Source organism: Desmodus rotundus, chromosome 4, assembly GCF_022682495.2.
Source record: "Desmodus rotundus isolate HL8 chromosome 4, HLdesRot8A.1, whole genome shotgun sequence".
Classification (NCBI taxonomy): Eukaryota; Metazoa; Chordata; class Mammalia; order Chiroptera; family Phyllostomidae; genus Desmodus; species Desmodus rotundus.
The window spans coordinates 97,745,252-97,889,430 of NC_071390.1; the positions used below are offsets into that span (position 1 = coordinate 97,745,252).

Genomic DNA, 144,179 nt, shown 5'->3' on the forward strand with positions numbered 1-144,179 from the left:
ACCCATGACATATTTCACAGATATAGAACAAACATTGCAGAAATTCATATGGAACCATAAACGACCCCGAATAGCTGCAGCAATTTTGAGAAAGAAGAACAAAGCAAGAGGGATCACAATACCTGATATCAAACTGTATTACAAGGCCACTGTAATCAAAACAGCCTGGTACTGGCATAAAAACAGGCACATAGACCAATGGAACAGAACAGAGAGCCCAGAAATAAACTCAAGTCTATACGATCAATTAATATTTGACAAAGGAGGCAGGAGCATAAAATGGAGCAAAAACAGCCTCTTCAACAGATGGTGTTGGGAGATCTGGACAGCTATGTGCAAAAAAAATGAAACTCGATCACCAACTTACGCCATACACGAAAATAAACTCAAGATGGATAAAAGACTTAAATATAAGTCGTAACACCATAAAAGTCCTTGAGGAAAACATTGGCAGGAAAATCTCAGACATTCCACGTAGCAACATCCTCACAGACACATCCCCTAAAGCAAGGGACATAAAGGAAAGAATAAACAAATGGAACCTCATCAAAATAAAAAGCTTCTGCATGGCTAAAGAAAACAGCACCAAATTACAAAGAGAACCAACAGTATGGGAAAACATATTTGCCAATGATACCTCAGAAAAGGGCCTGATCTCCAAAATATATAAAGAACTCACACGACTCCACTCCAGGAAGACAAACAACCCAATTAAAAAATGGGCAAAGGACTTGAACAGACACTTCTCCAAGGAAGACATACAGAGGGCCCAGAGACATATGAAAAGATGCTCAACATCACTAGCCATCAGAGAGATGCAAATCAAAACCACAATGAGGTACCATCTCACACCAGTCAGAGTGGCCAACATAAACAAATCCACAAACAAATGTTGGAGAGGATGCAGAGAAAAGGGAACCCTTGTGCACTGTTGGTGGGAATGCAGACTGGTGAGGCCACTGTGGAAAACAGTATGGAATTTCCTCAGAAAACTAAAAATGGAAGTGCCCTTTGACCCAGCAATTCCGCTGCTGGGATTATACCCTAAGAACACTGAAACACCAATCCAAAAGAACCTGTGCACCCCAATGTTCATAGCAGCACAATTTACAATAGCCAAGTACTAGAAGCAACCTAAGTGCCCATCAGTAAATGAGTGGATCAAAAAAGTGTGGTATATTTACACAATGGAATTCTACGCAGCAGAGAAAAAGAAGGAGCTTATACCCTTTGCAACAGCATGGATGAAACTGGAGAGCATTATGCTAAGTGAAATAAGCCAGGAGGTGAGGGACAAATACCATATGATCTCACCTTTAACTGGAACATAATCAATAGAAGAAAAAAGCAAACAGAATATAACCAGAGACATTGAAGTTAAGAACAATCTAACAATAGCCAGGGCGGGGACAGTGGGAAGAGGGGATTACAGGAACTACTATAAAGGACACATGGACAAAACCAAGGGGGAGGGTGGAGGTCGGGGATGGAGGTGGGTTCACCTGGGGTGGGGTGGAGGGATGGGGAGAAAAGGCATACAACTGTAATTGAATAACAATAAAAAATTAAAAAAAAAACAACTTTTTTGTTATTTGGTAAATTCAGAAGTTCTTTTAAAAGATTATATTTATTTCCCCTTATATATTGTAAAATATACAAAAATGCTCACTTACTACAGATAGATGCCAAAATCTATGATTCATAGTTTATACTGTCACTCAAATCCATTACTTCTTGAATATTATTACAGAACTCTGGTAGCATTTTACATGATTGTAAATGTACATCTCTGTTGTTTCTTAGAATTCTGTCTGCATCTAATCACCATACCTTAAAAACAGAACTTCATTTTATTCTTTCCCTAGAATATTCCATCTTGCTTTTTCTCCAGTTTTCTTCTCAGTTCAATCATCCTCATGCTTTTCTGAAAAGGGGGAAAGTAGGCAAGAGGAATCCTCATGAACTGAACACTTTCTCTGTTTCAGATAGAAGGCCTGTCCAGAAACAGTCCAGCCATTGTTAATATGAAAATGGTTTACACAACATTGATGTAACCTGGCAGCCAAGAAAAATGAACTGGAATGCACATGCGTGAACAATGATGACTTCACTGTGCTAGTCAGTGAGGGTGGTAGACACCGTGGAGTGGGCATGTGTACTGTGCAACCCTCCCATTCAAAATTACTGAGCACAGAGAGCCTTCACATCAAATCTTGTCTTAAGCTTGAACATTCTGCTGCAGAAATTATTCAGATGATTCAAAAGGCCATGGCTACAGGCAGCTGGTGATTGGAAGCCTCATCACAACAACGTGCCCGCTCATGCATCACGTCTTATGCAGAGTCTCTTGGCAAAACATTAAATCACCCAGGTGACTCAGCCCCACTACAACCTGGATTTGGTGCCCTGCAACTTCTGGCTTTTTCAAAAATTAAAATCACCTTTGAAAGGGAGATTTCAGACCATCGATGAGATTCAAGAAAATATGATAGGACCGCTGATGGTGACTGGGAGAACTGTGTGAGGTCCCAAGGTGACTTCTTTGAAGGGGACTGAGGCATCATTGACCTGTGTACTATGTTTCTTGTATCTTCTTCAATAAATGTCTCTGTTTTTCATATCACATGGCTGGGTATCTTCTGGGCAGACCTTGTATACTCACTTCCTCTAAAAGAAATTTAAAGTTTAAATTCTTGAATATGAAAGATGCAATAATAAAATGAAGAAGTAGAAGTATCATCTTTGGCAATGATAGAAATAGAAAATAACTTTAGGAGTCCCCACTGATAAAGATCTAACTTGAAACAAGTCAATTAAGATACACTCCCATGAAGTGGAGTTACTTGGTGCTGCTCGGACCAGTTCTGTTCATGATTTCGGAAGCCACGCCTTCCTTCTCAACACGAAGAGCATTGTGTGTGTGGTGGGAGTTGGAGTTGGCGTGTGGAAGAGGTTATGGGAACTCCAACAATTTCATAAACAATTTAACAATAATTCATAGCAACAATGTGGAGTGTCTGTTACTTTAACAGATATTAAATGTTGAGGTTTTCAAATGCTGCATTTTTTCAAGTGCTGCACTTTTTCAAGCCTTTATGATGAAGATTCTTCTACTTCCTTTTCATTTACATTAAAGCTGATCTTATCACACTAAGAACTATTAATCTCCAAAGGAAATCAAATTATATTTTCTTAAACTCTTGCATATTATGCAGATTATAGGATGGTATTATTTTGATGTTGTTATTACTATTAGCTAACCAGGGGCCTAGAATCATATATTAGAAAAGTGAAGGTTTGGGGGTCAAAAGGTATAGACTTCCAGTTAGAAAATAAGTCATAAGAATGCAATGTACTGCCCAGTGACTATAATTAATAGTACTGCACCGTACATCTGAAAGTTGCTGAGAGAGTAGATCTTCAAAGTTCACATCACAAGAAGATGTGTGCCCCTGTTCAGTAGACACACCGTGGTCCTCACTTCACCGTATGTGCAAATACGGCATCATTATCATGCGCACCTGAAAGGAGCATAGTGCTGTATATCCGTCATATCTCAGTAATGGTCATTTCAAAGAAAGTAAAGGTTTATCTTTTAGCATAATTAGTTGTATTTTATCTATCTTTGTAAGAATATATTCTTTCGCAGCTGCCCATATATTCACTTCCTACTCACTTCCTGTAGTAAATTCTCCCAGTGTGAATTACACCTTCTTTTGGACACACTCTTCTGTTGGTTTAAGTAAACTGGGTTATAGTTATTTATAGTCATTTGTATACTGTTTGGCAAATATCATTTCACGTGTGTGTCATGAACCCTCAACTAGCATGTAAGTCTGAAGGACAAACAATAAAGTTAAATGTTCAAAGAAAAAATATAGGCTGTAATGTAAAAAAAAATCAAGTTCAAATTCTACTTCTATCATTTCCTGTTAGCTTGACTATGACCAATGTATTTAATCTTTCTAAACCTTAATTTCCTATTTCAAAAGTGCATAAACCAGTAGTACCTAGATCCTAGGCCTGTTATTAGGGTCACATTATGCCATGTAGAAACTTAGCTGAGCAGCTGGCACACACTAACTCCATAAATGTTGTTATTACTCAATACCTCAAAATTAGACACGTATTTTCTTATATTCTTCTGTATTTATACAGACCACAGAGAAGATCAACCACGTTATCGGCTAAACCTGCTCTTCCAAAGCCAGAGCCCAAGCCTAAAAAGGCCCCTGCAAAGAAGGGAGAGAGGCACCTAAGGGGAGCAGGGGAAAGCTGATGCTGGCGAGGATGGGAACGACCCTGCAGCAAATGGAGAGGCCAACACGGACCAGCACAGAAAGCTGGAGGTGCTGGAGATGCCAAGTGAAGCGTGCCTGCTTTCGGTAGCTGCATTTCTGGTGACTGTGCAGTGTGAAATACTATTTTTTATCAAGTTTTATAAAAAGGCAGAATTTTGTTTTACGTATTTTCTCATCTATTATGGCATTTAGTATATAATGGGTCTTGCATATACATAATTTTGAATGATAAAGACTAAAAATTATTTATTGTTATTATTGCCAACATTGTTATTGGATGTATAATTCTTGTGAACCTAGGACTAGTACTGAAATAATCATCTGATTGCAAACAAATCATCTGACTTTCTTCTGTTTTACTCTCTATCTGGAAAAAATAATGTCTTGTAGACATATTTGCTTCCTGAATTTTGAGGGTTATTAATAGTCACTTTGAGATATTTTGAAGATAAAGTTTGAATAAATGCTGGAGACATGAAATGGTAAATTCTGGGTGAAGAGTTGCTAGAGTATGGTTTTGGTTTTACATTCTCAAAATTGGATGCCACAGACAGACATTTGTTGTCTGCTGGTCATTCAGATTTTTAATGCATTTCCACTGAACACTCCATGTAACAGGCATGTGGCGGGGGTGGGGGGGGGCTCCTGGGGAAGCAGGAGAGGACAAGGCAGGACATGATCCAGCTCTCTCAGCTCACAGTGTGGTGTGGCACACAGGCTCCCCAGTAGTGGGAGGACCATGGAGTACTTGCAGTCTCCCTAGGTTTTAAGGATGGGCGCTCAGCTCTAACGAATGACAAAGCCATGTTGAATTGATCCAGAGAGTATCATCAGAAGCAAATGATAAATGCTGTGTCACGAGGCTGTATTGACATGTTGGACCCACTTGCCTATTTTCCATATAATAGACTTAGTGATAGATGGAAAAATCACTAAAATCTCAGATACTCATTTGGGTGTGGAGGAAGCTTCCTGGAGTGAAGAAGGAGCAGGAAGAAGCTGAGAGAACAGTCTTCTCACAAACACTTCCTGCTCAAACTTGTTTCAGACAGACTGAACATTTTACAAGAACAGGTTTCTTATTATATTCCTCTCAGCCTTTTGGACTGAAATCAGCTGGCTGAAAACCATGAGAAAAGTACCAAGCCTTTTCAAACCTAAAGTAAAAAGGAGAGTTTTATTGAAACCTCTTTCTTTATTCTATCCATATATCTGTAAGTATCTTTCTACATAAAAAGTGTATGCATATTTCAGATGCTTTCTTATTTTACAATCTCTAAAAAATATGGATAACACAAACCAAATGTCAAATTCTACCACCTGTTTACAAATAAACAGGCTTTAAAGCAAACTTCCCTGGACATGTTGGTGGCAGGATTTAACTCACTACTGGGGATTGATGAAACATTTTAGAGATCAGTGTATTTTAGAGGAACATCATCCAAATTTTTCTGGGGAGTTAAATAATTTCCAAGCATAGGCAATGGAGTCAAATCTTCCTGTATTTTCTCTCCAAAGTATTTCCAAAGACATTTTTGGAAAAATTTTAAACAAAGTAAAAAATGAGTTTACCTGTTCAAAAATCGAGAAAATCTGACAATATCCTGGTTCGACATCATCTTTGTGACCCCTCAGACTTCATCACTGGACTAACTTTCTCAAAGAGAGTCCATAACTACAAGCTCCCTTAAAATATCTAGAAATCATTGGCAGTTACAATGCATTTTTATCATTCTTAGAACACATCAGCAAAGCTTCTAGGCCTTTGTACTTTTTGTTTCCTGTACCTGGAATATTGTTCCCCCCATTCCATACATAGCTTTCATTTCACTCAAGTCTCAACCCATAACCTTATCCTTCAGGTCCCCCTAATTTATACTATTCTATTTTCTTTTCAGTCATGCCTTCTTCACTGACAGCCACACAATTTATATCCCTGCACATTTATATCCCCCAAACAATATCTTCATTGTTTAATTCTCACCCCTGCCAACCTTACCTTCTCTCTGGCTATCCAGACAACTGTGGGAAATGGGACAATCAAGGCGGGGGCAATATAATGAGGTGACCCATTTTCTGTCATTTCATCACAACAGTTGGTTCTGATAGGATTCAGGGAATATATTCCAAGTGAAATGTAAGCTTCTGCTTCTATATTAGATTAAGCCCTTGGCATTCTTAGATCTGATATGTGAGATTTTAACAATTAGCACAACCTGATGGTTGCCAGAAGGGACAGGGATTGGGGCTGAATGAAAAAGGTGAAGGGATTAAGAATTAAAAATTGGTAGTTACAGAATGGTCATGGGGGTGTAAAGTACAGCTTAGGGAATATGGTCAATAATACTGTGGTAACTATGTGGGGCGTCAGGCGGGCACTATAGATATACGGGGTGATTACTGTGTGCGTTGTATACATGTCTAATCCAGTTCCATCCATGCTGTCACGAAGGGTAGGAGTTCCTTCGTTCTTTCTGCTGTGTAGTGTTCCATTGTGTAAATGTCCGACAGGTTTTTGATCCACTCATTTACTGATGGGCACTTAAGCCAGGTGGTGAGAGACAAATACCATATGATCTCACCTACAAGTAGAACATAATCAACAAAACAAACAAGTGAGCAAACTAGAACCAGAGATATGGAAATAAAGAACAAACTGACAGTAATCAGAGAGGAGGGGGGAGGGGTATAATGGGGCAAAGATGGGGAAGAGTCATCAAGGAACATGTGTAAAGGACCCATGGACAAGGACAATGTGGGGGGAAAGGATTGAGTGTGGGAGGGGGTGGTGGGTAGAGCAGGGGAGAGTAATGTGGGAAATGGGGACAAGAGTAACTGAACAATATTTTTTTTAATTTCTAATACCTATGTTGTATACGTGAAACTAATGTAATATTGTACATCAACTGTAATGGACAAACTTTTTACATTATTAAAATTTAGCACATACCCTAAATGTTTACAGTATGTGCTGATTTCTCTGATAGTTTTCCTGAATTTTTAAACCTCAGGCTTCAACAAGTGATTTAGCCAGTCACAATCTCTCAACAGCTTTATTGCTTTCCACTAGTAATTGCTTACAGAGTATATCTTGTTAATGGGTGCTTAAAATTTGGGGTTTTTTTTAAGTGTCAGGATACATCTCTTATCCATAATGTGTCCACTGCATTTATTATGGCTCCATGTTGTACATGAAATTCCTAGAACTGGCATCAAAATTAAAGGCCTTTTTATAAAGATTTGTGATTTTAACTGCACAGTAGGACACTGCAGGTGGGTTTTGAAATAATTGACTACATGTGCTACTTCCTGAGAGAGTGGAATTGAGGTGAGAGGAGGAAGAGATATATTCTGTGGTATTATATAAAAATAGCTGGGGTGCCCCAAACACAAGGAAATAGAATAGACTCAAACTATTCTAAGCAGTATAAACCAAGTGTCTATTAAGTTGTACAGAGGCAAAAATGTTAAAAATAAAACATTTTTCTGGCAGTTTGTGAAAGAGATAGGCTCAAACCATAGTCTGTTGTAAAAATAGAGAGAAGCCCACTGCCAGTACTCCCCAAGAAAAGAAAAAGAAAAAATTATGAATGCTAACCTGCACTCAGAAACCAGATCCTGTTTTCTCACATACTCTCCAATAAAAGGCAGCAGGGTTCCACGGAGAAACACTGATTCCAGGACTGGGGCAGGGAGTACATAAGGCAAGCCAGAGCAATTTACAGGGCTAGAAAGTAAGGAAGTATCACAGAACAAAGGGGCGGGACTGTGCCACTGGGACAAGGGAACCAAATGGAAAGAGCTCCCAATAGCTGAAACCATGGACAATTCTAAGCAAGGAACTAATAATGTTGTGTTGATTATAACCGAAACTTTAAAATGAATACCCATGAGTTACTGATGATAAGAATGAATGAATGAATGAATGAATGAATGAGAAAAGATAAATCTCCTGTATGGAAGAACTGAATAATTTATACAGGTACTACCCCGCAAATAAGTGGACCTGAGCTTGCCATTCCTTGACTGTCGGTCATACTTGATGACTTGATTTTAAAAATAGAATATGAAAAAGTGAAAAAAAATAACTTCACAGTGCAAAAATCTGACAGACTCTATGTATGCCAGATGGCCAAGGCCAACATCAACAACAAGAAATCACCTTGATAGTATGTACACTTAATAGGTGAAGGTCATTTCACTTTTATGGTCTTCCTCTCAAAAACACATTATCTTCAGTCTAATCATGAGAAAAACATTAAACAAATCCCAAATGTGGGGCATTCTATGAAATACCCAGCGAGCTGTGCAAAAAACTCTCCAGGTTATCAAAAACAAGGAAAGTCTGAGACACTGTCACAGCCACAAGGGGACTAAGGTGACATTGTGATTAAATGCAACATCATACCTTGGATGAGACCCAAAAACAACAACAAAAAGACATTAGAGAAAAACCCGTACATCTGAATAAAGTATGGAGTTTAATTAATAGTAACGTTTCAATGTTGTTGTTTTAGTTGTGACAAAGGTACCGTAGAAATGTAAGGTGGATGTTAACAATGAGGAAACTGGTTGTGGAGCTCTCTAAACAATTTTGTACCTTTTCTGTAAATCTAAAACTATTTTAAAACTGCATTTTCACTTAATCTGTATTATTCCAGTTATATAAAAGACTACATTAGGGATCCTTAGAACTATCTCCCATTGAGGAAACTGAGGCAAAGAGCAGTACACCTGGGATTGATGGCCGAGCTACTGAACATTCCAGTCAGAGAGAGGGTTGCTCAAACAACAGAAGTTCCACTATGTGACATTTCTGAGATTAGCCATCCATACTCAAATATTATGGAGATTATTACACAGGTGGTACTGGTTAGAAGATTGTAATAGATGAATTATTCCCAAAAGAAAAAAGAATATAACCAGATTTCTTACCCTAAGCTTTGGCTAGATGACAACTGCACAAGAGAAGAATACTATACAATTCTAAAATAGGTATATAGTGGTACAGTCAATCCTAGGGATCTGAGGAGATAGTACTTAGAGTGAATTTGGATTCATTTAAGACAGCTTTTACTTGTGAATGCTGATGATATGCCACGATATCTACATGGATGCAGTAAGAGACCTAGCCAGTCAAGAGCTGCACTACTTTCTGGAATAGTGGTTCAAGAACCAAAATTTCTCTAAAACTTTATGAAAAAGGCTGAAGATTAGGAGAATTACCAGAGTCACTTTGGATCATGTCTGTTCAGGAGATTTTCTGTTGGGGAAGAAAAGGAAGTCTAACAGAGCTAAGAAGAAGAAGACATAGGGAGAAAGAGAAGACACCCAGCTCCACAGTGATTAAGGCTCAGTAGGCTGAGTGGGCAGCTCAGATGAAACAGACCACAAGGTTAAAAGCATTTGTCCCAGCACCCCCGCGTGAGTCCAGGCAGGAAGCAGCAGTCTTGGGTTGTTCCCTTATGGCTCTGGTGAAAAGCTGTTCGTGAAGGTGCAGTGAGGAGGAAACCGGCTGGTACAGGCCCTGCCACCCCTGTTGTTTACTTAAGTACAGATAGAAACCTGTGCCTGGTTCCACTGATGAAGAATGCAACATTGGAGATATTGCATTCTTCGCATTCACGGGAGGATGCTCCACGTTAGACCCTCCATAATTATTTGTTTAGTGAATAAAATAATTTTCTGCAAATTAGTTCTTCTTTATTAAATTCCAAGTTAATTAACACCATCTAATTACATACTGAGTGCATTCTATCTGCCATGTCAAAATTCTAATTCACAGAGTGAGGGAGATAAAAAAAAGGGGTAAGAGGTAAACTGCTCAAGTTTTCAAAGTCTATTCACAACAAGACTTATTTCTAGATGAGTGTTCTACACATAAATTATGCCCTGGCATTCTGAGAATAGCTCGTATGTATTTTTTGCTCAAAAATATTTATTAATCTCTTGCTTTGTACAAAAAAACTTGTGTCTTGTTCTAGAGTTACAGAGATGAATAGCAAATAGTACTTTCCCTCAGAAAAACTCAGCATCTAGAATAATACTAGTAAAAATAATAATAGCTAACATTTATCAGAAACATGCTTAGCACCATTTTAAGTGTTTGTTAATTAATTTAATATTCCAACAAATTTATAAAAAAGAACTATCATTTCCATTTTTCAGATGATAAAACTAAGACTAAAAGAGCTTAAGAAACTTGCTTGAGGTTATATAGCTAGCAAGTGACACAGCTAGAATCGGATTCCAGAAAAATCTACTCCAGAGCACAAGAAAGTATGAAAAATATCATGTAACGATATGTGTGATTTACAAAATATAGATCTGTAAAATGATGGCCGGTGTATTAAATGATGAATATCAGATATTAATAGCATAATCTGAAATCCTCGAAACCTCGCAAACCTGAAACATCCAAGTTCACTGTGTCTGTGTTTGAAGGTGGGGTTTGGGGGAGGGTGGTAGTAGTTAAAAAATATCTTAATAATAGTAATAATATAATAATGATCTGACTAAATTATGCCAGCAGACTCATGGGAATTTAACCTCTACATCTTTCTTTTAGGATCAAGGATACCCAAGTTATTTCTTGTATGTGTCCACAGCCTGAGTCTTACTCATCCCTGTTAGCAGCATCCCTCCCTGTGGTGTTCCTGACAAAAGTGGCTTCAGAGGAGGAAACAATTTACTTTGTTCAGGTTTTCCCATTAAAAACTTTATGGAGAATGATTTACTTTATGCAGATCTTCAAGGAGAGGGAGGATTTTCTAGGTAGTGAGGGAAGGGAAGATGTTCTAGGATAAAGAAACAGCAAGGACAGCGTTCCAGAACCTCTAGAATGTAAATTATGAAGAGCAGACAGAAATGTGCTTAAGGATGGGCAGGAACCGGTTATTCAAAATCTCATAAATTTTGCCAAAGAGCCATTGACATGTTTTAAGTAGAGGCTTAACATGAGAAATGTGTGGTTTAGAAATAAGATACAGAACCTGAAGATGCACATACTAGCCAGGAATTTACTGGAATGGTGAAATTTATCAAGGAAAAAAGTGAGAATGAACAGACATAACACAAATGACAGTGAGTATAAATAAAAAGGAATGGATATGTGAAACATGCCATCAAGGTCAAATTGACAGTCTTCAGTGACAAATTAGAGTTTTATTCATTCAAAGAATATTTATTGAGCACCTACTATGCTTTGGCATGGCTGCACAGATGCAGCAATAGACAACACAAAGTCTTTGCCTTATGGTGCTTTATGATGCATTCCAGTAGGGAAAGCAGAAATAAACAAGTAAATCTATAATAACATATTAGGTAATAACAAATGTGATGGTGAAAAATAAAGCACAATAATGTATGCTGATGGTGTGGATGCATGCACTGTGGGAAGGGAGGGAAGGGTGGTGAGCAGCATAATAAATGGTCTCCCATAAATGTCCATGTTTTAAACTGAGAACCTGTAAATAAATACGTCACCTTACATGACAAAGGGGAATTAAGTTTATACATGGAATTAAGGAGGCTAATCACTAACTGCAAAATAATGAGATTACTTTGGATTTTTTGGATGACTCTGAAGTAATCACAAAGATCTTAAAAGTGAAAGAGGAAATCAGAAATAAAAAAAAAGAAAGAGAGCGAGAGAGAGCAGCCTGAGAGGGACCTGATGCTACTGACTTTGAAGATGGGGGAGAGGCCATGAAGGAAGGTGGGTGGCCTCTAGCAGCAATCTGTGGCAAGGAAGTGAATTCTCCCCCAGGGCCTCCAGGAAGGAGTGCAGCCCCACTGATCCTTGATTTTAGTCACATAAAACCTGTGGTAGAACTGGAAGATAGTAAGTTTGTATTGTTTAAGCCACTAAGTGTGTGGTGGTTTGTTAAAGGAGCAATGGAGAACTAATACTGGGAGTGGGAACTGCATCTCTGGATGGTCATTTGAATGACAAATGGTGGTGACATTACTTAAGGTAGAGAAATAAGGTAGAGAAATAAAAGGAATGGGAGTTTTGTCATTTGCTATTCAAGGTAGGTATTCAGAAAAAGAGAATGAGTCCAGTTTGAATTTAAGAGTGAAGGCACCATTAAGGACAACCAGATGGAAATGTTTAGAATACAGTTGGACAGAAATGTCAGTAAAAAATATGAGGGTAGATTTGGGAGTTCCGTCTTGTTTTTAATCAATTTGTATGTATACTCTGGAGTCTTCAGTACCTGAAGCCGTAAGTAAGGAAAATATTGTCTAGGGAGTGTTTGTAGTAGCATGAGAAGGAATCCCTAGGGCTGAGACTTTAAAAACACTCACTCATAGAGAAGCCGGGCAAACAGTTACCTGCAGAGGAGATGCTCTCTCTACCTGGAATCTAGTAGGTCCCAGATATATGTAACCCCATCTCTGCTCTCACTCCCGAGTCCAGACCCACGGTTACAACAGCTTACAGAACACCTCCAGTTGACTATCACATGAACCTACCAAATTTGTTAAGCCCAAATGAAATGAATCTTCTCCCACAAAAAAAGAAAAAAACTGATCTTCCTGCTGGGTCATGAGTTTAAGCTATCGATACCTCCAGGAATTTAGTTGCCCAGGGGAGGCCCAGGAATTAACAATGATTCTTCTTCCCTCTCATTATTTTTTAACAAAGTCCTTTATAAAATTTTGTGAATTTTACCTCCTTGTGCCTTTCAAATTCCTCTACCTCTCCCCATCCTCTCTGCCATTCCCCAGGTCACTGTTATCATCTCTCAGCAAGACTGCCAGTTAGCCTCCCCACTACATCACCCACGGGGTCTGCAGCACGCCGTTTAAAAGGCCGTGCTGCTCACGGCATGACCCTGTGGGAACCTCCAGTGGTTGCCGGCACAGGGGAGAGCAGATGTACGTTAAATTGGCAGCCATCGTTACCTACGGGATAAATCATAAGTAAGGATATGAAGTAATAACAATAACAATAAGAAGACAGAGTATAATAAAATAATTAAATACATAATAATAGAAGAATAAACTGTTTTGCATACTCATAACTATAAGCCTATTTTTGCCCACCTCTGTATTCTCAGGATAAAATATAAATCCCTTAGCATGGCAAGAATTTCCTGAATTATCTCACTCTTGTCCATGTGTCCAGTCTCAATATCTCTCATAAGTCACACGAAAATTTTGGTTTTTTCCTAAATACACTCTTTGTTCTCCGATGGATTCTATCCTTTGCAGATGCTGCTCCCTCCACCTTTGAAAAAAATTCCACTCTCCTCCACCTGGATAGGTTATCCTGGTCCTTCAAGACTCAGCTTATATATCACCTCTTTCAGAAAGCTCTCCCTGACATCTCCAAAATTTACTCAGGAGTTCCTCCAACATGAACCCTTATACAGAAAAGAGATTTACTAACAGCACATGCAATGTGTTGCAGAATCGATTAAAAGACTGAGAAGCCAGACTTGTGAAAGAAAACAAAGGTGCCCTGGAGTCTAACAGTAGACTTTCCAGATGCTATTATCAGGAAGCCACCACTGGAACAGATGTACACAAAGCTTACTTTCCACCCTTTGCCATTCTCTCATCATTCAAAGTTCCAGGAGAGAATCTGATTGGCCTGGTTTGAGTCACATGATGATCACTTAGCTGGAGAATGGTATATTGATATAGTTCTTAGCATCAGCATCCACATGGGGAGAAGGTAATGTACCACAGTGAAATCAAGATGTCCCTGCCAAAAACAAGGGAGAGTTCAAAACAGTAAATATCCAGTACAACCTTGAACCAAGTGTAAGTCACCGGGTTAGTGATGTCAGAAATAAACTTTTTCACCATAAATGTGGTACCACATTGAAGAAAATCAGGGTAGCCTTTGAGCTATTTTGTCTTCAGAGAGAACTGGGATTTTGTTATAATAATGCCCTTAAAAGTTAGCCCTTCCTTAAAATATGTTGCTGGCTAAAATCAGGGACACTTTTTTCTGATTAAAACAAATTGAAAGCTCAAAAAGGCATTTTGTGCTAAAAGACATGATATTCCTTTTAAGAGTTTTATCATGAATGAGGAAAGTTCTAGGTCAAATTAATATATTATTTGTATGCCTGGTCTCATGAGAACAAGAGCTATACTTCTTTTCGTAAGGAGTAATGGGCATTGTTCTGTTACCCCTTGTTGCTCTAGAAGCCTAATAGAAGTCCCATGGCTCAGCCCATTGTAGCACAGACAGAATCCTTTCAGCAGACAACAGCTCCATTTCCCCCTGAACTCCTGTGCGGACCACTCTCCGCATGTCACAGGTATTGAGCTTTATTTTTAATCAGAACTGAGTTCCCCATTTGAAAGGGATAAAGGCACCTGTTGGCCAGAAGCGGAAACCGTGAGGTGTGCCCATCAAACAGTCGAGTGGTCACAGGCTGCCCTCCTTTCAGGGGAACCTCTTGAAAAGAGCACTGGAAAGAAGTGTTAGTGAGAGGCACACTCCTCAGTGCAGTGGCCAAGTCCTAAACCTAAACCTGGGGGTGTGGAACGGCCTCGTTTCCTGAAATAAGGAGCCGAGTGTCTGAGTAACACATAGGACACCCTCAGTGTTTTCATTCTCCTCTCACCAAGTTCATTGACATTCATTTTTACTCTCATCTATTGGCAGATATTAACAAGCAGAACTAGATATAGTTGGATATCCCGCTGAGTAAAAGAGGTACTTGAAAAAATGTGGCACCAATTTCTAGAGGCAAAGCTAGTAGGGAAAGCCAGTGTTCTCATCCTGGTTTCTCTAACTGGCAATATTACTCGAGCAAAATACTGGAGTTTCCTGTGTTCTAGTTTCTCACATGTGCATAGTAATATTTGTTGTGAGAGGCCTATATGATAATTTATCAAAGTAATTTGGAAAATGATAAAAAAATGTAAGCTATTACTAACAATGGCTTTTTGGTCAGTGGATGTTTTAGTTATTATTTTCCCCCAAAATGGGAAAATTAAAATTTTGAAAAGTTCACTAATAGGAATTACAACCTTTACTAGATTACATTTCTATCATTGTTTTGCCACCCAAACACCAGCTCTTTAAAAGAAATTGAATATGACATAAGCCAAGTTAAATAAATATAAATGTTGGCTGTGGCCGCGTAGATGTTCAATCTAAAAATTAGTTTTAATTGATTCTACAAGCACTTTTTGAAGTTCAATTAACGTTCTAGAAATCAGTGGGAAGGCCACAAATTATAATAGTATTTAGTTCATTTCAATGAAAATGGTCTCATTAACATGTCAGCTGCGAAAAATGTATGAGCCCAGCCATGTCCTTTGCCTGCCTCAAGGAAAGAAACAATACTTGCACGGTTTTGCTTTAAAAAATAATCCTTGTTTAAATTGTTAACAGTTGCTCTAGTGGTGGCCCATGGCAAGAAATTCAAGGCCCTTTCCCTCCCTCCTATACCAGCGTTTTCAAACCCTTCAGCTAGCTTTTATATGCCAAATGCAAAACAACATTTCTAATGGCATTTTAAATGATTTTAACCAGCTTTAGTGATAGACACCCTTGTCAGTGCAGTCAGAGTTTAAATCTAAACTTCAGAATGCAAAACAACCACGTCTTCTGAAAGTGATCTCAGAAGTCCCAAAAGTAATGAACAGGGTTAGAATAGATTTTCAGTAAAAGGATCACATGATAATAACTAAGCAACTTTTAGATTAGCTGCTCTATAAGAATTAAAATGAAATGGAAACTTTTCAAATAATTTTGTTCTTGCAGGTATGAGTTTATTTTAAAGTGGGTGACTTCAACAAGGGATTTTATTTCTATATTTGGTGACTTAAAATATATTTTGGTGACTCAACTTGATAGAAAAATCTATAAAATCTGCCTTGAATAAAGGCAATTTCAGCAATTAGAGCTCAGACCAAACATTAGAATTCATAGCAATATTTTCAGAAATTGTAACCGAATGGAACATTGAAGCCTGAATTCTTATCACTTAAATTTCAAGTCCTTAGAACTCTTCATTTAGCACCTACATTATTTATTTTGAGCCATTAACTAAGCTCACTGTCTAAAAATATAAAATCCAAATTAATGAGAACAGCACAAATTGAAAGAAAGAATATTTTATTTACACTTTAAGATTAAAATGCCAAGAAAGTTTTTCCCATTTCCCAGTTTTGCTAAATAATAAATGCCCCTGGTTAACATTTCAAAACACTGTATAAAATTGCTTTACTTTTTCTTGGAAAAACCTACTGCACACATCTGAAACTTTTGTGACAAGTCCTATAGGAGCAATTAGTGGCTTTTTTCTTAGTTGGGATTTGAGGCTTCACAGCAAGTTTCCAAGGCTCCCGCTCCCACCTTGTTTCTAATGCTCCAAATTCAAACGGCAAGTGGGCAGATGGCCCAGAGCGGTGCCGTGTGGAAAGCAGGGGTCCCCTGACATCCAGAAACCAGCTCCACCCCTTCTGCTCATGGCATCAAAGAATGAAAAGAAAGAGAAAGAGAAAAACATAGGAGAAAATCTTTGTGATGTGGGGTTAGGCAAGACTACTTAGATATTGCATTACTTAGATATTTTTAAAAGAGAAGGTTATTGAAATTAATAACCTTCTCTTTTAAAACAATATTCAGCCCTGGCTGGTGTGGCTCAGTTGGTTGGATTGACGTCCTATAAACCGAAAGGTCATGGGTGTGGTTCCCTGTCGGGGCACGTGCCTCGGCTGCGGGTTCTGTCCCCTGTCAGAGCACACACAAGAAGTAACTGATCAATGTTTCTCTCCCGCTCTCTGTTCCTCCTTTCCCCTCTCTCTAAAATCAGTAAGCAGGTCCTCAGGTGAAGGTTAAAAAAATAAAAACAATATTAAGAGAGTGAAAAGGCACATCCTGGGAAAAATATTATTTAAATCATATATTTGATGAAAGAGTTGCTTGGAGAATACATAAGGAACTCTCAAAACTCAATAATAATAGTAATAAAAACTTTAATAAGACAAAAGTCTGAACATGCACTGCCCCAGAAACGTTAGGCCAATTGCAAATAAACAGAAGAAAAGGTGTTTAAAATCATTAGTCATTAAGGAAATGTGAGTTAAAATCACAATGAGAAACCACTGTACACTTATTAAGATGAATAAAATTTAAATATTTAACAAATGTCTTCAAGAGTGTGAAAGAACTTGAACTTGGATGCACTGCATGTGGAAATATAAGGAGTACGGCCACTTTGGAGAACAGTGTGGAGGTTTCTTAAAATTAACCCATACCTACAAGTGACCCAGCCATCCACTCTTAAACGTTTACGTAAGAGGAATTCTGCCCCGTATGTTAGTGATGAGGTATCTGTCCACAGACAGTAAGGACAGTATCTGTCTACGTGAGACGTGTACACTAATGCTCATTCCGCTTTATTTGCAATAGCTAAAAAATTGGCAACAATCCAAATATCACCACGTGAATGGGTAAACAAATGGCTTTTTATCCATGTAATAGGGTACCAGTCTGCTGTACAAAATGCGAGCTATTGCTACATGACAATGTAGATGAATCTCAAGTAAAAAGAGTGAAAGAAATCAAACAAAAGATAGTATATGATGTGTGATTATATTTATATAAATTTCTAGGAAATGCTCAGTAATCTGTAGTTAGAAAAGGCAGTGGGGGAAAGAGAGATTGGGGTGGGGAGGAACAAGAGGCCCAGGTGGAACAGAATTACGAGGGAACACAAGAAAATCTTCAGGTGCTGGATATGTTCATCATCTTAAGTGTAGTGACAGTTTCACCGACACATATGAATGTACAAATTTATCACCTGGAAATTTTTTGTACGTGCAGTTTAATAATGTCACTTATATCTCAATGAAGATATTTAACAAAATAAACGAAAAAAGAAAGGAAAACATTCCCCAGAGGCAATGCTATGCTACCATATAGGTGGAAATAAATCAAGCTGTTTGCTCTTGGCCCACATTGCACTTCATTTTCCCCCTCATATTATCTGTAAATTTATAAACTAACAAATAAAGTAAGTAGTCTTCATGGATAATGCCTTCATACATGTAAAAGGCAGACAGTTAGCCGTTCTTCCTACTCACCCAGAAGAACAATAATCAGTGTTTAACGAGTAGCAAATCATAGAGATTTGATTGAGGTTTTCTCCTCTGCGAGGTAGGCTGGTAAAATGCGGTGCTTGCTGCACTGGAAAATGCTCACTTGCCGAGCGTCACTGGAGGGCCAGATGCACGCCTCGCCTTTCCCCCACGACTTCCACACCAGTAGTGATCTGCTGTCTCGCAGCGTGACGGCTCTATCTACAGAACAGATGGAGCGGTTCTTCCCTGCCTCTAGTTAAATTTGATACTCACTAATAAAATCAACATTTCCTCCTTGCTGATTATTCTTGTTCACATGTGCTCATTTGGCATTGTACCTGCTTACAAGATGTTCTAGCAATACAGGTGCCAAGTCGTAATGGTTCCACTCTGGGAACCTAGGAGCCCCTCAGGGTTCTAATTAACTCTCCCTGTACTTTAATGATGATGATGACGACGATGGTGAAACTTTAGACCTTTTTTCCTGCAATATGTTGATATTCTCAGATAAGTTCAGCTTAAGATATTGTGATAAAGATAGTAGTTTTGACATCTTCAATGCATAGTGAAGTCCAGCTTTTTCTCACTTCTGTTTCCCCCTAAGGAAGATTCCAATGGCTTTATTAAAAGGAAAGGGCTGTTTGCCCATTGGAACTGCCTCGCACACCCTGTGAAGCTGCCCAACATAGCTGGTGGGCCAAGGAACCCAATCTCCATCCTGGAACTTGGTCCCTGCCAGAACTCACACCACCTGAGAAGCAGCAGCAGAAAGCCAAGGTGTCTGCAGTGCATACAGCTATTTCCCTGGCACAAGTGCAGGCCATCTCCACCACTTAGTGCTGTCCATGTAGAGTATTTACCACATAGGCAAGTAGGCAGTTCATTCAACCCTCGATGGACATGACAGAGGACTTTGTGCTGACAGTGACCACGAGCTGAATCCTGTCAATTACCCCATGATTAATTCACTGCACTGCCGTAGGCAAACCACAGCTGGCCTACCGAGAGCTTTACAGCTATGATGCAGCCAGTGGACAGTGAACCCAGAGATTTTGATTACCTTGAAACTTTTGCCAATATACATGAAATGTCAATACAGCATCAATTTTAGGAAGTGACTCTTCCTAAAATGCCACCCTCTGTGGAATTTTGGGTTGTTCTTTTGTGATCTGAAGGCCCTTGAAAGGTTTAAAATATATAACCAACCCAGGTTCCCAGCATCCTTTGGGTTTTTTCAGTGTAGAAACATACTCCAAAGAACACAATGTCAACAATGAGCATTCCTACCAGCCAAGGGATTTGGATAGAAATGATTTCACCTTCAGAAGTGCCAAGAGTGTAGTTCTACTCAACAAATGGGCTTTTCCTTGCTATACTTTTTTCCTTTCCTGTGCCGACAGTGTGAGTTAGTTAAAAGTCTTCATTCAGCCAGAAGGTGAAAGGACCCTTAGAAAATTTCCAGACCAACTTAACGTCCGCAGCCTAAATTTTAGATACAAGTTCACATCTGAAAAAGCTATTAATTCACATTTACTTAAATTACTGCTGATCTTAAAACTAAATTAAAATGATATTTGGATACTCTTTGTCTCCTGTGATTTATTTAAGTAAATATTTGTCAAAGTAGAAGTTGCCAAGTATCTTAAAATATATTTGGTGTACACACTGAGAAAGCTCCAGTTACTATGCTGTTAGTAACTCTTGTTCTGGGAGGTACAAGATTAAAACATCACTTAATATTCCATTTGTAAAGGAATTAAGAGTTTTTCCTTGTTGACAGGGGGAGCAAAAACAATATTAGTAAATGAAAACCAATCAAAATGTACTCACTTCACATAGTATATTTCTCCAAACGGTTCACATTGAGTAGTAAAATCACCCCGTTAGAGTCACTCTCCTCCTTGTTCATGCATTTCCTGGTACATAAAACATCTGTTTCGTTGGTTGGAAAGTACACATCGTCACAGTCTGAGTCCACTCTCTCTGACTGTTCATGGCAGGAAGGGGGAGCTGATATGGGCTCTCAGTTGGAATATGAGATACAGGTGCCCCTGCTCTTCGGTTATTAAATATTTTTAACATCACTCCAGGACACAAGCATCAATTCAGAGTAAGTTAGTAGCATTTTCTTCCCACCATAGTGCTGTGTTGTAAAGGGGTTCAAAATAGGCCTCCCCACAACGTGCCACTTTAATGTGTGAATTATTTTGAGCTGAAGGCAATCAAGACCCCCACATACTCACGAGAATCTTTTACCTCTTCTTTAAAGAACTTAAATTAGGGACCTTGCCCATAATAAGAGTTATTACCAGAAATAATTTTTATGACCTGTCTATAAGACAGGGCGAATTTCTAATTAGTGAACATTTGCTCTTCTTATCAGCCTGTGAAAGACCCTTCTCACCTCTGAAGCTCCAAGACGCACGACTTCCTCCTTAGTTCAGAATGCCATCTATACCTCATTTTACCTTTCTCTCCCTGAATCTCTCCCGTATGTGGAGTTTCTGAGTCTCCCATGTATGTGGTATTCCCATTCCTACATATATAATTAAATCTGGTTATTTTCTCTTGTTAATCTATCTCGTGTCGATTTAATTATTAGATTGGCTGGAAGCACCTAGAACGGTTCTACGTACAGTACCTTTCTCCCCCACAGTTATAAACAGCCCCTTTAGTGAATATGTAGCCATGGGCTGGGATACATGAAGGGGAGAAAAGGGCAGAATCTTCACTTGAAAAAAGGGAGCAGGAACTTAATGAGGACATAAACTGATTCTCTGTTGTCTTAGTCCATGCAGGCTGCTATAACAAAATGCCATAGACTAGGAAGCTTAAAAACAACAGGTATTTATTTTTACCGTTCTGGAAGCGGAGAAGTCTAAAATCAAGGTGCCAGCTGATGTGGTGTCTGATGAGGTGTCTGCCCAGCTTCCTGGTTCATAGATGGCCATCTTTATGCTGTGTGCTCACACCGCAGAAGGGACTAGGGTGCTCTATGGGGCCTCTTTTGTGAAAGCACTGATCCCATTCCTTAGGGCTCCACCCCCATGACCTGAGCACCTCTCAAAGTCTTCATCTCCTAACATCACATCGGACAATAATACACAAATTTGGAGGGAACGCAAACATTCAGACTATAGCATGTGGTAATACTTCGCTCTTTGTGTCTTAATTTTTCATTTTTGTCTTCCTATGAGACCTGTCGGCCTTCATTGTATATCTTCATCAAAATATAAAGAAGTCACACTGAGGTTGGTAGTGATACCAGACGTGACTTGAACACCTGCCTATTTTGTGCCAAATACTGTATTAACATTTTCACATAAGTCCATAGAACACATAATCCTCACAACAATCCTCTGAGTTAAGTGTTATTTCTCCCACTTTACACGCAAGAAATCTAAGCTTCAGAGAGGGGAAACTATGTACCAACAGACATACAGTATTAGGTAGCAGAGCACAGCCTCAAAAACAGAACTAACTCCAAAGCCAGTGTTTATTGTGCCATGGTTTATAGTGTCCCTTTCAGAAAATTGACAATGGCTGTCAAGCTGTGTGGGCCAGTCAGCGAGTTTCCTCATTCCTGTCACCTCTCACTTTAATGAAACCAGCGACTCTATCCCACCATTGACTCTGAATCCTCGTTACTTTAACATGGTTATGTTTGCGAATGTGATAATTAATAATAATAATGATGCCCATGTATGACTAATCAAGATGTGTTTTTCTTTTCTTACCCAATGGCTCTGGAATTCAGGACAACACAGGCTGGAAGAGCCCAGATGTAATTAGAGAAGAAGGACAGTCAGATGAAGATAAAAATAATAATTCAAAAGTTATTAGTACTATGAAGGAAACATTTCTCAGGTAATCCAAGAGTCAAAGTAGCTTAAACTAAAGTGATAATGTGTTTCTTACTAAATCAGAAAAAAAGAAACCCTGAATTTAGGGCAGGAAGAGATCCACAGAGGTTTAGACACCTACAGAAACCATAGAGACTCTTAGAGTTCAATCCTGTCTCTATTCTTTCTACCTTTCATCTTCAGACTAATTTAGAGCTAATATGTTAATGTAAACTTTTATATAGTCATATATCACCTAATGATGGGGATACCTTCTGAGAAATGCATCATTAGAGGAGTTCCTCATTGTGCAAACATCACGGAATGCTCTTACGCACACGGGAGTAAGTTTAGCCTGTTTCTCCTAGGCTACAGACCTGTACTGAATGCTGTGGACAATTGCAGAACAAAGATTAATATTTGTGTACCCAAGAATATCTAAACATAGAAAAGGTTCAGTAGAAATACAGTATGAAGGATAAAGAATGGTAAGTACCAGCATAGGGTACTTACATGAATAAAACTTGCAGGACAGAAGGTGTCCTGGATGAGTCAGTGAGTGAGTGGGGAGTGAGCGTGAAGGCCCAGGACATCACAGTACTGTAACTTTATAAACACTGTATGCTTATGCTACACTAAATTTATGAGACAACATGAGATTAAATCAAGCACAGGAGAAAATAATCCATTCAAGAGACATGGTGTAAGATTGCTGCCAGCATAATAGGAAATGCTGTTATGGCAAACTTTTTTGTAAGTAGAAAGAGTAACAATAAATAGTATAGCGTAGTAAATACATAAACCATAACATAGTCACTTACTGTCATTATCATTTTTTAACCTCATCCAAGGACATGCTTATTGATTTTAGAGAGAGGTGAAGAGAGGTTGAGAGGGAGAGAAGGGAGAAACATCAGTGTGAGAGAGAAACACCAATCAGTTACCTCTCATATGTGCCCCAGCCAGGACGGAACCCACGACCTAGGCATGCGCCCTGAGCAGGAATCAAACTCATGACCTTTTGGTTTACGGTATGAGGCTCCAACTGTGTCACACTGGCCAGGGCGTCCTTATCGAGTGTTACATAGTGTGGATGAGAGCATGTGCTAGACGGTGTACAACTGACAACACCGTCTGCTTGTTCACAGCCACCTCACCACAAACACGAGTGATGCATTGAACCACAATGTTGCAATGCCTACGATGTCACCGAGCGGTACAAGTTTTCAGCTCTACTGTGATTTTACAGGACCACTGTCATATACGCAGTTGCTCATGAATCCAAATGTCCTTATGCAGTGTGTGACTGTACTTAAAAGTGCTCTATTTCAAGGTTGAGTAATTCATTCTTCCCTGTTAAAGAAAAACAATAATTACGGAGCCTCAATATTTTATATTACTTAAATATAAACTTGTTAGACTTGCAAAGATAAAATTAATACTATGATAAATCTTTACATTAGATACAATTAAAACTATGGATATAATCAAATGAAGTTATCAAGTTAATTGAACGTGATAGATGCTGTTTTACTGAAAGCGAAATGTTGGTGTTGTACATGGTGGATGATGTCCGCTCAGCTGATTCCTGATTTTAACCATCTCTATATGTTAAATCCAGTGATATAAGTGTAGAAAAATTTCCTGTTTAACTTAAGCATGCAGCACGTAATGGAATTAATAACTTAAAGATATTTTTTTGCTGCTTCAGGATAATCAGACCTTAACGTTTAATCAAAGCTATAACAATCTATTTTCACTTTCCAATGTAAATAATTGTATAAAAATGACAGGTTTAATTGATGATAAGGTTAGTATTATGATACACAAGGTTAGTGTGGAAATAGAGGTAAAACAAAAAAAGTGGTTTACATTTCTTTAGGTTTTCTTTCCTTTTAACATTCTCATCATAAAAGTGCCTAGAAGTAGGCAGCCCACGACTGAAACAGGAAGCTATGACAGCATCAAGAGTCCAGACTTCTGTATTTCTGCCCTAGTATCTTAAATCACGTCGTCCATTCGTAGGACGACGCTGTAGCCCCTGGAGCTCAGGCTGGGATTCAAATCATCATCTCCATATTGAAGGGAAAAGGAAGAGCAAATGTGAAAAACGAAAGAATTTACCCCATCCACCACCGCCATTTAGTTAGTTCCCTTTAAATAGTTTTGCTATAATTTCAGCACAATGTTTCCATTTATATTTCTTTTGCCTAAACCTGTAATCATACTGCACACCGAGTTGCAGATTTGGTTTCCAGGTAGCAATGTGTGGGTTTGTTTCTAGAGTAAGAGAGGAAAATGGATGTTGGGATACTTAACTATCAATCTTTGTCACACATTATGTTTTAAAACTTTGAATTTTTAAAAATCAAATACAGCTCTTAATATAATCAGAAACACTTACATTTTCTGCTAATAAACTATTGCCATTCAGTCCCCATGAAAATGACATCTACTGAGTGTGTATGAAATAATAGAAAATATAGGTTTCAAATCTTCATTCCCATAACAGAGCTCCTGAAGCCCTTCTGATTTCTAAGTGATAAGAGCACTAAGAGAATCTTTTGTTCTAATATTTGCTTTTGACCATGGTTCTTGACACAGGACTTTTAAGTCTACTCTTGGTATGTTCCTGGATAGCTTTGGGATGGGGGCTGGTCACAAGAAGAACCAAGAGATTATTAGAAGCTTTGAACTTTTAGCCACATCCTTTTATCCTCCCCAAAGGGGAGAGGGAATGGAGATGGAGCTAGAGATCCATCATGCTTACGTGATAGTGTCCATAAAAATTTCCAAAGTGACCTATGACCAAAACTACTCTACCCAGCAAGACTATCCTTTAAAATTGAAGGAGAGCTAAAGACTTTCCAGACAAGAAAAATCAAAAGGAGTTTATCAACACCAAAACAGTACTGCAAGAAATGTTAAAGGGACTTTTAAAGAAAATGAAGAAGAAAAAAGAACATGAATATGAGCAATAAAATGGTAAGAACTACAAACCTATCAATAATCACTTTAAATGTAAAAGGATTAAATGCTTCAATCAAAATATACAGGATGACCTAATGGATAAGAAGACCAGATGCACACATATGCTCTCTGCAAGAGACTCACTTCAGATCAAATGAAACACGCAGATTAAACGTAAAGGGATGGAAAAAGATACTTTGTGCCAGTGGAAGTGGAAAATAAAGCTGAGGTAGAAATACTTGTATCAGATAAAATAGACCTTAAAGCAAGGCTAAAATAAAAGACAAAGAAGGACATTTTATAATGACAAAGAGAGTAATCCAAAAAGATATAACCTTTATAAACATTTATGTACTCAGCATATAAGCACCTAAATACATAAAGCAAATATTAAAAAACATAAATGGAGAGATAGGCAATAACACAGTCAGTGCAGGGGATTTTAACACCCCATGTACATCAACGGGTAGATCTTCCAGACAGAAAATCAAAAAGGAAACAGTCACTTTAAATGATACATTAAACCAGATAGATTTAATTGATATTTTCAGAGCATCTCATCCCAAAGAACATGTATTTCAAGTGTACATGGAACATTTTTCAGGATAGACCACATATTAGGCCACAAAACAAGTCTCAATAAATGCAACAAGATATAAATCATAGCATGTATCTTTTTTGACCACAATGGTATAAAACTAGAAATCAATTACAAGAAAAAAAAACTAAAAAAACACACAAACACACGGAGGCTAAGTACCATGCTACTAAACAATGAATGGTTTAACAATGAGACCAAGGAAGGAATCAAAAGATACCTTGACACAAATGAAAATGAAAACAACACACAATTAAAACTACAATGAGATATCATATCACACCTGTCAGAATGGCTATCATCAATAAATCAACTAACAACAAGTGCTGGTGAGGATGTGGACAAACAGGAACCCTTTTGCACTGTTGGTGGGAATGCAGATTGGTGCAGCCACTGTGGAAAACAGTATGGAGATAATTCAAAAAAATTAAAAATGGATCTGCCTTTTGACCCAGTGATCCCACTTCTGGGGATATATCTGAAGGAACCCAAAACACTAATTTCAAAGAACTTAAGCAGCCTTATATTCATTGCAGTGTGATTTACAATCGCCAAGATATGGAAGCAGCCCAAGTGTCCATCAGTAGATGAGTGGATAAAACTACTACAGGACATTTACACAATGGAATACTACTCAGCCATTAAAAAGAAGAAAATTTTACCCTTTGAAACAGTGTGGATGGACCTGGAGAACATTATGCTAAGTGAAATAAGCCAGTCAGAGAAAGACAGATACCATATGATTTCACTCATATGTGGAATCTAATGAGCAAACTGATCTAACAAGGAAAACATAGACACACTCATGGATGGAGAGCAGTTACCAGCTAGTGGTGGGAGGATGTTAGAGGTTGGAGGGATTGAACAAAAAGGAAAAATGGCTCATGGACATGGACAACAGTGTGCTGATTGCTGGGGGAGCAGCATATAAGGGGACTAAATAGTAATAGAAAAATACAATAAAGATTAAATAAAAAAGAAACTATAGATTAAATTATTAGTGTTTAATATAAAAATTTATTTGTTAAAAAGTTAAAAAAATCTATTGAACATGGCAAAAGCAGCCCTAACAAATAAATTCATAGCAATACAATCCTACATCAGGAAACAAAAACAATCTCAAATAAACAATCTAATCTAATAGAGGGAACATTCCTCAACATACTAAAAACCATACATGAGAAACCCAAAGTCAATGTCATATTCAATACGCAAAAACTAAAAGCATTTCCCTTAAGATCAAGAACAAAACAAGGGTGCCTTCTTTCATGTCTCTTATTCAATATAGTACTGGAAGCGCTAGCCACAGCAATCAGACAAGAAGGAGAAATACTGATAAAAGGAATTCAAATTGAAAACAAAGAAGTGAAATTGTCATTATTTGCAGATGACATGATACTTTATGTACAGAATCCTAAAGATTCCTCTGAAACATTACTAAAACTGATAAGTGAATTCAGTAACATGGCAGGATACAAAATAAATATCCAGAAATTAGTTACATTTATATACACCAATAAATGAAACTGAAAAATAAAAAATTACACTTATGATTGTAACAAAAACAACAAAAATAAGATACCTAGGAGTAAATTTAACCAAGGTGATTAAAAATCTATACTCAGAAAATTGTAAGACACTGGAGAAAGAAACTGAAGAATATACAAATAAGTGGAAGCACATACCGTGTTCATGGATAGGAAAAACTAACATCATTAAAATGTCCATACTACCCAAAGCTACCTATAGATTCAATGCAATTTCTATCAAGATATTAATGGCATATTTTGCATAATTGCAACAAATATTACAAAAGTTTATATGGAACCACAAACAACCCAGATAGCAACAGCAATCTGAAGAAAGAAGAACAAAGTTAGAAGAATTGTGCTACCTGATATCAAACTATACTACAGGTCCATAGTAATCAAACAGAATGGAACTGGCATAAAAACAGACACATAGATCAGTGGAACAGAATAGAGAGCCTGGAAATAAACCCATGTCTTTATGGTCCATTAACATTTGACAAAGGAGACAAGAACATAAAATGGGGTAAAGACAGTCTATTTAATAAATGGTATTGAGAAAATAAGACAGATCCCTGAAAAAAAAAACGAAACTGTACCACCATCTTATAGCATATACAGGAATAACCTGAAAATAGATTAAGGACAAATATAAGACTTGAGACCATAAAAGCCTTAGAAGAAAACATAGGCTGCAAAATCTTGGACATTTCTTGTAGCAATATTTCTCTCTGATATATCTCCTCAGGCAGGGGAAACAAAAGAAAAAAATAAATCGGACTCCATCAAACTAAAAAGGTTTTGCACAGCAAAGGAAACATCAATAAAACTAAAAGGCAGTCTACTGAATGGTAGAAGATATTTGACAGTGATACATCCAACAAGGGCTTTATATCTAAAAGAAGTTATATAGCTCAACAGATATACATACTTATATATATATATACATCAAATAAAAATGTATATATAAAATATAAAAAATTTTATATATGTAATAAAAAATGGTCAAACCAACCCAATAAAAAATGACCTAGGTAGACATTTCTCCAATAGACATATGAAAAGATGCTTAACATCACTAATCATCAGGGAAATTCAAAGTAAAACTACAGTGAGGTATCACTTCATACCTATTAGAATGGCTATCATCAATCCATCAACAAACATCAAGTGTTAGTGCGAATGCGGAAAAAGAGAAACCTCATGCATTGTTGTTGGAATGCAGATTGGTGAAACCACTAAGGAAAACAGTATTTTTTTAGTATTTTTTAAAATTATACTTGATACTCAATATTATAGTAGTTTCAGGTGTACAGCATAGTGGTTAGGCATTTATAAACTTATGAAATGAATCCTCCTCAATCGTTTCTTTCAGAGGTTCTATTAAATATTTCAGAGGAAATATTTAAAAATAGAACTATCTTATAATCTAATAACTATACTTATGTGATATTTATGAGAAGAAATATAGAATACTAATTTGAAAGATATATGCACTCCTATGTTCATTGCAGCATTACTTGCAATAGCCAAGATATGAAAGCAACTTAAGTGCCTATCAGTAAATGATTGGATAAAGAAGTGGTATACATACAGGGTGGGGAGAAGTAGGTGTACAGTTGTGAGTATGTGAAACACAGAGTTTATTTTGTATTATTATTTATTAATTATTATTACATCAATAAATATAATAATTATATTTGTTAATTTATATTTTGTTAATATTATATTTGTTAAATATAATAACTACATTATATTGGTTGTTTTCCACACCAACTGTAAACCTACTTTTGCCCCATCCTATACATAATGGAATATTACTCAGCATAAAAAAAGAATAAAAAAGAATAAAATCTTGCCATTTATGACAACATGAATGGACCTAGAGGGTGTTATGCTAAGTAAAATAAGTCAGATAGAGAAAGACAAATACCATATGATTTTACTTATTTGTGGAATCTAAAAACCAAAATAAGAGAGCAAACAAAACAGAAACAGACTCAGAGAGAGCACACTGATGGATGCCTGATGAGAGAGGTGTTGGGGGCCTGGGTGAAAAGGACAGTTCTTAATCCTCATGAAGGGGTTAAGAAGTTCGAGTTAAAGAACAGCATAGGGATCATCAGCAATAATTTCATAATAACTATGGAGCCGGGTGAGTACAACAATTATTTCATAAGTTATATAAATGTCTAACCACTATGCTGTACACCTGAAACTAATATAATACTGAATGTCAACTGTAATTTTTAAAAAATAATTTTTTTTAAAATCCCCAAACTGTGGGATTTGGAGAATTTCCGGTTGGTAAGCATGTCTGTGTGCCCAAGAATAGCACGCTGCAACTCCTTGGAGACAGAAACTCCTGTGCTTGGGACCCCTCTGGATCTCACGCTATGAATCTCTTCATCTGGACGTTCATCTGTGTCCTTTATAAATAAGCTGATAAACACAAGTGAGTGTTTCCCTGAGTTCTGTGAACCATTCTAGCCAATTACCAAACCCAAGGAAGGAGTCATGGAAACTCTGGTTTGTAGCCATTTAGTGAGAAGTACTAGGGACATGGGACTTGCAATCGGTGTCTGAAGTGAGGGCAGTCGGTGTTGTGGGGCTGAGCCTCAATTTGTGGGGGGTGGTGCTAAGTCTAGGTAGAGAGTGTCAAAACTGGATCAAACTGTAGGACACCCAGCTGGTAATGCAGAATTGCTTGGGTGGGGAAAAACACACATTTGGTGTCAAAGGATTGCTCATGTGAGTAAAGAAGATAGGAGTGTTTTTCCTATATGTGGGATGTCTGCTTACAAGGTGAATCACAATGTAATTCCTCCACAGTGCAGGTGATTTACAGTTCTACTTGTTTAAACTCTTATATTCAAAGGGATGACTTGGCTCTACCACTATTTTTCTCTTCTAAAACTCTAGCATTGTTCGTATAGCATCCAATGACAGTTTTCAGTTTCTAATACAGCGTCTGGATCAGAATTATCTCTTTTTTGTAGAGGAAGAATCTGAGGTATAAAGAGATTAGACAGCCTGCCCTAGGTCACGCAACTGAGCCCAGGGTGGGACACCAGCACAGCTGCCTCTTCAGGTCTCCTCACGATGACCCAGGTGGTTGTACAAAGCTCCTTCGGGACATAGTCACTTCTTCACACCTAGAGAAATATATAACACCCTGCACAGCTATGAAATCCTATAGGTTTCCTAGTGATTTAAAAGAATGAATGTTTTTCTTGGCACCTTGATTTCGAGGCATGCTACATGGGTACCAGGTAGGGTGAGTATTATTCCACCAGTTACAGTGTTGGAGGTCAATATGCAAGCTTCAGCAATTATTATAGGGAAAATGGCCTATCTTTGTGGTTACAAACATTCATTCTGGATTCACTCCACTTGATTTTGAATCTCAGTGCCAACCTTGCTGGCTATGTCATCTTCACCAGGTTATTCAAGCTGGGCCCCCGTTTCCTCATCTATAAAAGGTAGATAATAATTGCACCTATACTACAGGGTTTTTAGAGGATAAATCAGTAAAAATGGAGTGCTTAAAATATTGCCAAACACAGAGAAATTCCATAGTGTTTGCTTTCATTATTAGTAGTAGTTGTATTATTAGTATTAGTATTAGTATTATTCTGTAGAGGCAGCAGAGGGGAGGAATTTTCTACAAATGGGAATATGTTAGAATCTTAAAGAAGAAGTAATTTAGGGAATCATAGAAAATGGAAATGCACTTGAGAATCACACAGACCCTAAATCAAATGAGATCTCAGATTTATCATTTATTTTGTGTAGAGATTTGTCCTTAGCTGGCAATAAAGAAAAGAAAATTAATCTTTCTTTTATTCAACTATTGTAGAGCTTAGCAAAATAATTGATCATTTCTTTTTAGTCAAACTGCCAGGCTCGCCTTAGACACTGACATTAGAAACAGGAGAACTGGAGGTGAGAGGGAAGGTGGAGAAAAACCTGTGGGCTTGGGTGGGAGGGGCGGCGCACCCGTACATCTGGGGAAGGCGGGAACTGTTCGCGCACAGCACGCCCACAGGGAAGATGAAAGAGAGGAGCTGAACTGCACGCCAGAGTCAGAGGCCTGAGCAGAGGCTGGGTTTCCCTGAGCAGTTTCCTCCCTCTGACTGACCTCCTGCTGTCCTCCTGCACTGGGTGTGCCTTACTTCTCATTTCATTTAAGAGTGTCTTTTTTTCAGGTGGATGTCATATGTATCGTGTTTATAATGTGCCATAAAGCAAAAATAAGTTAAACTAATGTGTTTAGAGTGTACCCCTCTTCTAAGCATGACAGGCAATAAAGAAAAACTACAGTCTTCTCTTTGTAAAACAAAACACAATGTTCATACAAAAATAATTAAAAGAATATTCTGAGTGGTTTTATTTTAAAAATGTTTTCTTTCCTCTATTTTTATACACATAAGCTCAGGCATAAGGCTTCTGAGGAGTTCACTTCTGCCCCACAACCCCAGCCCACCAATGGAAAATCATGGAGTAAAAAAAATCTTTCGAAATAAAAGCAAGAAGTTACGATGAAAATGAAAGCAGTTATTCGTGAATAATCCTAGCATATTTTGACTCATTTGGTAAGACTTTAAGACTGATTGGTACGTATATGACCTATACTGCAAAACTTGCTTTAAAACCTGTTCTTCATGTAAACTAGTACCAAGTTCAGAAGGGAACTTCAACTCCTCCTCCTTTTTCTGTGCTTTCCTCCTCAAACCCAGCACACCAGACATGCAAGCAGGTAGATGTGATTCCCAGCACAAGGTAACTGATAGAAGTGAACGAAGGATTAAAAGGAGTCATTTGCTTTCAGGCAGAATAACACCAGAGGATAAATCTTGGTAGGAAACCCAGAGGGAGGTACAGAGCCACATAGTTCAGTCACTGTAGGTCCCAAACCCTTGTTTGTCTAAGGCACTCCTCCCAATGAGTAGGCCCGGCAGCCTCCGGACTGTAGCAGACATGGGGACACCTGGGACCATGTTATGCCCTCGTTTGCTCAATTGAAGCAGTTAGGCAAACTCTCCACCTGACAGCTTCCTTCTTGTTTCCGACCATTTTCTAATGCAGTAGCACCCTCAGGAGAGGGCAGGAAAGGCCATGAAGAACCAACAGAACCTATTAACTGAGTCCATTAAGTTTTGACAGGGGAAGGATAAAGATTAAGAAAACATTTGTTTTGTCCACGGAGTCTGTGCTCCAAATTAACATACATGACAGAGAATGGACTCCACGTGAGTCCCAGAGTAAATTTTTAAAATTCAAAATTCTAATTGTATGACTCACTCAAGCTTTTTCTAGTAGTTACTTGATTTGGTGAAATCATTTATTCTTCTGGACTCCAAATAATATCTTGGATCAGGCGGTCCCGAGGATGAGTGCAAGATCGCCAGCATTTTGTGACAAAATGTTGATTAAATTTGTTAGAACACCATTCACTCAAGGAAAAAGGGGACAGTGTAAAAAAAAAATGGGATCACAAATGATTTTGTACTTTTTTCATAAACAAGTCCTAAGATTTAAAAAGCGTGAACAAAGCTTCGCTATAAATAATATATGTATCCAAGCTCAGCATACTATCTAGCCCAGTAGCATCCAGGTATGACAGGAATAAAAACAAAAAGAAGCTAAAACTGCCCATTTTAGAATTGACTCCGAGGCAGTCTAACCGTGAAATGTATGTGCAACTTTGATAGGTTATAAACAAGTAATGTCCTTAATTCAGGGGTTGAAATCTGTTTTTAAATCTATACTCAGTGAGCACTGCCCTTTCTTTGTAACACGCAACCGCTGTTTCTATTCTGGATTTCTCGTGAGTTCGGAGGCACACTGCCACATCACGCACGTTTGCCTTTTCGCCCAGTACTGGCTGGGGTTAAGTGCCTATTGATTTCTGCCACTGGGTTTTTTGTTTTTTTTCAAGTCAAATGTATTTTATCTAAGAGGTCAGAATGTGGCAGTGCAGCTGCGGTCTGGGCATCCCCAGCAGGGGGAAGGTGACGACACCCTTTGTCTGTGGAGCCAAGCATGAAGGAAAACTACAATCAGCTTGTGCTGCTTTTCCACAGAATCTGCATTTGCATTTTAAATCACATTTTGGTACACTCATTTTCATTTTTTCTTTTGGCTCTTAAAGCTGGAACAGAGACTCCTGACAAAAACACTGCCTAAGATTGGCATTTATCAGTGGGGAAAAAACACATCCACATGATTTTTTTCTAAAATACTCCTCTGAGATTAGTTATTTCAGAAAGTCATGTTGACAAGCAGATGGAGAGAAAGGTGCAAGATGGTTTCAGAGATTCTAGGAATCTCAAAGCCTGGACTTCCATTTCGACACTTCAATTCCGTGTGAGTCAGTGAGTTTCTCTAGCTCACTACATTAAAATGTATACTATGGTGATATATACTAGACTTGTCCCCTGACACATGCTGGCAATTACAGCGTTTACCAAGTCAGTAAGTTTAACCAAACCAAATCAAATCACACTTCCTGTCTCTTAAACCCCGGTAGAGATGTTCTTTTTACACATTTGTTAAGCTTTCTATGTTTTCTCTCCTTTGTTACCCTAAATACAATTAATTAGCAACAGTCTTCTCCCTAAGTGATAGCTGGGTATGAAATGCAAAGTAAAACAGAAATTCACAGGAAGTGGATTGTAAACTCACTCCTACCTCTTTGAAAGGGGCACTGCCTCCTCATTAAATGATTAACACATTTGATACTCTTGTGGATTCTTTGGTCAATGACTTTATGGATGGGTAAACAAAAAAATACCTTTCATTTTATTAGTAAAGGACACACACTGCAAAACTGAAGGTTGAGCCAAGTGCCAAGGGGGAACAGGAAAATAGTACAATGGACCTGTCAGCGTTCTAAGAGAGATATTAGCGTGGAAATACACTTCTCTGATAGACTCAAGTGGACTTAAAGGTTCTGAAATTGTGGGATATTTTAATTCTCTGCAATTCTAGAGAATTATAATTTTCTATATCTTATTGGTGTATCTTATTGGTGTATCTTATTGGTTTATGTTTGAGTACATTCTGCTCTGCTTTTTCTAGCACTCAGTGGTTTCTTTTTTTTATTATTGTTATTCAATTATAGTTGTCCCAATTTTCTCCTGTTGCTGTGCTCTGCCCTGCCCTGTCAATCCCCACCCTGTTGTCCACATCCACAGGTCACTCATACCTGTTCTTTAACTAGGCCCTCCTACTTCTTTCCTCCCTTACCCCCCTGTCTCCTCCCCTGTGGTCCCTGTCAGTTTGTTCCTTGTTTCCAACCTCTGGTTCTAGTTTGCTCATTTGTTTGTTTTGTTCAATAGGTTCCTGTTATAGATGAGATCATGTGGTATTTGTCTTAAGCCACCTGGTGTAGCACTCAGTGGTTTCTTGTGATAGTTACTTGTTGTGCAATAATAATGTAACCCTTTAGGTCTGAAACACATTTGCGTGCATTAATAAAAAGATGTATTGAATACAGAGGCACCAGGGGCACCTTTGTGAAAAAAACATAGATAGTAGCCCGGGTCTCAAAAGTTAACATTCCAGTTCAAAAAAAATCAGTAAGTAGGAAATAAATGAATGAACAGAATCCTTTCAGATATTATAAGTGCTATATAAAAATAAAGAACAGTGATAAACTAGAATGATGTGGGCAGGTAAGGCTAATTTAAACTGAGAGATCTGGAAGGCCTACCTAAACTGTGAGACCCACACTCCATGACAAGAAGGAGACAATGACCAGAGTCGGGGTTAGAGTTCAAGCAGAGGGAGTAGCACGTGCCAAGGCGCTGGCAGGAACGAGCTTGGCATTCAGAGAAGCCACTGTGGCTGTTGCACAATAAGGAGGAGGAAAGATGGGAGGCAGTGAACCCAGAAATGGAGGAAGGAAGCACATTTTTAGGCCATTAAAAGCCGCTGGGCTGTCTATATCCGTGAAAGGACTCCCAAAACTTAGTAGCTTAAAACAACGATTGTATTTTGTGCACAATTTGGAGATTAGGAATATGGATACTTCTTCTAGGCAATTTTCTCTGATCCCCGTGACATCGCCCGGGGCAGCGAAAGCTGAAGCTCCCACGTCCCAGGGGATTTCTTCTTCAAGCCTGGTACCTCAGTGCTCCTGGCCTGTCTCCTTCTCTGCATGCCAGCTCACAGGGCCCGCTGTCCTCACAAGGTGGCCTCATGGTTGTCTCATAGTACTTAGATTTCTACAGGAAGACCAGCTTCCCCAAGACCAGGCCCTGACCCAAGCTTTAAGCCTCCTGAAAGCCTCTCTGGCAAGTCTCAGAACATTATGTCTGCAATCTTTGTTAATCCCACAAGGCACTAAAGTCAGCCCAGGTTCACAAGGAGGAAATCAGACACCTCCTCTCTAAAGGAAGTGACAAAGAATTGGTGGTCATCTTGAAGCTGCCACAGAGGCCATGGTAAGTATTCTGCATTTCATTCTGAGTACAATGGGCAGCCATTGAAAGCTTTAAAATATGGAAATGACGTGATTTAATTTTTGTTTTTCTAAAGATAATTTTGGCTGCTAGACAGAGAAGACATTGAATGAGGACGAGGAAGAAAGCAGGGAGACTAGTTAGAAGCTATTACAGTTGTCTGGATGGGCCGTAATGAATGGTAGCAGAGGAGAAAGAAAGGAGAGAGTAAATATGCAGGACGCTGTGAAGGACTTGCAGCTGGGTAGGGCTGGGGTTGGGGGAGGAAGAAAAACAATCGGGAGGAGTCTGAAGATTTTACTGAGGAGCTGGCTTGAGGATGCTGTTATTTACTAAGATAGGAAGAAAGGGGTGAAACTATTGCCATGTCTCCTATAATTGTTCCAATAGCTCTTTAAGGCAGTTTTGTGGAAGGCCTTATTATCTCCAGTCTTTTGTCAGATAAGAACAATGGGATTCATAAAGGAAAAAAGGAAGGAGGGGGGAGGAGGAAAAGAAAGCAGGGGAGGAAGGAAGGGAAATAAAGAGCAACTTTCCTAAAACAGTAAACTAGATAAGGGGAGAATAGGTCTACCATTAATTCTGATATCTAGTCAATACCTCTCCCCATCACATAATAGAGTTAACTGTTAATCAATAGTATAACAAGTTTTAAATTACTTATTAATTTTCATTTTTAAACCTATCTAAAGAACAGTTTCCTTTGGGTAAAAGAGAAACAGTGAAAATGAACACACACAAAATTTTGTTCTTAGACATTATAGAATTTAAACAGTGGGATAGCTAAATCCTTTTGAGCATCTCTACGTTAACATAGAATTAATTTTGATTTTCTGTCTGTTAAATATGATCTACTACATATAAAATTTTTTAAGTTGAATTGAGAGTCAAAGTGAATTCAGGAAAAGAGTGATCTAGCAGAAAGGCTCTGGAGGCTTTACTTATTATTTCTGCCTTTGATATTATATAACTGTATAAAAATTCTTATATGCCTCAGCTTCCTCATCATTAAATCACCATATATAATAGATGTTTAATGAGGAAAGCATTGGGGAAAAGGTTTCGTACACTTCCAGAAAAAGTTATACAGTTTTTTATTATTATGAATTCTTCCCAAAGCAACATTAAAATTTTAACACATCAGTCTGTTACTAAATTTTTTAAATCCAAAATAACCCAATGGATTATGACTCTTTTTGAATAAAAGCCTTTTACTTCCATTTTTCTAAGTCACATTAATCAGCTTTCAGTACTTCACAGACTTTTGCCAAATTAGTCATCACGGATGAAAACCCCCAGCGTGGTTAAGAAAACAAGCAGTGTATGAGAATTGTAGCCACCAAGGCTGTCTGAGACCTCTATCACAACAACATAAGTATTAGTCAAATGTTGCTAACCACGATATTCATTTGTATCCCCCGCATCCTTGCTCTTTATTGAATTGTTTGCCAGGGTCAGCACCTTCCATTCGGTGAGAGTCTGGGGCATCGTGCACGCCCGTGCTCTCTCTCACACACACAGAGCCCAAGATACCTTTCTTTCCTCTTATCGATGCTCCTTTATCCACACGTGAACACTGATTGGGCCTGTTTCCCTTTGGGGGGAGCAGAAGAGTAAAGCGGTGTTATCTGAATAATCATGTGGTGACGTGGTCTGAATTTTATATCCCTCAGTAGAAACAAGCCCAAAACATCCAAACTGCCTGGATTTCTTTCTCCAAGAGTCTCCTGTTGGATGTCAAAGTTGTGCTGTAGATAGAGGAGGATGGAAGCAGTTCTAAATACAGAAAAGTCAGACCCTTTCTCTCCTACCTGTTTGGGAAAACTGATTTAACTGATTTGGAAGTGCCTAGATGAAGGCAGGTTGGCAGAACTCTGCTGAAGTCTAAGTAAGCTTTCTGATTAATGAAAGACTGAAGGAACGTTTCTGAGAAATTGCATCCAAAAGACCTTTGCTTTTCAGTGCAAGCATCATTTAGACTTTCTATTAGTGTCATCATTCTTACAATTCAAATTAAATTACTGAAGTCCCAAAGCATAACATTCTAAATGCATTTTCTTTTCCTTAAAAAAAAATGTTTCTGCTTCAAATGCCACTAATTCTGTTAACGACATAAGCATGCTCATTTGCTGTTTGAAACCTCAGCCCTTCCACTCGCTCTGAGTCAGCCCTCCTGCGGACCATGGCATTGGTTTGCCAGCCTTCCCAGACCTGCGATCTCTCCTTTCCCACGCACTAAATCATCCAACCTGGCCTCTTGGCATATCACAGTTCCGAAATAAAATCTGGTTGTCACATTGTTAGACACCCCTTCTACATTTACCGATGGACCACCAAACACGTTCCAAAGTCAACCTGGCTCTCCAGGTCAGGGCAACCTCTGAGCGTTCGTACGGGGTCCTGAGCAAGTGTTTTCTTGCAGAGCCTCTGTCTATATAAACAATTTGATTTAAAATGCATTAAGAATACATAGACCCATGTGAGGTATAGTGGTTTACTGATGAAGATTCAAAATCATAAACAGAGAAGATAAACTTATTTGGTATCCACTTGAGGCAGGGAGAGATTCTCAGAGTGCCAGGCGCCGCCTCTCCCCGCTCAGGTCCGGTGACCCCGTTGTCATTATCTTTTGATGGCAAGGGCACTTTTTTTGTGCTAGTGGGACTAACCCTCTGCTTCTTATTTTCACCCCTGACATTTCAAAAATCATTGCCCATTCCTGACCTAATTTGAGTGCAAAAATTCTTATTTTTCCCATGGAGAGAAAAAATTAGAATGTTGTCATGGTTCACAATGCTAAAACTCTTTGGAGTATGTCTGTGTTGGTACAATACAGATCTTCTTGCTTCTGCAGTTTCCTGATAGTATTTATATTTTGCTAGTTAGATCCCAAGCAAGGCTTCCGCAGCCCTCGGGCCACCCATGAACACTAGTTTGCAATAACTCTCTCCAAGGCTGTGGCTGAGCTTCGTGACAACAGCCACGATGAGAGCCTTACCCAGAGTTTGCAGGACAATATTAATGACGACTCATTTTCTGATCATGTTAGATGCACTGATTTTAATTGAACCACATAAATCTGGAATAACGCATCCTTCACCCATTTCTTCTCTTCAATTCTTCAACTGATATCACTTCACTCCTAGAGTGCGCTGACCACGCCCCTGCCTCCTGGACACCGGTACCTCTGGGGAGCACCCGACAGGGGACTGTGGGCAAAGCGAAGAAGCTGCCCCATTCATGTGAGGAACATTCATCCCTGGCCCAGCGTGGCTTATGGCCAACCTAAGAGAACATGAGGTCATCTCCTCAACTGGAGGCAAGTGAGGACGTGATTCAGAAGGGGTGAACGGCCTTTATGAGTATGTAACTTCTGGGAAGTGCAACTTTAGACCTCATTTCTGCAATTAGGATGAACTACTCCCAAAATAAAATACCGTGGTGAATACCTGTGGAATATGAAAATAAACAAAATATAAAGGATAAGATGGAATGCAGTCTTTCATTCTTGAGTTTGAATTTTCATGAAAACTATTTAGTATTATTTTTCCAAAGACACACATCTAACATGGTAGTGATAAGCACAATGAAACAGTTTTTATTCATCTATCTGGGGTACCTACAATCTGACTTCTGTATACTTGTGTTCCCCACAACTACACAGACTTTCACTTCAATGAAAACCAAACAGTAATCTGGTTTCTCCTTCCAGATTGAGTGACTCATTAACGACTGTGAAGGCAGCTGCTGATGTTCCGGGTCAAGATGACCTGTTTAACTCTGTAAATCCATGGTGATAAGGTTATCTTCCAGGATTGCATGTAGTATGGTTATGAAAGGTGTCTGGAAAGATGTCAGATGGAGCCTGAGTTTCAAGTAAGCTGGTTGTTTTCCCTCAGCTCCTCACACCCAGTCTGAACCATGAGAGGAGGAACACTGTATATTTAGATGCATCTGTTGTACAACTGCTGAGTTCAGAGTACTCTAGCAAGGGGTGGGTAATCACACAGATGGTGTGCTTCTCGACCGAAACGGCTTGCTGTTCCACGCCACATTCACAGAGAACATGTAAATACTTGGCACAGTTGTGAGAGTTTTCAGAGGTGTTACATTCATTTAGAGAGTTACAGCTTTGGTGGTGACAGCTTCCCATTTTGGCCTAACAGGATTAATTCTTTCTTTCTTATTTTTACTCTTGACATTCTAAATATTGCCACAATTTCCTTATCTAACTTGAATTGGGAAAAAAAGTTTTTTTTTTAATTTTCCTTATTTTCCCCCTTATTTAAAGAGGGTCACTGCACCTACAAGAATGTGGCACGCAGGGCCTGGGTGCCGGGCGAACACCGGCCTCGTGTGCCAACCGTGGGGTTCTCAGGCCTGCATTCGGGTGCCTCCTTGCAGTCTCATAAACACCACCAGCAGCCAAAGGTATTCTGACTTTCCTGTTCTCCTTACTTACTATTTAAAACATGAAAGTTTTAAATGCGTGTTTTTTATGAATATTCACTTGCTCATCCACCTATTTATTAAACACATTATTAATTAAGGGCTTGCTGAGTGTAAACTATAGCCCATCTGTTGGTCCCTCTGCAGGACCCGAGCCTCCCTGCCACAGTAAAGAAGTTGGGGAGGGGACACGGCAGAGGTCTCGAAAAGACAACAGATGAAGCAAACCTGAAGAGCAGAGAAAAGATAAGAAAGGCAACAATAAGCGGCACTGGTGTCTATTAGCATGTGGAAAATTTGACAGGATAAGGTGTGACAAGGTGTAGGTCAAGTCCAGGATGTTCTGTGCAAAGAGCATGTGTCTGACTGAGCATGTAATTTATGTGGCCTGTCACCCTTACTGTAGATAAAGGTAAGATTGTTTAAAGCGGCAACATAGGGCTGGATACCAGGGAAGATTAAAATGACACACCAGGCTCCCCTAAAGGAATTCAAAGCCCAGACAAGGATGTGGACTGATGAACGTAATATGCCATCAATTCAAAAATAAGCGAAGACTGCTAGAAACAGCAGTGTGATGGAAATGGAGAAGAGAAAGTCGATAGCTCAACGAGTGGGTCCCTTCAGGTTTCATGGAGAAGACAGCATTTGTGTTGGTCTCACAGAATGAGTTATGTGTGACAGTCCGAAGCAAAGAGGAGTAAGAGACAAGAGCACAAAGTTCCAAATGCTCATTCCTCCTCATTATGTCACACACAGAACAGAGGCTGGTACATAACAGCACTCAGCGACATTTACTAAATGAATGAGAGACCATTAAAGAAGGTGAGTGAAACTTAGTAGCGTGGCTCAGGCTTCAAGGACATAACTTACATGTACAACATCACACTACAGACAACATTAAAAAAATGTGCAGAAAGTTTATACAGCAAATAAAAACAATAATATGGGAAAGAAAATTGATATGAGGTGAGTTTAGAAAACCAAAGGGAAAACAAAGAGAAGAAAATAGTGACAGCCAGAAAAGAAACTCACCTTAATGTAAAATTAGTTTGGTTTTTGTTAGTGCCACTTTAATTTTTTTCCGTTTATGTATTTTCTATATAACAGAAAAGTAAAGCAAAACTAAACACACACCCCTAATTCTAATACCTAGAGAGAATCAATAACCCAGGCACAGCCACTATTGACCCCTTCCTGTACATATTTTAAGATACATACATGAATACTTAAGTTAATAATACACTAAAATAACTAATAGTTTTATGTAATATGCTCTTTTCCCCCTAGCTAGCAATTATGGTGAAGGAGCTTACCAAGAAAGCATAAACTATTAGAAATAATTCTCATCTGATTTAGCACAATTTTCTGAAATATCTAAGAAAATGGAAAACTTCTACAAGTAAGTGAATTCTAGTTAGTCCTCTTGAAATATGTGTTAAAAAACACATATGTTATTCAATTAAGAGTGACTTGAGGCCATAAATACACTTAGTTATTATCCATAATGCTGATAAAAAATATGTACACTTAGTTAACTCTTACCAAAGAGGCCAGAGGCAGGCAGCCCGGCAAGTATGTGGCAGCCCCATGGCCCCTTCTCTCCGCCCGTTCCCTCCACATCACAACGCCCCCAAGCTGGCTGCCCTACCTTGTCTTCATGTTCACGTTGTGACTGGAAAACAGGAGGGGTATGCGGCACTAGCTTCATCTGTCCCTTTGATGAGAAAAGCAAAAAGGTTCCCAAATGTTCCACCCCACTTCACCCAGCGGGCATCTCTATATTTAGTTGACCCGAATCGGGTCATGCAGCTGGGAAGTTAGAGATTGCAATTATTACGATTGACTTTAATCAATTACGTGTCATTGCTTGAAGCTGAACATGTAAAGATACCAGACAAATCTGGGGTTCTCTTAGCAGGTTAGGAAAAGACACAGAAAGGAAGGAGACAAGTTGCTGTGACACATAGTGATAAGAGCCATGACCTGGCCCATGACACCCACCCTACAACTTCGCAGCTGTGCATCACATATTTCCCATCCTTTAGGGGAGGGCTGTGCCCATCTCTGAAACCACCTGCATGTCCACCAAAATGCACACTGGTCTCTTTGCTCCCGGACACTTCATTTCATCTGTGCACCTCATACGCTGGAACAGGCAGTTCCACACCACTTTGCCTCTGGTCACACTATCACTACTTACTGTTCTATGTGGTTCTCTTAGGGCTTACTTATCCTCAGTACCAGGAAGCCCATGAGCCAGATATGGCCTGCAGCTCATTTTTGTAATTTTATTAGAATACAGATGTGCTCATTCATTTACATAGTGGTTAAAGCTGCTTCACACATAGGGGGACACAGACCACGTGCCCTTCATTGCCAATAACATCTATCTGGCCCTTCACAGAGAAAAGATTGGCAATGCCTGGTCGACATGCCTGTGCATTTCTCAGCGGCCGGCTCGCACCCTGTATTTCTCTTGTATCCATGTGAGCACAACCCTGGAGACGTAGTGGGTGCTCACAACCACCTTCTGGCTGATGGACACGAAGACCAAAGCACTGACAGCTAATCTCAGATATGCTAAACTCTGGCATATTAAGTCATACATAGTGGGCATTTCATTAATTTTCATTGAATTAATCCAGGAATTAACTAAGTAATTGACTAATTAAAGCAAAATATCCCAGTACTTAAAATGCGGTCTCTGGATCCAGACTTCCTGTATTCAAATGCTGTGTGTTTTAGGCAACAAACTCAACCTCTCTGTGTCTCAGTTTCCACCTGAATAAAATAGAAATAAGAGTATATAGTGACCTGTAAAATACTTAGAACAATACCTGGCACAGAGTAAGCACTCAAAAAATATGAGCTATTAGTAACGTGGTGAGGGAGAGTCCTTTCAAATATAGGCTACTGTTTGTCTTTTCTTTGTGACATATCTTAGAACCCACTATGGTAAAAGACCTGGAAAGGAGCAGGAACAAATTCCACCTTTTCTTGATGATTGTAAACCAAGTTGAACCAAAAGGAGGTTTCAGGTGGATGTAGCAGGGACGTCCGAGGCAGTAATTGCTAGGAGCAGCATCAGAGAATAAACTAGTACACGCTGATGGGGGAACTAAAAGTCACAAGCATGTCAACACAACACGACTGAACTCTGCTTCCGTTGATGCGAAGTGCCAGTGCCAGAGAGGTGAAGCGACGGGCGGGGAAGGCTTTCGTCGAACTGTCAGCTAATGAAGTGGTGAGAAATTAGCAGGCCCTGTGATTTACACGCTAATTCTCCCTAATGCCACCTGGGGGCTTCCCGCAGGCTGAGGCGCAGAGGAGTGGAAAATGGTGCTGCGCAGCCAGCAGCCAGCGTGCACTGTGATTCTCTTTGCCAAGCAACACAGTAGCCCAGCGTGTTCCCATTCACTATTCAGCAGGCGGTTGGCAGACTTCCCTCCGAGAATGGGCAAGCCTCGGCTCTAAGAGCAAAATCAAGACAATGAAAAGAATTTTAAAAGACTTCCACCTTTTTGCACTTTCTGTATGCTCTCTCTCTAAAAGTTGACTCAGCAGGCAGCCCACTACCTTTTCCGCAGCCCAGCCATCTCCCTTTCAACACAAGAATAAGTCAGTGGACATGGTCACCAAAATGAATGCTCTCTGCAAAGCAGAATTTCAAAATGTGATTGGTGAGACATAGCATCCAGAAGTTATCACTGCATTTATCATCATTATTTAAAAGAGCATTTTCTTGGTAAACCTTCAGCATATATTCCTCTAACAGAAATGCAGCTCTACCCACCAGCCTTCTCCCTAGACTCTCCTGTTATGAAAGAAGTAACAGTTCTCACCCCAAAACACATGCCATGGGAAAGCAGGAAAGGACTGTCTTAATCCGTGGCATCTTTCAGGCAAGGGGCCAAATCAGCACAGAGGAAACAGTATATGATTGTGTAGAGGACTGCCTCCCGTATTCTTATCATAGATTTCCTTGGACATCCTCTGGACTGTCAAATGAATCGTGCTGCATTCCAGCTCCCCCTGGTAAGCTGGGGCTGATTTTAAGACCATTAGGAAGCAAGAGAATGTTACTGTCTTCTCAGTTTCTCTAGGGTCATAGTGTAATTGTGTGGCGGGAGGAATGGGGCCCTGGAGATGGCGTGACAGTCACTTCTCATTACCTCCCACTTGGTTCATTATGTCTGTAGACAGCGATTGCCCATGTGTGGATACTTCCATTACACAGAAGGATGTAATGTGCTGTAGACCTCGAATGCCTTTCAAACAGGGAGAAGGCTATTTATTCCAGGCACATACCTATCTTGTTTCCTGGGGCCATGAGAAAGGAATGGAAAGTGACATAAGGAATAGATTAGCAATGATCAATATGAGAGAACCCACCCACTGTGTACTTATACCCAGTGAGATATTTATATGTGTGCATCCCATCAACACAGAATGCCTCACACAAAGGACGGAACCCTCACTAATTAATCTACCAAATTTGACTTTGACAAGCCAACCCACCTACTCAGGTACACAGGCTATTCAGTGTACCCTCTCTGGACTGGCATTCCTCTCTCTGTCCCTCCCTCTCTCTTTCACATACACACACACAAACACAAAAGTCCTTTTTCATTGGCAAGGGTGAGTCCTATGAACCATGAAATACAGATAGACTATTCTTGTACCTCTTTCTCAGGTTGTGGAAAGCCCCGGGTAGGTTACAAACTAAGGGGAGGTAATAAGAAAGAAAACAGAATTATAAAAAATTATACATTGTTAGAATCAACAATGATTCTTAGATATTATCTATAATAGAAATGCCCAGACTTTTCTTTAAAGATAAACCTCTCTCCCAAAGGTTAATAAGAGGGGCCTAAAAAAGAGACACCCATGACAACGTGAACCTGGGATGCTACATACTACTGCATTTGCCATGTACACTGTGCTCCCATGTATAAAACATACCCACGTTTTTGGCCCAAACTTTCAGGGAAAAAATCTTTTGTTTTAATTTTTAATTCAATTTTTAATTTATTTATATTTACAAACAAAACCAATTATTGTATGCCAATTAGGAATATGATAAATAAACCAATGAACCAATTGGGCATTATTTTGCATATGGATATTGTTATTGCTTTCTAGAGTTATACTTTTAATGCATAAGCATAAATAAAAGAATTAAAAACATTTATGTAGATACAGAATTAGTACTACCCATGTATAACGTGCATCCTCATTTTTTCCTCAAGAATTTGGGCAAAAAGTGCTCACTGTACATGGCAAAACATGGGTATATCCTACTGTGGAGAATTTACACTTATGTCAGCTGATCAAAGATTCTGAGAATTCCTGTTATATATTTTTTTAAATCTACTTAACTCAATGTTATCCTAATCTATTATGTCAAGGAACACTTTTTTAAAAAACTACAATCCTATTAACATCCTGTGGAATAATTATACTACAGTCAGAGATTCTATTCTACTATAATCTCATTGTTTTCTGTAGATTTGCTATACATAGTAATTCTCAAATTTTGGTATGTATTCAAATCACGTGGGGATCTTATCCTTCGAGATTATCCAGCAATATGGATAAAGCTCAGGAACCTTAATACTTACCAAGAAATCCTGAGGCAGAGGACCTCAAACCAATTCACACAGCACTGTTTGTCTGAATTAATCAAGGATTGAACTACATTGTTAACAAGAGATCTTGACAGTTAATAGGTTGACTGTCTGTAGCTTTGACTCTGACAGTTGGCCAAGTTTATCTTTGAATTGCAAGAGCCTTTTGGAATATGAAAAGGAATGTCTGCCTCCATAAATCTACCAGGACTTGGGAGCCATTCACCTTTATACCTATCCCTAACTGTGGACCCTTTGCACTTACCGCGCCATACATTCACCTGCTTCCTAATACGGTTTTATTAACTTTCACTCAACAATTATTTACAAAGCATCCTCAGTATGTTGAAACCCTAGGGATACCAGTGCACAAAAAAGACAAAGATCCTCACACTTGTAGGCTAACATCCTGGCAGAAGGAAGACAGTTAACAAAATGTCCACATAAAAAGTAAGTAAACAAAATAGTAAATTAGAGTTAGAAGGTGACAAACATTTGTGAAAAAACAGCAGGTGAAGGGAGAGCGGGAGTATGAGTGGGCAGGGGCTGGGTGAGGGGCTGCAACTTTCTATGCTTTCATAGAAAGTGACATTTGGCCAAAGTACTGAATGTAGTAAGGAAGGTGGCCTTTTATATACGAAGACCCAGAGTCTGGGCATAAAGAAGAGCCACTGCAAAGGGAGCCACCACCGGTGGAGAAGGAGCCAAAGGAGGGTGTGCGGGGAAATGGATGGGGCAGGGAGACTGGAAAATGCAGTCATTAGCAATGACCAGGTTGCATGGACTCTTACTTTGAGGAAAATGAGAAGCCATTGCAGCATTTTAAGCAGAGAAATGAGATGATCTGGTTTACATTTCTAAAGGCTCTGAATGTATTCAAGAGAATGTATTTGCCATTGACTGGGTGTCTACTGACATGTTGGGCACTGAGCTGGGAGCCTGGGATACAAAGGTGAACTGACACCCTTGGCCCTCAAAGCGCTCCTGGGCCTCTGGAACAGCTTGTCACAGGTCAATGTTTGTACATTTAAAATTTATTGTCACTGTCCCTCGCGTAACTTTGTGATCTCATGCTCCCTGTCCCAGGCTAGAGCTTGAAGGCCTCAGTCCGATCAGCCAGGCGGTTCAGGTGCCCAGTCCTGCACAAAACATACTGTGTGGCCTTTGGCAAGATATTAATTCTGCCTTTTCTTTCTTGTCATTTCCATTTGTTTACAGAATTGTATGCAGAAGTGTATTGGTGAGGTCTGATGAGATAACCAGCACTGAGAGCTGCAGGGTGCAAAGAAAAACCGACAACTTTAATTTCCCCTCAAATTATCATACTTCCAAATAAATAGAGAGTTGAGTGCATCCTCCCGTTATTCATTCTGGCAGTGTTGCCTCGGCTGGAGACAGCCTACCAGTTGGCAGGCCAGAAGTGAAGAAAAACTTATCTTAGTTCCCGGAGATAAAACCTGCTAGTTATCAACAGCTGAAATTCGAGAGAGGGACTTCTGGGAATGAGCCATTTGCAGCAAGGATCTCTGTTTAACTCGAATGCCTCCTGCTAACTTCTTTCTGTTGAGGGAAAGATGTGGAAAGACACATTTAACTTTGGCCTCAAACGTAATTCTAAATAATAGATTTGGCCTACTCACCTCACCTGTCAGTCATCAATAGACACTTAAGAGATAAAACCTCCATTCTGAGGAAATGGAAAATAAAATGACAGGCTTCAAGAAAAGTCACTCAGGAAAGCAGAATTATTATTATTATGGCTATGTTTGCCTTCAGTACGCATATGCAGCCTTGAACAGCAACACCCTTTTCACCAAATGCGTATGATGAAACCTCACGGAAATCAGGAAAACGGGGATTTGACAGGCTGCTGGGAGAAGAGAAATGTAATGCAATGCAATTTCAGACTGCAGTCTGCACTGAGCTGAACCACTACAGATGTTTTTCTTTTGTCTTCATTTAATGGTTTCTCTAAGTACAATGGCTTAGCATCACTCACGGCAGTAAAATTTATGACATACTAATTAATAGCAAGATGCTTAGCTAAGCAATTCTGTCTCTGAGACTGTAATTATATTTTTGAGTTTAATATTTTTTTTCTTTTACCTTTGTTCTGTCAGATTTCACTAGCAGAGTAAGAGGGTATTAAGAACACATAAAATTTTAGGAGACTTGGCATGATTAATTTTCCTTAACAATAAGAAATAAGCTGTGCTACTTACCCCTTACCATACTGGTTATAGAATTGGTTTTACCAGCTATGAGCTCAAAACAAAGCCAAATTGTACAGGGAGAGGGAACTGCAAGTCAGAAAGGAGAACTGTAAGTGTAAGGCTGCTTCTCACCATTACTGATGACTAATTTCTTTTTTAATTGGAGGAAAATTAGGTCTTTTTCCCTGTTCAGAGATTCTTGAACTTTATATTATCAGTAAAACACATTGCCGCACCTGCCCTGCCAATCCCCAGCCCTAGACCAGCCCAACAGCAACTCTGTTGGCTCCAGCTTCCAGGCAGCTGGAGAAGGAAAAATCCCCAACTCTGGTTACTGGCACTGGCACAAATCTATGTTCCCAACATCAGCTGGACCCTCCGTGCTCCTGGCAGTCTCTCTGTCTGTCCCCAGTCAGCTCTGTTTCAGATTTCCCTCACAGCTGCTCCAGACTATTAACACGCTCGATGATCCCTCATCCTAAGTAGGTGTCCTTGTCCACATATCCCAGAAAACACAGAGGTCCTCTCCTTCCCCTCCACCTGCCGCCTGACCCTGACCGGGGACAGGGGCACACCTACCTTTTCCCTTCCTCCCTCCTGCCAGAGAAGAGGTAGCTCTTCTAGCCCCCAAAGTTACCACGTCTAGAGAATATTGAACACCATCTCTTCAGGCATCTTCTGGGACCTTATTACATGGGTCATTTTTTCACCTCCGTGTCTTTAATTCACCGTGTTCTGTCCTCTGGCTTCTATCCTTTGGTCTGCAGATTTGCTCAACTTTTCCTTATCACCAAACACGCACCTGCGCACACATATGCATGCAGATAATTCCTTAATCATTTCAGCCTCTCACTCATGCTGCAAATTGCCTTGTAGAGCAATTATCTGTTTACATGACAGTTTTCAACTGGTCCAGTGGTTTTTAATCATTGTTGTGTCACAGATCCCTTTGAGAATCTGATTAAAGGTACGGACCTTTTCCCTGGAGACATGGAAAAGGTGTACACATACACACACACATTGTACCTGCAATTCCAAGTTGTTCTTGGTCACTGACCTCCACGGGAGACATGACTGCCGCTCATCAATGCTTACAGATTTCCTCCTCTTCCAGGCACACGAGAATTATACCTCCTTGCTGACTGGAGATTAGTCACTGCATTGGCCAATGAAATGCGAGTGGAAGTGGTGTGTGTGGAAGGTTTAAGAGCCTGAACTTGACGTGCTATGCTTTCTCTTTTTACTCTGACACCTTGACCTCTGGGTTCCAGTTAGAGACTGCTCCGTCAGTGTGGGTCTGGGCACGAGCAGGACGCAGAGCAGAGCATCTGGCCGGCCTGCAATGGACGTACGGAGTGAGTGAGAAATGTAGCTGGTTGTTTAAGGGGGCTGAGAGTGGGCACTGTGGGCTGGCGTTGCGTAACTGAGGCCATTCTGCTTGATAGCAGGGTACTTTGGATGGGAAACGATCTAAATCAGAAAAGTTCTTTCTAGAGAAATTTAAGCTACCCTCCCCTCTGTTCTTAACCGACAGGCTCCTTTCTGCTCAGGTTACTATACTTTCAGTTACTACCCTTTGAGTCCTCTCTGCCTACAAGACTCTCCCTGCTTCTTCGCACGATTCCTCTCCCTTCATAACAGTTCATATGTTACTTCCTCAGAGAGGTCATTTGGGCCTTATTCCCACTCCCTGCCAGCCCACTCACTGTCATTCAGATCGCGTATCTCTGTCTTTCACCGAGCAAACGCATCACAGCCCACACTGATCACAGGTATTTTCTGTCCCTCAAGTTAGGGATTTACAGCCTTCATATTCCTGCTGTTAACAACGGTTCATAAGTAACTACAGTCATGTGGCTTTAGCCCCTACATGAACTTAAGAAAGGGTAATACATTCAAAATATGGAGTGTTTTCATTTCTTTAATATAGTGATAAAAACAGAACCATGAATGTTTGGAGCAAGTCCCACTCTAATCGCTTTTCTACACGATGTTAATGGAAGAAAAAGCTCTAACTAAGCATGTTGGGCAGACGTTCCCGTGTTTGGTGTTTTGCATGCAGCACAAGCCACTGGACTTTGGTATCCACCAGTAACCATTAAGAGGTCAACTTGACATTTGGGGCTTTTTTTTCAGATAGTTGTGGCCAGCAGCACTAACAACCTTTGGTCCCAACCCAGTTAAATAGTAGTTTTTGTAACTCACTGGCATACATTTCTTGTTTTTTGTTTTGTTTTGTTGGCTTTTTTTCTTTTATTCAGTAAGCACACCAAGCAGTCTTACTTCAGAGTGACAGTAAGAATTAGTACTTAAGTTCTAGAAGGAATTGGGTGGCTAAATTTTGTTATGCATCCAGGAATATAGGTGTAATACCTTGTCACAGAGTCAGGTAATTCATACCTGTTCAATGAAGGAATGAAAAAAATTAGTATTATAAAATTACCACATATTTTGTGGTAATATTCATTTGCCTTTATTATATATAAGTAATACTATAGAAGAAAACTATTCTAATTTTAAAATCCAAAGTTTTAGCCTTATAGTTTTACCTGTGTGCAAAATTAACATGTTTATTGTTTTAAAATATCAGAAATGCATAACTTAAAATCAATATGAAAATTTTCTATTTTCATTGTCTTTAAAAAGTGTGCTAAACAGTCTTGATATCTGATAAAAAGGTCCAGAAGTTGCAATCCTATTCTTTTAATATATAATTTATCCTGAAAAATATTCACCAGAAATCTACACCTTTAAAAGTCCGTTACTCAATTTCATAAGCAGAAAGCTTAGGAATCTTCTGAACTAATTGTTAGAATAAGATGCAAGTCTTGATGAGAACAACCAAACAAAATGTCTTAAAGTTGTTAAGAAGTTTAGTTTAGAAACAAAAATATGCTTAGTGTAGTTTTGATTTTTCATAAATTTTGTTTGATTGTTTTAAATTTCTTATGCGGCAATGTACATTGTAACATAGTACCCTTTAAAAAGTGGAGCATATCCACTTCCTTATCTCCTATGTAACATGTGTAATTGGTATATGATAGCTACATTTTTCTATGTCTATTTATACTTATAAAAATCCACATGTTCCCTGGTTGTTGTGGTTTAGTGGATTGAGCACTGGCCTGTGAACCAAAGGGTCACTGGTTCGATTCCCAGTCAGGGCACATGCCTGGGTTGAGGGCCAGGTTCCCAGGTGGGGAGCACGACAGTCAACCACACATTGATGTTTCTCTCCCTCTCTTTTTCCCTCCCTTTTCTTCTCTTTAAGACAAAATAAATTAAAATCTTTAAAGAAGAAGGAGAAGAAGCCCGTCTTTAAAAATCCACATATGCAATTTAAACATAACATAGAATTTTCAGGTTGGAGTGTGGTGTTTATTCTTTCTTTTTTGATTGTTTCCTCTCAATTAAATAATTTTTAAGAGAAGATTATCATCTGCCACTCTGTTTTAAGAGAATGTAGGTAATCAGATGGGGCTTAATGTTTTTAAAATGGGACCTGCATCAAACGTGTGTGTGCAGACATTTTTAAATTATTTTGCATAAAGGCAGATCATTTCTTAATTCCTCATTGTTACAACATAACCTTCAAAAAATCACAAATGCTTCTTTTCTCTTCTACTGGGGCACTTCATTCAAATGCATAAATTCCACAGACATAGTTGCCATAGAAATGTAAACGGGATAAACAATAATGAATCATACGACTGAAGACTGCAGCTGAAGTGGGGCAGTACCAAGTTTTACGTTTAACAATACTGACGTGCTGGCTGTATTTATTCTTGACTTTCTGCGTACTCCAAGTTAAATGCTCTGAGTCCCAAATTGGAAGGTCCTAAACTACTAAAATTAACACATCTTAATGAAAATATTTTAGCAGGCATTCCAGATTAGGAAATCAGTACATGCCAAGAAAATTTTCTCTGTAGAAAAATAGTAAAATTTAGTGAATAATAGGTTCAAGTGATGCCAATTACTTTCCTCTATTTCATACAAAATTTCTTTTTATGAAATAAAAAAGTGAGATTTCCTACACAAGATTTAGTCACCTTAGCTCTCAAGTATAAGTGTTTCTGCAAGTTGATTCATGTCTTGTTTATTTTACTAAAGAGCTTATTTTGAAATAGTGCTCCAGGACAGCATTTAGGGTTTTTCTTATATCTGTTAAAGGAAAAATCATGTTAAATCTCCTAAAAACATTTGGTCTATTTCGGGCTGGTTTAGGGTTTCTACTTTAAAACAAATTATGGCCAAGGCATCTGGTAAATGTGAAGGTGGCTATTAAACTCTTGTAGCCTTTGATCTTACTAATTAAGTTTTATAAGACATTAGAGAAAAAAGGTTGTATTAGTCATCTTACTTAAACAGTATTTTAGCAGATTGATACACCCTGTGTTCTAAAACCAAAAATACCCTATTTGAAAAAATGTAACACTGATACAACTGTTCATATTATAACATTTAACTCCTAGTTACCAATTAAATGGGTAGAATCAGTTTAAGAAACAGAAAGTGGGGCATGAAGAAATGAGGACGCAAGAATCCTCTCTCAGACAATATTTTTGAACATTAGTAACCTCTCTACACCTTTCTCTCTGAAAATAAATACTGATCTTTATGATTTATATGAGCCTTCTCTTTTAGCCTGCTTTAGCAACACTATCACCAAGCAACATCTTAGTTAAGTACACTTCCCAGATTCAGTTTGGGATTGTGGAGGAGTCTGGGTTGTGTATCAAATAGGCAAGATTTCAAAGCCAAGCTCCAACATGGGCCTTCGTCAAGGTTTAACACCCTTTCTGGTTTTCTTTTTCCCACCCATAAAATCTTAAGGCACATATCCTACATTGATAGGAATTTTACATCAATGCCCCTTTAAATTATCTTCATGAAGGTCACCAATAACTTCTTAATTTTAAAATCTAATAAATAGTTAGCTCCTACTATATTTGACCTCTTTGCAATATTTGATATTTTACTACTTCATAATTCTTCAAACTGTTTTCTTACTTGGTTTTTGTGATCTACTCTTTTCTGTCATTTTTCTTACTTTCTTGAGTTTGCCATTTTCTCTTTTGCAGACTCTAGTCTCTCTGCTGTTGATTAAATGGACTCTTTGTTTTTCTTCCTCTGAATCATCCTCACAACACATTCCATCCACCACTGCTCCTTCTCATAGTTCCAACCACCATATATATAATAGGCACATATAGGGCAATCACTAGGAGACATAGCTTCCAGACCTCTGTCTCGAGCTCTTAGCCCCCAAACTGCTACTGCATTTTGGAGTTCACTGAATTGTTCTATTAGTGCCATTCAAAACTTCTACCCACTTCACCCAGAACAGAAATCTAGAACTCATCCCAGACTCTTCAATCTCCCTCGTTTTGCTCTCACACCCCGCCCCCCAGTCCATAAAAGCTTATTGGTCCTTCCCTGAAACTATTTATTTCTTCTTAAATAGCACCTTAGTTTAAATTCTGATCTTCAGATCAATGAAATAGCTCCTCTACCAGACCCTTGTAACTGGCAAGTGGGTAAGAGCAAAGAGAAGGTAGAGTCTTGTTATGGGCTTAGTCTATATGAGGTCTGTCCAGAAGGTAACCAGCCATGTACTATGAAAAGTAGAGTCATTTATTGAAGAAGATACAAGATACAAGAAACATTGTACATAGGGCAATGATACCTCAGTCCCCTTCAAAGTAGGCCTATTGAGACCTCACACAGTTCTCCCAATTGCCATCAGATGCCCTGTCGTATTTTCCTGAATCTCATTGACAGTATGAAATCTCTTCCTTTTCAAAGGTGATTTTAGTTTTGGGAAAAGCCAGAAATCACAGGACACCACATCTGGGCTGTAGGGGGCTGAGTCCCCTGGGTGATTTGATATTTCGCCAAAACAGTCTGCATGAGACATGATGCATGAGCAGGCATGTTGTCATAATGAAGCTGCCAATCACCAGATGCCCATAGCTGTGACCTTCTGAATCATCCCAATAGTTTCTGCAGAGGAATGTTCAAGCTTAATGCAAAATTTAATACAGACTCATTACTCTACTCACTCAGTCATTTTGAATGTGACAGCCACACTGTACACATGCTCACTCAACGGTGTCTACCAGCCCCACTCACTAGTACAGTGAAGTCATCATTGTTCATGAATGTGCATTCTAGTCTCCTCTCCTTGGCTGCCAGGTTACACTAGTGTCACACAAACTGTTCTTGCTATATTAACAATGGCTGGACTTCTTCCAGATAGACCTCAGTACACAGTGGGAGCAGGAGGAGAATAAATACAATTAAAACCTCCATTCAAAACAGCTAATAATGGCAGACAAATAGTGTGCACTATTCCATTGCAATTCTGAAATCCTGCTTGGCAGACTTCATGAAGTCCCCTGCTCTGGGAGAGAATGAGTTATCTGAATAAACCTTAATTCTGCTCTCTGGGAATAATTCTGTTGTCCCTTTGCTCCTTGGCCCTCAGCTCTTAGGGGTCCTTACTATTTATTCCTTTTGGGCACAGCTGAAATGAGCACTACCAAAAGTTTGCAAGCCAAAAGGTGATGTTACAGCTCAGTCACTAGTATCTCTTAGTCTATTTTGGAATTCTTGACAAGTTCTTCAAAACCTTGGTAGACTTCTGTTGTCTTTGCTTCCATCTGTTATAATTCTCAGGTCTTTCCCTCCATCCTCCCCCTCTCTCCCCTTAATTACAGTTAAGTTGCTGTGGTTAGTTGATCATTGTTTCTTATTGGAGGGCCACACCTTTATAACCTGATCTTTGCCACAGAACAAACTCGTGTTGTCCACCTAAGAAGTTTTACTGGCCTTTTGTGGTTCTGTTGGAAGCAGATCGCTTTCCAATCATTTTCTCCCCAAGTCTTCGGACTTTCCCTATTGCTTCCTATTTAGCTTGAAAACTGTCCGGGTATTTCTGTGTGTTTCTTTTTTGAAACACCTGACTAAAGGAAGCCAATAATAGCTTTTACATGCTAACACTCTAATTCTTCTAAAATACTTCCCCAAAAGCCTCAGTGAAGTGTGGTTGGCACAACCCTGTAAATCTCAAAGATCTGCTTTGTGGATCCACAATATCAAAATTACTTTCATAATAATAAGGAGGTTATTTGCCTTTATCCCTGTGTTAACATTTGCACCGATGTCACAAAAACAATGGTGGGTAAACCCTATTGGTGCTTTAGACAAACCAAGACAATACTACTAAACCACATCAGTGTATCATTGGACACCATGCCGTATTTCCTGCCATGTGCTTACATTTTTAAAAAGTCAGTTTGACTTAAGAACGCTCTTGAGGAAACAGTAAAAATTATTTATAAATTTCAACTCTTGAGCACATGTCTTGTATTATTTTATCTTTATTATTTTTTTCATCACCATTCAGTCCCCTTACACCCTCTCCCCCCAGCAATCAGCACACTGTTGTCCAGGTCCATGAGTCCTTTTACCTTTTGAGTACATGTCTTTTAAACATGCTATGTGACCCAAAGGAAAGAACACAAATCACTTCTGCTGCCTACCCACAGACGGTGGTGGTCTGGAAAAAGGTGGTATCAGTTGTCTGAGTTGGAAACTGAACTCATCTGTCTTTTACGGAATGCCATCTTTACTTGACAGCACAACTGATAAACAAAATATGGTTTTCTGTCATCCATGGCAACAGTGTGGAGATAGCCACAGAGGGAAAGGGGGCAGGAGGAGGGGGAGGTAGGAAAAGGGGGAAATAAATGGGGACAGAGACTTGACTTTGGGTGATGGGTGCACGACGCAGTGTGCACATGATGTTTTACTGAGCTGTACACTTGAAATCTGTATGGTTTTATTGACTAATGTCACCCCAGTACATTCAACTAAAAAAAAAAGAAAACAAAATATGGATTTCAGACCTGGGCATCTGGCAGTCTTTATTTATTTATTTTTTTAATGTGAGTCTGTCACCTGAGGACAAACCACAGACAGTACTCTTTTTTTTTTTTTTTTTTTTTGGCCAATGATGTAATGTTAGTTTTCAAATGAAAATTAAAACTTGGGAAAATTTGCATCCATGACCATGAGCTTGACAGCTTCTGAATTCTTAAATACTTTTCTGAAGAGCTCAGTGGTTATATTAACACATACAATTTTAAAAAATATATTATACAATGAAGAGTGCCAATGATGTAACTCATTGAAACAATATTTTCAAAATAGCCAATATAAGATATTACAAAATCACGCATAGATTAAAGATCCCTTTAAAGTGCAAGTAAGCCAATGGATTTTTATGCAATAGCATGTGAGAAGTTCATTGACAAGGTCTCAGATTCCACACCGCAATCAACTTTTTAAAAAATTATGCAGTATCAAAAATATCCACAACTATCTGAAAAGGCTATTAAAATACTCCTTCAAAAGAAGATTGGTCTTCCAACATGAAATGCCCACATATCTGTGTGGGGCCAGATTTTCTTCATACACACTCACTAAGACGATGTCTCACAACAGAGTTGTGAGCAGTGAGCAAATGACAACCTAGTTCTCTTCTATTAAGCTATAAACTATAGGGTTTTGCAAGACAAATGTAAAGCAATGCTTTCTTTTTACTAATTTTTTGAAAATACAATTATAGAATATGTTACTTATGTTAGCATAATGGATTTATAATTATTTTAATACATTAATATTTAACTTCTCAGTTTTAATTTTAATATGTTCTTTCTTACTAGATATAACGCATAAGCAAAAGTATTTTTGTGATCTTTAAAGGTTTTTAAAAGGGTAAAGGAGCACTGAGAACAAAACGTTTTGAGAATCTCCGTCCTAGTGAGGGGATCAGCTAATTATGGCCCACAAGTAATATCCAACTGCTTACCTGTTTTGTAAATAAAGTTTTATTGGAACACAGACATATCCATTTGCTTACATATTGTCATAGCTGCTTTTATGCTAAAACAGCAGAATTGAATACTTGTAGCAGAGATGGCATTGCTCCCAAAGCCCCAAATATTTACTGTGTGTCCCTTTACAGAAAAAGTGATCACGCCTCCGACCTAGCGCTTTGGTTCTCAATCCTGGACGCACATTAGGATCACCTGGAAAACTGTTAAAATAATATTAATGCCATCACCACCACCACCGCAACACATACCCGCAGAGCAATGAGGCCAGAAGCTCTCAGAGCAGCATCTGAGTTTTTAATATTCTAGATAGTTTTAAAAACTGTATATGTTTTAAAAAAAAGAAACAAACAAACAAACAAAAACAAAGACAGTTTTTAAAATTCTCCAAGTGAGCCTAATACGTAGCCAGGGTGAAGAATCACTGTTCTATGGCTGTAAGAATCTTAGGCATGAATCCTGCCTTCCAAGTTATCCCAGACAACAGCTTACCCACGGTTCTTCCCTTTCACAACAAGGTTCCTCTATTTCAAGCCCCCGGGGTTAGGCACCTCACTGCCCGCTGGCTGAACTCTGCCAGTGCTGAGTTTGTTGTTGCCACAGCAGCACCCCACTGCTAGGTACAAATTTCAGTATTAGTCAGGATGGGCTATCTCCTGTGGCAAACGCTGCTCAAATTTCAGAGGCTAACACAATAAAGTTTTATTTCTTATGCAAATCATGCTGCAAAGTGCTTTGGTAGGGATGTTTGCTCCACAAAGGAACCCAGCTGCTTCTAGCTAGAGATGCTGCCCTCCCTCAGGGCCTCAGAGTACACTGCTGGATCCCTCCACAGCCAGCCAGCAGGGAGAAAAGAGAGCCTGGAGGGAGGATGAGGTGGGGGGTGGTTTAGGGCCAGGCCCAGAGAAGGCATACAGCACTCCTATTGGCCAGCACTTAGTCACGGTGACCGCAACAGAGTATAAAGGTGCGAAACTAGCCTTTTTGCTCTGTCAAAGAGGAAGAGCAAAAGCAGTTTAATGAACAAGCTTCATCCCTGTCACAATCACCTTTCTCACCAGACTCCTATGTTGAGTACTGTGAAGTCTCTTCAGGCCCCTTGTGGTAGACCAGGTAAGGGACTCCTATTCCCCAGAATTTAGGATTATTTCATTTTACATGGCTGAAGGGACTTTTGCAAGTGCGGTTAAGGTTGAGGACCCTGACGGGGGGAGATTATTTTAAATTATCCAAGTGGGCTCAACATAATCACATGAACCCCTAAAAAAGGAGAACCTTTCTGGATTATAGTGGAAAAGAGATGTGAAGAGGGAAAGTCCCAAGACATAGTGTGGCTTAAGGAAGGTGGAAGAAGGGGCCATGAGCCAAGAATGCAGGCAGCCTGTGAGCTGGGGAGGGCAAGGAAGTGGATTCCTCCAGAGCCTCTGCAAAGGAGACAGCCCTTCCAACACCTTGATTTTAATCCAGTGAGACCCACATTGGACTTCTGATTCAAAGAACTAAAAAACAATAAATCTGTGTAATGTTCAGCCACCAAATCTTTGGTAATTTGTTTCAGCATCTAATAAACACACCCTTCTCTTCTGTGTTCGCACCACTGTCCGTGATGTTCCCAAAATTTAAATCTTAATTGGTTGCTGCTTTTCTCAAAATACTTTAACAGCTCCTCATTCATCCACTAATTGATGCACACAAAGCACCTATATGCCAGGCGCTCTCCCACTCACGAGGATTGCTGCACTGCGTGGGGCAGATGTGGCTGCTGCTGCAGTGACGCTTAGGGTATGTGACTACAGGGCACCGTCTAAGCTCCTTAGCATGCCATTCAGTGCCTTCAGAGTGCCTTCAGTGCCTGACTCTGAACAACCTGCACGACTTCATTTCTCAACATTTCCCTCTGTGGAAAAAGAAAAAAGAAGCCTACAGGTCTTAATATAATGTGCTTATTGAACTCCTAAGATTTCACAGTATCTGGGGAACGTCTCTGGATGCCCTATGGAACTGCTCGGCTCTCCCTATTCTTTGGGCACCTGGAAGACTCCTACTTCTTCCTTAACAGGAACGTCATATCGCTCAGAAAATAAGGTCACTCCCAGACCGTGTCCTCTGTTTCTTACTGGAATGTTTATACATCCAATCTGGTACTTGTGTCACTGAATTGCGACTGCCCTTTCCTCTGCCCTCGTCATGGCTTTAACAGATTCACAGAGAAGTTCCTAATGAATTTCCTTTTAATTAAAGGCTGAGGATTTATTCATTCATTCATTCTCTTAAAATAAACTCATCAAAATGCATACTTCATCCGAACTTCATTCTGCAAGAATATCAACACCACCATAAAAACCCTCAAATCAGAAACACAGATGAGCTTCTGAATATCTTTTGCAAAACCTTTCCCTGTATGGATTTCCTATTCACTTCAAAGAGCATCTTTTCTGGGGGAAACAGGAGATGGAGAGAAACTGAGAATCCTACCTGATGAAAATCAGCCTGAATATGGCTACCACAAAACTAGGATTCTGCATGTTCCTCTTATGTACTAAAAGATTAGTATATTTCTGCAATTTACTAACAAGTTATGAAGGTGTATAGCTCCTAGAAATTGGACACATAATTGCAATAAATAATTCCCCCAGAGGATAAAGTTTATAGGAACCATTTCATTTGGGTGGATTTATTCCATTTACCTATTAACACCTAGGGGAGGAAAAAAAATCAGTCTTTTTATAAACATTTTGAGTGTAGCACATTAAACTTTTTTCTGAAACTATTTTGTTATAATTTCCTATTATGTTTTTCCTAGAAAATTAGATACACTGGTCTGTTTTATGCATTGACACATTTTCCCAGTGTGGTCAAGCACTCCATGCAAGACTCACATTCTGTTTAATAGCGTGGTCAAGAATCTCCCTCGCCAATTATTAAATTTCCCTGCATCTGGATAATTTGTGTTTACCACAGTGAAGATTAATATATTTTACTCAGTAATATATCTATAATATATGAATTGTGATGTTCTCAATAATTTATTGTTTAAAGAAAATATTTTGATAAATTCTTACTGTCACTATTGTGGAACCATTCTGCAGAGTCAAATTTTAATACATTTTCAGCCACTTCTTAAACAACAACTATTTTGTATCTACTATGTGTAAGGTGAAGGGAGAAAGAAGAAAAGAAAAACCTGTAGAATAGTTACCAGTTGATAGATAGAGTAAAATTTATTCTGACTATAAGCACATAACTTTCAATATACAAATACTAGCTGTCAACACTTGAAGTTTCCCTGAACATTTTTGGTTATCATTTATTAAGAACTTTCACCCCATATCCTGCAGACATCGGATTCCCACTGGCCTTGTGGTTTAGTCTTTCTGCCCACTAAATATTAATAGTAATTAGTGATAGTTCTCATCCTCACCTCCCTACACTTTATCAGTTTTCAGGCAGGCGTTGATTCTGTACCATGGAGCCTAACCTGCTAACCTCAGTGGTACGTGGTAATCAGGGAATTGTCCCCCAGGAGCAGAGTTCTTTCTGTTTGAGTCAATAAGCATTAAAACCAACAAATACATTGTTAAGTTTAAAAAATCACAATGGTTAAAGAGACCCCTTTCTCTGAGCACAGAAATTACAGTGGTGAAATCACAATTCTCCGGCAATTAAGTTTACAGCTGTATTCACCCTTTCAATAGTCAAGTCTACCAGAATGCGCCCACACTTCCTTCTGCTGAACTTAATCTGGAAGGTTTCTAAAGCTCTCATTTTTATGCAGGTTTCAGAAACCAAGGAAGCAATTTCATCTGAATGAAGGACTAATGACAAACCTTATGAAGCAGAAAGAACAATAATTTATCCATCTAACGTAAGCTGAATTTTCTTTAAAAAATAGGGTGATGCCAAGTGCTATTTCCAAATGGACTATGTTCTGAGCCACCATAAAAACATTTGGCTGCCAGAACAGTGCCTAGTTTAGTAAATAATAAATATAAATAATTAATATTTAGAAATGCTTTCAGCTATAGGTAACAAATAGCATAACCAGAGGTTTTGGGGGGATTTTGTTTGTTTTTTAATGGGGGGGCTCCCCCCATTACTTTCTTACTTTTTTTTCCATAGTAAGAAACTCAACGTTAACGATGTTGGACTGGTTCAGCAGATTAATCATGCCAAAGACTGAGATTTCCTTAATTTTTCCCTAACAATGAACAAAAAGGCTCCTGCAGCTTCTACAGTGGTGTCTCCTTTCACACTGGGAAGAAGGATGAGATAGTGAGAAGGGGTGGTACCGATACCTGGAAGTAAATGACTTAATCAGGAAGCTCCCAGAAAATGCTTATGCGTGTCTCTTTGGCCAGAATTTTGTCCCAAAGTCCCTGTTGGCCTAAAGGTGGCAAGAGAGAAGGGAGATGGGAAAGAAAACAAAAAATAGCTTCTGACGTCTAGAAACTGTCCTAACACAGGTAGACCTTAATGTCCTTAGGGGATAGTGCAGCCCTCACCAGAGGCCCTGGTGTTCTTCTGTTGACCACAAACAATCTTCCAAACCCCCATCAGTGACCATGAGGAAGTGAGAAAAACAAGGCAACTCTATAATCTTCTCTAAGGACAGAAATAAAGTCACTGTGCAAACCACAAAAATTCCAAACATTTCCCCATCCTGGATAATGTGGAGACCTGCCGTTGCTTCCCAATTGCAGCTCTAGTCTTGCTTTAGTTTTCTGCCTTACACATAGTAGCAGCCAATCTAGAGCAAAGCCACTTCCTCAAACCTTCTCCCCAAATCACCTAAGTCTTGATCTTATAATAATTTATTCAGACACCTTCCACCGAAATGCCCCACATTTCCCATGGTGTGTGGTCTCCTTCTTTGCAACCAGTGACAAATCCAACTTGTTCAGTCACAGGTGTGTTCCTGGTAGTTTCCAGCTGGAAAACATTGACAGAGAAGATTGGGTCAATCACAGTATTTGCCACACCTTTTCTTCATTCTAGTCAATTTTTAATTAAAATGATGTACCTTAATACGCCATGATTCAAAGTACTTACCTAGAAAAGGAAACAGGGTATACTGAACAGACCATACAATGAGTGATCGGGGGAAGGGCTGTAGTATGCTCTAATGAACGCGTTAAGTGACCTCGGGTAAGTCATTAAAGGACAGGAAAGGAACTGACTTCACAATAGTCTAGCGAACCAGTTAATATTAACTATGTATGAGAGATGGCAAAACTAAAGCTCTAAGAGATGGAGAACATTATCTTGTTTACATTTGATAAGTGACAGAACCAGAATTTGAGCCCAGGTTCTAACTCTGAAGTCTAAAGATTTTCTATTGCCCCAAACTGTCTCACCAAGTTTTACCAGCTTCTTCTCTGTGAACTGACGAGCTGTTGGACTAGAATTTTAAAGGCCCTTTCTATTCATTATTCCAAGACTCTGATGGTGAATCATAATATTTATGTTTATTCTTTTTAATCCTACCTAATCTCTAGATGAAAAGTACAGGAAAAATGTGAGGTAGTGTAAGTTTATGGAGTTTTGAATTTAAGCAAGCCCTTTTCTAAATAACATACATTATAAATTTGACCTACCATTTGAATCTCCAAGTCAAATACATTTTCACTTTCCTGTATAATTTAAAATATGAATACTTCACTTAAGGAATGGTAGTTTGTTATAGCTGCCCAAACTGGCTAGGATAGGTATAAACACATATTTTAAGACTCAAGTATATCTAGTAATGTTCTCTGACTGATGGGATCATGGGTGGTTTTATTTCCTTCTTTTTATTTGTCTACAAGTTTTAGATTTTTATCGGAAGCATAATTTATAATAATTTTAAAAATGCATTAAGTAAATATTTGAAAAAATACTAATATATCTCAATTAATAAAAATTTACTGTTCTATACCACCTGGCTTATTTCACTTAGCATAATGCTCTCCAGGGGAGAGAGGTTTACAGGAGCTACTATAAAGGACACAAGGACAAAATCAAGGAGGAGGGTAGAGGTGGGGGAGGGAGGTGGGATTGGCTGGGATGGCGTGGAGGGATGGGGAGAAAATGCAGACAATTGTAACTGAATAACAATTTAAAAAATGTCAAAAAAACAAAGACAGAAAAAAAATGACTGTTCTATATGTCAAATGCTTAATTCAGTTGTCAAAAGATGTAGATGAAAGATAAGCCCTCTTCGTGCCTCCAGCACTCACAGATGCCAATCAGAGGCCATCTGAGTTCTGAGAACCGTGAATACCCTTATCCTAAGAGGTTTGTTTTTCAAATAATTGTTTTAATTTTCTTCTCTGCTTTCAAATTTGGAAATGTAGCTTAAAAGATACTTTATGTGTAAACTTAATCTTAAATTTTTAAAAGAAAATTATTAAAATAAGTGTTATTTATCTTGTAAACTTTTCCACTGTGCCATTTTCCACATGGACTTTTGAGAGTTATAAAAGTAATTTGTTTACTTAGCATATATGCTTTAACATGTTGTGTCTCTGTTTAATTTTTAAGCTAACACAGTGCTGCAAACCAACAATTGTGCCATGATATTTGGAGATAAATGGTATCACAGGAGCAGCTTGTGTTCAGTTTTTCTTTCTCCTTTGAGCACTGTTTTGTAGAGAAACAGGACAGAATTTTAAATATCAGCAAAAAATATGTGCCTTATTTAACTGCTACGTCAGTGGTATAAATTTAAACCCTACTGAAATGAGAGGTTGAAAAATTAATTTGTCCACATGGAAAACATTACAATAGCTACTTTGCATTGATTACCTATTTTTATTTAGGTTAATAAATACTACCTTATTTTATCCCTTACAGCCACCCTGCAAAGCATATATGATTACACCCACTGTATGGATGAAGAAATTGCGACTCAGTTTAAATAGTTTGAAAATTTTGAAAGTTTAACTAACTTGAGCAAAATCACACAGTGAAAAAAGGAGAACCAGGGTTTGAACATAGGTCTCTCAGACTTAGGTGCTTATATTCTGTTCACTAGGTACTGAAGTTGTATCTTTGGGATTAGATCCTATGATGAGGCTATTTTTCTCACTTGTCACATATTGAGCACCTTAGAAAATGTGTCTCCTCCCATCCATAGGATGGACTATTACAAAGTCATTTATACTCATGATTCTGAAAAACCTTTAATGACTTTGGCAAATACCCACAATATAAAGTTTTGCACATACCCTATGAGTTGAAATGCATAATTGTTACCACCTTTTTCCCCGGCTTTGGATACAACATGATTCTGCAGTAAAAGTTCAAAATGCAACTCCGAGCCTCCTGGTCTATTTTTGAATCCTTTTCTCAGTCTCTCCAATTAGTCTGATGGTGCTTGTTCTGCTCAAAAGATCAATTTTGTTTGCTCTCATCTTGCCCCTAAATCCAAGGCAAAATGTTCCCTCTTAAGCTGGAGATCTGCATCATGACTATTTTCTTGGTGCTGGTTATTCCAGAATCACCTGCTGTGTTGTTGTTTGTCTTTAATGCTGGAGATTTGGTAGTCATGCCCAATACAGCATGAAGGTGTCTACTCACTGGACCACACTCTGGGTGTCCCGGATGACCTTTCTCATCACTATGGGTGGCAGGGAGTCAAGGTAGCCCACAGAAAGGTGGGCTTGAACTGAGATACCTACTGGTCTTTGCCAGAACTTCCAACTCCGACCTTGGCCCCAGAAGAAGTTCTTAACTATGCGAGAGGCTACCCTATATCAAATCTGGTTTCAATTCCCAAAGGGGGAAATGGACTAAAAGGAAAGAACAACACGTAGGTAGTGGTCAGAGCCACAAAGGCTGTAGGACATGCACAGCTCTGAGACGAATTGGTCACGTGGACTCCACGGACAAGGGTGCCCCGCTGTTGCCTCACTCAGTGACTCTGACGGTGCTTAGCCCTCAGTGGGATGAATGGTATTGGGTGATTTTTATTTGATTAGATAGACAGATGCCGCAATATCGATTCCATCTATGTTTTGCTTTTCTATTCTCTTGTGAAACAACTGCCAGAGAGTCACCCATGGAGGATGAATATGGAGGATGAATCCCCTGAGAAAGTCATTACATACTTCAAAAGCTAATAAGGAAAGATCTCTGACAGTTAAATGGACTTCCCAGGGCTGAAAAGACAGATGTAGTCATGGGCCATAGGCAGCAAACCAACCTTATCCCAGGTGTTTTGGAGGCTAAAGGCCTTCCAAAACAAAACTGACACAGGGGGAGTCAAGTCACCAGGCACAAAGAACTGTACAATGTGGACTCCAAGGAGAGGTAACCTGGATGGAAATTAACACTCAGACATGCCATGGGCCCACGCCAGGAGCAAGGGCAGCAACAGCAAGACTCTCCTGCAGTGCCGCAGAGCGGTGGTCATCCAAAGACAGACCACCGGATTTACTGGCTTAAAATTATTCATATGACAAACAATATTAATTCATAATTAAAGAATATACTATTGGTTTGAAGAAGAGAAACACATTGATACTTTCAGGCCACAAAGACATCCTATAGGAAGTATGACTTCAATGTGCCAGAAGAGCTGAGATGCTACTAGAACATACTGGGAAAAGATAGCCCTGACGGTGTTACACATTCCCTTGTCTCCTACAGGAAAGACTTTGGCAGGGAGAATGTAAATATTTTCTGTTTATGAAGTCACTGATCCTGTTTAAAGGATTTCTGAGGATTTCTTCCTGAGAACATTGGAAATAGTAACAACAAAAACCTCCCTCCTCTTTCCTTGGGTCATTTGAGAAATACTTCTCATTTATACTTGTGCCAAAGAGAGGTTCTTTTTTATTCAATTAAGAAAATAATTTCTTGCCAACTTTATTCTATGTGTTCTTAACTAGTTGTTCCTGCCAGAATCCAGGTGAAACCTGGATTAGTTCCTCTTTACTTTTTCTCCCTGCAGAGAAGCTATATTTTATTTCACTCAAAGTATTTACTGCTGAAGACTCTTATCACTCTCACGTGAAATAATCAATGGGAAATTGAAACACACGCATACACAGAGTTTGCACTCAGACCATGTTTGAACTGGCACACCCAGTTTTCCTCGGCCTTCCGTAAAGCCATCCAATAATCTATGTTAGCTCCTTTTATGCAAAAGACATTCTGGAAACAAAATGTATGAACTACTCCAGAGAAAGAAAATGCAATGTGACTATGATTACAGAAAATCTTATTTCTGGAATAAAGCATGCCATTAAAATGTACCACTTATTTCTTTACTATATTTTAATTGTGTTTGGCTAAAAATCTTCTGTTTATAAACTAACACACTGGGAAGCAATAGAGATAAATAGCCTAACCTTTATTCTCACGATGTGTGTTTTTAAGGCCTTTGGTGAATTGATAGTTAGGTAGCAAAATCAATCAATCAAAACCAAAACACTTCAGCCAGATTAAAATGAGAATTACCCTCGGTAAAGAGGAACCCTTGTTCCTTTTTTGAGTTTAAACTTCTCCACCTCATCGAAACATCCACCCCTATCGTGGTGGTGAAAAACAACAGAACTGAGATTTAAAGTAAAAAATGGGTGTTTTACAACAGATTTGAGAGTGAAGCATGGAGCCAGTCAGACAACTTCATGTGATGGGAATCCACAACCAAAAAATCTAAACTTCCTATACTTTTATAAATTATAGCAGGAATACCTGTAATTACCCACATAAATGATGACAAAAATTTGCCGTTAAGGTGTTGGGTTCCATTTGAAGAGAGGCTGCCCAGTTTGCTGTACTCCAGAAAAAAGGCACGTGACACATGGGAGAAGAACAGCCAGCGCAGTTTGGACAGCACTGGGAAGGGTCTTAAAGAAACCTGATAAACAGGACACGGCTGTTTTCTATAAGGAGATCCAACAAGCTCAACAAAACAACCCTTGCGACAGCCAGAACTACCCCCACACATGCACACACACACACTGTCCCTTACTACTAGATCTTCCAACACAATATTAGCTGGCAGGCTGTGCTCTAAAGTGAACCAGATCTGATGTTTATTTTCCTTTGGGATCTGCCTACCACTGTAACTCAAGTCTGACTCCCTCAGAGAGGAGAAAATTCTACAGGTTCTAAAAGCTACACAACGTCTGCGCTCAGAAAACTCACAGAGCCTCCAAATATTAATCCTGTCACAAAAAAACATTGTTTCGGTCCTGCTAATTTAGCCTCATAAAGTGATGGAAATGGCATGCATTATTCCTGTAACCAGTCATCTGAAATAAACGGGCATGTGTGTATGTATATGTGTGTGTATATATACATATTTAGCTTTGCTATTTAAGAGATATATGAAAGCAAACAAGCTTAAAGTATAAGTTAGAACACATCATGTCAAGAAACTTAGAAAATCCTAACTAGTGTGGTTTATTTTCCGTGAATGTGCACTTCCTATTCATTTTTCTAGGTGGAAGGTTCATTAGTGTCCCTCTCTCAAACTGTGAAATCCTAATACAAGACTCTTCCATCCATAAGAAGGTGTTTCTTTGCTTTCCTTTACACAATACATGGACTCCAGAAAGCAAAGTTTCTCTCTAACACATTTTCCTATTTGAATACAAAGGTGATTTGAAAATTCTTATGTTTGCTATTTACTTCTAATGGGCCAACATCCTTCATAAGCAATCCAGTGCTCTTCAAAATACAAGCAGCTTATTTATCCTAGCCAAAAATACAGTCATATCTTTTTAATAGGAATTATCATTGAATGAAGCTATTCTCTGTGTAGATCCATTAAAGCCAGTCACAAGACAAAGAACACGTGTAAATGTTCTTTTGTGAAGAAAACATTATTAATTGTCTAGATTACATTCTGTAATTAAGTTGAATGCTTTCTGAAACTATATATGCCTGTATTGTTTTGTCCCCTAGTATGTAGAAGAATGTAGTATTGGAAAGTTTGCTGCGTCAAAAGTGGGAAGACCTGATGGCTATTTCTAACTGTACAGGTATGAGTTTCTTAGTGTTTGGTTTTCTCTTTTGCCAAATATTGTATAATTTTAGGGACATAAGCTGTTGCTAAAAAATGTCCACCAAAAGAGGACTGAATGTGAGCTATCTAGGAAGGAAGGGGGAGGAAGGAAGACAAGGCAGGGGAAGAAAGAAACAATTCACTTGGGTCCTGCTTTGCAAGACCAAAGAAAGACCCTGCAATTTCATCCTCGTGTGGATCTCTGGCAACCCAACTACAGCCTTCGTTATTTGCCAAAACACATTTGTGTTTAAACTTTTAAACAATCTATTGAACATTGAAGTAGGCAACCTGGAGATTGCTTTGCCACAGAAGCAATAGGTTAAAAAATACATAAGTATAATGGTAAAGAAAGATCTCAAAGTAAGAAATAAGTTATCATATAGGCAACTGAGACATGCTGAGGTTTTGAGGTGGCTTACAGAATTCATCTAGAACTGCAATCCTTAGAGGCAGACCCTAGTAGTACGATTGCTCTGAAATGTACATTCTGGACCTGTGCTGCATTAGCTAGCCCCCAACTCTCGCAGTTCCTAAATTCCAATGGATATAACAGAGCAACACTTTATGAAAGGGCAGCACAGCCTGTGTGAGAATGCCCATACAGGAATCCTGACACAATGCTTTTAGACAGCCTCTATGTCAGTTAAAAATCACCACATGTTTTTAATTACAATGTCACCCATACTTTACCTGTCATTGCCTCAAGTCTTGGTTTCTGCTGATTAAATCTGTCTTAGCAACTGTTTTATAATAATATTTCTAGATATGAAATGGCCTAGAGACTACTTTCTGGTTAATTTGTCTTAATGAATAACCACATTTTCTTATTTTCCCACAAGAAAGGGACACAGTATATTAGAAAAAGTTAAGGCAGAATGACCTCTTCCCACCTCTACCCTGAACAAATCTCTGAGTCTTCTCTTTGTACAGCCTTATATACCTTCGCTTTAATTTTTTTAAATGATGACAGTGTTGATCACATTTCTTACAAAGATTGAAAACTTACTGCAAAGTCATTAAAGTCAACAGCAACAAAAAGGAAACAAGCTTCCAAAAGGTGGAAGCTTTAGCTAATTTACATAATCACTAAAAATTAACACCAAGTGATACTGAAAATGATGGACGCAACCTCACCACCAAATCTGTAATTCCAATACCATAGGCACACCATGCACATGCATTTTCATCAAATAGGGAAACACCTGGTTGAACTTTTAAAGAGATCCTTTTTCATAGCACTTTTCTTAAAAGGAATTTTTACCAAAAAAAAATATAAATCACAGTATTTTAGATCTCCCAGTATCTGCCATATTAGGTCAAAAGTGGTCAGTATTTTCATGGCAATAGTTAAATACATTTTGGGAGAGTTATTTCAATGAACACTTTAAGCATAACATGGGGACACATAGCCAAATTCTGGTATACAGTTGGTATTAAAAAAAAAAAACACTGTTATTTGCGTCACATTTAGACATGAGGCATTGAGTAGGTATACACTGACTATTTGCAAATCCTCTTAAGAGAGGTTAGCCCTGGGCTGGAGGACAAACAGCCAGCCAGTCACTTGGCTCTACCAGTTTGTAGGGGACACTTAGATCTCTCGCCCTCAAATGTTCATGAAATTCTGAAGCCTGATAGGCTGCTCCAGGATAAATCAGACTTCTGGTAAATAAATAATAGGTCCACCTTTTCTTATACATTCCTGACTATTTTGCTAAATAGATTGCAAAAGTTTCTCTCTATAAGGCCTAGTCAACAGTGTTTTTTTCTGGGACATAAAACTGAAATACCAAGACAATTTTCATGATCACAATACAACCTAAAACCCCAGAAGTATGCCATGGTTTACAACGATCAAGCATCCAATCTACTCGTTAGAGACGCTAAATACTACATCTTTGTTGATAACACATAAACTCCTAACCTTCCTAAAAGGTCTCCAAGGTTTTACCACCAACTTTTCCTCTTCCTCTGTAGAATAATGTGAGTTTCCCACCAGCAGCCAATTTGCCCTATTTTTGCGATCAGAACTTCAGTTGTATGTGCTTATCCCCAGAGGGTGAGTTGTAATCATTCCAATACAATAATCATAATGTTGTCACCCTTTGTCAGATAGCCTTTTTCCAACACCCTATGCAACTAGAAATGGCTGTATTTCCTAATGAAAGAAACAAATGTGGCTGGAACCTCCTCTTTCCTCTTTTTCTTATATGGAGGTAATGCCTGGTGTTGTGACAGCTATATTAGAAACCATGGGCCTTGCCCTGACCAGGTGGCTCAATTGGTTTGAGCACTGTCCCACACACTAAACGGGTTGCAGGTTCAATTTCTCATCAGGGCATCTACCTAAGTTGTGGGCTACAGCCCCCATCAGTGTGCATACTGGAGGCAACCAGTCCATGTTTCTCTCTCTCTCTCTCCCCCCTCCCTCCTCCCTCCCCACCCCATTCCTCTCTCTCTAAAATCAATAAAAATATATACTCAGGTGAAGGAGAAAAATGGATTTTAAGCAGCTGAGGAAAAGCCAGCAGCAAATGAAGAAGACAGAATGGAAAGCTAGAAAGAGCCAACATCCTTCACAGAATTGTGAGTAATGCAAACAATGCCAGCAATCATCTATCTTCTTCTTACTATGTGAGAAAAAATAAACCCCTACGTATTTAAGACACTGTTGGTCACATGTTCTGTTACTTGCAGTCAAAAGCAGCCTAGCTGATAACTTCCACTTCACACCTGCAGCGCAATCCCATCGGACAATTATCATTGCCCTGAACATCACACACTTTCCTACCTTTACATCTTTACTCCATTTAGCTTTGCATGTGGCAAGTGCTTAATAAATATTATAAAATGAATGATGTGAACTACTTGGTGAAATTTGAAGTTTAAATTAATGGTGCCTGACAAGATCAACCAATCAAAAATTATGTACTGACTATGATGTCTAAGGCATGGTACTACAGTTAATTTAAATTTTGAGCTTTCATTTAATCCAAATCATTTTATCCATCCCAAATGACAACTTATTGTGATATAGTACTATAGTTTTACCAAGATTTCCAACAGGAGGTAATTGAATAAGGAATTTTTACATATTATATCTTACAACTGCATATGAATCTGCAGTTATCGCAAAATAAAAAGTTTAATTTTTGCCCAGCATCCTTCCCACTCCTTATAAAAACTCCCACATTTCTTGGAAAAATGTGGAAGTTTTCTTGGAAAAACTCCCACCTCTCCCTATTTTCAGTCCATGAGGTTCAGATGGTCTAACCAAACCTTAGGCTTCATGGGTATATAGGTAATTCAGACCTGATCAATCAGCATAGCCAATCTCTTTAAACCTAGTTCAGGAGTAGTCCTGTTATTCATGTCGGTACAGTGATATTCAACTGAATTGTGGAGGAAAAGAAGCTCTCTTTACTGAGAATGCTCAGCTTTGTAGGATAAAAAGCTTGAACAAATAGGGCCTGTTACATTGAGCCAACCAGAGGATGAAGCCAGTGCAGAGCAAGCAGAGCCAGAAGGTGAAGACTTGAGTCCTGATAACAAAGTCTGTGCCCCTGAATTCCAGCCATGCCTGAAGCTAGTGTACCCCTTGGGCCTCCTAGTTACGTGAACCAATAAATACCATTTTTGCTTAAGATTTTTAAGTTTAATTTAAAAAGATCTTTAGTGAAGATTAGAGTCACATCCAATATACAAATATAATATTTTGGTAAGTAGTAAAGTTTGAAATACTTTGCACCATAACAAAAACATGATTCTACTAGTGAGAATTCTGTTTTGTATTTTATCTCTTAAGTTTAATGTCAGTTCTCCCCTTCAGGTCTTGGTGCCCCACTAATTTTTATAAACAACCAAAGTGTTTCTGCTGCATGCTGTTATTTATGTATGTCATCCATTTTTCCACTGGGGTGTACATTCTTATTAATTTGTAAGAGACTTTTTATATTAAAGATAGTAGACTTCTGCCATGTGGAAAACATTTGTTCCTACTGGCCATTGGTCTTCCAGTTTCACCTGAGATGTTTATTTCACACAGAGGTATTTAATTATTTTATACTTAAACTTATCAATCTTATTTTTTAATTATTTTTATTATTTCTGGCTTTGTGTTAATACTTTAAAAATACTTTCCCCAAATCTAATATTATTCTTAAAATCTACACATATTTTCTTGTTACATTTATAGTTTCTTTTTTAACAAGTATAAATAATGTAAACAGCACTGTAGGAATAATATTTTTCTCAATGGTTACATGTTGGAAAAACAATTATTTGCTAATGCATATTTTTCTCACTGGCTCAACATTCTAACTTTCTCAAATCCTAAATTTTTATACATATTTGGGTCAAAGAAGGACATTTTGTTTCTTAACCATCCGTTTCTCAGCCAGTACTACACTGTTTCAGTTTCAGCAAACTTAAGGTATGTAAGTTTAGGCAATGTTCCTTCCTGGTGTTTTTGTTTTTCAGAATTCCACTCTCTATACTAACATGTTCATTCTCCAAAGCGAAATTTAGAATCATTTGGTCAAGTTCCTCACCACCTTCCCTACAACAAATCTGATTTTTATTGATAATACACTAAGTGAGTAAATTTATACCAAACAGACCTTTTTTTTAAAAAAAAAAAAAAAGCAAGTCTAATTTTTCTAAGGTACAGCTCTCCACTTCCCCTGATGGGTAGTCATGTTCTCAGACCTTTTTGTCAGACTATCGTGTAGATGTCATACTTTTATTCATCCAGTTCCTGCAAGTTTTAGAAGCTATTCTAGATATTAGTGCTATTTAGTTGTAAAGATAAATGGAATATTTACCCTTTATACTTTCTTTGTAACAAGGTGGTATATCAGAAAGCTACTGATTTTATTTCTTTATTTTGTAACGATTCACCATAATGAATATCCTTATTTTCTTAAAAAGACTTTCATAAGTTTGTAAGATATATCTTTTTTCAATACATGTTCCAAGAAGACCTATTGATTTCAAGTACTTTAGGAAACAAGTAGGTGATTTGTATAATTTAAAATAAAAAAGTGACTGAAGGTTTAAAATATACATGCACACACACCACACACCTACACACATACATACATACAAATTCTCTGGACTGGGACATGCTTTCTTTGGAAATGGAAGTATGAGCAAAAGGAGGAGGTGTAGGCGCTTTGGGAAGCACTCACCGTTTTCAGAGCGCTTCCTCCACATCCCGCTTTGTTTCTGCAGTAAGAACATGCGCATTCCTGTTCCTTAGAGGGATTGCTCCAAGAAACCACTCTTTTTGGTGATTCTCAAAATTCAAATATTGAAATGTAAAAATCAGAAAAGGAAAAACACTTCATGTGATGCTTCTGTTACAGTTTCTTTTGTCAGGTTCACAGCATATGATCAACAATGCTCATAAACGTGGCTCTTTGATTTTGTGTTTAGATAATGATTGAAATCCATTGAAGTATCTTTTCACAGTTGCTGATCTGTCAGCTGAACATCCAGTAGTTTCTTTTTTTTTTTAATTGAATTTATTGAGGTGATACTGGTTAATAAAATTATATAGGTTAAAGGTGTATAATTGTATAATACATGATCTGTGTTTTGTATTGTACGTTCGCCACCCCAAGTCGAGTCTCCTTCTATCACCATTTGTTCCCCCCCTACCTTCTTCTGCCTCCTCCACCTCCCTGTCCTTCTGGTAATCACTGTACTGTTGTGTCTGTGAGGTTATTTTTCTCTTGCTTAATCCCTTTGCCATTTTCACCCAGACTCCCAGCCCCCTTCCCCTCTGATAGTCGTCAGTCTGTTACCTATATCTATAACTCTGTTCCTATTTTGCTTGTTTTGTTCATTAGATTTTACATATAAGTGACATCATATGGTATTTGTCTTTCCCTTAGCAGCTTACTTCACTTAGCATAATACTCTCCAGGTCCATCCATGCTGTCTCAAAAGGTAAGATTTCTGCCTTTTTTGTGGCTGAGTAGTATTCCATTTAGAAAATATACCCCAGTTTTTTTATTCATTCATCACTGAGGCTGCTTCCAGATCTAGCTATTATAAACAGTTCTGCAATAAACAGCACTGCATATATTCTTTCAAATTAGTGTTTTAAGTTTCTCTGGATATAGTCCCAGAATTGGAATCACAGGGTCATAAGGCAGTTCCATTTTTAACTTTTTGAGGAAAATTCATATGACTTACCACAGTGGCTGCACCATTCTGCACTCCCAGCAACAGTGCACGAAGACCCCCTCTTCCCCCCATACTTGCCAGCACTTGCTTTTTGTTGATTTATTGCTTATTGACCCGTGTATCTCCTAAGACACTTCCTACTGCAGTGCCCAGTAACAGGAGCTTGTTACTTACCCGACTGAATAGTCATTAGTGTGTTTCTTCCTTAAAAAATTTCCATTTAAGTGAAACAATAGTTTTCTTACTGTCATTAACATTACTTTAAGTTTTAAGTATTAACAATAAAAGTTCATTGTTAATCAAATGTAAGAAATTGGGTGGGGATTTAATCACAAAGAGTCAGTAGGTTTTTATTAGAGTGTTATCTTTTCTCAAAGAAACACCGTGAGCTATGGCAGAGCTTTGTTGAAAGTTAAAGAAGTTTCATTTGTCTTTTTAAAAAATATATTTTATTGATTATGCTATTGCAGTTGTCCTTTTTATTACAGCTCTTTTGACCACTGATCACTCAGTAACATTTGTGAACTCCCTTTAACTTTCTTGCTGATGCCCTTTACTGTGTCTCACGGAGACATAGATTAGTTTGTGTCTGAACCCTAAAAGTGTAGATCAAACTCCTTCATGTGCACTTGAAATGAGACTAATAACAGCAACCATTCACTGAGTGATTACTGTGTGTCAGGTACTGAGCTAAGTATTCTACAGGGGTAATTTCGTTTAACTATCATTACAACCTATGAGGTTGATGGTATTATTCTCATTTTAATGAGAAACCTGAGGCTTAGAGCAGTGATTTTTCAACTGGTAAGCCACAAGAAGTTTGAAAAGATGAAATACTTGACTGTTTATTCAGGGGCACTAATCTCTTTTCCCTTAGATTGTCAAATTAAAAATGACAACAGCCAACACAACAATAGCCACCTGATGTGAATGAATCAAAACTATACCTATTGTTTTTGTCAAATCAGGAAAGATATAGTATATTTTTTGGTGTGCCACAGAATTTAGTAATTAGTTTACGTGTGCCATGAGATGAAAAAGGTTGAAAACGACTGGCTTACAGGAATAGAGTCAGAGAGAAAACGAAGCCTGAACTCTCATCCGTTTACACACACAATGGAGAGGAGCTCCCATTAATGGCAGGAGTGAAAGACCTACCTTCTGCGTGAACTCTACAAGAATGCAGGGGACATCCGGGGGACGGCAATTATGACTGGTACAGAAGCTAGGGTAGCAAGAGTAGGTGATCACTTGAAATACTTTCGAAAACACGATCTCACTGAAACTCCAGGGCCATCCTATTAAATCACCATTGTTCCCATTTGCATGTGGGAACGACTCAAAGTCACGTAGCTAGGAAGTGGCAAAGAGGGAGGCACAACTAGGTTTTATAAATCCAAGTCCAACCCTCCCATTATTTAACTCAGGGTCTCACACACAGGGGCAGAGATGGCAAAACCTTTCCTCCCCAGTGTCCACCCACGGCGTCTGAAAGGTCTGCATCACCCCCATGCAGACACCGTGGCTGTCTCAAACATGCGTGGACCAAAGCAACTACTCATCTCTACCTTTCTGTTAAAAATTTCTCTTATTAATGTATGTCTTTTATATTCTGTTTTTCTTCTTCTTCAATATCAACAAAGTGCCAAACAATTAAAATATTTAAATCTCTGTAAATAACTTTTAGTCCATTTGATATTCTATAGAATTTGACCTACATTTTATACACTTAATTAGCTTCTTGAAAAACGTGTACATATGTAAATTGTTTCAGCTTAAATATTCTTTATGATCCCAACATGCCACCCACCATGGAGCATTGTTTAAAACGCTCCAGTTGCTTGCTGAACTCTCCTACATACTCTGCAAGGCCTTACTTGTCCTGGGCCTTGTCCTGTTAGGACAGAGGCAGCTGAACTCACCTCGGTGCTTCAGTCTCCATGCAGTAAGACTAGGTACTTGAGACCATTTGGGGCTGGTAGACTGCATACATATGAAGTTATTAAATCTCACAATAAGTTGGTGTTCTATGTTTTCTCAGGTTCTGCATGTGTCTGTTTTTCATCCAGCAATCATAGGACCAACTACATTAACTGTTTTTTTTTTTATGTTTGATGCTTTGGCATTTGGGGGCCTCATGTACTTGGAGAGAGGGGCCCCTCCCAGGAGAGCCAATTCTTAGAGCTAGCAAAGGCTTAGCCAGGAGCACATCTCTACTACACCAACCAACCAATCCCGAGTCTGCAGCCCCAACCACCTCCTTATCTAATGCTCACACACCACACCAATATTTCCCCTGCCCTAAATCACCCCGGGGCCAGACACCAGGCAACAAGAAATCACCTCTATAGCCTGAAGCCATGGGTATTACTCAGACTGGCCATTCTTGAACTGTTTGCCCTGCCCTGCCCTACGTTTCCCTCAGAATCTCCAATAAAGGCTCTGGCCTAGACTTGCCCCTCCTTTCTGTCTTCTGACACCTGCCCTAGACCTGGCACTTCCATGACGGCTCTGTGTGGTATTTGTGCCCCCTCTCTGCCACCTGTAGGCAAATAAATTTTTTTCCAGGCTTCCCTCCTTTGGTTGTACCCACTTTACCAGACCACATCCAACATGTACATTCCTGGAACAGAAGGACCATTTTAAACCTCACTGTAGAGATGATGAAAGTGAGGCACAGAGTGTTGAAACAATTTGCTCAATATAACATGATGAGCCCAGATTCCCAGTGGGCACGCAGGCTCCAGAGAGCAATACGTCAGGGCTCTGCCTTTTTCTCAGTGCCCCCTCCCCCTCCACTGCTCCTGGTGCCGTGCCTGCCTTCGTGGCTTTTCTCTGCATTCACTTGATGTGATGCGAGGCCCCTGGTATAGTTGGACATTATTCTCAAAATGCAGTGGGCATAGATTTAGTACTTGAATTTGCAGTCTGCTCTGCTATCACAAATCCTAGTTTTATTTAAAATTTACTCAGTTTTCTCATTTTTAGTCTGTAGATTTCTAGAAATCCTTCTATTCCATTGTCTTTTGGCCACAAACATACATCCATATTGGTGCCCAGCATGGACACAAATCTAGTCCCAACGTTTCTGGTACATAGAGGGGAAGGAAGACAGAGTCATGGGGGACTGTCTGTGGGGTATATTCACAAAGACAGGCATTTGGGGGGAGAGGAGTTGCTTTTTTCCTAAGCTATACCTTAGTTAAGTCACCTTCATCCACCATCATGAAAGCTCCCAGGATGTCCACTATACCCAAATAAACTAATGTAGTGTGATCTGATATAAAACCAGATATTATAGTCCTGAGCCTTGGTAGAGAAGAAAACGAGGCAAAAGTGATCCTCAGTGTATTAGGTTAGTTTCCCTCAGAGGACAGATCTCAGCACGATCTCAGACCTCTAAGTGGAGCCCTGCGACCTCCATGAGTACACCTTCTGTTAGCTCGCTCTCCAGAGCATCCTCTGGAAGAAGACCAGAACATTTATATGGAATTCCTGGATGAGAATTCGTGTTTGCCCTACATCAAGACAAAGAGGGGGGAAAACAGGGTTTCAGGCTAATTAATGCATAATTATTTTTGCCTGTGTAGATTCAGCCTCAGTGTTCATTAAAATATAAAAGGCGAGGTATATTTCCAATAAATATCTGCCACCATGAGTAGAATGTAACAGGCCTGTGAGGGAAACTGTCAATGCCCTAGGCTCATGGTTCCAAGAAAGGGCTCTAGAGCAACAATCCCTCCAGCTGCCCCACATGCCCCCTGGGTCTTCCAAACAAGGAAGAAAGACACACATGATGGGGAGATTGGAACAAGGACCTGCGTACATGTGGCTCAGCCCTTCCGCATGCTCCTTCAGACCTACAGGGGGTAGAGGGCTTTCATCAGGACAACAGAGAACAGTTCAGGCCCAGGTGAAAAATATTTTGAGGGTCCCCAAAAAGGGTAGACTAACAAAAATCTTTATGGGTATTGTATTCAGACCTCCCACTCCTCTTCCACTCCCAGCCCCAGTTATTTGTACTGGCTTTCCCTCAGCCCCAACTCCCCTCATTGCCACCAGCCTCCTGCAGATCCTAATCTCCTCGTGGTGAGTCCACATGGGTGAGGTCCCAGCACTTCTTCTCGGAGCCCCTTCTCCCTCTGGGACAGCGACTGGGGTTCGGCAGAGGAGAGGCAGTAATCTAAGCATGTTTTCTCTATAATTCTTGTCGATCATCCCAAAGCATATGCTTAGGGGAAAAACAGTCAGAAACAACCACATTTTCTGCTACTAAGAAAACATCTAAGAAACTCAGTCTTAACAGTTGAACATTTGGTCGTGATCTCTCTGGCTCTGCCTATTTCTCAATTGTTTCCATATCCAGAGGAGTTATGAAATAGAAGTAATGACTCTCCACCTATTTAAACCTCAACAAAGTCCTGTCAAAGGTAATCTAAAAAGCTATAAACTGTTCCATTTAACACCTACCTTGTAATAATACCAAAGGAAAAAGTAAAACAAAAAGTTTGGCAAATCCAAGTCTCCCTAGATCTCCTGAAGTCCAAAATTCACTTCCTGGTAATATCAGGTACAGTGTATGCCTTCATCCTGAGTTTTGCATCATTGTCAAATTCACAGAATCTCAGAAGCAAAAACACTTATAGGAACTACTGAGTAAGCATCTTGCCCAAGGTCACAAAGCTGGTTGTCAACAGAGCTCAAACTGGAACAGCCTATTCATTCTGAGTTGGACTCCCTTTCCATTTTACTAGATTCTCTTCCAGAGCTCTTTTGGGGAGCTGATTCTAAGCGTGTCTTCATTTCTACCATAACATACGTCTCATAATGGCAAGTAGATAATGTGATAGCCATAAAATATTAGACTTTGAGGCAAAATTAGAGAAAACAAATACCAGCTTTACTTTTATTTCACTGATGAGGCAACTGAGGAGAGAGGTGGCCCAGCTCAGCGGGACTGCCCTGCTCCCGGTGTCAGCCCAGTTCTCCGGCCTCTGCTGAAGCACCCAATCTAACCATGGTGTGCCACAATGCAAGTGTTGTTCCCTTCTGCTTGGCCAGTAGCAGAGAAAACAGTAGATATTTAACCTCCTAAATAAAATGATAGATAGTATGTTATTGGAATTGTCACGTAGCTCTCTACAGAGATCACTTAGTAGACTGATTTAAATTAGCTTCCCCCTAAAACCTGCTGTGCACCTTTTTGGTAGTAAGACTCCCCCACCTCCCTCCAGCACAGACAGCATTTGGAACACCAGCCCCATTCTTCGGTGGAAGACAACTCAATGATGAATGCTGATGAAAACCATTAGCTGTGCAAAACCTTATTAAGTTGTTTCAGTAATGAGACAGGGGTTGATTAATAAACCATGTCTCAACAATAAATAACAACAGTAATAAAGGGAAATCTACTGCTTTTGTGTTCCACTGGACATTTGTCACATATCTTAAAGCATCAGAAATATTTAAGTTAGTGTAGAAGTAAAAAGGTAGAAAATGTTTAAAAGAGGTAAAATTACATTTTGGGCATTATCATTTAAAAAAAAATAGGTTCACTCCTAATGCAAATATATGACCTGAATAAGTGTCACATTTATCATACATGCATTTGTTGTCTCCCCTGAATAGTAATGTGACTACTGAGTCTCTGACACAGCTGTTTCACTATGGGAAGTAGTTACTCAAAGGCTGGGGTTATTATTTTCACAGAAAATGCAGGGCTGACCTGCCTAAGAAGTGCCACAGTGAGTGTACATCACAAGCTCAAGCGCCCGGTCTTTACAAGGACAGACCAAAAGCACTGGCAGTCGGCATGGAGGGGACCACAGAGAAACAAGAGTGGGATCCTAAGGGATGAGTCCCAGCTAGGACCATTCTGCGCTCTTTCATCTCCTCTAAGGTGTGGGCTACCCTCTGTGTGGAAGGTCCTTGTGGGTGGGAATGGCATGTCATTCACTGCTGGGACCCAGCACAACCTGGATAAAACTGTCACATGCCAGCCACAGTTCTGAAGCATCCTATCTCTTGTCCTCTGACCCTGTCCTTTTTCTGAGCAGCTTCCCTAAGAACTCTCCTTTGCTACCTCTTCTACTCTCTAGATTTTCCAAATGTTGCTCTCAGCATAAGCTCTTAAATGGGAAGGGCTGTGCTTGTCTTGTTCTCTGTGGTGTGCACAGTGTTCAGCCTGAAGAAAGTTGTAGCATCATTGACAGTTGGTTCTGTGTCTATTTGAATACTTTTCGAGAGGAAATATTTGAGATGGCCCCATTCCATCCATCTTATAACAATTCTAACTGTTAAATCCCTCTTCAGGAAACTCAGATGTATGTTTTATGAGTGGGGTGGGGATGAAGGTAGAATTCTGCTTCCTAGAAGCACATTTTCTCCGTATCATTGTATTTGAGCAAAAATATGCCTCACCACTTTTCTTCTCTTCGGAACCATACAAGGAGAGCCACGAGCCGTGTCCTCCACATTCTGTGAATTGAAGATCAGTAGATCGTCCTCAACTCAACATGGCTCAGATTGAGTATGGCCAGCTCTTCTTTCTCATTGCCCCTCACACTACCTGCTCCTCATCAGCCTCCCCCTTTCCTTTAGTCTGCCCTTTCCCTGCTTGAGGTAGTGAATCCTCAGTCTTTTCAGCTGTAAAATGGGAATATTGCCACTTAACCCAGACTTGAGAATTAAAACCCAGTAACTAGTACTTAACACTCCACAAATTGTGGTTATCACATAAATTCAGTACACAAAAATAGGCAAGCAAAGGGTTTTGATTCCTAGTTTTTAAAAAATGCCTCCCATAGACCGGCCATCAGCTACCATTTTAGACAGAACATGGCTTTTAGAGGAAGGTCTAAAACACTGAGAAAAAGTTTGATTCAATGTTACTCTATCTTAGGGAAAAACAAATATCCGTGGGTACTAAATAACTGATATACTAAATGAGAAAAAGCAATTAGGAAAATCCCCTTCAGAAGATTCTTAGAAGAAACTGGCATAGTTGACTAAAGCCCCGTTTTAATCTCCCCTGACAAAGTGAAGGATCAGGTAAAAGTAGTGATGAGCACGCCTTTAGATTCTGACCACGGCGCGCACTTACCCACAGATCAAAAGGTAAAATTTGCCTGTCAAATAAAAATTAGAGGGATATAAGCCTGCTTGGAAAGCTGTCCCAACAGTGTGGCTGATTCTTTCTTACCTGAGGGACATATAAGCATGCCCCACAGATTCAAGTCATGCAGGAATTAGAACCGTCCTGGGGAACTTACATGATTTTAACCCGTGTGTGTCTTGCATATGCATTTCCTAAACTCTATCTGATTGCATACTCCTTTTTTCACACTTAAATTTTCACACAAGGATGAGAAAAGTAGGGGGAAAAACAAGGATATATCTTATTTATACACAGAGAACCCAAGTTAAAAATATACAGCATCTTTCCAAATTAGAAGGGAAAGTCTTTCCAAGACTTATGTTTTGTTCCAATCCTCAAGCCCTCAGTATGCACTTTTTACAGATGCAAAGGAGTGCACTTAAGGTATAACATAAAATTATTTTGTGTGTTTCACCAACATTGTCAATAACAAGTAAATCCAAAGTCAAAACAGGAATCTCTAAAACTAAAGCCAAGTTTTAGCCAGCAAAGATTTACTTTGTAATCCTTTCTCTGCAGACAAACCCATTGTTGCTAAGGTGGCAAGTTATTGCTGTTGGTCAGAAACATTTTTGCCTTCAGTGTTGTGTTTTCTTGAGAGAGGAAAAGGGAGGGGGAAGCACCGAGCTCCATCAGTAAAGCTCTTGCTTGGTCTTGTAACTTTGGAAGGGGAAGCAAATACTCATTGTCAAATTTACAAGGCATATGTTCACCAAAATGACCTTAGCAAAAAGATAATGCGTTGTGAATACTAAATGAAGAGTTACTCATTCCAACTCCCCCCCTCATTTACATTCTGTACAGAAGAAGTTTCTACTGCTCTTATGAACTGAAGTAAATGAAAGAACAGACGTAGACTCAAAATAAGAACCAGCTTTCATAAATGAAACATGGTGTGTAAAAGAGCTGAGTAACATGTAAACTGCAAAGAGTATATAAATGTTAAGTATTGTACTAATCATTCAAGCTGCCCAAATATGGGCCATTCTGCCTGAAGAGTTCTGTATGTCCCGTCACTAAATTAGCACAAACAGTTCCCCCAAGGGCAGTGTTAGAGGGGATCTCCACCCCAGAGGTTTTGAGGAAATTTCTAAAGGTCCTTCCAGCACGGAAGAGGTGATCATACTGGGGCCTAAATTATTATTCCAGAGCAGTCCACTGTCTTTTCAAACCATGGATGCATGTGTGTAGCTTGTTCTGTTTGTGTTCTAAATTAATACCAGTCATTTTTAATGGGAACTTGAAAGCAGGTATTTTTGCTTCCTTAAACAACTGCAGCCCTGGCTGCTGTGGCTCAGTGGATTGAGCACTGGACTTCAAACCAAAGGGCTGCTGGTTTGATTCCCAGTCAGGGCACATGCCTGGGATATGGGCCAAGTCCCCAGTAGGGAGCACTTGAGAGGCAACCACACATTGATGTTTCTCTCCCTCTTCCTCCCTTTCCATCTGTCAAAATAAATAAAAATCTTTTTAAAAACTGCAAAATTCTTTATTAATGGGAAAAGTTACTGTATTTTTTAAATTATGTTGTATAAAGACAGGTCTAGAAGCTTTGTAATAAGGGAGGCCAGCACATATCCGCTGTATTACATTGAGCAGGATGCCTAACCTCTCCGAGTCTCAGTTTCATTAGCAGCTAAAACAAGGATCGCAATCCTGTCAATCTTTTGTGGGGACCTCATGGTGTAAAAGCCGGACTCCTATGGTTCAGTGGCTGCCCATGAATGGTATCTACTGTTACTGCTGCTGTTCTTACAAATAGAGAACAAAATAAAGTACACTTCTCATGTGCACTTGTTTTTATATTAAGGAAACACTAAAAACCTTGAAAAGAATAATTAAAATCTTGGATTTTTTCATAAGATTATTTTTCTTCAGAAGCATGATTCATTTAAATGTTTTCCTTGGAAATGGAGGACGTGATACAGGAGGATCAAATGACTTCTGCAGCTAGAATGGTAAACGATGAGTTTCAGTTTTGACACAAACCCTTTGAGCCATGCTCCTGGGGAAATGATACATGCTCTGAGCATCCTCACAGGAACATCCTGTAGTAGAGAGGTCTGTTAGGAATGATCCTTCTTAGAGCTCTTACAACTTTTATGTTCCTGAAAATAAGGATTTGTCATAAAGGATCTCAAGTCAAGATTGAAAATTTAGGGAATAATTCACGGCAACACATTAACAATCTCTTAGCATAATTCTAACCTATCAGAAGCACAAGCGGAAATGACCACCCAGAATATACTTATGTTAAATGCTGAGCTTTCCCTGAGGAGGAAAACAAAGAGTTGCAAACTTTCCCCGTCACACACACCCACACGCACACAAGCATGTGCCCACCCCAATGGTATTAATCGGAGTGCTTCACAACTCCCTGGAACAATGTACACATGTTGACCATATCAGCACTGCCTGGAAATGAATAGTTGGATGTGTGACATTGTGAGCTCTCTACCAACGGAAGTACTCAGCAGAAAGTGGAGCTTCAGATGTTGAAATAATGTTTTCCTGAAGCAAAAGAATAAACTGACATATTTCTTCAGATCTCAGTTTAAAAATGTTCCATTGGTTGTATTTAGATTTTTTGAAAGTCAATCTGTGAATGACTATTATTCAGTAACTTTGGTAAACAAGCAGACTACCTGCACTTTTAAAAACATCTTTTTACCCCCTTTGAATTCCAACTCTTCAAAACACTCACTATTTTTGACTCAGACCAGGAGCTGAAAAAACCAGTCATGTGGCTCCCCTAGATACTCAGAATACTGTAAGCAGTTAAATTAAACCTAACACCTACCTCTCTTAAGTGAAACTTGTAAATCAGCTGACACACTTGCTGCCAGTGGGCCATGGAAGGTGAAAGGAAGTGTTGGGAAACACTAAACTTAAGAGAAAGGCTTTCTTCACTTTCATTGAACTAGGAGAGAATGACAGGTGTTCTAGTCCCACCCTTCAAGTCACTGATGAGGAAGTCAAGTTGCACCTGACTACCCAGCCTGTTAAAGGCGAGCTTAAAGTAAACCTGATACCCAACCCCTAGTTCTGTTTTCACTCATACACGCACACACCTCGATTTCACTTGAAATTCTCCTTCTTGTTTGATAAAGAGTGAAACCACTAAAAAATTGTTGTGAAAAACTGGTTTCATAGTTGACTGATTCAATTCCAGGGGAGAGAGAGGCAAGGATGCCTCAAAGGCACCTTGATTACCGGAACAACGCCCAGTCAGGCATGTTCGGGGGGCCGTGAGAGTGCAGGAGATTCCTGAGTGAGAAAGTAAAGGAAAACAGTTCTATGATGAGGCCATGATTTAACTGTGGGGAAAACCCTCTATTGATGGAGTGGGAGGAGGATGAATAATAGTAATTGCCACTTTGGACTTCTTCCCCAGAGTGCTTCAGACTGGTTTTTCAAGTATCCAGGAAGAGCCCAGACAAGCTACAACAGCCCATGGTACGTTCACTCACATCCCATACCTGTGCCTGACACCCTCTCACCCCAGATGAGCTCCTGGCTCCTGGCTCCACTTAGAGAGCACAGACCAGGGCAGGGCGTTAGTAGAAGAGGAAGAAGTGATGGCTGCTTTAGAAGACAGAAGGATGACAGGACTAGAGCTCTGATGTGTCTCAACCTGCGCGTGTCCACATTTCAGAGGGAGCTGCCTGCCTGGGTGGCGGTTGAGAGGGAACTGTGCTCACTTGAGACCTCCGAGTTAGTGCTGATCCTGGCTTTCTTTGTCCCTTTATCATTGAAAAGTGCTGCCCATTTCTGGAGCTGCCACATCAGCGTCCACTCTCACCAATCAGCAAAACCTTGCATTCACATATTACCAGGGTTCTCAGTCAAAACCAGTGGCTTCTGTTTCCTTTCCTTTCTTTGTTTTGCTATCTGTCCCCAGCTACTTGGGCATGGTCAACACTTTGGAGAATTTTGAAGTTTAAATTAAGACTGAAAGGATGAGTAGAATGCCCCACATTATTCCAGGAGGTGAAAATAACATAAATGACGCTTTTTATGGATGCCAACTGTTCATACATCACCTTCACAATTCTTTCATGTTGCATACTTAATATTTTATTTATATTGACTTTTTTAAAGTTTAATATTTACTTTAGTCTCAGTCTAAGAAATAAAAAATCTGTTGAATCATGAATTTGAAGCACATGTGTATCTTTCTAGTTGACATTAAATTTAAATATATAAGTAAACATTTTTGATGTTTACTCCTATAGCACCAAAAATTATCATCTGGAAGTATAGACTTGGGAAACACTGAATAATCAAGTTAAAGAATGCTGTGAAATATACCTGACGGACTTGCCAGAAAAAAGTAATTTTAAATAATGTTAGGTGGAAAGGCTTGGGGCAAAGTATGCAGAACTTTGATATGGGAGGGGGAAAGGAGGGAGTGATAAAAGGTAGGGAATGAAATTAAAGCAATGCTTAAAAAAATCATCTGCCTCATTATGGTTTTAATTTGCATCTCTCTGATGGCTAGTGATGCTGAGCATCTTTTCATATGTCTCTGGGCCCTCTGTATGTCTTCCTTGGAGAAGTGTCTGTTCAAGTCCTTTGCCCATTTTTTTATTGGGTTGTTTGTCTTCCTGGAGTGCAGTCGTGTGAGTTCTTTATATATTTTGGAGATCAGGCCCTGGAGCTTATACCCTTTGCAACAGCATGGATGGTACTGGAGAGCATTATGTTAAGTGAATAAACCAGACAGTGAGGGACAAATACCTACGATCTCACCTTTAACTGGAGCATAATCAATAGAAGAAAAAAGCAAACAAAATATAACCAGAGACATTGAAGTTAAGAACAATCTAACAATAGCCAGGGGGGAGTGGGGAGGGGACAGTGGGAAGAGGGGATCACAGGAACTACTATAAAGGACACATGGACGAAGTCAAGGGGGAGGGTGGAGGTGGGTTCAGCCAGGGTGGGGTGGAGGGATGGGGAGAAAAGGCATACAACTGTAATTGAATAACAATAAAGATTTTTTAAAAAATCATCTGCTAGGTACAAATGGGAAACACTGGAGGTGAGAAGATCTAGATTCGATCAGGCCAGAAGTCTGTTAGAAATCATGGCCGTGCTAGAGTGAGAGCCGGGAATACACTGATGGACTCAAGAAAGTGGGAAAGGATGAAGAGCTCCATTATGGTAGAAAAGCAATAAAGGACCTGCAGACAGCAGAGAAGAAAACTGAAGGAGACAACATCAAAATGGCTGCATTTTTTTAACCTTTATTTTCATTGTTGACATTATTACAGACGTCCTCATTCTCCTTCCCCTTGTCTATCTCCACCCAGCCCCGCCCCCGCCACCACACGTTTGGTTGTGTGTGTCTACGGGCTAAACATGTATGTTCTTTGGCTAATCCCTTCCTCTTCTTTCATCCAGTCCCCCTCCACCCTCATATCACAGCTGTCAGTTTGTTCCATGTGTCCATTGCTTCGATTCTATTTTGTTCTCCAGTTTATTTTGTTTATTAGATTCCACATGTATGTGAGATCATACAGTATTTGTCTTTCTTTGGTTTAATTCACTTAGCGTAATAATCTCCATTTTTCACAGGAGTGACTGCTAATGAGGTTGGCAGATGACGTGCGAGGGGGATTAGACTTCCAAATGAAATGTCCAGTAAGCATTTAGTCATATGGCTCAAGGGCTGAATGAGGGGACGAGACTACAGTGATTTGAGAGTCAGCAGCAGAGATGTGACAGATAAATTTAACGAATGGACATTCACCCCAAGATACAAAGTAAGAAGAGCAAAGTACAGTTCTGTTCAGGAATCCAGGCTGAAGGAGTGGAGGAGAGGTCATTAATCAACAACAAAACGTCTGCTCTGGGCAGGTTCCTCCGCCTTGGCAGGAAGGCCAGGGACAACGGTGTGGTGACTGCTGGGGAGAGGAGGGTGTGAGCAAATGGTAATGGGAAAAATACAATAAAGATTAAATAGAAAGTGAACAGGCAAAAAAAAATTACCGAGATCTGATCCCACTCCCAGACCAATTAAATATGCCTCTCTGGGACCATAACATAAATATTATTATCAAATTAAGATTCTGAAAAGTATGGAAAATTTGAGACATATAATAAATTTTAAACCAGGCCTCTTAATCCTGTGCTTCAAGAAGCAACCCAGTTTTCTAGAGCATTGTCTCCACAGAGATAATAAATGAAATAAAATACATGAATATATTATAGTAATATTATCTATGCAGGATTTTTGGTATTTTTTTCTGAAATCTCCATTTTTCCCCATCCTTTTATTTTTTCATTTTATTCAGAATTGTGGTTGTTTCATTTGTGAGGGGTTTTCAGGGCATTTATTCTGTACAATCATTTCTAATAGGAAAATGCTTTTATCTATGTGCACATTGCCCAGTTTTCTTTTTCTCAACTGTCAATGCTTCTAAAATTATAGCGCCTAGCATGAGATTTCTTCTTTTATCCTGTATATATTTTAAAATGTTTTCTTTACATTTATTTGGATGTTGTCCATAACTAATGCTTTCAGACATGTTCTTAGGGAATCTTAGGGTGGGACAGAAGTAGATTTACATATGCTTGTATGGAAAAATAACACATTGATTAATAATAATATAACAATTAACTCTGTTTTGCATACTCATAACTGTAAACCCACTTTTGTTCCACGTGTTTTTATTCATTATTTGCAAAGTTTTAAAAATCAAACATAAAAAACAAAAAAAATTAAACAATTTCAGATTTTTTTAAGTTTTTTTGATTAGTTCACATTGGATAGGAAAGAAATAAACTTCAATAAATCAACAAACAACAAGTGCTGGTGAGGATGTGGAGAAAGGGGAACCCTTGTGCACTGTTGGTGGGAATACAGACTGGTGCAACCAGTGCAGAAAGCAGTGTGGAGATATCTCAAAAAATTAAAAGTGGATCTGCTTTATTCCGACTTCTGGGAATTTATCCAAAGAAACCCAAAACACTAATTTGAAAGAATATATGCACCCCTATGTTCATTGCAGGGTTATTTACAGTAGCCAAGATATGGAATCAGCCCAAGTATCCATCAGTAGATGAGTGGGTAAAACAGCCATGGTATACTTACACAACAGAATACTACTTGGCCATGAAAAAGAAGAAAATTTACACCTTGTGACAGCATGGATGGACCTGGAGAACATTATGCTAAGTGAAATAAGCCAGTCAAAGAAATATAAGTACCCTATAATTTCACTTGTATGTGGAATCTATCAAACAAAATGAACTACTGTAACAAGCAAAATAGAGACAGACACTCATAGATAGGAAGCAGAATGACAGCTATTGGTGGGGGCAGCTGGGGGATGGAGGGATTGAGCAAAAAAGCAAAAAGAGAAAGAACTCATGGACATAGACAACAGTGGGCTGATAGCAAGGGGAAAGGGGTGAGTGGAGGTAGAAGAGGGTATGGAGGGATAAATGGGGATGGAATAAATTAAATTAAATTTCTTTAGAAAGATTAAAAATAAAAAATAAACTTCTAAGAGAAGATGCCCATCCCAAACTGAGCTCTGCCCACCAAGGCAAATAATTGCCTTTATTCCTCTAATTGTCCTTAGTAACGATACCTGATATTCATCTGAAATATTTTCTCTGATGTGAATTTGACTAGGTAGAGGCAATTCATTCTAAATATTATATGTGCAGCTAAAGCTGTGATATTGGAAAATTAATGCCATCATTTACTTGTAGCCTTTTAAAACAACTTATTCTGATAGATAAAAACATTTTTTTCTAAAACTCAGTAAGTCACTTTTAAGATTCAACTTTTTTTTATATTGTAGCTAGACAACAATAATAACATCTCATATTTACATTAAAGTTTACTATGTGGTAAAATGAGGAAATTGAGTTTAAGAAAAGTTAAATAACCTAAGATTATATAACTTGTTCAAAAAAAAAAAGGAATAAGTAGCTCATTATTAAGTTCTAAATGAAATGGGAGATAATTCACTAATAAATCATCACATAGAAAAGTGTAAATCTTGGAATAGCAAAATATTTTCCTTGGAGATCAAGATTTTTATATCATAAATTTGTTTTCTTCTTCACACCTTTTCACATATACCCTATGTTCATAACCTCTAACCTCTCACCTGTTAGTATCTACAGAACAAATGGTGTGCACCTTCTTCCACATAAGAGCCCTTCAAATATCTGAGAACAATGACTAGGCCCACTGGTTAAGCTCTTTTTTTGCAGGCCATAACAGCCCCATTCATTGACCTGTTCTTCATAGAATCCCGTGCCTTCTGGTTACTCTCCCCTGAACTGCAAAGAATTCCTACATCTTTTTCTGTTTTTAAAGATTTTATTTATTTTTAGAGAAAGGGAGAGAAAAGGAGAAAGAGGGAGAGAAACATCAATATGTAGTTGCCTCTCACATTCCACCTACTGGGGAACTGGCCTGCAACCCAGGCATGTGCCCTGACTGGGAATTGAACCGGCAACCCTTTGCTTCACAGGCCAGCACTCAATCCACAGAACCACACCAGCCAAGGCTATATCTTCTGAACTCAGCTCTGCAGAAGTAAATGTAATATTTCAAGTTAAATTCAATCAAAACTGAGGGGGAGAGAAATAGTGCCTGCTTCTTTTTTTTATACTATCTTTACTAATGCTGTTTTGCTATTGGGATTTTTCATATCTAAATCCCATTCCGAAGTCATTGTTGATGCTCTCTGTGAATAACCTCACAGAAGTCTTTCTCATAGGCCAAGCCACATGGCCCACTCTGATGCTTATACATTGCTTGTTTCTTTTACAGGGGTTAGCAAACACGAGAGCCTTTTTTAACTCATTGTCAGAGTTGCCTAGACATGGCAAGAGAAAAACACATGGAACCAAGCTCTACACAAAATTCCCTGGAGAAGAAATAATACAGTTGTCCAACACTTAAGCCTCAGTGTTCATCCTATATCAATATATCAGAACGTTTCTATGATTGCTTTAACACTTTCTAATGATTCTTCTGTCTCCATAGAGGATTTCTAAAGTCATCATAGGGTCCCCTCCCAAAATTTATGGAACCAAATTATATTCTCTAGAAATGTGTCCTTTGATGGGTGCAAGGAGGGTTAACTGGTATTTTTATCTTTTTCGTCGAGAGGCAGAATTCACACTGCATTTTACACGTAGACAGGAATTTGGCAGGATGAATAAAAAAATGGACATTTCTCCCAACAAGGGCCAAGCTGCATGATCTCAAACAGCAGTGCAAACTGAATGAGTGGGTAGAACAAAGCCTGTGAGATTATGATGGAGCAGGGTTGCTACGTGGAGAGAGTGAGCATGACCCAAGTTATAAAAGAGACCAAAAGTGAAGATGAAGAAGAACGGCAAGTAGCAAATTGAGGTGAGAAAAAAAAATAATAGTTGTCCAAATGATAAAGCTACAAAGTCAAGAGTTAGGAAAGGATTGGTAGTAGGAAGAATAGAGGATGATTTACAAAAGAGGTGGAACAATTCACAGAAAATTGCTAAAGTAGAATAGAACAATCAAGGGTACAGTAAGGAAGAGCTCCTGTTTCCTAGGAGAATTTTCCTCATGTTTAATATTTGTTTAATAAGAAATTAAGAAATGCTTTACTTTCAGGAATCCTGGGCTAATAAGCCAAACAGGTCATCTATCAAGAAAAAAGCACCATTTCTCAACCTTGGCAGCATGTTAGAATCATCCAGAGAACTTTTAAAAAATGTTTAAATTTTTCTATTGGTTTCTCTTATAGTTGATTTTTTTAACTTTGTAAGTGAAAATTTAAAAATGATCTAGCAATGTTTTTTTCAGTTTAAAGCTTAACTCAACAGGGAGTTATTACTAGACCTGTGGAAAATTACCTTTCTAGTTTTGTTGAACTTTGCTGGAGTGTTTGAACTTTAAGACATCTTGCTTCCTGTACAACTTCCTTATAATTTTCATTTTGAATTTTTATGATGTCATGGGAAAATGCTTCTTCAGTGTGTCTCAGCTAAATCAACACTTTGATTCCCTATTCAAATGATGTCCCCATTGAGAAAGACACACTGATTTTAAGATCTCCATGACTAAACAGTCTCCAGTTTCCTACTACTATCAATAGATTGTGGAAGAAAGAAAACTACTGATTAAAACACTGAAGTGAAATCTCTGGTTTCTGGGAAAAGCATGATTTTCAGAGAAAAATAAGATGCTTTACGTAAAAATATTCCCACTAAAAATATAATTTTTCAGGAAAATTATACCTTTGTTGCCATGCAGTTGATGATATAGAATTTATATTAAGTTTTTCTAAACCATTTACATTTAAATAAAGATTTTCTATTTGAGATTCTAAGATACAAATAAAGTTTCATTTAGAATATTGCCACTTTTAAAGGGGACAGAAACAACCAGATATTTTATTTCTTATATCAAAAATATATTTTTTAAATTTCTCCCTTTTATACTTGTGAAACATTCCATCCATGTTCAAAATGAAGGCATTTCTAATTAGCTAATGCTAAATATTAACCTACAGGTTAAAAAAGGATGTTTCAACCTTGTAGTATGGTAAAAGGGGAACTGTTACAGAATTGTGACACCAAAAGAGCAGAACCTTTCAGCCTAATGAGTAAGTGTGAAACACATCATTGTTTTCTGAATCACTAAGTTTTGCCATCAACGTTGTCCACCCTTCGCTCACACTATATAAGTTGGTAGCTTGTATATTCCCACAGACCTTTCAAAAAGGAGCAGGTTTGATTAACCTAGTTCAGTTGAGTATCTTCTTTTACCCATGGAGGATGAGCTCCCTCTTCTCAAAGGAACTCTATCAGGACATCTCTCAGCTTTTGTTCATGCTTCCTCTATTTGATCTGATTATTTATTCCCTACTTCTCTAAACCTAACAGTCCTTCCTTCAAGTATCATATTTTCCATGAGACTTCCCAACCATCAAGCTGACTTTTCTTCCAGGGTACCCACTCTGCATATGCTACCTGCCAGCTAGTCAAAAACCCTCCAACTACCAAGAATCCCCAGCTTGACATTGTCTGCTCCTGACATCCAACCTTTGATATCACCATGGCTCTACGATCTAGAATTACCCCAAGCCGATGATCATCCTTCTGATACGTTGTCACAAAGTCAGTAGAAGCTTCACGTGACGTCGCAATGCCTACCTCCGTCATTCACCCCACTTCCTCTCAGCATGTAGGCACTGTGTCGCCTCACAGCCTCACAAGAAGAAGGGTAAGGACAGTATAATCAGACATTTTAAGAGAAAAAGACCACATTCACAGAACGTTTTTATATTACACTATATTGTTATAATTGTCCTACTGTATTATTATTGTTAATCTCATACTATGCCTCATTTATAAATTAAACTTAATCACAGATATATATGTATAGGATAAAAGCTGTGCATATAGAGTTTGGTATTATCCATGATTTCAGGCACTTAATGGAGTCTCAGAATGTATCCCCCCACGGATAAGGGGAAACTACTATATGTGGTCCTTGGAGCTTCTAACATTAAATACATTTTATTGTTTGGTCCTCAACTTCTCGAAAACACCCCCAAGAAATCATCTTTGAAATCCATTACCACAATTGCTGTAACGTGCTAAGGTTCACAGCGCTATCACCCAGTGCTCTCCTCACAAAAAAGTTCCCGTGTGATTTAAGTCTGGGAGATATTTCTTCTCTTGAGAAACTGATTTCTTCTCCCCTTGCATTTCTCTTTCTACTTTGAAAGCTTGGTAACTCTAAGATGAGTCTGAAGTTGAATCTAAGAAACCATAATAACACTAATTTGTGCAGAGAGATTTTCTCTTGGTCCTAATTTTCTATTTGTATTTAGCAAAGTTGATTAGTTATCTGTAACCGCAAGTTTTCTTATATTCTATATTAGGAGACAATCAGGATATACATAAATTTAATAAGTAAATGCTAAGCACTCACTATGTTTACATAACTGAAGTAATTGTTTAGTCCCAACAATTCTATGAAAGTAAACATTCTCAAATGCAAACCTGTGTTACTCTCTGACTAGAACTTGAGGATGAAGTCTAAGCTCCGTGTATAATTGGCCACTGGATCCCTGAAAGTCCACACACTTTGTTTCTCTCTTTCCTTCCCTCTAAAGAACGTTCTGGCAGGCTGCTCTTAATCTTTTGAGATTTAGAATAGGTAAATTAGACAAAGACAGGACCAGAGAAGGACAAAGAGTTAATGAAAGTAAGTGAATGTATAAAGAGATACAAGAGAAAGAGGAGAGGAAAGAACAGATAGATGGGCACTGGATGCCAAGACAACAGGGAATGACAGATGCATGGGCAGTCTTGAGGTGTCAGAAAACAGTAAAAATAGAAAGTAGGATTTGGAGGGGAAAATGAGGATTTTAACATTTTTTGAAAAATACAAATAAATATCAGAGCTACTTAGTGGCTTTCTGTGACAGGACTCAGCTCATAAAGAAACTGGGTGTGTGGGACCCTGGGTTCTATTCGGAGTACATAAGTAAAATGCACCCCCCCCCCACCTTTTTTTATTTGGCCATTATGGCCTTTCCTTACCCCACCACACTCACTCTGGCTCTATGAGTTGCTTGTGGTTCACAGAGCACATCACTTTTTTCTCACATATGAGTCTTTGCATTTGTCAAACATTGTTCTGTCTACTTAGCACTCACACTTATCCCCTCTTTTACACCCACCTAAGGCCTAAAGCTTCTTCAAAATCAGCTTAAATATTTACCTGCAGGAAACCTCCATTCCTATTCCTCCTAAAGTGTCAGGTCTGATAGATGCTTATCTGCATAACACTGAGAAGGCACAGGCCTGCTTTATCAGTCACTTTACTTCTGTCTCTCCCACGGGGCTGCGCTCCACTGAGGCAGGATGGTGCGTAGCAGGAAAATAAGCAATGTCCCCAGTGAAACAAGGAGAAGGGAAACGCATGGCATCTGGAACTCAGGAGTGGTTCTAAAACTAAACCTCCTTCTAAGACACGTCTAGGACAGTGTTCTCGGACATTAGTGGCCATTAGCATCCCCTGAAGCACTTGTTCAGGTTCAAGTTGATTGCACAGTCCACCCTCAGAGTTTCTTTCTAATGGACAGGTCTGGGGTGAGGTCTAAGCATTTTCATTTCTAACAAGCTCCCAAGCAGTGTGATGTGAGGGTGTGGAGGGCACACTTCTCCAAGCCCCGCCCTGAATTCTTTTCATTTTTGTTTTCCTATCTTCCTCCTTCCAGATTCTAAGCACCGATCACTGGCAGGAAGTGACTTTGTGCACTTTGACTCCTCTCTGTGCCCATTCTCTTATTCTAGACCCTCAGAAAGTAATGAAATAGCTGCTCACCCCATTGGCGGCCGTTTTGTGGAGTGGTGAAGGATGCACAGGGTCCAAAGACAGAGCTGAATCCAAGTTTTACTTCTGCCCTTTACAAACTATGGCCTCAGCAAGTTAACTAATTTCTGTATGCAAAGTACTCTACACAGTGCCCACATAAAGATGATTGTAATCATAGTCAGTTACTAGCATTATTGTCGGTGGTCTCTTCAGGGGAGATGTGCTTTCCTGATCTGCTTCCTTCAGTCCTCTCTTCATTATACACTCTCATTTAATGTAAATAAATACAGTCCATGAAGCTGTACAGCTTTGAGAGTCCCAGGTGTTTCTGTAAAGGTTTCAGAAGTGCTAGCAACCTCTCCACCCCAGCGCACCTCCTTCATCTCCGACAAAGCAGCAGAATTCTCCATTCCCTGGAGCTGGGGTGAAGCATCCTATCGGGGTAGATTGGACCTAGCTGAGCACCTTCAGTTGAAATTGTAGGTGTCCAGAAGTGGAAAAGAAAATAGAGAAATGCCACGTAAACATAGGGGAGGAGGTCATGGTGCAGGTAAGTTATCTCTGAAGTAAAGGAATTGTACCCATAGAGCAGAAAATCTATGTGAGTCAAGACAAAGTCACTGTCAGAGAGACGAAGACTAGTGGACAAGCTCCCAAGCTGCTATCTGGGGTCAGAGACCCTTCTCATGAGGTTCTGTGAGGCCTTCTGAAACTAGGCAAGTGTTGAAAGAAGCAGATTTCCTCCAGATTTCTGCAAACCAACCTAAGTCAAAGAAGGGCTGGAGCCTTAACCAAATGCTGCTTTCTTAGCTTCAATTACATTCCCTGTTTTACTAATGAGAAGAGCTTAAAACACACTTCAGGAATCAAATAGTCAAGTTTTCTTATTCTACTAGTAAAGGCAAAGACCCAGTCAAATACACTAAGTAGCACAGCCAGAAATGAATCCAAGTGTTTTAATCCCAAGCTCATTTTTTCTACTGTACTGTATTTTCTCACACTCTAGTTCATCTTCTACCATCTCCAATCTATTCATTTCCCAGTCAAGCCAAAGAACAAATTCTTACCTATTTCAGCCAGTCTCAAAATGTCCAATTTCTCAAACAGTTCTTTTTTGAGGCCCACTTGCTTTCTCATTTAAGGGTCTTGGACTCTTATGAGAGAGAGAGACGAAAAGACACATATAGAAACTATGAAGAAATTACAAGAGAAAATAGCAGAGTGTCTAGTCAATGTCATACTACCTCACAAATTCTGAGGAGAATTCTGGGAGCCTTGGGGATCCAGGCTCCCAGAGCCAGCCCTGCTGCTTACCAGCTCTCAGCCTTGGCTCCACATTAGAGAAGTGTTTGGGGAGGTTTTCAAATTCCCCATGACCAGACCAATTAAATCAGAATTTCTGAATAGGAAACTCAGATGGGAGGATTGTTAAGGTTTCCCAGGTGATTCCAATGTGTAGAATCACTGAACTAACAAGCCATATGTTAATTCATCTCCCAGATTCTAAGGCTGATGAGCTGGTACACAAGCTTCCTGGGTGGGGAACAGCTGTGTATGTGAGAGAGGGCAGTGCTTGGGGGGTAAGAAGTGAAATTAAACAGCCACCCAGTAGGGGATAAAGTCACGTTTTAATGTTAAAATAAAGCCTTCAATTTTACCAAATCTACTTTTGCTTCTTTTCCAGATTTTTTCCTCTGCTTCTGTTTCATAAAATTATAGAGTCGAAGTAACAATGCTTTTGGGATCAATGCCGTTCATCATTAGATGGGGATGTCGTACCTTTTCTTAAGTCTTCAGTGAACCCACGGAGCTGCAATGAATTACGTTTGCTCTGTTCATCCGTCAGTTAAGCTGGTTGCCTGATCCATTGGCTCTTCTTTCCACTCCTTCAGACCTCCTGTGGAGACTCACTTAAGTGATCATGTTCATGGATGTAATCTTGGAAGGCTTCATGAGAGAAGCATTTGCCTGGAAGGCATTTAACTATTACCACCTCAATAAAAGTATAGTGTGGGTGTTATCAGCTGACAAGGACCTATACAGCAGAAAAGAATTAAGAAGGAAGCTCAGAAAAAGAGTTAAGAAGGGAGGAGAAAACACAGAGGTAGGAAACTACAATATGTTTGGAAACCTGTGCTATTTATTATACTGGAACCACGTGAATATACACCTCAGCATTTCTCTTTGATTCTAGGTGAGCAAATGGGACTGTTTCACATGTCCCTTCATAAATGAGTTAGCAGAGGCAATATGGTGTAATGAAAGATATCAGGGCTTGAAACTGGGTTCAAGTTTCATCTCTCCCACGATCTAGTCCTATCTATGTCCGTGGGAAACCGTTTCTAATCTTCCTTAGCCTCCACTCACTCTCCTGTAAAATAGGGATAATAATACCTACCTCACAGGGCTGCCCTAAAGATTACTGTTCTTATATGTCAGTACCTAGTAGGGTGAGTGGACATAATGGGCACGCGAGCAATTTTGGCAATGAGAGGACAAATCACGGCCATTGCGTTCATGACAGCAGCAGTTGTCATCGGGTCCTATCAACGGAGACTGGTTAGCTTGTACCCCAACCGAAAGCTCTCACTTTATTTCATTTAACTTATGTCTTATTTTGTGAAGGTTTGACATAAATAATATCCATATGTATGAAATTGAAACTTATAGTTATAATCAAACTTCATTTAAGAAAGTCCCTTTAATTTCTGGTTTTAAGATACTGGAATACTATGAGAAAGTTTAAGCAAATTTTCTTAATCCTGAAAGGTTAATCAAATGACCTCTGATTTTTAAAGCAAAGGGGAAAAAGAAATCAATTCTTTAATGAATGCAATATGCAGAAATAAAGAAATTATTATAAAAGGTAAAAATGTGCAGTCAAGAGAAAAGTTTTGCCATATATGTGAAGAAATAACCTATTCTTTAGCAGGATATTTAGTAAAGTAAAAAATGACCCAACACGACCTGGCAGAAAGGTGCATAACTTCACCCCGGTTGTGAGTGTATCAGGCAAATGACTAATAACTGCATAAATTATTTTTTATATCAAAGAAAAGTGTTAAATAGCTGTATGACCTTATATTTCTCTTCATCTCTCTGAGCAGCATTTTCCTCATCAGTAAAGTTGAGATAATAATAATGAGGCTATTGTCACGTGTAGAATTATTAGCTGGTGTTATACCTAAAGCACTTAATATAGAGCCTATCCCTTTGTTGTTGCTGTCTATCACTTTTATCTCTGCTGCTCGGATTAAAGTGATTTGGTAGGGAGATTTGAAGACATATCAGAAAATAATAATCCTCCCAGTTTCTAATGCCTGATGCAGTTGCAAGATTTGGGTGACTTTGGAGGTACGCCAGAGGCTCCTGGTGTCCTCACGCATTCTCAGTTTGTAAGTAGGAACTGCAGAATGCAGGGAGGTACTTAATAGGAGTTCTGGGTTTTGATCAAGTGAGTTGGTTATATTAAGGAATGACAGCTCTTGTCAACTCTCATGATTTTTTTCTAAAATGTTTTGATCAGAAAGCCGTTACAAAGGTTTTTAATTTCTTCTAACAATGGGACATCCTTTCTAATTAGTTGTCGAAGTAGCCTTGTCATGTCTCTGAACAGCACTTGGGGACTGTGTGAGTTGTTAAGGGGACTAGCACACAGGAGCGTAGCACAGTGGAGTTTGCCTGTTGGGACATTCATCCTCAAGCAACAGCCTGGGCAGGCTTCGCAAAGGGCATAGCAGGCCTTTCTGTTTGTTATTGTTGTTGTTGTTGTTTAAATTTATTCACTGGATATTTCTTAAGCACTTAGGAGTGACCAGCTGCTATAACAAACAACCCTGAAATGTTAATTGGTTTGATGCTACATGATTTAGTTCTCATACATAAAATCACATCAGACATTTGAATCCGGTCAGCAGCTTTCATTCAAGCAATGACGAAAGTCCCAGACAGTTCCACGAGTGACTCCACCATGTCCTAGGATCTCTTCAGAATCCTCTGCTCCATATCCTACCTGCAGCCAGACAACAGGCCAAAAGAAAGAGACCTCAGAGAATTGAGTTCCTGACTCTTAGCCGCCTCAGCTTACAGTAGATACATTTCACTTCCATCCTACAGTAAATGGTCCCACTTTGGTGCAATGGAAGCTGGGAAAAGTAGCTAGGTAGCCACTTCCCAGAAGCAAGTGTACACTGTGGAAGTGAGGATGGGTGTGATTCTGTGTTGCTCAGCTAACTGTCACTGCCAGAGGCACGCAGGTGCTGGGGATAGATTGATTTTTAAAAAAATGAGTGTATCTCTCATCATGGAGCTTACAGTCTAATTCCTTTTTACTCTAAAAAAGGGGGTCTCTCCTAATGAATCAGTGGGCTGAATTGCCTTTTATCAACTTTACTTTCATCTGTCTGTATTGTAGAACTACATGTCCCACAATCCCTTTCCAGTATCAGGTTTAGTTTCTGCGAACGAGGCATTCACAAAGATTTGAAGAGAAGCCATTTTTCTCAGCAGCAGCTGCTTGCAGGCAGATGAGGTCATTGTTGGCAGCACTCCTTGGCTTTCAGTGCCTCTCCCAGGAATCACCTGCTGATAGCAGGCAGCTGAGATCATCAGCTGACGCTTCCAGCAACTGCAGCCGTCCTCCTGAGAAGAACCCACTTCAGGACTCCTTGTAACTGGGGTCACTGATAGTGGCTGTCCCGACACCCTGCACTTTTAAATTTGATGGAAAATAGTCTTCCAGACCTCCTCTCGCTCCGCAGTTTCAATGCTCTACATTAATTTTCTTCCTACTCAAAATACTGGAGTGATTACTGTTTTCTGACAAAATCTGATATATGCCAGGTCTTATGGTAAATAATAAAGAACACAACTGACATGCCAAATAGATAAACTTCTGCCTTTATCATGCTTATTTTTAATAAGCTCAGTGAAAACATATTATAAAACATAATAAACCAATAAGTGCATATATTCTGACAAGTACTTTAAAGAAAATCTATAGGGCGCTATGAGATTGTCCAACAAGAGGACTTTTTTCAAGAGGGGTAAACTAAGAGTTGGGGTGAGTGGACTCCCACCATCACCATCAGGTTAGAAAGGGAAAAAGAAAATCAGGAGTAACTCGATGCTACATTACCAGTAGAGAGAATTCGGCAGAATCCTTGGAAGTATGTGACTAATTAAATGTTAATGCTCCTGAATGTTAATGATGCAATGACATCACAAGAGGGGTCAAAGTTTATCAAGGTCATGATAAATATCTTCCAGAGACAATAAACCCTACTTTGTTTTTATGTAATAGGACAAAATACTTCATATTAGCTATATCATTCAAGGATTTGGAACATCAGTAAAATGAAAAAAACATTTGACTATAAATATAATTTTAATATAAGTAAATATTGATATTTTAGACACAGGATCAAGTAAAACTGAGTAGAAAATTGCTCTGGGTAGTTCTGGTCACGAAAAGATGGTGCTGCCCTGGTTGGGTGGCTCAGTCGGTTGGAGCGTCATCCCCATACACGAAAAGTTTGCAGGTTCAGTCCCCAGTCAGAGCACATACCCAGGATGAGGGTTCCGTCCCCAGTCAGGGCACGAGGACAGGTATGGGAAGCAACCAATCAATGTTTCCCTCTTACATCTCTCTCTCTCTCAACCTTTCTCTCTCACCCTCTTCCCTCTCCCTTTTCTTCCTTCCTCTCTAAAATCAATAAACATATCCTCAGAGTATTAAAAAAAAAAGAAAGACAAAATAGTGCATATATTCTTCCCACACATTAATTGCATTTGTCAGTCAATGACTAAAATACTTATTCATTTAATGTTTTACAAACTAATCTAGATTTGGGGAAGACCATCAGCATTCACTAATGGAATATGTATTGATTGTATAAAAATTCTAAGATATAATTATGAGCTCCATTTTTCAGTATTATTGCTAATGTTAATATAGTTCACAATAAATTATTAACACTCTACTAGGAGCTTGGGGAAAAAATCATGCATAGGCAACCACTGGGTTCCATGTTAACCACAACTAGAACATAGAAAACATTTATATAAGTCTGCTTGGCTCTGTAGTCTATGTCTTCAACATTCAGGAATAGGTCTCTTAATTCACCTGTTTCCAATCTCTGAATATAATCAAGGATATTTCCTATAATTCTGTCCAGTAGTTCAAAGCTCAGCATCTGGCCAGTCTAGCTACCTGCCCTATAGTGTCATCGCACAGAACCAGACACCAGCCCTTTTCTTTATAAACAAGCTTCCGGAATATACTTACCTACTCAACAAATATTTATTGAACACCATATGCGTGTTGTACCCCAGAAATAACTGGAGAGGTCTTACATGATCCCTACCCTGGTGGAGATTGAAGGTGTAGGGGTGGAAGGAAGTAAAAAGTGACTAATCCAAACTTGAAAACTTTGAGTTTCCCAGAATAAAACGCCTTCTAATCAAGACGTAAAGCAGAGAAGTGTTGAACTCATTTTTACCAGGTGCCACATCAGCCTCGAGGTTGCCTTCAAAGGGCCGAATGTAATTTTAGGACTGTATAAATGTAACTACTCCTTAACTAGGGGCAAGGAGCTCAGCACGGCCACTGGTAGAAACAAGGTGCCAGGCCGGATAAAATAAGGTGGAGGGCCGAATTTGGCCCGAGGGCCTTGAGTTTGCCACCTGTGACCTAAAGGATGCTAAAAGAATTATCCTGGCACAGAAAAAAGGTAAAATTATCTGGCAGAAGAAACAGCCTTCAGAGACCTGGAAGTAAGAAAAACCATGGCAGGTGTCCTATTGGAGAAACCAGAAAGAGTTCAGTGTGACAGCACTGAGTGATATAACATTGGAGGTCAGAGAATTAAGAAGGACGAGACTTTGCAGGACCTGGTAGGCCATGTTAGAGAGTTTGTCTTTTAAGAACAATTTGGAGCCATTGAAGTGTGTAAGTCGGGAAAATGGTAGGAAAATTTTTACATTTTGGAAATTTCATTTTGGCTGCCATGTGGAGAATGGAAAAGAATAAGAGGAAAACAGAGGGAGGAGGATCCATGAAGAAGATTATTGCCATAATTCAACTAAAAAATTATGCTAGTTTAATCTACAGCAGTGAGTCTTTATCTGGACTTACTGATTCCTATTGAGTTTCATTTAGAATTGGGTTCCTTCCTTACCCCTCCTATCCCTTTCTAAATGTTCAAGTCCTACTCCAAATTAGTCTCAATAGCTGGACTTCTACTGCGTGATGCCAAATAAACCTGAAAGCAACTGATTGTCAGGCTGTCCCTCTGCTGACTGCTTTAACGATGTGTTTCCGGTTGTGCTGTTCTCCCCACGGGGACCTGTATTTCTTGCCTGCCTTTCCCTAAATAACTCCTATTTTTCTGATACTAAGAACTTGTAATCTGCTGTCATTCCTCTGTAAAACTGCGTGGTCTCCAACTCCTGACCATGTTACCGTGCTCCCCCTATGACCTAAACTCCAATTAAAACCCTGGTGGCAGCGTGAACTCGAAGATGCATTGACATAGATCTTGGAGTCTTGAACCTGCCCTGACCTACAGTCCACAGACTGAGGTCTGATGTCATAGAAATTTACTAAACCAGCATTTAATAGCTATTTTGACCTGAATAGGCAAATTTATCTTTTTAATATCATGAGAGCAATTATAAGTTTACAGGTACATTGATTCATTCATTCAATTGTTACTGAAGGTCAGCCCTGTGCTTAGAATTTTGCTAACCTCTGGAAAGGATGAAAATGGCAAATGGCACATAATTCTTTCTTCCAAGAAGTTAGGCTGGTTGAGAAGCCAAAGAATATAAACACTGAACATTTAGCTAATAATATAATATAATTATCTCAAGATGATAGATACTGATTTAATTGGAATGCTTACTATGTGCCAGGCTGTGAGCCAAATGCATGACATGTCATATATTTTTAATTATTATAATTACCCTGCAAAGCTGGTATTATCATTTCAGTTAACAAAAGAAAGTGGAGGAGGAGGGTAATAAGACTCAGGGGAGGTAGGTGAGTTGTCCAAGATTGTACAGATGGTAAGTATTAGAAGTGGATTACATCCCCAGTCTGTTTACCACAGGGGATTTGCTCTATACCTGTAAGCTGTGGGTGCTTGCCTTCTGATGCTCATGAATCACTTTATGTCCTAGTCTGAAACACATTATGTTCCATTAACATAGGTTCAGAAAAAAGGAATATGGTTGGATGAACAAAGACAAGGAGGGCTGAATGCTTTCAACTTTTATGGTAATTCCAATTATTTATTGTGGCTGAGTAAAACACTGTCTTAAGAGAAGTTATATTAGTTGAAATAACATGTAAAAGTATTCTGAGGCTGCATTGAGCTCAACAGGAAAGAATACCATCTTTAATTTGTGATGTCTGCCCATATCACTAGGAGAGACTCCACTAGGAGAGAATTCTCTGAAACACCAAGAAACATTCTAATAATCTAAAACGTTCTTGCCCATCCTGCATTTAATAGCTTGCCTCACTGGGGGTGATGCTTCTCCCATTGAGAATCCATGTTTTAGATGTAGTGCAAAGTGGGAAGTGGGAAGTGACTAGAGGTCCCAGGGAGGTAGAAGGTACATTCAGACAGTCTGAGGCAATGACAAATAAGGGGCCATGAGTTCAGAGGGAAAGGAGAAAGTTGAAAATAGGAGGTAGGTAGATGTACTATAATGAAGATCTGATACAAGGTATGAAAAATTCTCATTAATGCCCACAATTATCCAACACACTTTTTTGTCTCTATGTTTGGACTATACATTTTTCTGGACAGGTATAAAGTTTGGGCAGCATGATAACTCACGATAATACCAATTTTAAAATGACTACATATTTTCAATATCAAGGTTGTGCATGTCACTCATTCCTCCAAAATAGATAGCTGCCAATTCTATATGGGAGATACAATGAAGATGTTAAAAATTATCTATAGCATGTCATAGCTTCATTTCTAGGCTATAAAATCTAATAAAGCAAGCACCAGGCCACCATGGGCTCCCCCCTTATTTTGGCCTTCCTTGCATGTCCACTACACAGGTGCCTGTATGGGCGGTAAAATTAGGGATTGACACTAGAGAAAGATGTACACTGAAATGTAGGGGAAAGGTTATTGGGTGTCATTTTCTATAAATGGAGATTTGTGTGAATAAGATTCAAATATTGTCCAGGTTTTTGCTCTTAATTCAAGAGCACAAGTATCCCAGCCAAGTGACAAAATATTCCAGTGCTCTGGGTAGATCTATCCTCGTAGTAAAGATGGATAGCACAGCTTCACAACGATTAAACAGCATCATTTAACTTAATTTATCCTGATGCAAGCAAATTTCTGATTTAAATTTAGCTTCACAAATAGGCTCTTCTAACCAAAAGGACTCCTCAACTGAACAGCTGTGTTAGGTTTTCCTGTCAGTCAATAGTGATATTTTTCATTGAAAATTTATTATCTAGCATTCTAGATTTTAAATAAGTCCATTGCATGCACTTGAAATACAGTATGTTATACATCTAAACCTATATATTCCTCCCACTTTCCCACCTGCTCATTTGTTTCCCATCAATATAAATAGCTTTTCTATCCTCTCATATCAGCTAAACCAAATGCTGGGAACTTCTCTGAGAATCCCTGCTCTCCTTGACCCTTGCATCAGCCGGACCACTGTGGCCTGTCACTTCTCCCATGGAACACTTCAACACCGTTGCTACCGTCTCAGTTCCTCATCAGTTCTTCCCAAACCCTATGAAGTTCCCTCTACCATGTATTACTCTTTCAAACCAATGATTGCCTTCAACAGAACTTTTAAAATTCTTACTGACATGACCAAAATAGCTAAACCAAAAAGGGAACGCACTGGCTCACGCAACAAAGACTGGTGAGAGCAGTTCCAGCCTCAGCTGCAGTTGGGTCTATAGACTTAAGCTTATTTTGCATTTTTTTCTCCTTCCCTCAGCTCTGGTTTTGTCAATACATTGGACCCATTCTCACCTACTGCAGGCAGACCTTCCCCACATGGTAAGAATGGCAGATATGGAGATGCACTGGCCAAAACCCTCTTCCAGACAGGACCCCTAGCCAGCATCAGGGAATACAGCAAGCCCCCAGCCCCCAGCTCTCTGATGCCTTATCTGCATGCAGGGTACCACCTCACTTGAGATCACACCTTTCTCATGGTAGCACATACCTGGTGACTGATTGAAGCTGGCCAGCCACTTTAGGTCCCTGCAGAACACCAATGGGCTTTATTCACCCCAGAGCTCCCTGACAGGTTGGTTGAGGCTTTGCCAAACCTGCAGTGCAATCTACTATGTGTCTTTTCCCTTTCTTTTACAGGGGTTGATCCCCAATAAACACCTGCACCCCAAACTCCATTTCTGTCTACTTCCAGAGAACCCAGCATCATCCGTGGGTGGCATGGCCTAAGTGACGGGACTTCACAGTGCCATAGCTCCATGATGCCAGAACCAGGACTCAGCCTTCCCCTCTGGCTCTGATTAAGGATAGCTTCTGATTGGCCCTACTTGGTACACATATCATTCCCTGGAGTAGTTATTAGAACCATAGAGCTAGGGACTGTGTCTAACCCCCACCAAGACCACACGGAGCAAGGAGGAAAGAGATATGTAAAGGAAGGAAGAGGATGTCTTTTGAAATCTTCTGTGCATCCAACTGAGAGCTCTTTCTAAAACCTAGATCTAAATCTGTTTTTCTTTTGTTAAACATAAGCTTTCCCCATTGCTTGTGGCAGAATATTGGTGAAAAACATTCATCATAACACAAAACACTCTAAAGGACACAGATTCAGCAAATATTTTTTGTGGGGCATATTCCTTAGGAATGCTTTCTGACTCAAATAGAGGTTGCATTTGCATAAGACACCCAGAGGAATGCAGCTGCCGCCTTTGGTTCAGCTGCTGCCGTGCATCACGTCCACATCCTGGCAGTTCTCGTGGTTGCAACAAGTTTTCCAAGGGTTTAGCCATCATGATTTCATTTAAAACAGGACAAAGTGGGGAGGAAGGAGACACACCCAAACTTCCCCCAAGCCACCCCACACACACACATATGCTCACAAACCCACCAGGTTTCTCCTGACAGTTTATGGGCCAGAAATGAGTCACCTGAAAGCCCCTAGCTTCAGGGGAACGGACAGAAAGTAAGGCTCTGCAGGAGTCATCAAGGGAGAACGGTGGGAATTTAAACAAGGTAAGAGGCAAAGTGAGACCATGAGAGGGTAAAGAATGGACAATGCAAAGGCTGTAGAATTGGAGGTTGCAGTGAGGCAAAGGAATGTTTGGAGTCAGAGCACCCAATGGAAGAAATGAGGATGATAAGGAGTGATGAGCACAGCAGGTAGCTTGAAAAGGAGATTGTGGGATAGCTTGAAGTCATTTGTAACCACAAGGCATAAGGTAGGGGCACAGGAGTCTGGAGCTAAGTGGAGGAGTGATCGTAGAGGACACGGGGTGGCCAGCAAGTGCCTGCCACGGAGCAGACACGACTAAAGGAATGGTAAACTCTGACAGTCGGTATTACCTGCAGTCTTGATGTCTCCCCTGAGATTGAGCCATCTTGTCAAAAATCCTTCTCCTCTCTAAGGTCCTGTAGGTGCCTAAGGTCAACAAGCTCAAAGGCCAAATCCCAGTCCCTCAGTTTTGAGCACTCCGCGGTGCTCGTGCGTTCTCCGGTGAGCTCAGGGCCCCCGCCAAGTCAGCCAGAAGTCTGGTCCTCCCTGACCCCTTCTCTTTCTTGCTGCCTGCGCATTACCAGGTACAAGCAATGACTGTTGAGAATTCTTACTGTTTCTTCTCTTCCTCTGATATCTTGGTCAAACATACATCACGTTTCCTGAGGACTTTTGAAATAATTTCCTTATATGGAAATAATTTTTTTTAACTTTTTTTAATTAAAATTTTCTCAAAACAGTAAAAGTGACATGTGAACCCCAATCTGTGAATCTAGGGAAAGAGGTAGAAAGTACCACCCCTTCCTCCTGTCGATGCAATCTGAATAAGTGGTTATCGATCTTTCATACATTAACAACATGCATAATTAGTCATTTATAGGGCTATTTCTACTGATATTTCTTTTTATAAAATAGGATAGACCCATATGCCTTACGTGCTCATTTACAGGGTCCTCAAACCAGCATCTAACACACTGACGTATCCCAGTAATTTATGGGTTATGTTTCCATTATCTTGTTCTCTTTGTTCATCATAGTAATCACTGCTTTGATCACATACTCATTTGCCCATTAGATTCTTAGTCAAGGCGTCCATCCTCACAGTGCACTCTTGTTCACGGATATGTCTCTACAACCTAGAGCAAGGTCTAGTGTCAAGTAGAAGTTTTTTGAACGAGTGCACGGATACTTAATAGCAATAGCAAATAATGTGCCAGTGGAATAAGAGCTGAAATTTGAGAATGCACTGTGGGCCAGTGCTACCAGGCCAGACGATGCGCCTCTGTGTATTGTCTCCTTTGCTATTCAGTACCTAGGAAGCAGGGAGCCTTCTTGTAACTGCATTTTACAGAGAGGGAATTGAAGCTTAGAGACCTTGTTCCCGGCTCAGAAGTGGTGACTGCCAGGGTGAGGGATCCTGGATCCTAACCGAGGTCTATCTAATTCCCTTCTCTTGGTGACCATGGAACTGACTATTTTATAAATGAATTACCTCTATAAAGTTTGAGCATATTTCAAAATTTTTCTGAAATATACTTTGTTACTTACTTGCACTTTATTAGAGAATATTTTTCCTAGTCTTTATTTTTATTGAGGTATAATTGACATAGCACTACACTGGTTTACAACATAACGGTTTAATATTTGAACATGTGAAATGATCACGAGTCTCAACAGTCATCATCGTGCCTCGTTACAACGTTTTTCCTTGCGTTGAGAACTTTTAAGATTTACTCTCATCAACATGTAAATATTCGATACCGTATTATTAACTATAGTTGCCATGCCGTGCATTACATTCCCATGACTTATTTTATAACAGGAAGTTTGTACTTTTTGACCCTATTCATCCACTTCACCACCCCCTATTGCCTGCCTTCAGCAGCCACTGATGTCAATCTGTTCTCTGTATTTTTTATGGGGGAAGGAGGGTCTTGCTTTTTAATTTTCTTGATTTCACATTTCACATAGAGGTGAGATCGTGCATTATTTGTCATTCTTTGACTCAGCATAATTCCCTGAAGATTCACCCATATTGTTGCAAACAGCAGGATTTCCAACTTCTTATGGCTGAATAACATTTTGTTCTGAACACACATGCACATCACACTTTCTTCATTCATTCATCAAAGGACCTTAGGTTGTTTTCATGTCTTGAGTATTGTGAGTAATGCTACAATGAACATGGAAGTACAGATATCTTTTTGAATCAGTCTTTTCATCTCCTTGAGATAAATACTCAGAAGAGGAATTGCTGGAATATATGGCAGTTCTGCTTTTAATTTTTTGAGAAACCTCCCTACTATTTTCACAGTGGCTACGTGAGTTTATAATCCCACCAATAGTGCACAAGGGTTCCCTTTTCTCCACATCCTTGTCAACACTTGTTATTTTTTGTCTTTTTGATAATAGCCACTCTGTAAGGTGATATATCATTGTGGCTTGAATTTGCATTTCCCTGATGACTAATGATTTGGAGCATATTTTTCATTTACCTGTTGACCATCTGTACGTCTTCTTTGGAAAAAAAAATGTCTACTCAGATCCTCTGCCCATTCTTAATCAGTTTTTTTGTTTTGAATTGTATGAGTTCTTTATATATTTTAGACATTAAACCTTTATCAGCTACACAATTTGCAAATGTTTTCTCCCATTTGCTGGTTTGCCTTTTCATTTCATTGATGATTTCCTTTGCTGTAAAGCAGCTTTTTAGTTTGCTGAATTCCCATATTTTTTATTACTATTAGAGCTTCTAAGAGGGCATTTTTTATTGAGCAAGAGGGGGACTCACAGAAAACAGCTCAGCACTTCTCCTTCCTGAAGCTTCTCTGTTCTCTGCTGTGGCCTGTGGAATATAAACTTTACTATAAACTCTTTGTCATTATGAGAATTGTTAATTATCTATGATTTTTTTTGAGACAGGGCTTTAAATAACTGAACAATATTTTTATCTGGCCAACAAATCAAATAATTAATGTTAATGTTTTCACTCCAATAAACCCTACTTTCAAGAACAAGTTTATTCTATTAAGTATATTTTGCCCTAGGCCTAAGGCAGCTATGACAGGGTATGCAAATAAAATCCCCTCTTTCCTATTTTCTACCTATATGAACTAACATGAAGAATCTTTTGGGTTTTTTTGCCAGGTTGGAGTGAGAGTTAGAGGATTCCTGTCATTATTCCTTATACACAATAAATGATCCCTGAACTGCTTTCTAAAGAAATGCGGAATGCACAGCAGTGTTATGTTGGACTAGATTTCTCTCTCTCCTTCTCTCTCTCTCTCTCTCAAATTAATGTAGAAGAAAAAGATGGGAGATGGGGCAGGGATAAAGAGTCTTGAAAAGGAATGAGGTGGAAATTTCATTCTTTTACTAGGTAGTGTGTCATTAAGTCCCCCATACAGAAAAGAGTTAGCACAGCAGACCCGATTTCTAGCCTTTGAAAGTCTTGATTACAAAAGTTGACCCCCTAGTTATAGTGTCTAGGAACTTGGGTTTCTAGATGGAGGGTTCTCACTTTTTCTATAACTGTTAAAAATGGTTCACTTTTCTTAAAATGTGGAAAAAATATAGTTTACCCTGAATGCCTGCTTTTCTTCTGAGAGTTTGGAATTTGGGTGCCAAGAAAAGGGTACCTTCATGACCAGCCTCCAAAAACCCTGTGATCTGAGTTTTTAAACAAGCTTTCCTGGTTGGGAACGGCCAGTAATGCATTGTCACAAATGCTTGTTGGGGGAATTAGGGGAACCATGTGAGACTCCACGAGGAGAGAATTCTCTGAAGCATGTCCAGAGAATTGCCCAGAAGTCTGATTTTCCCCAGACTTAACCTCATGTGCCTTTTCCTTTGATTGATTCGCTTTGTGTCTTTTGCTATAATAAATCATAGCTGTGAATATGAGTATATGCTGGTCTTGTGAGCTCTCCAAGTAAATCACCAAACCTGGGAGTGATCTTGGAGACCTCAACATAGCACCTATTGGCTTTTACTAAAAATATTTAGTTCAGCACTCATCTATTGAGTCCTTACTATGTGCCCAAGAATTTTTTAAACACTAGTATTATAATAACAAAAAAGGTAGATTCCTAATAAGAAACCCATGGTTCAGTGGTATGGTTCTCACTCAAGGCTGATTTTATCTTCCAGGGGATAATGTCTGGGGATAGTTTTGATTTGTCACCACTGGGAAAGTGCTACTGACATCAAGTGGATAAAAGTCAAAAACATTGCTAAACATCCTACATCATAAACAGAACAGCCTTCTGCTCCCTACCCCCCCCCACCACACAACAAAGAATTATGAAGTCTAAAATGTCAATCATCAAGGCTGAGAAACTGTGATCTAGTGGTAGAAACAGACAATTTTAACAGAATGTGAAACCGTTCATTGACTTTCTCACTTCCAGGGATCTTGTCCCCTGTCTTACCTTAGCCTCTCATTCACAAAACTGGGATTGTCCACCATCATATTTTCATTTTCTTTCACCCCCCACCACTACTTCATATTTCCCCTGGTAAGGTTAAATTGCATAGTCAGTTACTGTAACTATTCCCTTTTATAACCTCCTATACCCCCATATCTAGTTCCTTTTGAAGGCCTCACTTGGCCAACCACAATGTAATTAAATCTAAGTCAGTGCGTAATCCAGTCCCTCAGTGCAGCTGACCTTGACTGGTTTCACTTTGAATTCATGATGGCTAACCATCAAGTGTGCCCTGCATGCTGCCTGAGCATCATATCTCTGCAGTCGCTCCATGTTTGTGGCTCTCCGGCTAGCCCACTGTGATACAATGTCTTCTGCAGTTTTGTCGATTGATCATATTCTTTCCTCACCTTCATGCCTTGCCCTGTCCCCAAGTGCATGTTGGGAAACCTGGCAAAGTACAGAGCATTGAAAAGGGCGGGGAAGGGAGGATGCAGGCAACACATTTTTAGCAAACAAATTATCTTCCTATTATCTTCCTGGAAATATACCCCACGCCCAGATAGGCCCAAAGGTATTAATATGGCTACATACTTTTCCTCAGCCCCAAATAACCAGGCACAAAAGAAAAGAAATATGCCTACTTAATAATGTAACTGGTACTACTAATAAAGATAAGAGCTACATTGCAGCTGAATTGCATATTTTTTTACCAGATGCAGAAATTTTAATATTGTCTTATGTTTAACTGTTTATTGTTCAGGGAGGGATTTGGGGCTAATATGTGTCCAAATCATTTTCCTTTTTTTTTTTATCTATTAATACCCACATTTTGGGTATTTTAGAGATCATTGGTATCCCTACTAAAGGAGGAGAAAAATAAATAGAAAAGGAACTAAAATTCAAATTTATTCATTGTTTGTCCATATAACTTTGATAGTTCAGAGAAATTAAGATAGGGATAGAAAACCAGCAGACAAGGCAAGATGCTGAAACCAGTTATTAGAAATGAAATATGACACCTGACCTATGGAATTCCTTTGTAGTATTCTCTGTATGGTAGGTCAGTTTCTCTGTCAAAGGGTAACATATATTCTCAGCTCAGAGCACTTCACATGTGTGACAGTTAGAGTGGGAGAGGATGGGATGGAAATGAACCAGGAGAGTGAATTACACACATGTTAAAGATGCTCCTGGCAAGCTGTAAATTATGAAACAGTCATTTATAAAAGAGTCCATAATTGCTACAGGAATTTCTATTTTAATCATCAGGAGACAGATTCAATAAAATATTTTTTTAAAAATATCAGCATCAGCTTATATAAGATTCTCCCTCCCTTCTCAAATCAATTATTGGTTATTCTCTATTGATGACTAAGAAATGATAGCAACTTAATTAGCTATTTTTTCACTGAAGATAATCACATTGCTTTGATTCAAACACACCCAGGAGGTGTGTGTGGCTGCAACATAGATTTTAAAGAATTCCAAACCAACCCCTGTGGTTCAAATAAAATCACAATATAAAATACCATTTTCACTCCTACTTGAGAAAATTAAATCTTGTTTTAATACAAAAAAATTATGGTTCTGCTCTACAGTTACTATATTAGACCGAAAATTTATGTGAAAAAACATTAAAACTAACAAGCAAGATAGAGACAGAGTCATAGAGAGCAGGCTGAGAGCTCTGGTTGAGGACGGGGTGGGAGGTGGCTCGGGGGTGGAGGGCTCAAGCAAAAAGGGAAAAAAAGAGAAAGAACTCATGGACAAGGACAAACGGTGTGCTGATGGTGAGGGAAGGAATGGGTGAAGGTAGAAGAGGGTATAGGAGGGGTAATTTTAATGGAAAAGTACAATAAAAAATCAACTTAACAAAAAGATTAGTTGTGTTTATATGAAGTGTGAGCTTGCCTGAACCAGCAATATCAATGACCAAATATCATCCAGATGGAAAGACTAATCATAAATTTTAAAACACAAATCAGTTGTTAGACATGTTAATTTTTTTCTCTTCTTCCTAACTCAATGAACTATTTTTGTGTTCTTATTTGCTGTGACTTAAAATTTAATTTATAAAATAAAATTATATTATTTTGGTTATTGAATAATGCCTTAAAGAGCAAAACAGATCACTGTAAGTCAGAACAGTCCAAGATTTTTTTTTTCAGATATTCAGACAGAAAAAGTGAAAAAAAAACCCCACTAAGTTTAGGCTTTTTTTTTTCTGTTTGCTAGCCATTCCAACTGAATCACCTAGGTTAGCTATTAGATTTTCAGTAATTTTACTGGCCTTTGTTTTCCCAAGTTTTAATTTTGAAATTTTGTATGAGGTATGTATAGAAAAAGTCCAGCCACTGTTAATACAATGAGAACGGTTCATGTAATAGCCACGTAAACTGGCAGCCAAGGAGAGTGGACTGGAATGTGCATCAACAGTGATGACTTCACTGTGCTAGTCCGTGGGGGTGGGAGACGCCATCCAGTGAGCATGTGCACTGTGTGGCCATCACATTCAAAATGACTGAGTGAGTAGAGCAATGAATCTGCATCAGATTTTGTGTTAAGCTTGAACATTCCTCCTTGGAAACTATGCAAACAATTTGGATGATTCAGAAAGCTGCAGCTATGGGCAACTGGTGATTAGCTGCTTCATCACAACAACACGCCTGCTCACGCATCACATCTTGTGCAGAGTTTGTGGCAAAACATCAAATCACCCAGATGATTCACGCCCCCACAGCCCAGATTTGGTGCCCAGTGACTTCTGGCTTTTCCTGAAATGAAAATCACCTTTGAAAGTGAAGAGATTTCAGACCACCAATAAAAGTTAGGAAAATACAACAGGGCAGGTGATGGCGAACAAGAGAACTGTGTGAGGTCCCAAAGCACCTACTTTGAAGGGCACTGAGGTGTCATTGTCCTGTGTGCAATGTTTCTTGTATCTTGTGTCTTCTTCAGTAACTGTCTCTATTTTTCATAGTACATGACTGTATACCTTCTGGGCAGACCCCATATTTCTCCCTAATGTAGTTTAATTGTTTGTACCTATTCAGAGGAGGAAGAGTCATATCATTGTAGTGAGCACTGTGAGGAAATGTCAAGTTCATGTAGACAAACGTCTTTTCCCCACTGGATCTACATTCTAATAAGAATAAGTCATGACTATTGAAATAACTGCAAAGTAAGGTAGAAATAGATGCTTGGGGAAGAGTTGTGCACATAAAGGAGCATTAAAATTCAGAAAATTGATATGTGAATCCTACATAGGAAGATTGAAGTAGACATATAGAGACAGAGAAAGAGCTGAACCTTAAAGGATAGGTAGGGTTTACACATGCTGGGATAGGAAAATGGCCAGACATAACTGTATAAAATGATCAAATTTAGTAACTGATAGCAGTTTATATATTCTTGTCTCTCTCCAAGTTTTGGCGACCTCACACTCATTTGGAAAAGCGCAGTGTGGCTCATTCAGTATTAGTGTGCTGTCCAGCAGTGCCTTCTTGGTGGCGGTAGACACAGGAATGCACTATCCAGATTGCTACTCACAGCAGCTCCGACGCCGAGGCGTATCTCCATCTTCACTGGCTGGTTCCATGGGAACAAACTGATGTGCCGGTAAATGGTCTGCAGAACATGACCCCTTCGCTAAAGAGAGAGAGCACCTGGTAGTCTATTCACAACAGGAATGGCAAAATGAGAACTCACCCTTTTTTGTCATAGAAATGTCTTTTAACCTTCACTTAGCCTTCTGAGTAGCATGTGATTGTCGCTGGAGACTGTAATGTTAGAATGATAAAGAAGAAATGATATGCACAAAAGGTAGGTTTCTATTAAAACAATTTTATAATTTATAAAAAAATTTTAAGCTGGCTCATATTCTCTGTCAATTTGATTACCTAGAGCTCTGTAAAACAGTCCTATAAATTTCAGAACTAGATTTTGAGTGTTACTCTTCACGAAGAAGACGGCAATTTTATAGATGAGAATATTTTTATAATTCTTTCTAATCATAATGTAAAACCCAGAAACCCTAAAGAAAAAGATGGACACATTTGACTACATAAAACCACAATACTTTTATGTGAAAAGATTTTATAAACAAAGGTAAAAGATACTACAAACTGGAGGAAAACATTTTCAACATGTATGATAGAGAGTAAATATCACTTTACATAGAAAGCCCTTACAAATTATTTTTTAAATAACATAACCACCAGTAAGCATATGAAACTATTCCCATTACTAATATTCAATTCCAATTTAAATGAGAAGAAATTGATGTTACTTATAAGACAATCAAGATTTAAAAGAATAATAATATCCAGTATTGGTAAATGTAAGGAAAAATTAGCACAATCATTCATTTTTGTGCAATTATAAATTCCCACAACATTTAGTAAGCTATTTAGTAGTATTTCTCAAAATAAAGGTGCACAAATGCTTTGACCCAGTAATTCTAAGATTTTATCCTACGTTAATACAGACACATGTAATCATTCAAATATAATCATCTTAACAGTGTTTGTTCTTGCAAAAAATTAGAAACAACTTAAAATTTTCTCAATAGAAATTAATTAAATAAATTACCATAACTTATTATAAAAAGCATGTATCCATTTTGTAATTTCAAGAAAAACTTCATATTGGAAGGGTAGAGGAGGAAAGAGAAAAAATGTTTAAAATGTTAAATTTGAAAATAAACTTTGCTATAAATTATAAAACTCTGTGACATGAAAGGTGAAAGAACTGTCCATCATGAACCCCCCTAGCACAAGTTGCCACTGTTAACAATTTTGCGTGTATCCTTTCAGAAGTGTCCTGTGTATATTTTGATACCATGGCCAACTCTGATCTTACTAAACCATGATATAGTTAAAATTGGTTTTAAATCTTATAACAAGATACTAAAGTAAACAGCACCCAAATAATTGCTCATCTTTAGTGTACAGCATTCACAAGAACTAAAGTCACAGCCGAGGCAGAGGTGTTGTGCGGGGCAGCATTGACTTCCCACTCGTGCCCGTCCCTGTGGCAGGGTGGGCACCACACACAGCACAGGCGGTGCAGCGTCCTGAGCCATAAACTTGTCCATGCATCCTGGTTCCACCTCAACTGTTATAAATGATTTGCTTCCTTATTTTAGACCAATAACATTTTATCATCTCCATAACCTCCTCTTCTTGCAGCTGCTCTTTTTTATTCCCAGCAGCCCTGCCTTCTTCTCCCCCTTTATAATCCAAAAGTTTGTTTAAGATTTTTAAATTACACAAATGTTTAAGAATGATTGGAACAATTGCTATGAGTGTTTAGGCTCCTGACTGACCCACAATTCCCATTTAAACTATCCAGTAACTGGAATTAGCTCAATTTATTATTTTCTTTTGAGTTGACCTGTCTTCCTTCACTGCCTGTGAGACTCTCTTCACCTCCCTCCACCTCCTCTTTCTTCTCTGCTTCCTCTCCCTCTGTCTCCTTTCCTCTCCCCTTCTTTCCCTCCCTACCATTCCTGCCCCCCCCCCACCATCCCCAGCAACCCTACCTCCTCTTCCCAGAAAGCTTCAGCTACCCTATGTGTTCAAACAGAACCTGAGTACTGTGCTGGGAACTAAAACACAATGTGTTCAACGTTTTAACAAGAAAAGATCGTGAGCACAATTGTTCTTCATTATCTTTCTGGCTGCAGCCTAGCCTAGAGCAAGAAGGGAACCCTGTAACCAGAGGGGGAAAATCTTTCACTTGCAGAATTTAGGCTTGTATATGGTGCCTTCTGTATAAAGGAACCTCTTTGCTTTGATCATTATCTTGTTAAATTTTTTGAAACATCCTGTAGCTTTCAGTTATACCATAATGATCTCATTATCAATAACTCCTTGTCCCCATGCACTTCTCATCTCTGCAGTGATTCAGTCATTTGCATCTGTCCAGTTGTTACCCTTGCCTCATTTCTGTTTTCAAACATTCCTTTGGCTGTGCATCATGCACAATCAAGATACTGACTCTTTAGGGGAAGAGGGTTGGGGGGCTGGGTGAAAAAGGTGAAGAGATTAAGAAAACAAAACAAAACCAGACTCATAGACATAGACAACATTATGGTGATTAGCAGAGGAAGGGTGGTGAAAGGAGGGTAAAGGGGGGATAAATGGTGACAAAAGGAGACTTGACTTTGCCTGGTGAAGACACACTACAATATACAGGTGACACATTATAGAATTGTACACCTGAAACCTAATGATTTCATTAACCAATGTCACCCCAATCAATTCAATAAAAGTTAAATAAATAAATGAATAAAAGCAGCATGAAACAAGTCTTCAGTCATAATGATAAAAAGTCAGTGCATGCCAAGGATGTGAATAAAGGGGAACCCTTTTGCACTGTTGGTGGGAATGCAGATTGGTGCAGCCACTGTGGAGAACATTATGGAGATACCTCGAAAAATTAAAAATGTAACTACCTTTTGACCCAGTTTTCCCCCTACTGGGAATATATCCAAAGAAACCCAAAACACCAATTCAAAAGAACAGAAGCACCCCTATTTTCGCTGCAGCATTATTTACAATTGTCAAGGTACAGAAGCAGCCCAAGTGTCCATCGCTAGATAAAATAACTATGGGACATTTACACAGTGGAATACTACTCAGCCATAAAAAAGAAAATTTCACCCCTTTCTATGGCATGGATGTGATAGGGGACTCGAGAGCTGGAAAACTTTAAGGTAAATAGTTAATAAGCTAGTGGGTAGTGCATATGTTAAAGTTATTGTTTCAGGAACTGCAGGTAGGGCCCACCACTCCCTGGAGAGAGAGCTGACCTCCTGGGGCACAGCTGGAGACATCCGAGCCATTGTGTTCTAAATTTCCCTGAATTTCAAAACCCCTCACCACACTCTCTTCTCTGTTGTAAAAAAGCTGGTTTGAAAGGAAATGCAAGACGGTCCATTATGGTACAAACTTGTCATCTTTTCAGATTGCTGGCCATCTGAATAAAGCGCCCATAAAGATCCAATCCCTGTCTCTGCTTATTGGGTCTGGTGTGTGACAGGCAGCACACACGCTGGCTTTTCCGGTTTCAGATGGACCTGGAGGACATTATGCTGAATGAAACAAGCCAGTCAGAGAACGACAAGTACCATATGATTTCACTCATGTGTGGAATCTAATGAACAAACTGAACTAACGAGGAAAACAGAGATGGACTCATAGATGGAGAGCAGGATGACAGCTATTGGGGGGGGGCATGGTTGGGGCATGTTTAGGGCATGGAGAGACGGAAATAAAAGGGAAAATGACTCAGGGACATGAATAACAGTATGGTGATTGTTAGGGGCAGAGGGGTATGGAGAAAAATACAGTAAAAAAGATAAAATCAAATATTAAATTAAAAGAAAGTCAATTCATTTTAAAGACCTAAATATGAGTATTTATGTCTGTACCTAATTAACAGACTTTCAAAACTTATGGAGCAAAAATCGACTTGAATTCAAAATAAATAGACAATCGTATAAAAATAGTCAGATTTTAATATGACCCATTCACTGATTGATAGATTAAGCAAAAAAAGCAAGAATATATAAAAGTTACATAACACTACTAATCAACATTTACATTTATGAAACACCTGCAAAATATATAGTGTTTATGTGTACAAGGGGCATTTAATGAAAATAGATCATATTCAGGTAAATAAAGCAAGTCAGAAATTTTTCAGTGCATTGAAATTATGCAGAATATCCTCTCTTGCCACAGTGAAATTATGCTAATAAACAGTAACAAAAAGGAAATGAGAAAACACTTAATTGTTTGGAAATTTAGCATCTCATTTTAAGGACCTTAGTTGCAGAGAAAATCATAGGGAAATTAGAAATGATCTGAATTGAGTAAAAATAAAATATAACATAATAAAATTTAGTTAATAAAATTTCTATTTACAGCAGTGCTTAATAGAAAACTTAAAGAATTTACATGAGAAAAAGATTTCAAATAAAACTAACTTTCTACCTCAGGAAACTAGAAAAATTAAGATCAAATTAAATCCAAAGAAAGTAAAAGGAAGATATATATATATATATTTTTAAAGAAATAAATAAGAAAGAAAAGATACAAACAATTGAGAGATCAACAAAGCTACAGCAGATCTGGGGATGCAAAGTGCAGCATAGGAAATACAGTTAACAGTATTGTAATAATTATGCACAGTGTCAGATGGGACCTAGACCTACTGGGGTGATAACTTCATAAGGAATACGAATATCTAATCACTGTGTTGGATGCCTGAAACTAAAGTAATATTGTGTGTCAACTGCAATTGAAAAATAAATTTCAAAAACTGAAAGAAAAAAAAATTCTTTGTGTTTACCATATCTCTTGATTACATCATTTTCTCTTGTGTTTGATTTAATTTCACAGTGTTTTGTTCATCATGGCTCCTAAGTATACAAACTCTACTGCTGATGTTGCCAGTAAGAGGCCACATTAAGCAATCGGCCTGGAAACAGAATTAAAAGTGATTAAGAACTACGAAGGTGGAAAATCAGTGGTGGTCACTGCTTGCCAGTCGGGTATGTCCCATTCCACCATGGCAATGACCTTGAAGAACAAGAACAAAGTGATGCAAGTTGTTAAAGTGTCTGCCTCATGGTGAAGGGCCTGTGTCAGACCTGGAGAAACGTACAATGACCTGGACTGGAGACCAGAAGGAGGAGCATATTTCCCTTAGTGTCATGACGATCACGGCCAGAGCAAAAGGTTTGTTTGGGATGTTGGACGAAGAGCCTGGAACCAACTGTGATACTGAATTGACTGCTAGCTCTCGGTGGTTTAAATAATTTGAGAATCATTATTTATTTCGTAATGTAAAAGTGAGTGGTTAGTCTTTGAATGCTGATATGCAGGCAGCAGAAGAATTTTTGGAAGCTCTCGATAAGCTGATTCTGGAAGGAAATTACTTGCCAGAGCAAATATTCAATATGGATCGAAGCTCCCTATTCTGAAATGTGATGCCTGAAAGGACTTTCATCCATAAAAAGGCCAAGCTCATGCCAGGATTCAAGGCTTTTAAGGACAGGTTAACAGTCTTGCATGGGGCAATGCCCCTTCAGACTGCAGATGGGAACCCTCCGTGATCCGGCCCCAGGAGAACCCCGGGCCTTCCAGCACGTTGATAAACACACACTGCCAGTGCGCTGCAGGAGCAATAAGAAGTCACGGATGGTCAAGCCCTTTTTCCAAGATGCCCTCCTGAATTGCTATGCCAGCAAAATGAAGAAGTACTTTTTAGAGCATAACATGTCTTTCAAGATTTAGCTTATTGTTGATAATGCTCTCAGACACCCTCCTTTTATTGGTGATCTTTATCCCTGTATCAAAGTGATTTTCTCCCTCCAAACACCACCTCTTTGAACCAATGGATCAAGGAGTTATATCCGTTCTTAAGGCCTATGACCTGAGGAGGACCTTTGCCCAGGCTATTGATACAGCTGAGGAAGACCCTGAGAATACATTGGATGCAATTCTGGAAGGATTACAACATCTATGACTGCCTCCAGAACCTCCCTTGGGCCTGGGTGGTGCCACCAAGGAGTATATGACTGGCATCTGGAAGAAAACACTCAGGAGGTTTGTCCATGACTTCAAGGATTGCCCAAGGATGAGGAGGTTGCAAAAATTAACAAGGTTCTGTTTCAGGTGGTAAACAACTTTCACCTGGGTGTGGATGAGCATGACATTGAAGAGCTCCTCAAGATGGTTCCCGAAGAATTGACTAATAAGGTGTTGTTGGAACTGGAGTGGGAATTCATGACTGAAGAGGAGACAAGATAAAAGGAAACAGTGGAAGAAGAAAAAGAAGACCCAGGGAAATCCAGTCAAAACTTTAGCAGAAGATTTTTCAGGCCTCAAAAGCTCCTTCAAAGTTTGAAAACATGAATCCCAACACCAAAAGGTTTTTATTAATAGAGAGAAATATTCATGTTCTAGTATCTGCTTACAAGCAAATCTATGATTAAAAAAAAAAAAAGCAAATCAAGCCAACCACCATGGATATATTTGTGAAGAGAGTGATACCTCCTTAAGAAGACCCTCGGGCAAGTCCTTCAGAAGGTGCAGAAAAAGGCGTTCTTATCCTAGGACACGGCAGTTCCATGTGCGCTATTGCCCCTGGAGACCTTCAGTGAGCCAGGATGTGGAGGTGGAAGACGGTGAGATTGATGATTCTGATCCCATGTGTCTGGGATAATGTGTGTGTCTGTGTCTTAGATTTTAACAAAGCAGTTTAAAAAGTGAAAAAATTAAAAAAAAATAAATATAGAAAAACCTTCTAGCATAAGGACATCAAGAAAGATAATATTTTTGTACTAATGTACGACATGTTTGTGTTTTAACATGTGTTGTTATAAGAGTTGAAAAGCTTTAGGAAGTTAAAAAGTTATAGTAAGCTAAGGTTAATTTATTAAAGAAAGAAGAATATTTTTATAAATTTAGTGTAGCTTAAGTGTACAGTGTTTGTAAAGCCTACAGTTGTGCACAGTAACGTCCTAGACTTGCACACATCCACTCACCACTCACTGACACACCCAGAGCAGCTTTCATTCTTGCAAGCTCTACTTACGGTCAGTGCCCTATACCCATGAACTGTTGTTTTTTTTATCACTTATACTGTATATTAACTGTACCTTTTCTATGTTTAGATAGGCAGATACCATTGTGTCGCTGTTGCCCACAGTACTCAGTACAATAACACGCTGTACAGGTTTGCAGCCGAGTACAGGCGGTATACCATGGAGCCTGGGTGTGTAGTAGGCTGCACCACCTAGGCCTGTGTAAGTGTATACTGTGATGTTCGCACAATAAAGAAATTGCCTACATGATGCATTTCTCAGAATGCATCCTTTCTGTTTAGCGACACATGACTGTACTCTTACCTTCCTCCCTATCAGTGGTGTGAGGGAGCCCGCTCCTCTCAGTTCTGACAGGCACGACAAGCTTCATAATTTGCAGGGCCTAGTGCAAAATGAAAAATGCAGCCCATTTGGAACAAGGATGTTTATCTCTCCTTCCCAGACGCCTACCAGCCCAACACACGGCAGGTGGACAACACCAAAAGAAACACTCTAATACCTTAATGGGGGGTGGAAAGGTCCCCAACAGAGGTGGATGATTTTCAGTTCTACTATGATGCACATAGGTGTACATTTTTAAAATTTCCTTCTTTGGAACTTGTATTATATCAGTATCTTTCATCATTTCTGGAAAGTTCTCAGCTATAATATCTTCATATATTCCCTCTGATTCATTCTCTTTTCTCAAAAGTAAATATCAACTAAATATGTTTACACACATATATGTTTTTGATTCTATATTTTAACTTATTTTGTTATTTTTTATCTTTGTCCTTCCAAGCTATTAAGAGTATCTCTTCAGTTTTTTATTCTGATTATTTTTTCCTCAGATGTAAATAATCTATTATTCAACTAGTTCATTAGTTTTTCATTTTAATAATTATAATTTTTATCTCTAGGGGTTCTGTTTTGTGCTTTTTCAAATTTGCTCAGACTTTATTTATTGAAATATATTTTCATACTTTTGTATTCTGTGTCCTATAATTCCAAAATATATAGTTTGACCATTTGATTCCATTTCCTTTCTCACATTGGATAGTTTATTTCCTTATATTTAACAACATTTTTTATTATACATGGTTCATATGCCTTGTAACCTTGTCTATGGAAAAATGTGGATGCTCAGTTTGAAGGTAGATTATTCTCTTCAGGTAACTTGGAACACTTGAAACTGAATTCTCAACTTGGATTTTGGGCCAGCCAGACAGTATAAATTTGGGTCACAAAACTGAATTATGGTTATAAATATCAGAATACAATTATTTTAATTTTTCTATTAATTACTGAGTTTTGAGGCTGGCAATTTTTATATTTTCTCAAAAAGGAAGAAGAGATAGATTTATTTCCAGTCAATACATACTGAGAATGTAGGGTCCTCTGTGACCCTATCTTTTTCAAAGAGATTTCTTATTACCCTGTCACTTTAGGTGAATTCCAGAGTGGCTTTTTACTTCTTTGAATTTCAGTCTCACAAAAACCAATGCCCAAGTTCTCATGCTGTGGTTAAAGCCCTTAAAAAAAAAAGCCTATTTTGAGTGTTCTCCATGCACTTATTGGGATACCCAGGTACCCCACTATCTCTGGCCTATATAGTTTTTATTTCTTACCATTAATTATGCAATTAAAGAGTATATATTTATACTTTATCCTAAATTACTCTTGGCCTATTCTATATACCTTGTTAATGTCTTAGTGTCATAACTGCCCAAAATCTAAGTCTGTTACAAATTATTGGGCTGCAAATAACAAAAATAATTAAATAGTTGCTGCAAACAGTTTTTTTCCTGGTGACACAGGAAGTCTGGAGAAATGTATTTCAGACCAGTGCAGTTGCTCAATGACGGTGACACAGACTCGGGCTTTTCCTAACTCTCTGCTCAGCCAAATGCAGTGTTTTGACTTTTTACCTTCATTGCTTGTGAACACGGTTACAAGTTAGGTGCTGCTCCTTGAAGAATTAGTTCATTTTACCAACAGAACAAAGGGAAAAAGCCAAAAGAAAAAAAAAAGGCTGGGCCAACTAAGTTTGCCACTTTTTATTAAGAAACAAAGTAGACTTTCACTAATTTCTCATTGGCAGAACAAAATTACACGACTACCTTGGACCAATAAAATGCAAAGGTACATGACAATACCATTTCTAATTTAGACCAATCACAACATACTCCCTGAAGTTAGGATAAGAGCCTACATTTCTTGAAGTCAGTTCTCCATTGCCACCTGAATAAATATGGGTTCTGGGAGCAGACAACAGAGAGTTGCAGAATTAACACTGATAGGCATTAGATTACATCTGCCATAACACCTAATACTTCCTCAGCATGCAGCCCTTCCTACCCGGAGTGCCTTCTCTTCTCCCTTTATCTGTTTGCTTAAGTCTTCATATTCTTTACATTCAAGCTTAGGGCTACCTTTTATTAAGGCCTTTGGCTTAATCCTCTGTCCGTGGAGCTTGCTCTCTTACCATGTAGCAACCGGTAAACAGCTATTATAGAGTGCATCTTGCTTCTGAGCATGATCATTTGCTTCATTACGTTACTCTTTCCATCTCCCAATTCAGAATGTAAGCTCCGTAAGAGTACTACTCATGACTCCTGTTACCCAGCCTCGTACCTCGAACACACTATAGGCTCAATCAGTAATGTTACTGTATTTTGCCATGCATAATGTACACCCATGTTTTGGGCCCAAACTTTCAGAAAAAAGTCTTTTGTTTTAATTTTTAACTCAATATTTTATTTATTTTTATTTAGATACTTGTTTTTTGTATTATAAAAGAATTTTAGGATTTATTTTGGAACATATTATGGTACAAGAAATTTTATGCAACAAATACTTACAAAACATAATAGATACAAGGTATTTCAAGCACTACGTATTTATAATACGCATCCTTATTCTTCCCTCAAAAATTTGGGGAAAAGTGAGCATTATACACAGCAAAATATGCAATTGTTCACTAAAAAACAAACTGACTGTCCCATTATATTCTCTATAACTTCTGCTTAATGACATCACATCTTTGACATTTATTCTACATGCTAATCCGGACTTCTGGCCAAGATGGAGGTGTAGGTGAACACACTTTGCCTCCTAACACAACTAAAAGAAGGTCAACAACAAGTTTAAAAACAAAAAATAACCAGAGCAGAAAATTGAACTGTATGGAAGACTGACAACCAAGAAGTTAAAGAAGAAACATTCATTTTGACTGGTAGGAAGGGCAGAGACAGGAAGCTGGAATAGAGAGGAAAAGCATCCAAGTGGCCGCTGGTGGACAGGTGGATCCCACGATTGTGTGCAAGACACCTGCGCAACCAAGGCTTCCAGCGGGCAGAAATAAAGCCTCAATACCTCTGGTGGTAAAAACCTGTGGGGGTTGTGGCAGCAGGAGAAACTCCTACCCTCACAAGAGAGATCATTGGAGAGATACACAGGGTCCCATAATGTACACAAACCCACCCAGAAATCAGCACCAGAAGGGCCCAATTTGCTTGTGGATAGTTAGGGAAGTGACTAAAAGCTGGCTAAGAGCTGAGCAAGTGGCATTGTTCCTCCTCAGATCCCTCCCTCACATACAGCACCACAACGCAGAGATGTGGGTTGCTCCACCCTGGCAAATATCTAAGCCTCTGCCCCTTACAATATAACAGGTGCACCAAGACAAAGAAACATGGCCTAAATAAAAAAACAGATCAAAACTCCAAAAATAAAACTAAGCAATGAAGAGATAACCAACCTATCAGATGCAAAGTTCAAAACACTGATAATCAGGATGCTCACAGAAAGGGCTGAATATGGTCACAAAGTAAAGGAAAAAGTGAAAGTTACACACAGTGAAATAAAGGAAAATGTACCAGGAACAACAGGGAAGGGAAGGAAACGGAGACTCAAATCAACAATTTGGAGCAAAAAGATGAAATAAACATTCAACCAGGACAGAATGAAGAAACAATTCAAAATAATGAGCAGAGGCTTATGAACCTCTGGGACAACTTTAAACTTTCCAACATCCAAATTATAGGGGTGCCAGGAAGAGAAGAGGAAGAGCAAGAAATTGAAAACTTGTTTGAAAACATAATGAAGGAGAACTTCCCTAACCTTTCAAAGGAAATAGACTTCCAGGAAGTCCAGGAAGCTCAGAGAGTTCCAAACAAGTTGGACCCAAGGAGGAACACACCAAGACACATCATAATTAAATTACCCAAGATTAAAGAGAAGGAGAGAATCCTAAAAGCATTAAAAGTAAAGGAGACAGTTACCTACAAAGGAGCTCCTAGAAGACTTCCAGCTGATTTCTCAAAAAGAACCTTGCAAGCAAGAAGGGGCTGGAAAGAATTATTTGAAGTCATGAAAGGCAAGGACCTACATCCAGGATTACTCTATCCAGCAAAGCTATCATTTAGAATGGAAGGGCTGATAAAGTGCTTCCCAGATAAGGTCAAGTTAAAGGAGTTCATCATCACCATGCCTTTATTATATGAAATGTTAAAGGGACTTATCTAAGAAAAAGATGATCAAAACTATGAACAGTAAAATGACAACAAACTCACAACTACTAACAACTGAACTTTAAAAAAAAGCAAAACAAACTAAGCAAACAACTAGAACAGGAATAGAATTACAGAAATGGAGATCACATAGAGGGTTATCAGAGGGGAGAGGGCAGGGGAAGAATGGTTGAAAAGGTACAGGGAATAAGAAGCATAAATGATAGGTACAAAATAGACAAGAAGAGGTTAGGAATAGTAAAGGAAATGGAGAAGCCAAAGAACTTATATGTACGACCCATGGACATGAACTAAGGTCGGGGAATGCTGTGGGGGGAGGGAGGTGCAGGGCTGAGGGAATAGAGGGGAGAAAAAAATGAGACAACTGTAATAGTATAATCAATAAAATATACTTAAAAAAAATAGCCCTGGCTGGTGTAGCTCAGTGGACTAAGCGCGGGCCTGTACCAAAGGTCGCCAGTTAGATTCCCAGTCAGGGCACATGCCTGGGTTGCAGGTCAGGTCCCCAGTAGGGGACGTGTGAGAGGCAACCACACATTGATGTTTCTCTCTACCTCTTTCTCCTTCCCTACCCCTTTGTCTAAAAATAAATAAATAAATTTTAAAAAATAAAAATAAACAATTAAATAAAAATTTAAAAAAATAAACCCCAATCCATGATCTTATTTTATACCTTAATCTTATTTATCTCTGTTTTTAAACTCTAACTACTCACTTAGAAATTCTGTCCTTCCTGAGGATTTGCTGTAGGTTACCATCTCCACCATTGGCTCATGTGATTCTATGCTATTCTCACTGACCTCCTGTTTCTGTCTTTTTCCCACCTCTTTTCCTGGTTCCTCTTTTCACCTTATTCCCCTTAACCTTTTACTCTCTGTCTCCTGAGAGTTCATATTTAGACCACCTTTTCTCCTCAACTCTTGTCTTTGAGCAGACCCATTCTGATTTAAACGGCCTCAAAGCAATGAGAGTAGTTCTACTCATTTCTTTTTCTGTACTTGTTGGCTTGTTCTTATTTCAAATGCAAAGTTTCCAATGCTAAACTTATTATCTTAAGTCTAAATATAGTATTTATTCCATTTTTTCTATTTATGCCTGTGATGCCATCACTTTTCTACTCTTACAACATTAACTATTTGAGGTATTTCTACCTGTTCCTGTCATGGTGATTCAATCTAAAAATGACCCTAAAATGCATCGCTTCACTTTCCTTCTTCTTCAAAGTTCAGACATATTTACCATAAGTAACTAAATAATCTCCAAAAATGTTACCTGTCACAAATGCCTTATTTCTCTCATTTGATCTAAAGAGATTTTTTAAATTTAGCTTAAATGTAGTTATAATTCTGAGCCAGCACCTTCAGTGACTCTCCACTACCCAGCACAGGAAGACCAGGTTCATGAGTCTGCCTTTCAGAGCCAACACGGATCTGAAGCCCTTGATGCAGGCAAGTTAACTCTCTCTTTTCCCAAAATGAACAATAGTCATAGTAGAATATGTTTATTTCAATTCTGTCTTTAGTCCACCATGCCTCCCTTGCCCAATTTAGCATCTTTGCTCCTGCTACTCTGGAAATCACCTTGAATGAACAACAGAATCCTATTTGATATTCAGGAGCCAATAAAATGTGTTATCTACTTTCAATAGATCTGATTCCCTAAGGAATGTATAAAAGAATGGATAAAATATATTATGGGTTCTTCTAGGAAACTCATGTTTTTACTACACTACTTTATTATGGTTTTTATTATTGCTGCCACTGTAACTTTTTCTTGTGCCAACTCCCGTTTTTTTGAAGTTATGCATTTTGTAAAATTTGAAGATGAAAAGAGCTTCCTTGAAACCACTTAGTTGACTGGGGATTTGTACATCCTTACACGATCCTAGTTTTGCTTTTAAAAGAGAGCAATTCCATCTGGATACTGGCCTGTGGGGGGAATCTATACAAGTGGCAGACCACTTAACATGGTGGAGATTCCCTTCTAATTACGTTCAGGTTGAGTGCCTCCCACAAAGTAGTAATCTAGACTGATTTCTTTTTTTCATTGTATATGAATGTTCACATTAATACTTTTTCTTTTGAAGATTGTTTACTAAAGAACAGTTTTGATTTTGAAGGATCAGTTTCATTTGATCTTAATGTATTTTCTTTCCCAACAGAGCAGAGATATTTCAAAAATGTTTTACTTTAATGGTATTTTTTCTATGTAGACTAATCTCTTGCAAAAGTCTAAACTGCCTGCATGCTAGAACGAATGTGCATCTGAATGTACAATTGATTAACCAATTTCCAAATAATTAACTTTTTAGATTTTGCATGTGCATTTGTTGCTCATTTGACCGTATAATAATTAATTAGCCTTAATTATAATGGATTGCACCTTCGAATCCTGCATGCATATTCTAATAGAATTGACAGCATTTTATATCACTTTTTATATTTTAGTCAAACAGGCAAGCACTCACAAGCAAAGGAAGAAAATTTTAAGGTGGGGGACATTTTACATCTGTGGAAGTTGACACTTTGATTAATGAAGTGTTACAGTTGTTTTTAATGTATTTATTTGGTGGTGCATTCAGCAAAATTAATCCTGATAGATGAAATGCGTTTAAAGCACTGCTTACAAAACGAATGGTGTCGCCAAGCTAATAGAGTTATAAATAACAAGGAAGAAGAAAAAATGAAGAAGACTCTCAAAGTGAGTCAAGTGAAAACAAATGCCAGATTAAAAAACAATTTACTCTGTGTGTCTGGAGAGCCAAAGGGAACTCAAGTGCAAAGAATTTGACTTATGGTCTAAGTGAGCAGCTGAAATATTTAATATCAGCCTAATGCCACTCAGTCTTAGTGGTGGGAAAGCTACGTAGAGATGGGCTTCTCACCTTTACCGGTGGTATGTATAGCTCAACAGCAGAAACCAAAATTATGGCCGAGCAGTATATTAAGAGTTGAGCAGGGAAGTACAGCGAAACCACTCATCAGTGATTACAGGGGGCCAAGGTGTAGCTTGAGAATTAGCGAAAACAAGAGCCAGAAATAATGAAAGCAATGAGGATGAGCATTGCAAACTGAGGCCCACTCCTTCACAGGAACTTCTGCCCATCTCGCTGTTTGGTTTTGAAAGCAGAATAGGTCTTTTTAAAGTGACCATCACAGAACAGACACTCATCTACAAAAAATAAAATTCTTTGTAAAAAAGTCTCTCTATTTCATGAATAATACCATAAGCCTATATAGGCAGTTTTCCCAAGATTTTTTAGTGCAATTTTCTTAAAAAGAAAAAGATTTTATTTATTTATTTCTAGAGAGAGGGGACTAGAGGAAGGGAGAGAAACATCACTGTATGGTTGCCGTCCAAGCGCCCCCTACTGGAGAATCTAGCCTGTAACCCAGGCATGTGCCCTGGCTGGGAATTCAACTGGAGACCTTTTGGTTTGCAGGCCAGCACTCAGTCCACTGAGGCACACCAGCCAGGGCTCCCAAGATTTTCAAAATATGTAGTCAAGTTCTCATTCCTGGGAAAGGTCAAGCAAGTATAAATATTCTTTGCATGGAATAACACAGGGCTTCAGAGAGAGCTGAGTACAAACTCTGGTTTATCATTCATTAACCATTTGGGTCTGGACAAGTTAAAAAATCTATGTCTTGGTTTTATCATCTGTAAGTAAAGATGGGTGATATTTATTGTTTATCTTTAACCTTACTCACCAGAATTGAAGGTTTATGAGGACAACCATTTTGATGTTGTTCACAGAAGTAGCTCACATGTGTATAAAGTACTGAACACTTAGTAGGTGTTTCAAATATATATTTGTTTAATAAATGAATAGATATATAAACCATTTTTCATACTTTTGGCCTTCAATGTTCAATAAATGAATGGTAAACAAAATTTAATTTGGTAGCCCCTCTACCTCTAGGTGTAATGGAGTAGCTTTAGCAGAGTCATGCTTCAGCTAAAACAAAGAGCCCCAGAGATTATCTGGTGATACTAAGGAGATACCCAAGCAGCCGGCACTTGAGGAGGGACAGGGTCAAAAAAGAGGACTACAGGGAAGCGATCTGGCATTCTGCATCCACCTCTCTACTGTCAGAGCCTGGTACTGGGCAAGAATGGAGGGGAGGGTGATAGCAGGACCATTGCTAGAAGGCAAAGAACCCAGCAGAGCTTACAGAAATCTGAAATGTGAAAAGAACAATTAAAGTTTGGCATGCCCAATATGCAGAGGGCCCCCCCACAAAAATAAAGCAGAAAGTTACCTAAAGCAGGATAAATGTGAATATGATCATGCCTGAGAAATCAGAAAAAAAAATGCTAAAAGCCAAAGATAAAGAGAAATATCTTTAAAACAATCAGAGAAAAAAGACAAATTTCCTTTAAAGAAATAAGAATAAGGTGCTAGGTGAATTCTGACAGAAAGTAGGGAAACCAAGAAACAATGCAACAATATTTTCAAAGCACCAGAAGAAACAACTGCCCAACTACAATTCTACACGTATTCTGTGGTGTCCTTTCAGTACATTCAAGGGGAGCAAAACGAGGTGGGCAAAATCCTGTCTTTGCAAGTCCTCCCTTTTTTTATGATTCTTCCTCCAAACTCCCCTCATCCCTAGTCTTCACTATTCAAGGCCAGGTTTCTGGAACCTGTCTTCTAGAGACTCCGACAAGCACTCCCATACGCTTTTCTCCAGCTGCAGTAAGGCTCTCCAGTATCTCCCCTGTGTGGTCTCTCCGCTGAAATCTATTTTTCACATTACATTGGGACATGACTGCTGGCAAAAAGGTCTGTGGCCAAAGAAGTTGGAGGAACTCAGCATATGTCCCCCTCTTGAGATTTATTTAGTTTATTGAAATGCCCATGAGTCCTGCAGTAGATAAATCTATTTACTTGTTTATCTAGTACTTTCAAAATGAATTTGTCTACAGAAGACTTTTCTTACACCACGAAACTCCTTCACTTATTCAAATATTTATGGAGTATCTAGTATATGCCAAACACTATTTTCATATCTAAAAGGGCACAAACCATTTCCTGCCCTCTAGGAGTTTTTTACTCTTAGGGATGAAGGCAGATAGTAAATACTAAAATAATATGTGACCTCAGGTACTAGTAAAACACTATGAAGAAAAATTAAGTAGGGTATGGAGGTAAACAGTGACAGCTGAGCCTGGAGTATGGTAGCATAGGAATCCACAGAATATAATTTGAGAAATTCAGCCTTAGATTTATACTCATGTGCTAGGCAAGGTGGAAAAGACCTATACTAGGAGAAGGCTTAATTCTCAACTCTCTTTCTATGCTCCAACGGATGTTTGCTACAAAGATACTTTAGTTGAACATTAAATAAAATCTCAGCTCTTCATTTTACCCTACAATATTTATCATTAGCAGAAAATTGACTGACATTTTCCTTCCTACAGGCATAGAAATTGGATTGCCGTGTTCCGTTCTATTCCCCACCCCATTAACCAGGCCAATGCATGCTTTCTTCCAGTCCCCCATTCACAGCGTCTGTTAGACACCTGCTGTATGTGCAGTCCTGTGTTAGGAGCTGGGTAGGGAAAAACAAAGTTAACCCAAAGGAACTTACCAGCACATTGTAGGCAGATGGTTAGGTACTTTCCCTTGTGTTTCCCAGCCTCTGTCTTAAGAAATCAGTAACACTTCACAAAGAAGAGATGTAACTCATTTGGTTATCACTTTCCAAAGCCACAGAGAACACAGTAACTAAGGGCAGATGCCTAAGATACACTTTGTCTTCACTCACGAGGTCTTTGGATGGCTTTTAAATATTTAGGGTAATTAATCAATGCAACAAGCTTTTGCTAATCAATAGAAACAAGAGATCACAATAACAGAATTTCTCCCTACTCTTCAAGATAAAAAGGGTATCTGCTCAGCAGCATAACTTCTAAACAGTTATTAGACCTAAAGAGCAGATACTTGGAATCAGTTAGGGCAGAAAAAGCAGTGATACTAACCCCGCACCTGAAGTCATCTGACTCATCTGAAGCCGAAGTGGTAAGAACATTCAGGCCAGGAATCTGAACCTATGAGCAGCAAAGGGAGTCATAATGATTGTGCTGGTGAGTCATCTGCCATCTGGTTCTCATTAAGAAATGATAAGTCAAGGTACAGATAACAAAAGAGTAAAGCAATACCCAAAAATGTAAAACGGACTGTTTTCCTAGAATAACAGAAAAAAAATGACTAGGAGAAGCTACCACAAGGAGACAAATTTATGTAGAACCTTTCTGAGCAGGCTGGGCAGACAGAGGTTTTGTGAAACCTAAAACCTGTATGGAACTGACATGAAAAAGGGAAGGAGACCTATGCTTTTGTCAACCAGCGAATTGGAAATCAAGAGATTCCATAGGTGAGTTCCAGTTCACCAATTCATTCTTCCAACTTCGCTTGCTGGCTGGACTTGCCGTACCCAAGGCAGGCACTGACTGTCCAATGAGGGAAGAGAAGCTGATGGTGCGTATCAGATCGCTCTTTGGTGCCTCCCCGCCCTTCAGTCCTCTCCCTCTGGCTACCTTACTTGGACGGAGAACTGTTCTATGGAATTGTTCTTCGTTCAGTGGAACTTCCCATTCTATTGTTCTTGGTTATATTGCTATTTTAGCACCAATCATAATGTATTGTGAGGTATTGTTTAGACATCTATTTTTCTAACAGATGGTAAAGTCTTTGAGAACAGAAGCAATAGTTTATTCATCTCTGTCTCTCCAGAACCCAGCAAAGTTCTGGGACCAGAACAGGCATGTAAAAAATCTTAATAAATTGAATTTAACTGAACTTCTCCTTCATATTTCATTTGTGGCTACCATCCTCTGCAAGGACTAGGTTACAATTCTCCTGCAGAATCCTGTGAAATTCCATTGCGATTCTAGCTGCCCTACTCAAGAACTTAGCTAAAAGAGGGCCAGTGGACTGATATTCATTCCTTCTACATATCTTTATTTAGCATCTGCTATGGGCTACATACAATTCTTAATGCTTGGAATGCATTATTAAACAAACTAAGATCCCTGCTCTTGCAGAGATTACATTTAAGTGGGAGCCAGGAACAGAAAATAAATATAAGTAGACATGCTGGTATGTTAGAAGATGGTAAATGCCATAGAAAGAAGAAAAAATAAAATAAGAAAGGTCAGGAGTGCTAGGAGACAGGGTTGCAGGTTGGCAGTTTCAGCACTGAGTAGAATCGTCCGAGTGGGCCTCATTGAGAAGGTGAGATGTGACCAGACATGAAGGACACGATGGAGTTAGCCAAGCAGATATTTGAGAATAGGTGCATCGCACTTTCTTCTCCCAACTCAGTAGAGGAATTTCAGCCAGTGCTGGCTTTCTTGGGACTCCAAAGATGCGGTAAGTTTGCCAAGCAGCTTAGGTGTTAGTCATTTTGTTACTGGTATGTGACGTGGGAGACTAAAGAGGAACAGAGAAAGAAGAAGTTCGGGACTCAAGAACCGGGTGGGGGTGGGGAGGAGAGGAGAGGGTGCTCCATTCTAATCTGAGATCAGGGAAGGTTCTGGAAATCTTGTGGGTAGTATGAAGTCATATTTTTCCTATTTGCTAAATGTTCTTCTCTGTAATAAGTTTAAATTACCTAAATCTGACATTTAAAACTCACATGGTCTCTTTGCTGCCACCAAAGACTTCTTCTTTTTTTTACATACATAAGCCTTTAAGTTTCTTTTTTTTACTTTTTAAAAATTGTTGTTCAATTACAGTTGTCCCCATTTTCCCGCCATTACTCTCCCCTGCAAAGACTTCTTTTAACTGGTTTTATTTCCTTCATTCTATATTTATTTGGCAACCAAAGGAGAACAATCAAAACTACAGTTTCTGGCCCAGGAGAAGAAATTCCAGTTTTGTTACGTTAATCCTTGCTCTCTACCAGTCTTATCATATTATATCTCTCTTTTCCTTGGGGCATTTTCAACATAGCCAATAAAAATACAGTTAAAAATTTATTCATGCAATTAAATATATGTGATAAGGTTCCAGGTCCCGTGTACCAATGACACAGAGATGAGCTATGATTCTATCAGTGGTGAACTGGGATGTTGCTGTGCCACAGGCCAGAACATAATGACCACAAGTGACAAGAAAATAATAATGTATGGTTGTCGTACTCTACAAGTGACTCAGTCAAAAATAATAAGCATACTTTTCAATGTACTCTAAAGGGGTGAAACTTAAGAAAGCTCATGTTCTTCCCAATAGTGATTTTACGGCTGTCCTTGTCTTTCACATAATACTCAGAAACCCCAGCAACGTTTCTTAGCCACTTCTCCTGGTTCCTGCTAGTAAGTCTGTGTTTCACTGGAAAGCCTTAATCTCCCATGTGTGCCATATTATCACTACAGCACAAGAAAGGAAGAAGATGGAAGCTTTACAAAAATTAATCGAGAGGAGCTGGAGACAGCACAGTTAGCACAGCCTTGAGGCAGGGACTCAGGACAACTGATAACAACATAGGCTAATGCCACACAGGGTAATGTTGCCAGGCTGCCAAAGACCACAGACCCCTTGAAGTGGCTCATTTGAAAAGCAGGCTATTTCTGCTGTTGACTCCAGTGGGGTCTACCCGTTGGTGGTGGTGGTGGTGTGATTTATGTAAGACAGAGTTTAGTTGTCTGAGAGGTAAGTTTTCTATAGCGTTATTTGCCTCAACTAAAGAATATTCCAAATGTGCCTCAAAAAGATAAAAATGGAACTGCCTTATGAACCAGCGAGTTCACTGTAATTCAAAAGAATAGATTCACCTCTATGTTCATTGCAACATTATTTACAAGAACCAAAACATGGAAGCTACCCAAGTGCCTGCCTGTCAATAAACAAGTGGATAGAAAAGCTGTGGTGCCTATATACAAAGGAGTATTCCTTGGCCATAAAAAAAAAACACACAATCTTACCCTTTGCAACAGCATGTATGGACCTAGAGGGTTGCTGGGGGGCGGGGGAGGGGTTGGGCGATTGAGTGAAAAGGTGAAGGGACTGAGAAGTACAGATTGGGAGTTACAAAGCAGTCATGGGGATGTGACGTAGAGCGTAGGGAACGTGGTCAATAACATTGCAATAACTGTGTGGTGCCGGGTGCGTACTGGTAATATCAGGGGGCTCACTCTGTCTAAACTACTACAAAATAACTGGATGTAAACTGTAGTTGAAACAATTTTTAAAAACTAAAAAAATAGAATCTCCTGTAATTCAAGGAGCACAACATACACACCACACGTGCGTGATGTTGGGTGTTTGAGCCAGCAGTCGCTGTCGTGTAATGGGGCTCCTCGCCTGCAGTGGGAGTCGCAGGTGCGGGAGAACAGGAGGAGAAAATAATTCTCTCTCTCAGACTTCTGTCTTTGTTTTGCTCATCCATGAGCCTCATTATTCTAAGGAGGATTTTATGCCGCTTTTGTTCAGTTTCTGGGCCCTCCTGGTTCCATACCCAAACGGAGTATTCCTGGAATTTCAGGCGTCATTTTACCAGCCTGAACTCAGGTACCACACTGTTTCCTCTGCGCTGCTCTCTCTTTAAATAGTGCCTCTCCCTCAATACCCACTTCAGTGTCTCAGCCTAAGACCCAGAGAATACTGAGTCCTCTGCCCCTGCATATCTTCAAAAGAGGTAAGGCAGGCCAGAAAAGCAATAACATGACAGGCGCATTGTTTGTGCCCAGCGCTGGGACTTCCCCTTTTGCATAAGCTGAGTCACACTTTTCCTGTTGTCAACTTGAAGCCTGTCGGTTGATGTGCGATAGGCTATCTTGCTGATGTATAAAGCCAGGCAGACAGGTTTCCTTGCATTTGTTTGCCTTACCTTGGACCCTTACCAATTAGAAGCCATCCACTGGCCAAAGGAGATAAGACATGGTTTATTAAAGTTCAGATACTACACTGAATGAACTAATTTTTCACCATTTTCTTCTGTTCAAATGATATTTGAGGTTCCTGCCTTGTGCAATCTGACTGATTTTGACACAAGTCTTTTGGGATGTATACGTGCATTTTATTCTTGATATCTGTTCAGTTGACACAGGCTTTAAAACCACAGATATCTTTGACTGGCTGGCAAATTGTGAAAACAGGAAGGCAAAGGATGGAACCAACTGTGAAACAAGCATAATAAGTGAAGCTTTCTGCATAAGTGCCAAGATGGGAAACCTGTTACAAGAAATGAACAAACAAATAAAAAAATGAAGTGATAATATCAATAAAATTCCAGCAGGACTAGTGTGCAGCCAGTGCGTTCTAACTATCATATTTACAGTGACTTCTAACCAACAAAATGGTTTACAAATCCTAATCCATGATATTGTTGCTAGGCACGATAAAACCTTCAAAAAAAATAGGAGAGAGGTGGGATGACATTTGCTGGCTAGGAAATATTTGCAATACTATTTTTTGTTTGACAATCACCATTCACATTGAGCTTTAAAACTAAAATCTGCTGCTCTAATTTAATCACTTTACTCAGCAAATATCTACTTAGTGCTCACTCTAAGGCAGACTTGTGGCAGTCATAGCACAGTTTCTTCTTGCTTACAAGCCTTTAAACCAAGAGTCTTTTGTAGTGCCTCAAGGTTGCCAAATGCCAATCCTCATGTAATATTATTCTTCCATAACCAAAACAAAGGTTATGAGCAGTATAAAGAATTAAAAAATCCTCCAATCAGTGGATGTAAAGAACACAGGCAAACATTAGAATGAATGAATGAGCCAATTTTTAGACAAATACACCAGAATTACTACTTTACTAGTATGTATTGAGTTAAGGAATTGTCTTACTTGTAAAATTTCGGAAATGTAAATAGATTTTAAACATACTTGGACAGCCCTGACCAGTGTGGCTCAGTTGGTTAAGCGTTGTCCCTCAGAGAAAAAGGTCGCCGGTTTGATTCCTGGTCAGGTGCAGGCTGGTCCCTGTTGGAGTGCCTGTGAGAGGTGGCCATTCGATGTTTCTCTCCCTCTTTCTCCCTCCCTTCCCCTCTCTCTAAAAATAAGGAAATAAAAATCTTTGAAAAAATACTTGGATAAATTTTGAGGCATTACCGCTGTTGGCAGTTGTATGGGTGAGGGAGGAGAATGCACCACATGTGCGGGAAATACTGTTCATCCATCTTTCAACGACTTCTATGTAAAATGTGCTATATAAACTACATATGCGCCATCTATTCACATAATTAACTTTAAAAGTCTGATCAATATCTCTCAAGGTCTAACTCTGCCAGAAAAATAACTTAAAATATCACAATAGGACATTGTAATGTCATCTTGTTGGAGGGAGAATAAAGAATTAATAATGAAGACTTAGCACAATTGATTGTTAGTTAGAAGATTAAGTCGCAATGCATTTATTAACCTATTTAACCTTCAAACACCATGTTAAGAGACTGTTTAAGAAAGAAATACTTTGGGGAAGTTGGATATTCATTCAGTCAGGTTTAATTACATTTTAAAAATCTGGTTTCTAGAAACTTAAAATCAAAGCTGAAAGAAAATAAGTCTAAGTTTCTCTTCCTACAGATAAGGAAACTGAGGCACAAACAAATTAAGTGACTTCCAGATGTTACAGCATCTATATGGGGAAGAAGTCAAGCCACATCCAGGTCACCTAGGTACTGGAGTTTGTCCCATCTCTAGCTGACAGGGAGGTAAAATGAAAACTGCATTCTAGAATTACCCAGTTGTCCTCTATTCCAAATTAGACAGTGCTTCCGTCTGGGGACAGAATCAAACACGAATTGGAAAGGCACCGCACTGACTTTAAACTCAGGACTCTGTCTCGAAAGCTATGACACTCGTCACGGTGCAGTCACACTCAGGAAGCATTCCAGAGCTGCCCACCAGCCTAGACTAACAAAATCATCCCTCTCATTTTCTAATCCAAAGACAAAAAGTGAAGAGAAGTGCTAAGCATAAAGACCCTCCCAAGGAGAAATCCAGAGACACTAGCAATAATAATACAAAATATTCAACTATATCATCTCTAAGACTTCCACTTAATTGTATAGTCAAATAACACTATTATTCATTTCACAGCTGTAGATCAATTTGCTCATGTGTGAAACCTCTGAAATAACAACCATTTTCTCTTCAGATGAACGATCCTGGTGTGACTTACCCACACGATTTGATAAAAGTACATTATTCCAGAGGGACTCCAGTTGCTAGCAGATGGGGATTTTTAAGTGAAAGCCTAAAAACTGTATTATCCTAAACTAGGTGGTCAGAGAGAGGACACGTGAGACTATAACTGTAACCCAAATTATTTCTAATTTTTCTGAATTTTTAAAAATTCTTTCAGGAGGAAAAAAACTTCAAAAATGTATATATTTATAAATTTTGACATATATTTAAGTAAAAGTAAGCATCAATTTCTAGGTCAAATTTTTATAAGCTGTAGCTATGCTGAATATACTTACAATACAGTTACTTCCCATTTTTTTCATACTGAGCCACCGCATCTATAAACCAAGCTGGTTTCACTCTCTTTTAGCTGATTATACAGTATCCACCCTGCTCCCCTTAAGCATACGAGTAAGCTAAGGGAGTATCACCGGCATGACTGTGGTGAGTGGCGTGGGGGTCTGGGCAACCTGCCCGTGCAGCTTCCTTGCGCTCTCTCACTGCTTGTGACATTTCTGGGTATACATTTCTGTCTAATGATAGAATGCTGCTGGGCCCATCCTTGGCCAGTCTGACAGAAATTAGCTCATACCTGGCAACTCAGTTGGCATCCTATGGTCAAGAGCCCCATCTCTAGTAGGACCCAATACCACTCCAGGAGCTGTGTTTCAAAACCCATGTGATTCTCCACTACAGCTGACATGACCTTGCTCCAGACTCTGAAAGGCCTGCCTGGAGTGTCTCCCACTAGAGGTTGCCCTAAACTCCAACCTCCACCTTTTCCCAACACTGACACTTCCAACACCATAGGGTCTGATGGATCCCAAAGCCTAAGGACCTAGACCCCCTGCAGCCTCGACCGGATGCAGAGCCCTTTCCAGATTCAGTGCTAACTCAGAGCTGATGGCTTTCTGAGTAACCAAGCGTTACCAGGAATGGGCTACAGCAACATTCCTAGTTGTAGAAAGTGTTGCCTTTTGAACCTGAGGAGACCTACCAGCAGCAGCGCTTCCTTCCCTGAGTTGGGGATGCAGGATGCAGCAATTTGACCTTTTCATTGGAGGGCATATTCCACCATGTCCCTGACCACAGGGTATCGACAAACCTCACTGATGTGGCAAGTCTCTGAATCTCCATATACCACACTGAGGGATTGCAGCCTCTTATTGTAGAGGTGTGGACTATCTCAGTAACTTTAAACATTCAGGAAGGTCTACAGAGCCAAAATCCACTAGAGGCATCTCTCCAGGTGTCCCCATCCCATGGCCCAAGATCCCAGGTTTTCCCAGTAAGGGCCCATACGAGAGCTGCCTTGGCTGGGCATCTAAATAGCTCTGGAGCTTCTAGAACTCTATCAAGTTCTGAGTCTGCTCTTCAGCCATTCACAGTAGCACTGCAGGAGATAAGGGCCTCATAATAAGCTACTAAAGAGTCTCTCTGGCTTTCACTTTTAGTACATGCATTCCTCGTTTTATTGAGCTTCGCTTTATGGTGCTTCTCAGATGTTGCATTTTTCACACGTTGAAGACAAGACCCTCCACCACCAAAAAGATTTCAACTCACATTATGGCTATGCTTTCTGTGGCAGAGATCTGGAACCGAACCCACAATATCTCCAAGGTGTGCCTGAATGCATTTGTTTGTTAATGGCCCCCATTTCTCATTATCCCACTGCAGAGCGTTAATACAGCTTAGTAATAACCAGCCAACTCTGCTGTCCCTGCGCACCCCATCCTCATATCTTTCAAATCCCTGAATCATCGCCCTGTAGGGGTGTTGTCCATTGGGACCTTTCTGCAAGTTGCCCCTGGTGCAGTGTTCACCAGCTGTACCGGGACTGTCTGTGTCCTACAGTCCTCTCAGTTTGGGGCGCTGCTTGCTTGCTGGGCAGTGAGTGGGCCAGGCCCCAATCCCACCTTACCACCTGATTTAGCAGAACATTTTCGGTATCGACTGTATCAATTCAGGTCAACCCAGAAGCAGATGCCAAAACAGGACTACACGTGTGAGACATTTATTGGGAAAATCTCCTATGAATGATAAAGAGAGAGGAAGTAGGAGCAGGGAGAGCCTGTAAACCACAATGAGGAATTGACACCTGTAAAAGATAAACAGAAACTTTGTAAACCTGGCCGGCTCAGACAAGCTTTATCTCTGTAACTTTCCCATTTCTACATCTCCTGCTCACAAAGTTGTTAGAGGAACTGAAGGTAAATGTATATGGAAAGGCCTAGCTCAGAGTCCAGACAGAGAGAAATCTTAAGAACTGTTAATTTATATGCTCACTGCATACAAAATACAGCCAATAAAATTGCAATAAGTATGTGTGGTGCCAGGTGGGTACCGTAAATATCAGGGGAACACTTTGTAAAGTATGTGATTGTCTGACCACTATGCTGGACACTTGAAAATATTATAATATTGAATGTAAGCTGTAATTAAAAAAAAAGTTTTTAAGAAGCTGCATTTCTCCAATGACTAATGACATTGAAGAAAACAAATCAGCAGAATGATCAGTAGAGCCTCTAAATACCCTTCAAATAAATACAGTGCCCCCACTCCACGTGTGGACAGGTAGACATGGAGGCTGCCACCCTCTCATTTACACCCCTGTTTCTCACTAAAGTCAGTGTTAAGCACTTTATTTATTAAATAGCACAAGGAATTAAAGAAGATGTACTACTACAGACATGACCTCAAAATGTGTATTATTTTACAACTGTAATTATTAACTCAAATGCATCTCCCTTGTTTTTAATCAGAAAGAGGAAAACTAGGGCTGCCGGCAAGAGGTAGGATAAGGCAAAGCTGTAATGAATGCTGGTTAATGCCAGGTGCTACTTTAGGGACATTACAAATGTTTTACTTCTTCCTCACTGCAGCGCTCTGGAGTTGAAATTATTATCCTCATCTGTGAAAACTGAGGCTTGTAGAGGTTAAGTAACTGGTGCATAGTAACTCAGTTAATTATCAGAAAAAAATCAATCATTGACTTCAGAAATTTATATATTTCAGTTTTTAAAAACTTTGTAAAACGGACCTTATGCAAGAATTATAGAAACTTTTCAGTTAAAACTCCAATGTAAAAAAATTATTCTGTTACACATTTTAACTCATACAATTATTTTTGCCCCTACCCCTCCAAATATCACATTGTTTTGAGTAGTTGGTTGGTTACAGGTCTATTTCTCTCACTTGAATTTTTTTAAAATTTTTATTGTTATTCAATTACAGTTGTATGCCTTTTCTCCCCATCCCTCCACCCCACCCCAGCTGAACCCACCTCCCTCCCCCACCTCCACCCACCCCCTTGATTTAAGCTCCTTGAGGGTGGCTCTCCTGTCCATCTCATCCAGCCAGAGGCAGCGGCCAAAGGTCACACGCATTCAGTTTACACATGTTGGGCTGAATAGGAAGTCCTAACCAACTCAGTTAATTTTTTTGTTAATTCTCAAGTTATTCTGATACAACAAATCAGAATATTAGAGGGGAAAAAACACATTCTCTTTGTTAATCAATGAGACCCACATGATAACAGAAGAGCCCAAAGTCTAAAACCTCTTCTATTTGTTGAGAAGCCAAATAGAAGATTTAACTCACTTTTTCTCTTGGCTAAAAGATAGACATGATTATGGGAATCAACAAGGGCCCCTCTCCTGGAAACTCCTCCCCTGAGGGTCCCTACTAGGCAGAGAGATGACCAAGGACAAGCGTAAATGTGAAGCGCACACGTGATTTGTGGAATAGTTCATGACAGGGAACTTCAGAAAACAGGGCCTTGGCCATGGCTTTCAGAATTCACACGGTGAAGAGCCCAGGCTTCCGAGACAGACCAGCCTTAGTCTGAGTGCCGTTTGTGACACTGAGCCGTGTGACCTTGGACAAGTTGCTGGACCTCTACAACTACCGTTTCCTTGTGTGTAAGCAGAGATGATAATAATGTTGTCGTGAGGATGAAAAGGAAGAGCAAGTGTAAAGCCCTTAGCTCAGGGCCAGTGCATGAAAAATACTCATTAAGTAGGCATTTATACTCATTATTATTTTTACTATGCATGCAGCTAGCTGCGTCACGTGTCTGAGCCAAGTGATAACCCCATTTGGAACTCATCATTGAGATCTTTGCATTTCCACAGCACCTTTCATTTCAGAGGAACAAAGCCCTGGAAATATTAATTTTTGTCTACCTCATTTACACTAGTAAAGGCAGGAGCACATACAATGGCCTAGTTATTGAAAAGAACTGTAGGCTAGAGAGCTAACTCCACAGGCACGAAGCGAAATCACGTGAGCCCTTAGCAGAGTCTCGGTTTCTCATCTTCTAGGATTCCGCTTTAATTGGATCAGATCATTTGTTTTCAGTGCTAAATATTATTTATTGGCAGTGTAAGTCAATGCCGCTGATAGATTACTCTTTTGGGGGTGTTTGTTTTTTGAAAACTGCTCTCAAATTTTCTAAATGTGAATTTAAAAGTCTGTCAGCCTATGTGCTGATAACACAAAACAGATTGTAAATGTAACGAGATGCAATCAAGCCACACAAATCCAATGAGAGCGCCAGAAGGCTTAATATTAGGACTGCTCCTGTTCGCAGGCTTTCGCTAATGACGGAACGATTGTTGTGCTGATTTGTTGCTGGCATTGATATGCACACAGCAACATTTTCATCTGAAATCCAGCTCCAAGTTTTAAAAATCCTGTCAATAAATTTGCTGTGTCTTTAAAGAGCAACTCCAGAGAACCTTTCTAAATAATAAGAAATAGGGATATATTGTATACGCATAGTCTTTAACACTAAATGCAGGGTGTGAGTTGAAATGGACAATGATTTTTCTTGTTGTCATTGTTTTGTCATCTACTGGGCTGCCTGCATCTGAACACCTTGTATGCATTTATAGCTCAGTAGAGCTTTAAAATATTGGAATTGGTCAATGTGGAAGGGAGGTGGGTGCTAAACCGCGAGAGGATATTATTGCAAGACTCCAAACTCATCTAACGTTTCCTTCAGAAAATAAAAAAATGTAAATGCGCTCTGACTGCTCTCCACAGCCACTGTGGGGACCGTTTTTTATCAGACAGCACCTGCCTCTCCATTCAGAGCCGTCTGCGTGCTAGGATGAGTGCAAACAATAAAGGCTCCGGCTGCGGCGGCGGCTGCATCATTTTCTTGGAACTTGCCATTATGTTTCAGGTCAGAGATTGAGGTTTGGTGCAGGGAACGGAGCTTTTAATATCAGGTGAATGGGTTTTTATAAGAGGTTGGGAAGCTTTAGGTCTTAGAGATAAAAACGGTGCTTTAAAAATAGGCACATTTTCTGTGTACCATAATTATCAGTGCATGACGAATCACTTTTATTCTGTCCCATGTGGGCAACAGGAAATATCCCCTACCCATCTCTGGGGGCTGGCCATATTAAGAAGTGAGCATGTTCCCATGTTTAATCAGTTTCTTGAGAATATGTCATTTACCTAGAAGACTGGTCCTGAAACATCACGTTTAAGGGAGGATGAACACATGATATGAATTCATCAATTTGTCCAGGAAGTCATTGTCATATGTTCATTGTTTAAACAGGTAATGTTGAGTAATTGGTACCTTTTCCATAATTCCTGCTGGAAAAGAGCTTCACATTGTGCAAGTGACCAGTATCAGAAATAAGAATAATTAGCCTTGTTAAAAATAGAAATAATGATAAAAATTTGAAGGAGTAGAACAATAGCCTAAGTTGTGCCCAGATCTGAAATGGATGGTGAGATCCCAGTCAGGTCAGTCCATGCCTCTGAGCTTCCATTTCCCCATTTATAACTTGGAAATGGTCAAATATTTCTTTCTTTTTTCTTTTTCTTTAATTTTAATTTTTTATTGTTATTCAATTACAGTTGTGTGCCTTTTCTCCCCATCCCTCTACCCCACCCCAGCCAAACCCCCCTCCCTCCCCCACCTCCACCCTCCCCCTTGATTTTGTCCATGTGTCCTTTATAGTAGTTCCTGTAATCCCCTCTCCTCACTGTCCCCTCCCCACTCCCCCCTGTCCATTGTTAGATTGTTCTTAACTTCAATGTCTCTCGTTATATTTTGTTTCCTTTTTTTTTCTATTTATTATGTTCCAGTTAAAGGTGAGATCATATGGTATTTGTCCCTCACCGCCTGGCTTATTTCACTTAACATAATGCTCTCCAGTTCCATCCATGCTGTTGCAAAGGGTAGGAGATCCTTCTTTCTCTCTGCTGCATAGAATTCCATTGTGTAAATGTACCATAGTTTTTGGATCCACTCATTTGCTGATGGGCACTTAGGTTGCTTCCAGTACTTGGCTATTGTAAATTGTACTGCTATGAACATTGGGGTGCATAGGTTCTTTTGGATTGGTGTTTCAGGGTTCTTAGGGTATAATCCCAGCAGCGGAATTGCTGGGTCAAAGGGCAGTTCCATTTTTAGTTTTCTGAGGAAATTCCATACTGTTTTCCACAGTGGCCTCACCAGTCTGCATTCCCACCAACAGTGCACTAGGGTTCCCTTTTCTCTGCATCCTCTCCAACATTTGTTTGTGGATTTGTTTATGTTGGCCACTCTGACTGGTGTGAGATCGTACCTC

The 144,179-nt window shown here is 39.2% G+C and overlaps 2 long non-coding RNA genes across 20 annotated transcripts; one reads left to right on the top strand and one right to left on the bottom strand.

Moving 5' to 3' along the window:
* The first annotated feature begins 49,286 nt into the window (after positions 1–49,286).
* On the top strand, positions 49,287–119,357 carry LOC123478123 (uncharacterized). 19 transcript variants are annotated; one of them, XR_008426671.1, is made up of 9 exons: positions 49,296–49,416; positions 67,861–67,937; positions 70,449–70,549; positions 73,861–73,915; positions 79,865–80,054; positions 84,706–84,767; positions 92,278–92,553; positions 96,344–96,853; positions 118,721–119,357. It is a non-coding gene; the product is annotated as an uncharacterized lncRNA (long non-coding RNA). The 19 variants fall into 19 exon arrangements; XR_008426664.1 differs by lacking the exon at positions 118,721–119,357 and having other exon boundaries at positions 96,344–100,108; XR_008426674.1 differs by lacking the exon at positions 118,721–119,357 and having other exon boundaries at positions 73,864–73,915; positions 96,344–100,108.
* Positions 61,318–76,445, bottom strand: LOC139440854 (uncharacterized). Its single transcript, XR_011651133.1, has 4 exons — positions 76,078–76,445; positions 75,314–75,380; positions 73,153–73,259; positions 61,318–61,893 (listed from the first exon to the last, which is right to left on the bottom strand). It is a non-coding gene; the product is annotated as an uncharacterized lncRNA (long non-coding RNA).
* Positions 119,358–144,179: the final 24,822 nt, after the last annotated feature.